Below are 127,379 nucleotides of genomic sequence, written 5' to 3'. Positions count from 1 at the left end.
GCAGTTATACCTTTGATTCGTAGGCTTAGGTCGGAAGAACCAACAATCAAGCAAGTGTGGTTTGCTGATGATGCTACATGTGGTGGAAAAATAAAGTCTTTAAGAAGATGGTGGCAAAACATATCTGACATTGGGCCAATGATGGGTTATTTTCCAAAGGGAAGTAAAACGTATCTTGTTGTTAAGTCAAAGTACTTGGAAGAAGCTATAAACCATTTTGGAGGAACAGAAATTAATATAACAACTAAAATCCATGGAATCTTGGGATCAGCAATTGGCTCCAATTTTTTCGTCCAAGAGTATATGGCAAAAAAGATTAGGGTATTTGTGGAAGAAATTGAAAGTCTTTCAAAGATTGCAGAACGTTATCCCCAATCAGCGTTTGCGGCGTTTTATCATTGTATAATGGGAAAGTGGCACTATATAATGCGAACAGTTGAGAGCATCAGTGAGTTATTTCAACCTCTGGAAGATGCAATTTCGCAGACATTTATACCATCACTTACTGGAAGAAACCAGTACAATCCAGATGAACGAACACTTCTTTCACTTCCTATACGATTTTGCGGTCTAAATATTATCAACGCAGTTAAAAGGGCAAATGAAAAATATCTTCCTTCCAAAAAGATCATTCAATGCCTGAAAGAGATGATTGTTCAACAGAAAGAGATACTTCATAAACCTCAGTTACAGTCAATCAAAATGATTTTACGAGAACAAAAGAAGAAGAAATGCGATGATATGATCCAGGAAATAAGAGATAGTTCTACGCCAACAATGCAAAGGAAGCTAGATGTACTGAGCGAAAAAGGATCGTCATTATGGTTAAGTGTACTTCCATTGCAAGATCAAGGCTTTAATTTGTACAAAAGGGAATTTCGAGATGCATTAAGTTTACGTTATGGATGACAATTGAAAAATATCCCTCAGCACTGCATTTGTGGAAAGGCTTTTGCAACCGATCACGCGATGATATGTCCTCATGGTGGTTTACCAATAGTAAGACATAATGAAGTTCGAGATATAACACAGTGGATGGCAGAAGTTTGCTCGACAGTTGTGAAAGAGCCCCAATTACAACCTCTTTCTGTGGAAGTGATATTACCTCATACAGCCAATAGACAAGAAGAAGCGAGGCTAGATATTCGTGCTAAAGGTTTTTGGTCTAGACAGCAAGATGCATCTTTTGATGTAAGGGTATTTCACCCAAACGCGTCGAGCTACCAAAACACCAATATACCTGCACTCTATCGTCAGCATGAGATGGCTAAGAAAAGGGATTATGGTGATTGAGTAAGAGAGATAGAATATGCTGCTTTTACACCACTTGTCTTTTCAACATCAGGTGGTATGGGGAAAGAGACGGCAATTGCTTATAAATGGCTTGCTAATCTGCTGGCACAAAAGAGAAAGCTGCAATATGGCATCACGCTAGCGTGGATGCGTTGTAAACTGTCTTTTGCACTGATTAGGTCAGCAATTACTGCGATACGAGGAAGTCGATCTGCCTCAACTCGCGAACACACTTCAAATATTGACCTAGGTTATTGAGAAAGTTATCTTTACACCTGACTGTCCCTTTTTTTTTTCTTTCTTTTTCTTTTTCAAGCTAGTAATTTGAAAACTATCATGGATATTTTAAACATTGATTTTAGTTAACATTTTTATATTTGTATGCTGTAGTTATAAAAGTTTTACCATTTTTATCATTTAATTTCATAAGACAGCCATTAATGGCGCATTATTATTATTATTATTATTATTATTATTATTATTATTATTGTTGTTGTTGTTGTTATTGTTATTATTATTATTACTTTTATTATTATTATTAAACGACATTTCTTAATCAGCATTAAAAACATTGATTTCAAGATGTGTCCTCCATGTTACCTATAAGATATAAACTATAGAATTGCATACTAAAATTATTTAAAATAAAAAATAAGGACTATTGAAAATAACATATTACAAGCTATCATTTAAAAAAGCCATTTGACATATTACAAAATTATTATAATTTTTTCGTGCCGTATTTCTATGAAAAAACTATTGTAATTTTTTAATCCTTGAAAATAAATAATTAATTGTCCAGCAACATTCGGTACAGGATCACATTTGGACTTTTTTAAGAGATCTCGTATTTTTTGTATGATAGATTTGTTGATTCACTCCGAAGTAATTGTAAAAACTGATACATGTTTGTTTATCCAAACATTGCCTTACTGTCTTACAATTACGTTTGTGCATAGTGCATACTCCTTAATCTAGAAGGTATACTATAAAATAAAACATAATCCGAAAAAGGACTTCTTGTAAACTTAAATTCACGTTATTAAACAAGACAATTAAAAGTGATATATTTCCGTTTTGTTTCAAAACCATTATCAGACAAAATGATCAATGATAACTGGGTTTTAAGCATTCCTGCATATACGTCATGATAGGTTAAATCATTGTTTTATATATCATTTTTACATCCGTTGTTTAAATATACGTCGTGCACATAAGTTATGACAGGTTGAATCATTGTTTTACATATCATTTTTACATCCGTTTTATAAATCATTATGTATTTGTAACCCAGCATTTATTTTTGAGAGCTTAAAATGTGTGTTGCTGGTTAGCGTTAACAAAAACTTATTACTATAAAGAACAACATTTTTAATTCATAGAAAAATGAAACCTGCTCTTGGTCACCAATTCAACTTGGGGATGCTTTACGATCATCACTCAAACACATTAATTTCAGGAGAAACTTTATGGTTACCTGAGCAAATGAAAGAAACTGTTCAAAAACTTCAAGAACTGATGAAGTCTTTACAGAAAATTCAAATATTGACAAAACAAATGAGCTTGACATGGATGCAAAGATTGACATGGTGAACTTTAAGGGAGCAGCAAAATATTTAAATGACGTAAAAACATCGAACAGTTAATTCGGTGTTGTTCTCAAATACGAAACGACAACGGCGATAAAACTACTAAATTTTGAACGTCGAGGTAATGGCAAAGCTCAGTATTCTAAGGTGTTTGTTCAGACATGGCTACTGATGTCGTTATTGAAATATTGTGCGGATTCCAAGTGTTTATTGTATTTCACAAGGAACTTTCAAAAGATGAGTCTGCGAGAAACGTAAACGAAAAGATTGAAGATTTGGTAAAAAGTCTACGAAATATAGCACTCGATAGTAATGGCGTAATAGATACAGTGAAGAACAGAAAGAAACAACCACAAACATCAAGTGCATGATATATGCAGACTTTCACATGGACAATAATCTGACAAATTTTGAGGAGGCTGTAAAAGTCTACAATAAGTTACCGTCACTTATTAATGAGAAAGATAGAATTTAGTTCTAATCAAAGTGCAACAACACCCATTGAGTAGCTTTGATTGTAGATATAAAATAATAACAAATGAGGTAACTTTAAAATTGGCTAACGAGACATCTGAAATACTTCAATTTCTCAGTTTTTTAAAGCAAAGTGTAATGAGCTTTTTCAAGAAAAAATATTTTGTAACTTTCTGAAAAAACAAATTACTCTCTATCGTAAATATATTGAAAAGTACAAATCAAATTGTCATAAAAGGTGTACTCTCTGCTTCCTAAAATTATGGGAAGAAAAAGTGAAGAACAAGAGATTGCCAGCATTTTTAATGAAAATGAAACATCTCCTTATTCTTGCAAAGTTTCAGAGGCATAGCTTAAGAGAAATAAGAACGAGGTAAAAAGATTGCGAAGTATACTTAATAATTTCAAGGAAACCCCTTTTATCATTTAAGAAAGTTTGGAAGATCGTTTGTTTGATCCAAGTTTGAATTCATCATTTGCTGCACTTTTAAGATTTATTGTAAAGAAAAGTTTCAAATTCTCAATATGGATGCCTACCTTAATGGAAATGATGCTTTACCAGAAAATAAGATGTTCAAAACAAACGTGATATCAATACTCAAAGAAATCCATTCTGCCCTGCAAAACTTTAACATGTTGAAGTCAATTAACGAAGAAAATGACGAAGTCAAATTTTTATTGACAGAAAAATCTTTCCCCCCTGATTACAATGGTGCAAGTGGTGCTTTTCTTTGCCTCTATGAAAATGGCAGGCTTCAAAACGAAGATTTGCGATGCAGCTCAAAACCAAAAATTTAGAAGTTATTCAAATATCTGACACTTCTTTGACACTTACCTGGAGTAATGAAAACGAAGAAAACAAAGATGATAGGAAGGGTTACACAATTGTGTTTACAGAGGGCAAAAGCGTCACTGAAAATTTAGACATAGAAGAAAAAATGCAAGGCAAGAGCAGCTCAATCGATAATCTTTCAAATCTTGAACCAGAAACAACCTACTATACAAAGGCTTCCTGTCAGCGAGTACAGTAAAGTTTTACATATGAAAACTGCGTTTCTCAAAAAAAAATTATTAAGTGAGGTTTTGCAACGGAGAAAAAAATATTGAGAGATTTTTCCAGATTCTCATTGAAAAGGAGCCAAAGATTCATGCGTTGACTAAAGATGTTTCTGTTAAGAATGACGATACATTATATGTGTCTTAAACTAAGTATAAGATATCTGATCATAGTACCAGTCACATGATCTGGTAAGCACTACTTATTGTATGCTAATTTTACACTTACTCACTTTTTATCTTCTGTTCTGCTTGATACCGCATGGATTAGAAGAACGCTCATTATGTAACTTAAACTATTAAGTATATGTCGTTTTGTTTCTGCTTTAACAATAAATTAACAGTTTCAATGGAAAGAGCGGGTTTAGAAATGAAATTGAAAAAATGCAAGATAAAATGGACCCGGAAATCGATATCCTTTGTCAATTAAAAAAAGAAGAAGAAAATATTCAACCGCATGCAGCGGACAAGGAAGCAAATACAAATTTCATGCACAATGTGAAGGAGAAAACCAATGGTATAACTCCATTACCCTCTAACGTTTTTGCTCATTATCGTAAAAAATGTAAGAAAACCTGCCACATTTCAAAATATGAACCCAAAAACTTTTAAAAATGCCGAGAAGCTCAAAACATTTTGAGTTTCCCGAATAATGTGAAAGAAAAAGTGATGCTAAACAAACGTATCTTGAAGGAACTGTGCTTATTGAAGTTAAAAAAGAAGACATGGACAAGAAAACTAGGTATAGCATGGCAAAACAAGCGCAAGCCGATTCGGATGCTTGAGTAGAACAACTCCAAAATGAACTTGGCAAACACCAGACATGAACTTTAGGGGTGCATACTTTCGAGTACCGTAAATTTTTCTGATAGTGTTAGGGGACATGCCCTTTCCTTCGAAATTTCTAAATCTCAATGCACGTGGTATCAGTTTCCTGTGTTTTGGGGGTTTTATTTGCATTAATTTGAAATTTATTTGCAACAAGAAAACTTCCAATTTTTTATAAAGACTTACATATCTATTGCTAAAATGCTTGCATTCAATTGTGAAATTTATAGATAAGAAAATTACACCTACTTAAATAAGACGACTTGTAAAGTACACATTTTCTAGAAATCAGCATTATTAAAGTATATTAGTATCTTAAAAAGCAGGCATCAAAATAAATCTGTTTTTGCAGCATTGGAACAAATTAAGAGATTAAAATGTGTTGCACTAAGAATTTCTTATTTTAATACCTGTCAAATAACAGTTCGTTTATAAGAATTACAAGGACGTCTACAACACTTAGTGTTGTCTCGCTAAATTCATTTCTCTGGGTGAGATATCCACAAAATGTTGAACAATATTTCAATTTTCCATAACCCTTAATTCTGTTATTTTAGAATAGATTTGAGGACATAAACAAATTGGAGTCAATAAAAATTAAATGGGGGGAGGGGAGGCGGCATTGCTAATTTACGCCATTTTGGGTTTATAAACAATGCAGGGGTCAATGCAGGACATAAAATAATAGCTATGATTATCCTTGAAAAAGATTTAAGTAATGAGGGATGTACGTCTAAGCAAGTAACCAGCAATAACTCATCTCTTATAGAATTTCCAAGCAGTAAGTTGAAAAAATCCCGGGAAGGTATTGCAAGGAAAACTAACCATAAAGCATTTGAAGTGGAAGTAACAGCTCAATGTGATGCGACTAAAAGTAAAAGTCTGTTGTTTCAGCCCAATTCCATAATTACAAGCTCAATACACGAGAAATGTGGAAAAAGAATGGAGTTCGTAGTTATTTTCAAAGAAGTAATAACACGATGGCTGGGCATGAAACAATTCGATAGTCTTCGTTGCAAATTGAAGCAATTGCTTGTAACTTATTACTTCACAACATGAAACTAGCCAATTCTTGCCAATTTATCGTTATTGTTTTAATAATAAGATTTGCTATACTTGTTATTCTATTTTTTCGCAGAAATAAGTTCTTGGTGTAGTGTACTATATCTTTTAAATCCAGTCTTGAATTGTCTCATTTTCTCCAGGATGGTTGCAATTGTAACAATTGAAACAAAATTTGTTTTTAAAAAAAAACCAATATCATTATCTTAATTTTATTTTTTAACCATTAGAAATGAATCGCATGCAGTCTTAGACTATCTTCTCATTTCATAAAAGATTAAATAAATATTTTATAAAGCTGTAAATAACAGCATAACTATCTCATTGAATTTAAAGAGGTTGTTTCATATATTTGTGATGTACAAGACAAATAAATGCAAGGGAAAGAATTATACGAATAAGTCTATATTCTTGAATTTTATTACTATAGACGTATTCTTATGAAAATGCTAATTCCTCGACGCTGTTTATTAACATGATGAAGACTTATTCAAACTCGAAAGAGGCTAATTTTTAATTCAACTAACAAAGTAGTTAGTTATAAGTCAAGTTAGTTTTACCGATATGGTGTAGTAATTAATTTCGTATAATTAAGTAATGGGCTACAACAGTTTTTTTCTACATGCCTTCTCTAGAGATTTGTTGTTAAAAACAAGATAGATTAAACGGGCAAAACGATGGTAATAAATTGTAGCCCAGCCCAAAAAAGGACAAAGATGACCTTAAAGAGATTAGTGTTAGAAAGAATACATGACTTTAAACAGTAAGTACAGCGTTTTTCTGTCATCTGTTACGACTCTTTTTAACAGTAATGTGTCTGGTAATTGTAAACAGCATTTAATTGAAGTGAACAGGGGAAACAAATACGGTGCGTACTTATAAAATGCTGCTAAGTTTAGCTTTTTCCAAACACAGTTTTTAAAAGAACAACTAAGCTAATTAAAGAGAGATCTACAAAATGCATGGCCCAAAGCTCTCAATGACAGCCTGACGACTTGTTTCTATTTTAAAGATACTTTGCCAAAGATTTTCAAAACTAGTTGCTTCACTAACCCTTATTTTGCCACCTTTTAATTCTCTGATAAATTTGACCGTTAATATGCCGAGTTGTGGCTGTGGTCACAAAGGAAGATAACGTCATCTTTTTGGGCATGTAGTCACTGGCTCCTCTTTTATTGCCAACAATCTGGAGTCAGTAGGTACTTATAGTTTTATCTTATTTTGTTTTCTAACTTATGACAACTTTGAGATATTTGAAGAAATGTAGGTTGTTAGTTGCTAACGTTTTTTTGTGTTAATTTTTTGTATAGCGAATAAATTTTTCATACAATATCGAAATTATTCTGATTATTCAAACACAAAAATCAGCAAATTTGCAAACCAATTATAATAACACGATTCCACCAAAGTATTTAAGCCTTCTTAATATAAAGATCTAATAACATAAAATTTCTAAATACGCCAAATGTTTCATTTCTTAAAAGCTGTAGGAAGTTGTAGAAATGCGAGTGTTCATCAGTTTCACAAAGCACGTTGCTTAAAACCAAATTTTATCTTTCAATACCGAGAACAAATTTTAGTAGCAGGTGATATTTTTTAAGAGTTATAGCAATTTAAACTCCTTTAAAGGAAGGCTTATCATTTAACTGTTATCATTAATTATTAGTACTAGATATTTTCTATATTGCTGCACAAACCTAGTGATTGATCATTTTGCAAATACAATGCATTTTCACTTACTGTATAAAGTAATCAAATTTATGATTAGATGAAACATCAGAGTTATCTTTCATTTACCTATTTAATCGTTCTAACACAAAGGAATACAAAATTTTAGATACAGCAGAAATAGCAATTGCCAAAGAACACTGACCCTCATTGACTAACTGCTTACAAGAAAATGATGAATTTCTCATTAAATATGTTCACTCGATTTTGCCTTAATGAACAAAAAGTGTTTACTTTTCGTTCATGTGTTTCCAGCATTGGGATGTATATGAAATATACAACTGCATTTTTGATGCTACTCATAATTACGATGCTTACACTCTTTCTTAATCTCACCGCCATCTTAACATTTCTGTCGTCAAATCGTCTGAGAAATTCCGTGTCTTATTTCCTTATATTCCTCCAATCCATTGTGGACTTCATTTTTGGAACATTGACTATGATGCTAACTTTTTGGCAAAACTTTCAATCTGTTTTCATGTTAGATTTCAACTGCACGTTGTACCATGTTGAGCGGATAGATCACTATGTACATATTGGCTCCTCTGTGTCTGTGTAATCTTGTATAAATATCGAAAGATTTTTGGGCATTTATATCCCAGGCACCATCGTACAGAAGAGGCAAAAACTAGGTTAACAGCTTTTGTGTTTACAGGTTGTTTTCTCTCTTTCTTGTTGTGCACGACTGCAAACTTTATTGAATCGACTTCGATGTTACGAGAGCTTTTTGCTTGTGTTTGTCTCTTGCATTTTATTGGAACTGTTATAGTGTATGTTATAACTTATTTTGTGGGAAGGAAATCACTTTCACGAAAAAGTGGTTTAAAGCGTGAACGCCATAAAATAACACCCATGATTGACAAGCGCCAGAGTTTCACTTATAAATCAAGTACGTCCAAAAGATATACAAACGAAAATTTATTTCAACCAAAAAAAAACAGTCATCAAATGCAAAAAAGGCAAATGAAAATTTTGCAATGAAGAGGAGACACGCAGTAGTTGACGTAGAAGGAACAAACAAATCAGAACACTTTGAAGATAAAAGTCTCTCATATCAGCCTGTTTCTTAACGCACAAGTAAATCAAGTTCAAGTTCAGAACGCCAGGAGGATGAACGACCTAACAGTGTTTTCTATTGTGTTTGCTCTAAAATTGCTTTTTTGAATTTGTGTATGACACAATGGTTTCAAGTGTGACTGCGATTTTCTCAACTGATGTTGATTTAGTAAATAGCATGTTAGCTAAACCGTTCTCTGCTCAATTGTTAGTCAAAAAGAATGTTATCATTCATGAACGGCCTACTCCTGATTTAACAATCCAAAATAAGATACGAGCATTTCAGAGAGAGTAGTATGAGAGGAAGAACTGGCTGTGTGGCAGTACAACCTTGCAGAAAGTGTTTTGTTGGCCATGTCTAATGTTTTCACCGCAAACATCGCCATCATGGACAAAGAATGTCTACAACGATATGCGGAGTATTTTGTCTGATGTTAAGAAGCCTGAAAATCTAAATCGCATTTGACTGCTTTAAAGACATGGAAAACCTATGGAGCTATTGATTGTCTTATGTCACTTGCGAGAAGAAATGCGATTCAGCGTCACAATGAGGAGGTAAGACAAAATCAAGAAATTTTAAATACTGTCACTGAGGCAGTGCTGTATCTATCAAATCAAGAGTTGCCATTTAGAGGTCACGATAAGTTCAAAGGTAGCTTGAACGAAGGTAATTGTAGAGAGTTGTTCGAATGTTTTTTTAAGGTTGGTTCTGTATTTGAGCATCGACTGCACAGTAGACTAGCAGAGTCTTAAATAGTTGGTGACAAAAGATTTACTGGAGTCTCCCCAGAATTTCAAAATGATCTTATCAGCTGTCGTGATTCAATTATTGAAGACGAAATGATTGCACATTTATGAGTATTTTTTTTGATTAAACATCTGATGTGTCCACCAGAGAGCAGCTAAGTGTTATTGCTCGGTTTGACAAAGCAAGGGAAATTATTGAGTGGCAATTATGATTTGTGGATGTAAGTATGAACAGAAATGCCACAGCAATATCACAAGTTGCTTCAGTGGAGAGGTCGTTTTCTTGCTTGAAAAGGGTAAAATGCTATTTGAGGAATAGAATGGATCAAGGTCGGCTTAGCTCTTTGTGTACAATATCTATTCACAAAGATATCATTGAATAAAAAGAAGAATCAGAGGTGTTGCATAATGAGGTGGTTGAAAAATTTGTAGAAAAACCAAGGAGGCTAGCCTTTCTTTATAAATGATGGGTATAGTATGCGTTTTGATATTCATTCTTATAATGCATGGTACATTATTGAGAAAATTAAGCATAACTTTAAAGAATGGAGCCATCCCTGTCTACATGCCCTAATCTAAACAAGTGTAAACTAACGAGTGGAATGCTAAAAACAATCTCTCTTTATGCTCTTTAGGAAATGTCGTATACTATGTTAATTTTTGTGCTAATCCAAATTTCTTCTGTTTATTCATGGGCAGTGATGAGTTCGATTTAGGGGACAATCGTCTCCTGCGTAACGTTTCTCGGAGCCACCTTTAGTACCTTTTTAACTAGTTGCAGTTTCAACGATTGCCACATTAAGAATGCAGCTAATAAAAATGGGGTTTTTATAACTTTTTCTTCACAAATAATTTGCCCTCCAAATCACAGGAAATGCTGTTTCCAAGGCTATGGATTTCAAAATTTTGTGGGGGTCACGCCTCCGGCACGACATGGGTAAGCGGGAGCTACTATTTTTCCTGTCTACGCCCCTGTTTATCTCATATCAGTTCCTAAAAAATATTTTATTAATCTAATGGTAAAGGCCAAGTATAAAGAATTGGTGAATGTTTTTCATATCTAACGAGGCTTATGAAATTGAGATACCTTCATAGATGGTCAGCTTAGTAATGCATAGCATCTTTTTAACTCAGAACAAGTTTAATTCTATAAAAAGCTGTTTATGCTACAACTACTTAGCTGATCTAGCAAAGTTAATACTCTGAACGAAAATAAACATTTATGGCAAAACGCTCAATGTCGTCACTAAAATATATTTTAAAGCACAAACTCTCTCACAAAGCTTTTCTACATATTCATTATTCATCCATTGCTGCTTTAATGCATACTCATTTATGCATTGAGGAAATAAAACCTTACCTGGACATTATGTCTATTATTTATATAACTCTATTTACTTCCACATTCCAGAATTAGATAAAGAGATCTTCATGAATACAATTTATTATCTTCATAATTATATTGAGCCTAATCCTTTTCTTTCGGGAATAAATTTAACCAGAAAGGATATAGCGAGAATGTTTCACACAACTTAAGTGACACACGATTTCAAGATTTTTACTTAGCGCAACGTATAGGGGTGGATATCTATTGTAACATCAACATGGAAAATTTCATCCCTGTTGCTGCCAAGGACAACAATATGGATTTTATTGCAATATTGTTTGTAAACATGTTGTTGTATGTATGGATTGTGTGTTGATGATGTCTTTATCGACGTTGTTAAAGCAGTAAACTTTGTTTACACATTTTGGCAGAAAGTGCACCAGGAATGAATTTAATCATTGTTGCTTCATCCAGTTCATTGCTAATTTGCTATTCTTATTAAAGTTGTGCAAAGCAGTCAACCTTGCTTTTTCGCCAGAAAATGTATTATACTGCAAAATATGTGGGCTTTGTTAGTTTATTATGTTCACAGTTCACTCCTATGAATTTTTATTAAGGATACAATTGGTTATTTTGTAGTTTAAAAGCTATCCTCATGAAATTTAAAAATCATTTTATACAATTTATGACCACATCAACCTCTTAAGCTTGATAAAATGCATTTTATTTATTATTTCCACCGTTTAGATTTAATGCAAGTGGCAATTGTTTGTTTGTATATTGTATCACTCGCGAATTTGTTAACATAATTTTGCGTATGATACGCGTATCGTTCTCTTGTCATACACGTATCGTTCTCGTATCATACTCGTCTTGTTCTCGTATCATACGCGTATCGTTCTATTTTACGCGCATATCGCTTTTTTAATCTCTGACAATGGCTGATATAGTCTGTCTGTATACACGACAACTGCTCGATGCCGATTCGCGGCTAATTTCAGTGTATTTCTTTCCTTGCTTACGTAATATTAGTAGCTATTCTTTCCTTGGAATAAGGTTATAAACGCGTCCCCGCAGACATGAGAAAATAGTTTTAACACGTGCGTATCTACGTCCGCGATCTCTGATAGTGTCCGTATTGAATAAAAAGTGGTTTCATTCGACAAAGCATTTTTTTTTGCTGTAAGATACGCAGATACGCGTATCGCGTATATAGTATTTTACTCGTTCAAGCGCTGAATCTAAATCTCTAAAATTTACAGAGCACCGCACTCAAACGATTTATATATTACATATTTCCAGACCTGCGAACCCCAAGGAATACAAAATGTTGAGATTAATGCAGAACAACCTGGAGATCTGTCAAAAAAACTGGAGATTTCTATTCTTGTATACGACATATTTATAGATTGATTTATTAGGAAAATGGCAATGATTACCTCAAATGTTATGCACAAAAATTTTAACTCAACAAGACACATGCACTGTGTTTGCAAAAACCTACTTACGTGCTCTATTATACAGTGTAGTTGCCTTTTTTGACTGCTGTAAAAGTTCATTGTCGGGTTTCCACTTGTAGCAAGGATAGTGTTCTCAGAATAGGCTAGTTTCATTGCCAAAATGTTCGACAGTGTCCGATCATTGTTCAAATAGGAACGACTATCAGTTTTATTTTGCGCACAATACTGAAAAGCCGCTCCTCTTCGGCATTGCTGTGTGGAACGATGAGCACTGCCTCTTTAATTCTTAACAGATTCCGAAATCTTTTCATTGACGTTCCAGATTGCTGCATTTGTCCAATGAGCCACCATAAAAAATCTACACGATAATGGAACACCTTGTTTCCATCAGAATCAATACATTCAAGTACTTTGGCTGCTTTCCATGCTTCGTCCCCAATTTCAGAGTCATTAAGTGTTTTATAATCGCAAAATTCTTCATTAAGGGTATCAATTGGCACTTCTTCAAATATTGTGCTGTACCTATCATGGAAATACTGCACACACTCCCACTTCACCACATCAGGTGATTTTGTACGACCTGAAGCAGATGATGAAGCAATTTTTCTATCAGGGAAAACTTCCTTAAATAGTGGACCCGGATGATCAGCCGTTGCATTGGAAGATTATGCTGCACTAAAAAGTTTGTCATCATGACCTCTGTTTGATAACGTTTTTCTTTGTAGAATCTGTCCATGTTGCAATGTGTTGTGAAATCAATTGGGTATTTTTAGCAGCATCAACTATATTTTTATGTGTTACACGTTCACAATGCACCTTAACGTTTTTCAGACCTTGGTGACCAAAACTAATATCCCTTGCACAAGGGATGCAGTAAAAGCTGAATCGATTGTTTGAAATTGATTTTACAGGATAATTTTGAGACCACATGCAATGGATTGAATTTCCCTTGGTACTTAGCAGAGCCATCGTACTTCTTACTAGCTTTGCTTGTACTGCATTCTTGTCTTGACTCTGAACCTGAATCTGCATATTTTCGATAGAGCTTGTTAGAGAATTTCTATCATCATTGCTCCGTTTTGCGGCAGCCATTTTGTGTTACATAATTATACGAAAAAAAGAAAATCAATGTCATACCCAGTTCCCGGTGCACTGCAGGCGACAATACGTTATGTTTTGAATGCTACTCATCGAGTATTTCTTTCCATGCGATAAATAAAAATGCCAAAAAATTTCTAAAAGTCTAAGCTTTAAAAAAACCGGGAGATTTAGTATCTTTGTCGTGAGGTCGGGAAAAATGCAGCAAAAGCTGGAGTCTCCCGGCGAAACCGGGAGAATTGGCAGGTCTTTATTTCTTTTTATCACTTGCCTATAAAGTCTATCAAGCGACGGTTGGCTATTCTGTATTTCTGGAGTCGACGAGGAACTTTGTTGTGAATGTGACCTAGTTTACAACGTAGTTTGATTCGAAAGTTGATGATGAAAAATGCACATCCATATAAGCATGCTATTAATAAACGTATATTCTATTTGTATGAATCGAATCGTATTTTAACAAAAGGCACGTTTCGTCGCGATATAATAAACGCATATCATTCCCATCCCTTACACGTATCATTCTCAAATGGTTGTTTGGGAACGAGACAAACTTACTTAACTGCAAGTGATCAAACAGTTACTGATGTCGAAACTATCTTGAATTCAGAGTTAGTAGCCATGCTTAACTCTCGATGCTGGTAAAACTGAATTTATGGTAATCGACTCAAAACAAATGATAAATAGAAGAAAAGTCCCTAAAATTAACATTAAAGTCAATAATAAAATATTACTCGGGTTTCAGAAAGTAAAACATTAGCTTTAAATGTTGATTAAAATTTATCCTGGAAAAGACCTTCTGTTGAATAATAGTGGAATTACATAAAATTCCATACCAGGTATACTACGTACGCAATATCAACAAAAACGAAATCAATAAAGGGGTTATATCACGAATTTTAGCCCCCCTTTTTTATTAGCTAAATTGAAAGACCTTATTTCAGTGATTTTAAATCTGCAATTATAATTGAAATTGGATTGGTGAAAGTGATTTTATGGACGTTCAAAGTCACGATTTTCAGCATTTTTTTTGCGAACTTTTTGATCGGTATGCTAATGAGTTGTGACGTAGATAGTTGAACACATATATCAACATGGCGTATTCTACTAGTAATCTTAATAAGAAACGCGGAGGAAAACGCTGTGTTGCTGGCGGACCTAATCAATTTAGTTGCGCCAATGATTCAAAAACAGAAGGAATGTCGATGCATCTGTTTCCTAAAAAAGAAACAGAGCCGCGAAGACATAGAAAATGGGTAAATTTTGTGCGTAAACATAGACCGGTTTTGAGGCTTCCTCTACCTCTTGTCGGTGTTCTGCGCATTTTGATGATTCTTGTTTTGACCTTAATTTGAGCGTGCAAGTCAAGCTCAAAAGAAGGTTGAAGAAAGACGCTATCCCAACCATAGACGTGGCTGGGATTCCTGAACCATCACAGGACGAAATAACCGATCGAAAGCGCAGACAAGTAAGTTTACGCTTGTTTATGTTAATTTTTCTTTTGTCATATAAATTCGATATAAGTTTTGTAGATTATTCGACATACTCTCCATAAGCCATCGCTGAAGGAAACATGTTCTCTCGATGAGGAAGTACCATCTACTAGTGATGGAGCTGAGCTTGTTGAAGTATGCACTGGGGAAGCAAACGATTCGCCATTTGAAGAAGAACTACATGCAGTTGGTGAAGATATTTGTGAATCCCAGTCTCCATGTAAATCGTGCCATCGTCTTAAGAAAAAACTTACATCTTTACAAAAGACTTTAAGCTGGTATAAAAGACTTTAAGCTGCACTTTATCCGTGCTGTAAGTATGGGATAATGGTATTGTTTACAATTATTTTAGGATGTAATGATCTGCATTTTTTTCCTTAGTGGAACAGCAAAGACAGCAGTTACAAGACCTAACAGATGATGCAGATCAAATATTAAATAGCTCTGGGAATAAAAGTACGCGCAAATGTACTAAATGCAAAGCTCCAATGAAAGGACATCCTCGAGGTCAATGCTTCACTGAAAAAGAATAAATTGAAGTTGGTAGATGATAGGGCAGTGGTCAGACATTGCTTGGAGCCTGTCTGGAATGGAGAAGTAAGGCACCTCCTTCCCACCACCAGCCTGAGGGTTCACCTTAGGCAAGTGATAGTACCCTCTAGCCTCCCTATCTGGGCACTGATATACACACCTTTCCTGATGATTACAGTATTAATATAACATTGAATGGTATGTATACTTGTCAGATTGAAGATGACTATCTCACTCGATTGTGCAACTAATTAATTTTCATGAATAATTTTTTATTGTAGTTTAATGCTCAACATGCCCTTTGTGGATGCAGTGCACTCAAGTGTGAAGACCTTATAAGATAAGTTCATGTGGCTTGCTATTTTCCATTTTTACATTTATGCTATGATTTAATTCCATATAATTTTTCTTTTTTTTTCCCAAACTGACATTGAAGAAAAGATTTTCTTTACCGTATAGTGCATCCATGTATCTCCTCTTTGGTTTTCATCTAGGCATATTTCCTGACCATTCTAAACTCAGCAAAGAAGGCCAACAGTCTCTACAGTGCACAAGTTAAAAGACCTTTCCATCATCGCCCCTCTGATGGTATGTAACCTTTTGTGTTACCACTTGGATATGCTTTCCGAATAAAGTGGTAAACACAAGCAGGTAAAGGCCGAGTATTCTCCCATCCCATAGACCCACAAAACCATCGCATCAACCATCTGTATGCCACAGCTCTCAAGTACCTGAAGTAAATAAAAAGGTTGGACCAGGGGCGGATCTAGGATTTTTCAAACATCAGTCATAAAACATCGGAGGCGCTCCGCACCTGGGGGGGGTCTGAGGCAATCTCTCCTGAGAAATTTTGAATTTCAGAGCCTTAAAAATGCCATTTTCAGCGTTTCAGAGCATTACAAAATGTATTTTGTGGGCATCGTTTTTTCATAAATACAACACATTTTGGTTACGTTTTTCAAAAAAAATGAAGTGAACAATACTTGAATGTTTTGCCAAATATTTAGGCTCATTATATGCCAAATATATGGCTCATTAGCATGTCTAGGAACGTAAAATTTATTTTACAATAATGCTATATTCAAAAACAGATATAGCCTTTAAAATTTCTACCAAGTTGTCAGGCATAGACCCCTAGAGACCCCATTCAAATCTCTATGTAATGAGTTAAGTTAGAAATTTGGTACTACAAGTGACAGTTCATAGATATAGAAAAGCTCAGACTTCAAACCATGCAAGTTTATTGTAACCCTTTACCCATCTCCACATCAGTATTAGCAAATTCACCTTTTGAGGAAAAACTCAAAATTTTTTTCTGCCAAAGCTTAAGCAAAAATTATCAGAGTGAAAATTTGCAGATAAGGACAGCTGAATGCCATAAATGTTTATTAGGCATTTCACTTGACTATTATCTTCTTCAAGGTGTGCTATATAGCAATCACTAGTAGCATTGTATTATCAATTACAAACAGAATGTAACCAACATGTCTTTAATTATATAATTACATGAATGTTAAAATTGGTTCATGTGTTATGCTTACTGGTTATGATAAATATCATTTCATATGATCAAAGCTCGTTTAAATGTAAATCTGAAATAATTTAGTTTAGAAATTATAATGATCATCAGAAAAATTACCTAGTGATCATGAAAAATACTTTGCTGTTTTGCCAAATTTCAAGGTTTATCTGCATACATAGAAAGACATTTTTACTTTATAGAAAATGCTTTTCATACATCAATAGCCCTTTGGAATTTATGGCAAACAATCTGGTATGAGCCGTAGATTAACACACCTTTACATCTCTACATGAGGTGTTCAGTTAGAAAAGGGGACAATATGTGACATGGGACAATATTTCATGTATCTGAAATACTAAGGTTTAATACCATTCCAGTCAAATTGTCAAAAAAAAAGCTTCATGGATCAGAAGACTCAAAATCACAGGTTATAGTAAACAGCTTCTCATGTAATCAATGTTAGTTTTCTCAAATCTTAAACAATATGTAGTATAACTGTCTAATGATTGAATGATCAATGATCATAAACTGAAAAGCCCCAAACATTTGTTTATGATAAAGTAAATAACAGTATGGCGCCTTATGGCTACAGATTTTTTGGCCATTGAAATATATTTGCAGGAATGTAGGATTTCGCTGCCATATACGGTCACGATTCCCTAAGCACTAAAGAAATCATAGCTAAAAGTCCTTCGGCAACAACAATTTTAGAAGCATCTATCTGCTTACCATACGCCATATTAACATAAATCGCATCACACACTCGCATAAATTGACTTTGATATATTACATTCATGCATACACTTCAGTTGTCCTTTACTTACGATTTTGGATGTAAATTTCTGCTGATAAAACTCAAAACAATGTTGGCTTGCTTTTGAACATCAATGACTGAAATGTCGCTCGCGAGATCGTCTTTGCCAAGCATTTACAATTCATCCATAAATTTTTCGCCCTCTTGAAAAATTCCCAGTTTGGAAAGCAGCATTCATGTCAACATATGAATTTGTAAAGATTTCCATAAATTCCATCTGATTGTAGTTTAGTTTCTATCATGCTTTAGAAAATTATTATGAAACGATCAAACATTCAATTCAGACAGTGAGCTTGACTATGTTAGTTCAGTTGGCTATCAGTCGAAATAGGTCAAACCAATCACAGTAAGACAAAATTCAAATGAACCAATTGTAAGATAGCAATTGGACTCCTTATAGGTCCGGCCACCCTATTATCGGTCGAGATTATTCCAGACTGTCCACTGATCTGGCCATTGACCAATAAAATAGCGTTTCTGGCGTTCTTAGACTCCTTTATATGTCGAACCAGTCAAGCCACCCCGCTTATCAGTCGGTTATTCCAGGTCAATTGAAATTCAACTGATCTGGTTACCAAGGAGATATTCATTGGATTAGTCATTAGTTTTCAATAATAAATAAAGCTGGATTTTTATCACGAAGTAAATGCGATAATAAAGTAAGAATAATTAATGAATTTTTAACTAATATGAATAGGTAATTTTCGAGTTTCAAACATCAGTCGCGCGACGGATTTGACATACTCTAGATCCGCCCCTGGGTTGGACTAATTATTGTTGATGAAACAATGTTGATGATAACATTCTTTCTCATACAATTTACAATCTTACATATTTAATGATTGTGATGCTTGGCGGCGATAAGCACGTCCATTCCTATCTCTCAATAGTGGCCCGACGTTTTCAAGGACAGCCTCATGAACTAAAGGCCCAAATTTGGCATGCTGTGTTGTGCATGATATTTTCTCAATGCTGCCATCGAATGTCATTTTCTGCAAAGCTGGTCCTATTTCCTTACAGCATCTGTACTCTAATGCGCCTTCTAACAAATCGGTATGACAGCATTGACAATTACACCTGAAACGTGGGAGCATTGTGGTTTATAAAGTAACTTTATGTATATTACAAACAGGAGAAAACAACAACTTACCATTCACCGAGTGGAATTACGCCATCACTTCGTTGTTCTAAGGTCGCAAGGAGAATTCCATCGGGATCATCTGGAGTATGCACTTCATCACCATCTCCTGCGAGCGGTTCATCGTCATATGCGAAGTCGTTTAAATGCTCGACATAACCCACGGATTCCGAGCTCGAATCAGATACGCATTCAGACATCGAATTCGAATTATCTGAGCACTAATTTGAAGCCATACTTTCAGGACAACTTGTTTTTTAATATTTTATTGAAAATACTGTCATTATTTGTTTTTAACACAAGAAAAACGACAACAAAATCACCTCCTATAATATAATATTATATTGACGGAAACAGACGTGTTCAACTATCTACGTCACAAGTATCAATAAGGCGTCGTAAAAAATTCGCAAAAAGTACCCGACTTTGGAGGCAAAATTAAGGAACTTATATTTATCTGTTTAAGTCCAGCGACATGTCATAGTTCTTCAAATAATCCAAATTTTCAATTAAGCTAATAAAAAAGGGGGGCTAAAATTCGTGATATAACCCCTTTAACAATTTGAGAGCAAAATTCCTGCTCATTACGATCAACAAAGTTCTCTCAAGTATTACAGCGTTGCATCCTTTTATCATTCTCGCATCATACGCTTATCCTTTTCGTATCATATGCGTATCGTTCTCGTATCATACGCGTATCGTTCTCGTATCATACGCGTATCGTTCTCGTATCATACGCGTATCGTTCTCATATCATACGCGTTTCATATGCGTACCGTATGTTAACAAATACGCGAGCAGTGCCGTAGTTCTGTTTCTTTGGTGCTTGTTGGGGACAACTCTCTCATTACCACTCTCAGACTGCTAATGGTAGATGGTTTCAGTTTGACTGGTTGCAAGATTATTCCTGGTTATGTTACTAACACAAATTAGATGGTGTATTTTGTCTTCCTTGTGTTTTGTTTGGATACAGAATTCCAAATAAGCTTGGTTAGATCAAAAAGCTTTTTATTGAACCACTTAGATATTGGCCTGATTCTAAGGCAGCATTTAAACGCCATGAAAAAGCAGTATCGGGCTACATTATGACACGGAAGCTTTGTATAAGGATTTTCTTTCCCAATCTTCAGGTAAAATGAAAGCAATTGATGTGGTATTAGATTCTAATTTAAAAAATAAGATTTTAGCTTATCGTCGTCCTGCAGTTAAAACGGTCATTCTTTCGGATCAATTAAATCAGCCTCTACTTGGTCATCGGGATGATTCCAAATATCACCCTAAAATAGGTAAATACTCGTGTCCAGGTGTAGGAAATTTTGTGATGTTGCTTAACTACCGTGTTCGATCTGGCGATGTTACTCTAGGGGTTCACTTAAAAGGCCATCCTAATAATGCTTCCTATGTTTCCAAAACCACTCAAAATGAGTTAATAAGGTGCTGTAGACAATACATAATTGAACAACTTGTCTCTGAGGTTAAAAAAAGCAAGTATTATGCGATCATTGCTGATAAGACCTGGGACACTTCTCATAAAGAACAAATGTCACTTGTGTTTCGTTTTATTGATTCTGAGCTCAATATCAGAGAAAATTTCTTTCGTTTTATTCATTTCAGTGAATGTTTAGCTGAGAAGAATCTTGCCTCTGTCATTTTAAAATGCTTAAACGAGGATCTCTTCTTGGACATAAATGATTGTCGTGGACAAGGTTACGATGGTGCCGGTGCTGTTTCTGGCCACAAAACAGTCTTGTTGCACATATTAAGCGCTTAAACAAAAAAGCCAATTACACTCATTGCTATAGCCATGGACTTAACTTAAACATTTTTTCATCTAGCTCTGTTCAGTCTGTTAGAGATCTCTTGTAAAGAGTAAAAGAAGTCGCAAATTTTTTCAACTCTTCTGATACAAGGCTGCTTCTACAAGAATTCAATATCACCAAATATTGCATACACTCTTTAAAAAAAAGGTTAAAAAGTGCTAGCAAAACTAGGTGGGTGGAGCGCATTCAAAGTCTTGACACGCTTAAGGAGCTATTTTTTCCAATCGTTTTCACAATTGAGAAGATGTACTACGATCTTGAACGCAACAGCAATGTAGAAACATCCAGCAAAGCAGACCCTCTCTGTCACTTTCTAGCTAGTTTTGAGTTCATTGTTTGCCTCGTGATAACAAGATGCTTTTTCGACCTTACTCTTCCTGTTACCCAATTACTCCAATCTTCTAGTAACGATATTGCAGATAGTTTGCATTTGATTAGTTCTTTAAAAAACGTAGGTTATGCATACGTAATGATATCGATAACTATCATACTAGTTGGTACAAAATTGCTTTTAACTTAGCAGCGAAGGTCAATGTTGGAGAAGGTAAACCTCTTAATTGTCATCGTCAGATAAATTGCAGCAACATCCCTGCTGACTGCATTTCAGATTTTTATAAGAGATCTATCACGATTCTTGTAGTTGATCATTTAAATTTGGAGTTAGCCAGAAGATTCTCCAAATCTTCTACTAATGTTTACTATGGTTTATATCTAATTCCATCCAAATTAATTTCTTTTCTCTCTCATTCCAAGTCTGGATCCGCACGCTGGCAGGATAAGCTCACTTTATTTGCTACCATGTTTACTGATGATCTTCCAAATCCTATTGCTTTGGATGGGGAGCTTGAATTGTGGGAAACGTATTGGAAATCTAAGGAGCAAGATAGTCTTCCTGATATTATTAGTTTAACCCTAAAAGCCATTAACTTTCCTGGGTTTGAGAATATCAAAGTTTTGTTGAGAATTTTAGGAATCATTTCCGTAACCTCTTGTGAATGTGAGAGATCATTTTCAGCTTTAAAGAGACATCAAGAGTATAGTCAAATACTATGGTTGAGACTCGTTTAAATGGTTTATCGTTGCATTACATTCACAATGATGTAGAGTTGGATATTCGAAAAGTTATTGATTGGTTTGCAGTGGATAAAAGGAAGATTGAATTGGCTTTTAGCTGAAAGAGAAAACCTTTTTATTTCAATCCATTTCATTCCATTACATAAAACATTAACTTGTATCGAAAGCTATTGTTGCTTGAAAAAAAATCCGTACATCAGATGCTTCAATAAGCATAAGCGTTTTCTACTTTACTCGAAGTTTATTTCATATGAAGTATTGTACTGGAAAATCTATACTTTGTTTTGCTTAAAGATGTAGATTTTTTTCTTCTACTGTTGCAAGATCTGTGTAATACATTCCGCGTTTGTCATGGACTTAAGGAATGTTTCGTGTTTTGATGGTGTGTCTTTAGTAATAATCAGCATGCTCACAACTGCTTATTATCGTGGCTCATCATAAAGAATTTGTTTAAGTTGGGTTTGCAAAAACCTGGCCGTAAATGTCGGATGCAACAGTGAAAATAAAGTGCATTCATCAAATGCATCCTAGTCATGCTGATGAGCTCTGATATTGAGCGAAACGGCTTCAGTTCCTTATCTTAAGCTATTTTCTTGAAAAACTCCTTTTCAGGGGGGTTGCATGCCCCCTGATGCCCCTAGGCAGCGAACGCCTCCGGCCATTTTGATTGACAAGAAAAAATCCTGGATCCGCCCTGGTTGAGTAACAAATAAAGGGATATTTATTTACTTTACGCTATAAACCTGAAAAAATAGGTTTTTTAAACGAATTTCAAAGCGATAGCTATTTAAATTCTTGAAAAGAGGAAAGCAAAGAAGAAATAATATCATAACACGACCCTGGGTTGATTCAACCGTTGGCTTTTGAGCCAATTGAAGATACAGATTCTGAGGAAGATGTCATGGCCGTCAATAGTGCATCATCGCACTCACGTTTTAAAAGTACCACTAGCAGACTTGAAGAAAAACACTGGCACTTTTTGAAGCTCTTTCTAATGAGTCATTATTTTATTTGTTATTTGTATAATTTGACCAAGTACTTTTGAAAGCATCATATCAAATTGTATAATGTGGCTTAAACATTAAGAATCGCTTTTCACCCAAATTTGATAATATAATACTTAGATGTCTCAGTAGCAATTGCTAAACCATGGATAGATAAGAATTCATATGCTGTAAAAAAATTATATAATGTGTTAAAATGCGATAAGAAGTTGATGAAGGATTGTGACAGCGTCAAGTGCATATTTCCTGTTGTTGTGGTGAAGATAAATGGGACACTGGCCCCGGGAACTCTTTGCCTCAGCTCAATTAATCAATCATCTTAACATCAAACAATGTGACATTACAAATCAAAAGATCGATATGCTTCTCACATCACGCAACGCAAAAGTAGAGTTTTATGACGTAGTAATTAATTTCAACCATGACGGAATGTACGAGGTGGTCATGGGACTGAGCAAAGTTGACAAAATTGTGCTGCTGTTCGTTTTATCCCTGGGTACGAAAGGCTGATAAAGCGTTATCAACATCTTGATTCAGTGGTTATGGACGAGAAAGATACAAAACTTCAACTGCCAATTCACGTCGTCCTCGGAAACGGTGAATATGCACGAAGTAAAAGTGCAACCAAACCCCTCATCGACAAGGAAGGTGAATCGGTTGCAGCAAAGACAAAATTGAGATGGATGATTCTCAGTCCTGGAATTGAGCTAGAAAAAACGAACATGCTCCTGTCCCAAACATCACAAATTGACTTTGATAAATTATGTGTCTTGACGTCCTAGTGCTAAACGATCAACAACAGTTTTATGAAGATTTTTAAGAACAACTTCACCGAAGCCAAGAAGGATCGTACGAAACAAGTTTACCCTGGAAATCAAATCACCACCTCTACCAACAAACGCAATGGGGAGTTGTTGTCGTTTGGAAAAATTGATGAAAGGGCTAAAAGGAAGCGATTCGTATTAAGACTCTGATGACGTCACTCTACAACAGTATGAGAACAGGGCGATTGAAAAAGCACCAAAAAAGGTGATTGGAAGGAGTTCTATATACTGCACAAAGCAGTGGTGAATAACGCAGCTGAGACAACTAAGCTGCGAATTGTGTACGATGCTTCGTCCAGCAAATAACGAATTTCACCTTCTCTGAATGACTGCCTCAATCCGAGCCCCTGCCTGCAAAATCTTTTCTGGTCCATTCTCGTTAGATCACGATTCTCTCCCGTTCTACCCACTGGTTACCTGGAAAAGGCGTTTCTCCAAGTGAGGATTAGACAGACCGAGCGAAATGCACTTAGATTTCACTAGAAAGCACTTGGAAGCAACGACGTGTCCACGTATCTGCTCACGAGGGCGCTGTTTGGTCTGAAATGTTCTTCTTTTATACTCAATGGTGATTTAATGGAACATGTAAAGTCTTGGGAAGGAAAAACCCAAACCTTGCGGAAAACATATGTTAAAATCAGTACATTCACGATGTAATGATAGGTGGAATGACTGTTTCAGAAATTAATGGAAAGAGGAGTCAATCTATAGAGATCTTTGAAGACGCTACTTTCAAGCTGCACAAATGGCATTCGAATGACACCGTGCTAGAAACTCTAACAAAAGCTGAAGACGAAGACATGATGTCAACGAAACCGGACCAACAAAATGGGAAGTCACTCGCTAAACTATTGGGACTTCAAAGGAACAAAGATAAAGACACTCTAAGAGAGCAAATGATAATCGAAGAAACCGTCTGGTCGCGAAGACTTGCATTATCACAGCTTGCAAAAATATACAACCCTCTTGATTGGGTATCACCAAGGACAATGATGGGCAATACCATTTTTTGAGAAATGTGAATGGTGAATTGGCCAATGTCATAAGGAAACGCTGGGATGATTGGTGTTTGGGACTTCCATCTAGTTACGAATTTAACTGACTTTTAGCTCCGCATACACAAACTGTGTTTGCTGTCACTCTTCACGCCTTTGGTAATACGAGCAAAGTCGGGATGTCAGCAGCAGCATTTGCAGGTGATGAGAAGGATGGAGTAACGCAAGCTATGGTATGTGCAAAGTCCATGTTGGCAAAACGGAATCTGTCGATATCTCGCTTGGAATTGGTTGATGGACACATGGCCGTTAACTTGCTACCAAATGTAAAGTGTGCGATAGGTGAGGAGTTTTAACATCTGTCCGTTGCTGGTTGGATTCTACATTAGCACTTTACTAAATCAACCGTTGTGGAGAGTATCGCCAATTTGTTGCAAACAGTGTTGCGAAAAGTCACGCTCGTGTGAAATGGCATTATGTACACACTGAACAGAATCCGGAAGACATCCGGAAGAAACGAACAACGAGAAACGGTCCCGAATGGCTGAATTATCCTTTAAAGTGGCCACCACAACGAGTAAAGTAACGTACAATTGAAGCTGAGGAGGAGATTAAGCCTAAGAAAAGTGTACACGTATTGCCTACATCAGCTTCAACCGAGAGCGACAACAGTTTCACACATTTATTAAAAAAATTTAACCTCTAAAAGGTCATGACAATATGTATGTGAATACTCATGTTCAAAGAAAAATGTAGCGGTTCTACGGAAGGCAAAAGAAGGGTCCTTTAGCGACAAGTGAAGTCAAGAAAAGTGAAGTTAGGTGGATCAAGAAACACAAAACGGTGCAAAAGAAAATCCTGAGTTTAAAGGAAATTGTTTGGAGCTTCGTTCGACTTCATGGACGTGTGGTCCTTGTATGTCGTGGTCAGACCAAGGGAGATTATCCAGTGTTTCTACAACGCAATGCTATGTTCACTGAAAGGAAGTCGAACTCGCACATCTCAGCACACTTCATTACGGTATGGCTATGACTGTGGCTAAGCTGCAAGAGCGATTTTGGGCACCAAGGCTGCGAAGACTAGTAAAGCAAGTACTGCCCAATTGCTAAGGTTGTGTAAGATTCAGAGTCAAATCGTATGTAAAACTACCACCAGGAAACCTTCCAATGACGAAAACTTAAGGCACAACTCCGTGTCAAGTCGTTGGGGTAGACTTTGCAGGTCCAATCCGTTATCGGACAAAGGCAAAGGTGGAGAAGAAAGCGTACCCAGTACTTTGCGGATGCAGATTAACGTGAGCTGTATATATCGAACTCTTAGGATCTATAAAACTGACCGAATTCATTCCCAACCTGAGAAGGTTTATTGCAAGACGGGGTTGACCTAATATCATCTATTCTGATAACGCAAAGACGTTCAAGGCTGCAGACAGTTGGTTGATGGAGGTAAGAAGAGACGAGAAATTTAATGCATTTCAGGCGGACAAAGAGATTGAGTGGAGGCTTAATCTCAGTCGTACTCCATATTGAGGAGGATAGTTGGAACATATCGACGTTGAAATTTAAAGAATTGGAAGAAATTGTCCTAGACGTGGAAGTTTCTCTCAAAGATCACCTTCACACGTACTTTGAGGATGACATCCAACTTCCTATCTTACTCTGTCTCTTCATTTTTAGATGCTAATCCCACTGGGTTGCCTGAAAACGACACTCTATACTTAGAAGATGTTGATGACGTGTGGAAAAGAGCGCAATTCCTTTAAAAGTGCAAGGAAACCATGTAGAAACGTTGGTCAAAGGAATACGTATGAGGTCTACGTGAACGTCTTGAACAACAAATCGGTAAGCAGACATCTTATCTCAATGTTGGTGACGGTGCTATCATTCAGGATGAAGCAAAAAGAAAGAAACGCTTGGAAACTTGAAGTACTGGAAGGAGTCGTAAAAGGAAGAGACGTTGTAATACGAGGAGCAGAAATTCGTACGACTGACGGAAACTTTGAACGTGCTATTCAACAAATTTACCCACTGTAGTTGTCTTGCGACGAGAAGAAGTGGAAACCAAACCCAAAGGCTGCAACGTTTATTCCACGACCGACAAAGGGATGCAGAGGTAGCAGCAAAGATACGACTTAAGAAAGATGCTGAGGAGGAACACTGAACGATTAGCTGAGTAGACATTCCATTAATTTTATTTTAATCTTATATTTACTTTTTTTTTGGAGAAGAACAGTTATTTTTCACTGCAAAATCAATTCCTTTTGGACATATGTTTCAATTCTGAGTTATATGGTGAGTGTGTCCGAAACTGTTTCGGACATCACTCGTCATTAGTTAGTAGCATACACGAAATAACAGTAATGACGTCAAGAGTGAAAGAAGCGAGTGTAATACACGTAAGCGTGTAATACACGTAAGCTTTCGTGGAATAATTGTAAAATCCTTAGCAACGTTTCTGTATCCTGTTCACGGGTTTATTATGTAAAATTTTTGTTATTTAAATAAATTTCTTGGTATTTCTCGAGTACATAACTTCGTCAGACGTCAGTCGTACAGAAGAAGAATAGGTGTATATTAAGGACTATAAAGTTGTGAAGGTAAGAAATGTTTGTGTTAACGTCTCTTCGCCTTACATTAGTTTGCAAATGCGGAAGTAAGTGTAAGATTTCAACAATGAAATACGTTTCAGTCCATCATTTCATTCTATCAAATTTTTGTATATTTGCGACCGCATGGTCTTGTTGATTAGGCGTATAAATTGTTCATATAAGAACCACTTTGAGAATCTTACTTTAAGATCTTTATTTTTTGTCTCCTAATGCAATTTAGTTTAAAGTGAGGATACTTCAACTTGTTATGATTTAGAAATAGTTGTAATACAGCACCACATATGACAAACAGCTCGTTCAAATAAGTAAAACTGGTAATTCAGTTATTCAGAAATTATGCTTGCTTCAAAGACTATTGTGCACAGCCACGAATTTTATAGACATATAGGACAAAAATTTTGTTTTCAAAATAACAACATCATTCGTAAGATTTCTTTGTATGAACAGTTTCCTGTTTGTGTCTTAATCTTTCTTGTTTTCTAAATTTTACCAAAGGTGCTTTTGTGTTAACTGCGTCTTCGTACAAAATAACGAAAAAGTAACTAATTTATTTGAGGTATATATTTCTTCAAAAACATAAACGTCGTTCCATGAGCAAAGTGAACATTTGTAACACAATACGACCTAACATTATTGATATAATTTATCACGACACACATTTCTTTGTCTGTTATAACCACTGATCTGATAATAGACTGGATATAGCTTCTACAGGTATCAAAAGGGAAGCCTAATTATATATGCAAAATCCACTTCCGGGTACCACGGCGAGATACAAATTACTATAAAAATGTATGGCGGATAACGTTTACAAACATGGATTTTCGAATATTTAAGACCTTTCACGACTCCTTACTAACCTCAAGTATTAGTCATGGATAAAACAGGTTATGCGAATCGATTTGACATCAAAATGATTCCTATAGCTGTAAAATATCGACGTCAGTGTTGATTTAAAAGTTGTACATGCGAGAATGTATTTTGTCCCATCGTTGCCAATGCAAGATAGTTCACTGCTCGCTTTCCAATTTCTGAGGCATTTATGATCTAGTATACGTTTCAGTTCTTTAGAAATGAGGTGAGTTACTTTTTTTTATCATTCTTTCTTTATGTTGAGATATTGTTGACATTTTATTTTTGCTGTAACTTCATTTTTTCATGAGCAAAGTACGACTGATGCTTAAACAAGACAAGTTTATTTAGTTTCTTTCGCACTTTATCTTTAGTTTCTATTTCTGTAATTGTTTTTCTCAAATGGTATACTTGTACCTTGCTGTAACATTTATATATGGTCTTAATGAGTAAATATGATTTTCATGAACAGTAGTATTCAACATGTCTGCGTCGAGACCTTGAATGTGGTCCTCAAATCTATTCCATTTAATACGGACACAGCAATACCATCAGGAATTCCTTTCCCTTGCAGTAAATTTCCATTTGTAGCTGCCAACATTTTCTGAAAGCACCTCTCTGTTTCATTGCATATTACTATAACACTTGCTGTTGGCTTAAACAAATTACCCCTGTCTTTTAAAGTCAAGAAAGCAGACTCATTTTTATGATTTCTTGAACCGACTGCTTCATGACAAACAGGATAGTTTATTTTCTTTTGCACCATCTGGGCAATATAGCCAGCCATGTACGATACTACTGCCTTTTTACATTCAGTAAATTTCATTTTCCTCTTCTAAGTGCTAAGCAAATTCCAGAAGGTCATAGTTAGTATGAATGTAATATTAATGCCTTAAATATTTTTCCAAAAAGATTAAAATTATTCTTAAGATATGAATGTAGTTAGGGATGGCTTAAATATGAATTGCAGTCGACATTAGAATCCTTTTCAGCAATAGTTTGATCATCAGTCTCGAGTCTTGTAGTAATAAGAAAGACAAGAGCTTTATTCCACTTGTGAAGTGTGACTTTAATAATCGAACAGTTGAACAATTTACAGCTGTAGACAATAAACTGTTGCTGAGAAGCAGTATTCATGGCTGTAAAGGAATTAGCACAAGACAATGTGAAACTGATATACTGCATACAATTGGATACACTTATAATTATAATCTGTGGACACAGTCTTATGTTGCTGTTAATAATTTAAATCTGCTAAGAGACAAACCAAAACCAAGATGATTATAAAGATTAAACAATGCACCCAGCTTTTGCACTCTTAAAGGGCCTGCAAATTCATACCTGGCTGGCTACATTACCTTGATGTTTCAAAAGCAGTTTACTAAAGTGTCCTAATGTGTGTAGAACGCATCTGTGGGATTCTAATGTCTATGAAAATCATACTTCTTTAAATAATTAAGCGCAAAGTGCGAGTATACCATTTGAGAAAAACAACTACAGAAATGGAAACTAAAGATAAAGTGCGAAAGAAACTAAATAGACTTGTCTTGTTTAAGCATCAGTAGTACTTTGCTCATCAAAAAATGAAGTTTCAGCAAAAATAAAATGTCAACAATCTCTCAACATAAAGAAAGAATGATAAAAAAAGTAACTCACCTCATTTCTAAAGAACTGAAACGTATACTAGATCATAAATGCCTCAGAAATTGGAAAGCGAGCAGTGAACTATCTTGCATTGGCAACGATGGGACAAAATACATTCTCGCATGTACAACTTTTAAATCAACACTGACGTCGATATTTTACAGCTATAGGAATCATTTTGATGTCAAATCGATTCGCATAACCTGTTTTATCCATGACTAATACTTGAGGTTAGTAAGGAGTCGTGAAAGGTCTTAAATATTCGAAAATCCATGTTTGTAAACGTTATCCGCCATACATTTTTATAGTAATTTGTATCTCGCCGTGGTACCCGGAAGTGGATTTTGCATATATAATTAGGCTTCCCTTTTGATACCTGTAGAAGCTATATCCAGTCTATTATCAGATCAGTGGTTATAACACGCAAAGTATAACTAGCGCGTTCGTTATTTATCATGAAAGAGACTGTATAAACCATTGATGTTTATCAAAGGTGTTAACCACACTTTATGTTTCATAGAACGATGTAATAAAACGAAACTTCAAAATATATTTGATGCTTATGTATTACTTTGCCTAATGATGCTGATGTGAAATTGACTTTCTCTGTTTTGGGCTTATGTTTCTTTGCAGTTTGCATCTTCTCAATTTTATATCCCGTTTAAAATATTTAATTGTTGCTTTAGATTGTGTCTTAATCATCAGCTAATCCAACATGAATCGTTCATTTGCAAAAATTTTGCCTGTCAAACATTTGAAAATCAACAATTCTCAGAAATATTCGACTACTGTAGTGAAGTACAAGATACTTGGAAGCTATCTTTGTCGCCAATTCATTTAGGCACATTAACTTGCAGTGCTAGGAATAAGGACGGTGTATTCACTAAACTGAAATGTAAGCAAGTAAATTTTGTATGTCTGCTGTGTTTTGTGACCTCTTAGCATTATCGAGCAAATAGATTTTACTACAGTTGTTTGTGATGCCGCATTTGATTTAGGACAATCAAACAATTTGTGATATGTACAATTTATATTGCATCCAAAATGCGACTCTCGTTCATTCGCTATATGATTTACTTTTGTGTCTATTTACGGCTTTTAATGTTTAAAATGAAATACTCCAACATGCAATAAACTGTGTCATTGAACAAAAAAGAGAAAAACGTAATTTTTGTTTTCTTTTCTATTACCTTAAAATAATTTTTTCTATTACAAATACAAATGATTTCTCGTAGTTTGGGGTTACACATTCATTATACTTTTTTATAAAAAACATTGGATTTCAAAGACAATTAAAACGGCATCCATGCAGATATAAATATTTCCCATCCCGCAATTATCGAGGTGGCTATATAAGGGAATGACTACATGAGTAGCCGGGATTCAGGAAAGCGTTAAATGATTTTGACAAATGGAAACGATTCAATACTTATCATCAGATAAATCATCTCAAGCAATTTCACAATGTTCTGATTCAATAACTACGCAAAACATTTTAAATTAAAACAAACACTTTGCCCTAATTTGAGAATTACAACCGGAATAATGTGTTGCGCTTTGCAAACAGTTGTAATCTTTAACCTTGGCCTCTAAGTATTGGCCTCTTTCATTCCCTTGAAATCATCGGGCTAGCTCGTTATCCGGGCCAGCTTGCCACCATATAATCAGGCACTAACTTGCCAAGCTAGTCGTTACATTTATTTGACTTGTGCAAAACTATTATTTGAATCGAATTTTATCGACCCTCTACATTTTTAGACGGTTTTAAAGACTCTTATCTTGTGCGCGGTTAGTATCTACTGTCTTAACTATTACATATATCTCACTTACGTTATAATTACGTTTCAGATATCCGCCAGCATGAGTGATGCAGTAAAAGATTTGGGGGCCGTTCCAAACGAAGCTTTGCGGTTTGCGTTCTCTAAAGCCGGCTTTTCACTTGCAGTTAGTTGCAAGGAAGCTGTTATTCCACCTTTGGGGAGGACTTTTGTATCTATCTACGGCATTTACAAGCTTAGTAAAATCTTTCAACCTGCTATAATGTATATACTTCAAAAAATATTCAATAAAGACTCCAGTGAAAATTCATCGAATGGTCCTAGTAATGGTAAGCAGAACCATCGATTACAAACTTCTTTAAGCTTACAAAGGTTATGAAAATTTGGCCAATGTGTTAATAAGTTCAGCAAATGTTCATGTTTCCTATAATGTAAGCTCATACGTGTACATATACATAATTGTTCCTGAAAAAATATTTCAAAGGAAAAATCAGAAAATAATCTGAGGTTTCGAAGCCCGGCGCTCTCGTACACATTGATCGAATTTGCTAAAACTTTGTTAGCTTGAATAACATGTGCTATATTTTAACTTTATTTTTTACAATTGATTTTTAATTGTGTTCACGTTGTATCAGAAGACAACTTTTGTGGTATTTGCAATGCAATAAGTCAGATGTGCTAATGGAAGTTGAACAACATATTTTAATATTTTGTCGTCATGACAAATTTCAACGTAGCCTTAAAAGCGTATTTCTATGCCCGATGTATTTTAGTCAATACAAACAACTATGTATTCGACGTATATGTTTTTTTAGAAAATGAAAGTTTTACTCTAACAAAATTATATCTATGGCACAAACAAATTTATATAACTGTGTCATATAGTCATTTTTTAAAGTCGATTTCAACCGTTTATTTCATAATCAACTGGCTTATACCGTTAATTTCAACATACACTTTCACAAGCCACGAAAAGCGGTTGTTTTTACACTGAATGTCATTATTTATGCTATAGAAGTCAGTAATGTGCGAGAAGGCTCCTTTGCGTTTGATCTTTCCTGCTTCACTGAAGACCAATTCAAGGAAGTTTGGGAAGATTATCAATCAGGAGGACTACTGCAACGATTTCAAGATGAGTTTGAAGCACATGACATTAAAGTAGAAGGCTTACAAGTTGAGATCAAAAATTTAAAGGAAGTGAAGGAAAAAATGGAGATCATATACTGTAGGTTAGACACAACTTTTCTCGTAAAAGATATTTTCTATTTCCCTCTGTCATATTCGTGCGCAACTGCGTATACAAATGGATACAATACTACATGAAGTGTAAATCAAGTTTTAACTAAATATTTTTGTTAAATGAAGATATGATCTTCGCACTTTGCTTGACAATTTAAGCAATCGTCTCAGGACCTGAAAAAATCAGGTGACTCAACGGGATTCGAACCCATGACCTCTGCGGTGCCGGTGCAGTGCTCTGACCAACTGAGCTATGAAGTCACACAGTGGTGAGCAGGTCAATATTGTTGGGCTCATGTTCATGGGTTCATGGGTTCGAATCCCGTTGAGTCACCTGATTTTTTCAGGTCCTGAGACGATTGCTTAAATTGTCCAGCAAAGTGCGAAGATCATATCTTCATTTAACTTCAAATACCGCACTGCATAAAACATTCATACGACATTCCTTTCACGAGAAAACATGAGCCCAACAATATTGACCTGCTCACCACTGTGTGACTTCATAGCTCAGTTGGTCAGAGCACTGCACCGGCACCGCAGAGATCATGGGTTCGAATCCCGTTGAGTCACCTGATTGTTTCAGGTCCTGAGACGATTGTTTAAATTGTCCAGCAAAGTGCGAAGATCATATCTTCATTTAACTTCAAATACCGCACTGCATAAAACATTCATAAAGATTTTTGATTGACTAACTTTATTTGTGGCAGCTTTCTTAGAAAAAAAAAGTATGCATCAACGATTTTTTGGGGTGTTTTTTTTTCATGATATATGTTTGTCAAATGTATAATATGTTATAAGTTTTTTACGAATTACTTCCTAAAAGTGAAAGAGAAAATTGAAATATTTAAGCAAAGTACATGCATGCGTTTTAATCATATCAGGTATTCAATCTTTTAACTTGGTCTACTCGAGTCAAGGTTTTGTTGTATTTGCGTGTCATATTGTATATCAAGCTGATCAATTCATTAGATATTTTGTAAACATGATTTGGCATATAATTTAGCATTATATTTAGTGACATTCATAGTCAAAGCGTTCAATAAAACCGGAAACAACATAAATTAATTAGCTATGTATTCCTTTGCTCGGTTTTTTTTGACACCTTGTATATCCTCCTCTAGCTTTAGTTAAAGTTTTGTATCATTTACACGTGTTGTCTATTGAGTTGATTTAGTTAATATATCCTTTGCAATAATCCTCCCGAGCGAACATTACTAGATAAATTCTGAGCAGTTCTTTTGTATACTGTCTGGGATGTCAAAAGACAGAGGTTTGTTTTCTTTCTCGATAAAGACAGCAACCTTGGTTACTAGGACCTTATGTAAACGTTAACCATTATCTAGTTAACCAACGTCAACTTTGGCGTTAATCATTAATTCATAATTTCTACTATCATTGAGATAAAAGTATAAAAGATCTATTCTTGCTCTTATGCCTTGGTTTTTGATATCAGTTACGTGACTTAACATTATAAAGGTACGCGAGTCCTATATAGAGCCATAAATTGGCAATCCTACAATCTAAACTTGCGTAAGGCAAAACGGTCTGTACCCCAATTTGTTTTTGATTATGGTCATTAAGATTCATTAACATGTGTATGTGCTTTTATGTTAATAAAAGCTAGCTTCAGAACTTTTGGCACTCTCACAAAAGAAAATTATTATTCGCCGAAAAAATATTTATGATGCATGTTCAATATTTGCGCAATAAGTCACCACACCCCGAGCTCGTTACTTAAGCACGCTGATACAAATGACATGATAGTAAGCAGAAAGCACTTGTGTGTATTGAGAGTATAGAGTAACGTTAAAGTTTTCTTGTTCTCTTGATAATGGTTAAGGATATCGCAATTATAAATTAATTGAAGTAACAAAAACAAGCTAGATATATTCAATTCATTTAATTAATTTTTTTGAAAGATTTACTTTTACTTTCAACATTACTTTAGATCTCGTAACACGAAATCAGAAAACCCGTCTTGTGGAATGCAGCAAGATGAATCTGAGGCAGAACTCGTTAAAATATCAAGGAGACGGGATGATACTAAAAAAGAGTAAGCCAAAAGCTTTTGTGTACGTTGGAATTTCAACAGTCACAAAAGCATCAGAATAGAGTGTGTATGTTTGCTGGGATTAAGTATAACGTAATAGTTTTCATGTTCTCTTTGTAATGATTAAGTTTATCAGAATAATAAATCAACGAGTAATAAAAGACATAATTTTTCATTAAATATTTTTTTAAAGAAAATATTAAATATAAATTTAGAGTTTCTAACACGAGATCAGAAAGCCCCTTTTGTGGAATACGGGAATCTGAGGCTGAACTCGTTAAAATGTCAAGAAAACTGGATAATATTGAAGAAAATCAGCTCGAGATAAAGAGTATAATTCGCGAGATACGACAAAACGTTGTTAGTATATATAGCTTTATACACGTTGTTATTTCTTATTTTAAGCAGGATGACCTTGCAGCTTATGCATTTCGCTTGAAAGATTATTGCAACTCAAACTGACATTAAATCCTTGCTATTAAATCTTGCAACCACCTTGTTATTGTGCAACAGTTGAAATGTTGGCGTTGTTTTCCTTAAGCATCAAGAAAGATATTTTGAATGAAATGAGTTCAGCAAGGACTAATATCCGTAAAAATTTCTTCGTGTAGTTCAAACATGCACTAAAGTGCTTAATTTGCAAAATTTTTCAGACAAAAAGCTGTATGTTAGACACTACATCTTCATATTGTAGCATCCCTATGATGTTCAAACTCATTGCGGCAATTAAAGTGTTTTTAAAAGCAAGCATTGCTGATATGTTTTTATGAGAAAGATATAAAAATTCATTCAGTAGTGCTGTTTGTTAGACGTTTTACTTCTAATGAAAAAAATTTTAGATTTTCTTTTACTGAAAAATCTGTATGGAATTAGGACTTCAAGCAAGCTACTCTACTTGGTATATTAATCTCCTCGATAAGACAATGAAAACCAATGATTCGACTTAAATGATTTCTTCACTAAAACGCTGTTATTATATATTGACTTAGGTATCGACACCTGCCAGACTATCTCGATCTGAAAGTTTTGGCCTTAATTACGATATCATCGTTTGGGGTGGCCGAGGTACCGACGAGTCAGATATAAATGTGGTTGAAAAATTATCACTAAACGAGAGTGGCGCCACGTGGGAGATTTTGCCAAAACTAAAAAGTGCTACGTACCACAGTACGGCTGTCGTGATTGATTCAATCATTTACGTCATTGGAGGCTCAGACATTATTGAATATCTGGACTATAATGGTAAATCTCAGGAGTGGAAGATGTCGAACGTTAAGTTGCCTTTTGCAGTTAACCGCCAGACAACAGTTATGCATAATGGGAAAATTATCCTGATTGGTGGATATAATAAAGATGAAGGTAATGTAGGTTTTTTTTCAAGCTTGTTGTAAAACCTGCCTAAAATTTTAATATTTCCATAGCACTTGCACGTGATCGCTTAATGCCGTAGTGAAATCCTATATCAAATATTTAACATAGCTTTGGCATGAAAATAAATGTTAATATATAACTCTCATATTATAAGGCGTGTGTTCACGTGCTAGGATTCTGATTAATCACGAAGGCAACATCTTAAGTAAGGAATACAAAATAGAACAGATTCCAAGGACAGACCTTTCGTTTTCTTTGTATTCAAAAAGAAGTAATTAAGGACAGATTTGGTCATATTTTGTCTTTATGACCACTCATTGTTGATTTCCTTACCTTATAAAATTCTCCATCTTGCAATCTATTTGTTTAATATGTTTATTTTCTTTTACATCCACAGCTTGTGACATCCAACCTTTTTCTACAGAAATCTGGTCTTAATTGCAGACTTTAAAGTGAATTTATGGTTAAAGCTATTGAAAAAGACAATGCAGTGAAATATTCTTGAGGGAGTGGGGGAGGAGGGTGTTATATTGCTGTCAAACGGGTTTTCTTTAAAGTGCCTGTATCATATTTTTGCAATTTACCTGTGTAGATAGTTCAGAAGATAAAAACATATTGTCAATATATTTTAGAATTCGAAAATTTGAACTTCGTGCCTTTTTTTAGAGCTCAAATTGGTGATTATTTGCCTGACTATAACATTAAAAAAACTATTGCTACACCTGAAGTCATATCGGGAATACGCTTCAGTAACTTAAAAACACTTTATTTTACGCATAACTTCTTCAAAAGCACAGCTTTATTGTCGCGTTAAACACGTTGATGGTATCTTGTGTCGTGAATGTTCAAAAACATCCAATTTTAAACAAAATACAACAGACGAATTCCCCATGTCACATCAAAATGGCCATTAGTTACCAGTATTTTTATATATAGGCGGTCAAACAGTGAAAATGGTCAATTTTTCAACTTGGAGCGTAAAAAGATCCAGCAAAATCATATTTTATAATTAAACATATTACAAAGTTTTCAAAGTAACTTAAACTATCTAAATGGCAGGAATGCAAAAACATGATACAGGCTCCTAAACTGTGGAAAATATGGGAAATAAGAACCCATGGGGAAGATTCGTCAATAACATTAAAAAATTATTCTGCTTAAATGAACATAAGACTTCGGGTAACCATATGAGCAGGAAAAATAAAACTTACGCTTTTTCATTTAAAATCTTTAGGGTTTTGTTCGATCCTTGCACAAGAGTTTTATCATGATTTTGTAAGGAGATAAGTATCATCAGCTCCAAAATATTTCTTTTCTTTTTCATTTAAGAAACATTTTCTAAAGAAATTATGGAAATATCTCTGTCTGAACCTTACCAATGTAAACCACTCTGTGACTTACCCAAGGCAATTGGCAATCATGGTTCAGAAAAGGTTGACGACAAGGTTTTTATTTTTGGTGGGAAAGATGAAAAAAAAACCTATGATGACGTCGTACTATTTGATCTTGCCACAAACAAATGTGAGATCATCTCAAAATTGAAGCGTCCATTACGATCCATGGGCACTGTTCGCTGTGAACACAAAGTAATTTTTAATTTTTTTGTTTTATATTTCACGATGGGTCATTGTAAGTTATAGAAGTTTAACCTTTAGTGAATTTTTAGCCTTGAAGGCATACTAAGCTAGTAAAAAAGGTGAATCCCACAGATTTTTAAAATTAAAATGTTTAAAAAGCCCTTTTGAGGATTTGTGGACGTATAGCACATTTTTGCAGTGGTAAAGAAAGCTCAAATTTTGTACCATTCAAACTCTTTTTAAATTAAAATATTTTCTTTAAATTTTTTTTCTCAGGAGTTTAAGAACAAAGTAATTATATTATATGACAAAAAATGGTTAATTTGGCCACTGTTTTCTTAACAAGCTCTAAAGCCTCTAGCACATGAAAACGATCTCCTGAGCAAAAAGTTGCTTGTGCTCGTAAGCTTAACTGACAACTCGTTCTTCGAATATGGATTTTGCTCAGTTGTAGCTGCAGCTCATGCAACTTTCTCTTATTTCCCTTACATATCAAGCAGGTTTAATATTTTTGGCCCAACAAGCCAAAAATCTAATCAATTGTGCAAAGTGATTATCGCTAGTACATGCTATAGCAAACTTGTCCGCTTATGTTCAAACTATTCTTGTTTGTTCGATGTATGATCCTTAGGCATTAAAAATTGAGTCGAAGACTAATTGAATATGTAAAAATCGTAAAGCAATTAAAGGGAAAAAGCACGAAAATCGTTTTAATGAAATTATTTGTTGCCTTAGAAACCACATTTTAGTCTCATTACATCATGACCTCTTCTTGTATATATGAATTTCAATTAGTAATAGCATGGGGGCTCGTTCGTCACGTCGATTGTCGCCAAAATTTTGCTGTTTGGTCTTGTGATAAAAGAACACGTTGCTACTCGTTACATATTTTGTTAGCCATTATAATTTGAAAAGAAATCAACATATGTTAGAGTTGAATATATTATGAAAACTCATCACCCTCCCCAATTGGCGCTCTAATTTCACCCCTGTTAATTATTATTGCTATTCACTATGTAAGTAATGTTTGCTGTGACTGGCAAAGTACCTGCAGATAATTCTCGATATCTACAATTATGACGTCATATCTACTGACGATAGTTTCTACACTTATTGACGCCATTAACAGCCGGTTTGGAAAAAACATAAAGTATTAGCGATGTTTATCTCAGTTTTTAAGCACGATAAGCAAAAACGTTTAAGAAAAAGCATAAGAAAAACATTAAAAAAGCGGCGAAACTAGTTTTGAACATATTTACAGCATATTAAAGGAGAAAGACTTGAAAAAACCGTTTTTAGCGACAAATCAACGAAGTCTTGAAAATGTTTTACATTTATAAGTTTTAATAATATTTCAGTTAGTCGAGGTGAATAATAAAACAAATATTGAATCCGTTTTTCGCATGATATCAAGAATTATTCAGATCTCGGTCAATGTTATCCGCCTCAGTTTTGCTTTAGCAGATAACGTTGACGTCGGTCTGAATAATCCTTGATATCATGCTCAAACTCATCAATATTTGCTTATTATAATATGCTATTAGATTGCTAACGGATTATAATTTTTGTAATATTTTAGATCATGCTTATTGGTGGTAAAAATGAGAATGGTTTTTCGCATGAAGTCTTTGAATTTGACATTAAAACGAACGTGATTACTTCGTTACCTCGCCTTAATAACGCAAGACGTGGATGCGCAGCAGTCGCAAACGGTGATGAGATCATTGTTATGGGGGGATTGGGTCGTAAAGGACCAACCAGATCCGTCAAGTCATACAACCTAAAAGAGAAAATCTGGCGACCAATGTCATCTTTGAAGAAAGCTCGTGGTCATACAGTTGCCGTGATTTGTACAACGCCAAATTCTAAGAATGCACGTCGGTCATCAGATTCTATAGACTTAGGATGTGCTCAATTGGAGAATAGTTTAACATAATCATTAATGACATGTTTACAAGGATGTCATGAACTTTTTTACATCCGAATTCTTTCTTATACGCACAGCTACTTGCTCTCATTTTCAATTATTTCCTTTCTATAAATCATTAGTTGAATTTGTATCGTACATTGTAGTAATCATAATTCCTTCTAGACAGGTTGAACTATAACTATAAATTACAACTATACTCAAAATGGTAATAGAAAATAAATTCAATCAACTGGCATTGTAAAAACCTTAAAAACACACTAGACAACTATATTTTACCCTGATCCTCAATCACGGTAAACCTAACCCTTACGCCTAACGCTGTAACTAACTTGTTTTCACGTAAAGAATGTGAAGGACTTCTCCGGTAAAAAAAATTCTCATGATAAAGAATAGTCAATATTTTTAAATATCTGAAGATTGATAAAAGTTTAGGCATTGACAGTACTGGTAAAAGAAACATGTTAAAAAACTACATAATGCTTACTGTTTCTGTGGTTCTTACTGTAATTTTTACTTTTAAATGAATTTCTACTTGATTTCCTTCCAAACCTGTGTCATTACCAGAGAGTTTAGCTGGATCTGGGACTAGACATGATTTGGATTCAGAGCAAACAAAGATAAATTGCATCAATGCTAGAGAAGTCCTTGGCCTCATATTTCAAACGTTGCCCTAAAAACATGGACTATGAAAAACCTGACCTCAGGTCTAAACTCAATAGCCAACCCAAAATCAGGTACAACTACAAAGCTGAGAACAACATCGCTTGATAAAATTAACACACAAGCTAACGATATGGTAAAAGCTGTAGAATGAAAGCACAACCGGCTAGATACTAAGAAAAAAGTGGAGTAAGTACACTTTAATTATTATGTGTGAATTATGTTTCTCAATCTTGTCCATTTGTCAGCAGGTATCAAGTCAAATATGTTTGGATTAAAAAATTGCTGCATATTTTTTACTTCTTAGAGATTTATTAATCTAAAGCAATTATCATGAATCGAGAATATTTATATCTATTTATTTCCAAATGATTTATCTAGTTGTCAAATGGCTCAAGCAATCACATCATAAAATATATTTTAAAGGTGTGCTCAAAATATTAAGAAGTCTAGTTAATCTGGGCTAGTATTACTCTTGTTTACACCAACTGTACTGAAATCTTATGCCTAATTAATAACATGGATTTAAGGTAAGCCCCCCATTTTCTGGAACTTAATGAGGTGCAATAAGAAATGAAAAATACTGAAAGTAGAAGAGACAAGATTAAATAAGGCTTGTAAAAGAAGCATAAAAACAAAACTTGATAAGCGCACTTTAACCATTAAGTGGTTATTTACTCATAGCTGGATCTGTTGTATCAAAGCAATTAAAGTCAAAATGCAATTCTTCTTTAGTGTCCCGTTAAAGATATTTTTATGCTAGATATCAACTATATCGACCTGCTCTCATGGGTTCATGAGACAATTGCTTAATTGTCCAGCAAAGTGCGAAGATCATATCTCCATTTAATTTCAAACACCGCACTGCATATAACATTCTTTCATATGACACTTCTTTCACGGGAAAACATGAGCCCAACAAATTGACCTGTTCTCCACTGTGTGACTTCATATCTCAGTTGGTTACAGCACTGTACTGGCGACGCAGAGGTCGTGGGTTCGAATCCCGTTGAGTGTACGTGATTTTTTCAGGTTCATGAGACAATTGCTTAAATTGCCCAGCAAAGTGCGAAGATCATATCTCCATTTAATCACTTATTCATGTTGGAGGAAAGATTTGGAAAAGGACAAGAGAAATTTTGTTAGAAAAACATCCACAAAGTACTGTCCCAAATATGGAAACATTTATAAAACAGGCGGAAGTTGATAAAATTTGTTATGATCCTATAATTTTTGATCAAATTACCGGAGTAGCAATAAAAGTAGCTGCAAACAACACACACGGGGCAGCTGGTCCATCAGGAGTAGACGCATATGCCTGGAGGCGTTTTTGCTCCTCATTCAAAGAGGCATCAATTGACCTGTGTAATGCACTTGCAGGGGTTGTCCGTCGTCTATGTACTTCATCTGTCAGTCCCGATGGTTTGTCAGCTTTTGTAGCATGTCGGTTAATACCGCTAGATAAGAATCCTGGAATACGTCCGATAGGTGTTGCTGAAGTTCCACGGCGGATTGTAGCAAATGTGATTCTTGAAGTGGTTGGGAAAGATGTCCAGTAAGCAGCAGGGCCTTTGCAAGCATGTGCAGGTCATGAAGCAGGATGTGAAGCGGCAATCCATGCAATGAATGAGATCATGTCATCAGATGAAACACAAGCTGTACTACTAGTGGATGCTACCAATGCTTTTAACACTATCAATCGGCAAGCAGCACTGCATAACATTGCAATAATTTGTCCGTCAACATCAACTGTACTAAATAAGACCAATCAAGCGCCAGTTAGGCTGTTTGTTACTGGAGGAGGAGAAATTCAGTCAGCAGAAGGGATAACACAAGTGGATCCGCTCGCAATGGCAATGTATGCACTTGCAGTTACACCTTTGATTCGTAGGCTAAGGTCAGAAGAACCAACAGTCAAGCAAGTGTGGTTTGCTGATGATGCTACATGTGGTGGGAAAATAAAGTCATTAAGAAGATGGTGGCAAGACATATCTGACATTGGGCCAATGATGGGTTATTTTCCAAAGAGAAGTAATTCGTATCTTGTTGTTAAGTCACAGCACTTGGAAGAAGCGATAAACCATTTTGGAGGAACGGAAATTAATATAACAACTGAAGGCCATGGAATGTTGGGATCAGCAATTGACTCCAATTTGTTCGTCCAAGAGTATATGGCAAGAAAGGTTGAGGTATTTGTAGAAAAAATTGAAAGTCTTTCAAAGATTGCAGAACGTTATCCCAATCAGCGTTTGCGGCGTTTTCTCATTGTATAATGGGAAAGTGACGCTATATAATGCGAACAGTTGAGAACATCAGTGAGTTATTTCAACCTCTGGAAAATGCAATTTCGTAGACATTTATACCATCACTCACTGGAAGAAACCAATGCAATCAAGATGAACGAACACTCCTTTCACTTCCTATACGATTTGGTGGTCTAAATATTATCAACCCAGTTAAAAGTGCAAATGAAGAATATCTTGCTTCCAAAAACATCATTCAATGCCTGAAAGAGATGATTGTTCAACAGAAAGAGATACTTCATAAACCTCAGTTACAGTCAATCAAAATGATTTTACGAGAGCAAAAGAAGAAGAAAGTTGGTGATATGATCCGGGAAATAAGAGATAGTTTTACGCCAACAATGCAAAGGAAGCTAGATATACTGAGCGAAAAAGGATCGTCATCATGGTTAAGTGTACTTCCATTACAAGATTAAGGCTTTAATTTGAACAAAGGGGAATTTCGAGATGCATTAAGTTTACGTTTTGGATGGGAATTAAAAAATACCCTTCAGCACTGCATTTGTGTAAAGGCTTTTGCAACCGATTACGCGATGATATGTCCTCATTGTGGTTTACCAATAGTGAGACATAATGAAGTTCGATATATAACAGCACAGTGGATGGCAGAACCTCTTTCTGGGGAAGTGATATTACCTCGTACAGCCAATAGACAAGAAGAAGCGAGGCTAGATATTCGTGCTAAAGGTTTTTGGTGTAGACAGCAAGATGCCTTTTTTGATGTAAGGATATTTCACCCAAACGCGTCGAGCTACCAAAACACCAATCTTCCTGCACTCTATCGTCAGCATGAGATGGCTAAGAAAAGGGAATATGGTGATCAGGTAAGAGAGATTGAATATGCTGCTTTTACACCACTGGTCTTTTCAACATCAGGTGCATGATATAGGGAAAGAGACGGCAATTGCTTATAAACGGCTTGCTGATCTGCTGGCACAAAAGAGCAAGCTGCAATATGGCATCACGCTAGCGTGGATGCGTTGTAAACTGTCTTTCGCACTGATATACGAGGAAGTTGTAATCGATACAACATTTCTTACTGCGATACGAGGAAGTCGATCTGCCTCAACTCGCGAACACACTTTAAATATTGACCTAGGTTATTGGGAAAGTTGTCTTTACACCTGACTTTCCCTTTTCTTTTCTTTTTTTTTCTTTCTTTTTCTTTTTCAAGCTAGTAATTTGAAAACTATCATGGATATTTTAAACATTGATTTTAGTTAACATTTTTATATTTTTACGCTGTAGTTATAAAAGTTGTACCATTTTTATCATTAAATTTCATAATACAGTCATTAATGGCGCATTATCATCATCATTATTATTATTTTATTTTATTATTATTATTATTGTTATTGATATTATTATTATTAAACGACATTTCATAATCAGCATTAAAAACGTTGTTTTCAAGATGTGTCCTCCATATTACTTATAAGATATAAACTATAGAAGTGCATACTAAAATTAATTAAAATAAAAAATAAGGACTATTAAAACAACATATTATAAGCTATCATTTAAAAAATCCATTTGACATATTACAAAATTGTTATAATTTTTTCGTGCCGTATTTCTATGAAAAAACAATTGTAACTTTTTACTCCTTAAAAACAAATAATTAATTGTCCAGCAAAATTTGGTACAGACTCACAATTGGATTTTTTTAAGAGATCTCGTATTTCTTGCGTTATTGGTTTGTTCATTCACTCCGAAGTAATTGTAAAAACTGGTACATGTTTGTTTATCCAAACATTGCCTTACTGTCTTACAATTACGTTTGTGCATAGTGCATACTCAATCTAGAATGTATACTATAAAATAAAACATAATCCGAAAAAGGACTTCTTCTACACTTAAATTCACGTTATTAAACAAGACAATTAAAAGTGCAATATTTCCGTTTTGTTTTAAAACCATCATCAGACAAAGTGATCAATGATAACTGGGTTTTAAGCATTCCTGCATATACGTCATGATAGGTTGAATCATTGTATTATATATCATTTTTACATCCGCTGTATAAATATACGTCGTGCATATACGTTATGACAGGTTGAATCATTGTTTTACACATCGTTTTTACATCCGTTTTATAAATCATTATGTATTTGTAAGCCTGAATTTATTTTTAGAGCCTAAACTGTGTGTTAGTGTTACAGGTTAGCGTTAACAAAAACTTATTACTATAAAGAACAACATTTTTAATTCATAGAAAAATGATACCTGCTCTTGGTCGCCAATTCAACTTGAGGATGCTTTATGATCGTCGCTTAAACACATTAATTTCAGGAGAAGCTCTATGGTTACCTGAGCAAATGAAAGAAATTTTAACTGTTCAAAAACTTCAAGAACTGATGAAGTCTTTACAGAAAATTCAAATATTGACAAAACAAATGTGCTTGACATGGATGCAAATATTGACATGGTGAATTTTAAGGGAGTAGCAAAATACTTAAATGATGTAAAAACATCGAACAGTCAATTCGGTTTTGTTCTCAAATACGAAACGACAACAGCGATAAAACGACTAAATTTTTAACATCGAGGTAATAGAAAAACTCAGTATTCTAAGTTATTTGACCCTTACATGGCTACTGATGTCGTTTTGAAATATTGTGCAATTCCAAGCATTTATTGTGTTTCATAAGGAACATTCAAAAGATAAGTCTGTTAGAAACGTAAACGAAAAGATTGAATATTTGGTAAAAAGTCTACGAAATATAGCACTCGATAGTAATGGCGTAATAGGTATAGTAAAGAACAGAAAGAAACAATCAAAAACATCAAGTGCATGATATATGCAGACTTTCACGTGGACAATAATCTGACAAATTTTGAGGAGGCTGTAAAAGTCTACAATAAGTTACCGTCACTTATTAATGAGAAAAGATGGAATTTAGTTCCAATCAAAGTGCAACAACACCCATTGAGTAGCTTTGATTGTAGATATAAAATAATAACAAAGGAGATAACTTTAAAATTGGCTAATGAGACATCTGAAATACTTCAATTTCTCAATTTTTGAAGCAGAGTGTAATGACCTTTTTCTAGAAGATATTTTTTGTAACTTTCCAAGTTTGAAAAAACAGATTACTCTCTATCGTAAATATATTGAAAAGTACAAATCAAATTGTTAAAAAAGGTGTACTTTCTGCTTCCTAAAATTATTGGAAGAAAAAGTGAAGAATAAGTGATTGCCAGCATTGTTAATGAAAATGAAAGACCTCCTTTTTCTTGCAAAGCTTTAGAGGCATGGCTTAAGAGAAAGAAGAACGAAGTAAAAAGATTGCGAAGTTTACTGAAGTAATTTCGGAGAAACCCCTTTTATCATTTAAGAAAGTTTGGAAGATTGTTTGTTTGATGCAATTTTAAATTCATCATTTGCTGCAATTTTAAGATTTTTTTTGTAAGAAAAGTTTCAAATTCTCAACATGGATGCCTACCTAAATGGAAATGATGCTTTACCAGAAACAAACATGTTCAAAACAAACGTGATATCAACACTCAAAGAAATCCGTTCTGCCCTGCAAAACTTTAACATGTTGAAGTCAATTAACGAAGAAAATGACGAAGTCAAATTTTTATTGTCAGAAAAATCTTTTCTCCCTGATTACAATGGTGCAAGTACAAACTTCATGCACAATGTGAAGGAGAAAACAAATGGTGTAACTCCATTACCCTCTAACTTTTTTGATCATTATCGTAAGAAATGCAAGAAAACCTGCCAAATTTCAAAATATGACTCCAAAAATCTTTAAAAAATCAAGTTTTTGTTTGAACAGATAAGCGTAATATCTGCTTTCATGTTTTGGTAACATACATGCAACTATAAATTTTAAAGGATTGCCAACAAAAATTCTGCGTGATTCTACCTTTATAAAGACAGTAGAAGAAATACACACAAATTCACAGTTCCTCCCTGAAAAATATATCTCTGTAGCTTATATTTTTGTTTGCAAAAAACCCCGGTGTTGCGCATTAAATTTGCTTGATGCTTCTTAATAACAAGACATGTTCTTTTATATCAGACATGTGTTTTACTTACTTCTTTATTAAAAAATTATTTATATTATCTTTATACTCATTCCATCGAAAAAAGAATAATCAGACCATTATAGATTTTTGATAACAGTTAAGGGCTGTTTTACCATTACTTCAGAGGCTTAAAGGGTTTTGACTTTGAATATTTACTCGTTGCTTAATTATTGCTTGACTTGATCGTCAAACTCATTCTACAAAATTTTGGTGAACGTACACAAAACCTGAATTTTATAACAAATCATCTTTTCATTCCAAGGGTTTTCTATGACTTTTGATCTGCTCAAGTTTCCTCAGGACAATGACAAGTAAATAAAAGATTTTTTGCATCGATATTCTCTTTGGACTTGATAACGACAGCAACACAATTTCCACAATGGACTCTCTACTCCAACGAAGATAACTTCTATCTTCTTGGTATGGCCATTAGACAATTCAAGTATATAATCTCATCTTCTGTAAAAAGAAAATACACCTCGTTTTTGTTTTCATTCTCGGTGGACGACTCGTATCATGCAACCAATACTTAATAACTAGTTTGTTAATTGTTATGATATTATTGCAGCTTCTGCTCTTTTTCCCGACGAAAACGTCGTGTTTGATAAAGTTTTACAAGCAATGAAAACTTTCGCAAAGCTATCATGAGTTCTACAACTTTTTTCACTACTCAGCAACTGGTTTTTGGGTAAAGGATTCTCTGCCGTTGCACTAGACCTTAGTTATATTGGATATTCGTATAGATACGATAAATGCATATTATAGATTTTGAAGGGATTTAAGAAAGAAAATTTATAACTAATTGTTGTATGCAGCAAACTTTTTTTTATTTACACAGTTCAAAAATTTTTTTATTTAGATACTAATATATGAACAGCGTATTTGCTATGGTGAATGATAAATATATATTTTAAATAGAACTGTTAAAAGCCAGACATAAACTTTAGGGGTGCATACTTTTGAGCGCCATAAGTTTTTCTGATAGTGATAGGGGACATGCCCTCTCCTTCGAAATTTCTAAATCTCAATTCACGTGGTATCAGTTTCCTGTGTTTTGGGGGTTTTATTTGCATTAAGTTGAAATTTATTTGCAACAAGAAAACTTCCGAATTTTTATAAATACTTATATATCTATTGCTAAAATGCTTGCATTTAATTGCGAAATTTATAGATAAGAAATATTCACCTACTTAAATAATGAAGACTTTTAAAGTAAAAATTTTCTATAAATCGGCATTATTGAAGTATATTAGTATTTAAAAAGCAGGCATCAAAATAATCTGTTTTTTACAACATTGGAAAAAATTAAGAGTTTAAAATGTGTTGCACTAAGAATTTCTTATTTTAATACCCTTCAAATAGCAGTTCTTTTATAAGAATTATAAGAACGTCTACAACACTTAGTGTTGTCTCGCTAAATTCCTTTTTCTGGGCGACATGTCCACAAAATGTCGAACAATATTTCAATGTTCCATAACCCTTAATTCTGTTATTTTAGAATAGATTTGAGGACATAAACAAATTGGCGTCAATAAAAATTAATTGGGGGGAGGGGAGGGGGCATTTCAATTTACGCCTTTTTGGGTTCATAAGCAATTGCAATACTTTTTTAATTAAGTAAAAATACTTTCAATGACACAACGAAGCACATGGACACGCAAGTAAATACTCAAATCAAAAGTGTCAAAGTACGCTTAGTAGCCACTTCAGAAATTTTTCTGAACTGCCAAAACTTTAATAAAACCAGATAGTTTGGTGAACAAATTATGGATTAAATGAGTTGGGATTTGGAGTTACATAGATAATCAAACAAGTGTCAACCCCTTTCCTACTTTCTACTCTCATTTCCTTATTATGAAAAAGTATTACCTCCAAGCTCATTCCCTTGCCCTACTTGTCAATGCCACGGAGTTATAAATTAAATGACACCATGATTTGCTGGCTTAAATTTTAGTGAAAGGATACTCATACTCTTTCTCCACTATATTTCTCTAATTGCTGCTCAAACTAAAAACCTAGTTACAAACTATAATCATGACATTAGTTTTTTCTATGGTTAACTTTAAACCAATTCTCAAATATAACCCACTCAAAAACACGAATAGCCTTGGAGTTTCCATGCAATGCATACGCATCAAATTGGCCAATGATTATCCTTTTTTGTGGCTTTCCCCGCCCCACACCATTTCAAATTTTTGGTGGGCTAAAGCCCCTCCCAGTCCTTCCGCCTTTCAACGCCTATGGTAAAATATTGGTGTGCAAGATAATCAATACACTCAAATAAAGAATACGTGTTATTCACCTCTAGGGATGGAAGCCAACGGATATCATGGTGCATGAAGTTTCCGCAGGTTTAAAACATTCATGAAGCATAGCTATGCTATGTTTATATTAGAAGGCTGCATTTGATGGCTATAATAAAACAATAAAACTGTTTATATTTGTTTGTTTATCATCCAGACTTAGAAAAGTGATCGAGTCCATGAAAAGAAATTGGTCAGAGGAAACTGAATTTGCTAAACAGAATAGACTTGAAAAAGATAGACTTTCTAAAAGACAAAAGAGGTCAGTTGAAACTAACTTTGAACGACAATCCAGACTAGCTATGATAAACAATCTAAAAGACAAAAGAGGTCAGTTAAAATTGATATTGAGCGGCAAGCGAGACTTGAGAAATATAGACAGTCTAAAAAACATAAGAGAGCAACCTTGGATAAGTTTTATAAATATATGCAATATAATGTCAGCCACTGTACAATTTGTTATGAGGCATAGCCCCTCAAATCTAAACCAACATCTACTTATGTGGTTTTAGGTTGCTCTGAAGACAGAAAACATCTTTGAAAGTTTTCATTTGAAAACTCCATGATTGCTGCATCCGTCCCAGATGAACTGGAAAACTTAACTCAAGTTGAGGAAATGCTGATTGATTTTCGGGCATTGCCAATTATAAGAGTTCATATTAAGGCATGCTAGTGGTCAACGAGGTTATTCACGGCATTGTATCGATCAAACTTGCACAAAATCTTATAGAGCTGGCAAAATTTTCGACCAGAAATCCTAAAGATTTGGTTGTTTTATTGTCAATGATAACACATTCAATGATGTAATAGTTAGAAAACAAAATATGCACAATGCTTAAAGTGCTACTGAAGTGAAATTTTGGGTATCGATTTTTTTCTATAATCAAATAGTTCTATCTTTCCTGATCACTTTGGCATAATTTTTATGCATATTGAAGCACGGGATCAACAATAAATTTTTGCTCAAAGTTGGGTTACGCGTGCGAATTTTTACCACTGAAATATTATACGGATGTGACGTAATAAAAAGGACGGAAGTCGAAGTAGGAGCATTGATTTACTAGTATTTTGTTAGATTTTTAACACATATACACAATAAAATATGAGTTATTCAAGCAGTGAAAGCGAACGCAGTTCGGATACTGAAAACTCAGATATGGCAAATGAAAATTTACTTTCAAATTCCGGCGATGAGGATACAATTGTGGCTAATTCAGTGGTAAATCCTTACGAAAATGAACCTCTTGCGAACGCAGTCGGAGAGAATTTTGTGTCGGTCGAAGAAGACGCAGATGGCTTAGAACCTCGAACATTGGAAGCGAGGTTCGAAGGAACCTTTCAATTAGATAAGTGGTAAGTTGATAAATGTTACTAGAACTCTAGAAGAAATTAAACCATGAATTAAACATGTTATTTTGTCCTTATGTCGTGGTGTATAAATATGATAACAAACCACTTTTTTATAGGTGTGCATGTAGCTTAGGTCGTACTCAACTGCTGACAGATGCCATTGAATACCGTTGTTGTCAATAGGTTGGGCCTACTTTGCATAAACTGGTATTCGATGTTAGCATTGAAAAAATTAGCTGTGTTACTCTTTACAAAGAGTACACGATTATGACACATGCTACAGTCTTGAAGAATGTTGGAAGAATGTTGGCTCACTTCTAAGAGACCAAGATGGAAGGTCATACAAGCGTATGACCAAGAATACATGAAAATGAGTTGGTACATTTTTGATTTCTAATTTTGTTTTGTAACGAATGATTAATATCTTGCCATGTATCTCTACTTTTTACCTTTATGTGGTTCATTATTGTGCTGTCATGCTTCACAATTTTGTTGTGTGAAATCAAAATAATTAATCAAATAAGAACATTTTTTGTAGCATAGTATATTATTTTATAACTAACTTTAAAGTTGGCCTGCTAAGAATATTTGTCAAGTAATTCTTGTGGACAATGACCTTTTGGATGTCCTTTCATTGGCTGTCCACAATTTTTGCATAAGCGCATTTTTTTTGGATCTGAAGGACCTGTTGAAGCAGCTTGTTTTTCTTTGTCTAAACCTTTTGCTTGCAGTACATCTTGCTGTTGATCTATAAATAACAATTTAATTTGTTTACTTTTAGAATGCACTGGCCATACCTATTATACATGGTAGCATGAACAACTTACATGTGGGAAACAATGGTGTTGAAGATAGTTGTTTCCTATCCAAATGCCGTTGGATTGCCTCAGTTTTGGAAATTCGATCCGAGAAAGTTTTGTTTAAGGCTTCTCGGACTTTTCCTTATACTTCTTAAATATGTTGTCCATGGATTCCTCACAACTAAGAACCATGACATTTTGATTTCATTAACATAGTCTGGAAAATGACAAGTGGTTAGATGTGTAAGTCAAGAGTACCAATGCATACATGCTAAACTTACAATATGATGGTGCTGAAGAAACAGTTCTTACTACTTCATCCCCTGATTTAAATTTTGGGTATGTCACAGAATAATATGGTGTTCCATTTTTTGTTTTTTTTGGCTGTCTGTGAAGTTTTTCATTGAAATGAAGTACTGCCAGTACGTGCCTAAACAGAACAAACCATTCACTATGTAATTTTTTTTCTTGACTAGGAACAAGTAAAAAAGCCTTGGCAGATAGAGAACAGTGATTACAAGTTACCTGCAATATGTACCAAGCCAAGAAAAGTGGGTCATCTTTGGATGCCAACCATTTAATGTTGAATGAAAACCTTCGAGACAACTAGTTTGTGCTTATGTTTGACTAACTTAATAAAAAATTATTCTCCTTATATTATGTGCGTTGTGATAATATTGCATGGGTTTTAAAACCACAGACTACATCAAGGATGCGACACCCATATGATAAGAATGATAAGTCTAATCCAGAAGTTTATAAAAGTAGTATACATTGGATGATTGGAAATAAGCGCGTTACAGTTAGTTTCTGATAACATTGCGTGTGTGTTAAAACCGCAGACTTCGTCAAGGATGCGGCACCCAGTTTATTGAGAAATATAAGTTAATTCAAGAAGTTTATAAAACTCTAATCGATTGTAAATGTTGCTTACCTATGCGTGTTGCTCATTTGTCACTAAATATACGCAATTTTTGCGAAGAGAAGTTATAAAATATGTAAAATTCCAGGTGGAAATATGCTTGTTCGTATATAATTTTTATATACTAAGAGCTTTAAAATTGAACTTCCGTCCTTTATATGACGTCACGCACTCAAAGTAAAATTCGCATCAAAACAAGCAAATATGCCATGTTTGAGCACAAAGTTCGATGCGTTCCCATCGATTAAATTCAGTGGGCGATAGCTCAAAATGATCAGTAAAATACAGAGAAAACGTTTGTATCGAAAAACGAAATATGAAAATTTCACTTCAGTAGCACTTTAAGTTTAGTTGAATAATAATAACCCAAATTATTCTGAAAAATTAATTTATGCATGCATTGAGTTTATTGCCTGCAAATGGTGTACCACCAGAGCTTATGACTATGGAAAAAGATGATGATATTGCTTCTGCGATTACCTTTTCACCCGATATATGTCCTCGTACTGATAATCCTTGTGAAGATATTGTTTACAATGACTCTTCAGATATGAGTAGTTTTTACTTGCTGGTGAGCAGCAACAACAGGAAGTTGAAGGGTATACCCATAAAGTCATGAGTAGTGTTTTACAGTTCATCATTTAATGTGATTCCTGTAAGTATAAATGGTTCACGTATAAATGGAGCGTGGAAATGTTGAAGAAGGTGAATCATGCACCAATCGTTCACTTCTTGACGTATATGCCAATCGTCGTGAATATGATAGTTCCTAATTTTTGACTATAAACTTCGTCCAATTTTGCTTCACATGCAAAGTTGTAAATAACCTTCTTACAAAGCTGCCTGAAAATGTTTTACAAAAAATATTTCCAACATATTTTCAAATACAAAAGGTCAAAACTTTGACTTTATTCCAAATGTACCAACTTTTTGAGGTACAAACTCTGTGGAAGGTCTCAGAATAACGCATGGGGTGATGAAGAAAACGCTACTGACGAGACTTACATAAACACCCCTTATGCAAATACCTTAATATGGAAAAAATAATGTCTCCGACTAGTTTGACAAGTTACAAGCTGTAGCTGCAAAGTAATTCGAGAGTAATGGATGATTATATCAGACTTTCAACCAGTATACGGACACGCCAGATTTGGCGAATGACTGGCATACTTACCGCGATAATTACTCAGAACAACACATCCATGAATTACCATCATGGTTAAAACTAGTTCACAAATATGAAAACGTACCATGGCCAAATTTTTTAGCCCTCGTGGGTACTGACCTGTTTGTTCAGCGATAAAATTTAAACAATGGTTGTGCAATGATGCAAGACAACTACATAAGCAGTGCAAATAGTTTGGTAACTGAAAGATTGAAACTTGTTTCGTCCAATCAAGTATGGCTATCTATTAGATTAGACTGTTAGGTTATGTGCAGTAAAAAATCCCATTCTTACAAAAAAGAGACATCGAAGCCAGACTATAATTTGCCAGAAATAACCTTAAGAATAATGAAACGTACTGAAAGAATATCATTTAGTCGGATCTCACAAAATTGGAAATTTTTGGATAAGATGCAGTTTACGTGTGGAGAAAGAAGAGACTTGGAGAGAAACGTCTATAATCCAAACTGCATCATTGCCACTGTAAAACATGGTGATGGTTACGTGTGGTAGTATCGTGCTATGGAGAACTGGACAGCTTGTCAAGGTGATGAGAATAATAAAAAGGAAGACTAAAAGAATATTTTGAAAGAAAACTAAAGCAGATAGCCATACTGGGTCTGGTGAAAACCTATCACCAAAATCAGTGTTTTTCACTGGCCTGGACTTAAATCCTATCTAAAACCTGTGGAACAAGGTGATGAAAAGGGTCCGTGAGAAACAAAGATCAAATTTGGTAGAGTTGGAAAACTTTGAAAAGAATAGAAAATAGTCTGCCAGACACACTGAATGAAGCTTGTTAGCTAAGAACTACAATGAACGACTACAAGCGGTCATCCAGCAAGAATAAAAAGAGAGCTAACAATTTTTGCCATGACACTTATTTTGTATTTTAGTAAACCACAAAACAATTGACACTCCGTATAGAGTAAACATTTCTTCTGACTAATTTAAAATAAAATGGTTACTTTATACGGAGTGTACCAATACTTTTTGGCCGCCTTAATTTTTGTTTTGTATTTGTGTTCTAAGTTTGTACACATGAGCAACTTCAGCTAGTAGCTATGTATGTTATTACACAAAACTGACTGTGCTCAAACTTGTTATGTAGAGAAACTTGCTAAGTGTTAAAAGGAGTCTGGAATATTTCAAAAATAACTAATTTTCCATAAGGGAGTAAGAATTCTGTCTTTGAATATTATTGCTGTGGACTATCAGAAACGTCATCAAAAATGCAACTCTTTTTCTTTTAAAGATAACTTTGAAGATGATTATGGGCTAAGGTTGTCAAAACGTACTTCAGTCAACATCACCAACAGTTTTTCTCAGCTCTCTAATAAGCGGGATCTTTTTTTACCTACAAAAGTCTAACAATATTCCCGTGCTCAAGCTATTAAAATGTTAGAAATTTTAGAGAGACTGTGAAATCTAATTTTCAATTTTTGTGGGAATAGTTTTTAGGCTTCTCCAAAAGTTAAAATGGCAAGGCCCCTAATTTGGAGCCAATCCAAGCCTAATAGCATGATTGGATGATGAACTTTGAGTCGGTATAAAAATAAAATCATCGCAACTAAAACATGATGTCTTAACTAAGGTCACTATGCTTAAGGAAATTGCTTAATCATTGAAGAAACATCGTCTGAATTAACTAAGGAGCTGTTTACATGAACCTAACTGAAACTTTATATGATGTGAGAACCATCTAGTAACGTCTACTGTAAACATGTAACATGATCTTCAATGTAGTTCTTGTTAATATTGTATTACTGTACATGTATGTCGTGAATAGCCTAATTTCAGTTACCCCTATAAGCGTGAAATTGTATCACAAGCATCACTCTAATAAACGTTCTGTCTCCAATAGATAAATAATGTGACGTTACATTTTATTCGATATATAGGCATGCCATCAGTCTCTCCTTGCTTCACGCTAGTAGTAGAGCAACATTAAAAGTGGGCGAAAATTGCGCCACACAAATTTTTAAATATCAGTAGTACGTATATAATATAGTGTGTATAGTTTGCACAGTATGTATGCATTGTAGCTTGTATGGTGTGGAATGAAAATGTCAGTTTGTAAACAACAATGAACTCAAGCAAATTTCAAAAACATGCTATGCACCTCTTATGGAGGAGGACCAACGCAGATAATGGTGTATGACAATTCCGGAAGTTTGAAGTACTTGATTAATTATTATTGTCAGCTCCACTTTGACTCATTAATTGTTTGTTTTAAGACGCATTTTTTAGTTATTTATTCAATTTTCACGCTTTACTGTATATATCTGCGCTATTAATATTATTTGCTGTGGTTGAAATTAATTCTTTGCCGTTTGATTGATTTCCCCCGGATTTACTTACGTTGTATCGTTTATAGCGGACATATACTACGCCACACTTCTCCACACCTTGAATTAATTTTATGCACGACGTCGAGAGTGCTCGTCACATGATCTATGCCTTATTGACCAATAGGAAGCGAGAACAGAATGCAGCAACATTCTCAATTGAAGAGAAGCTGTGTTTATGTACATTCAACTTTGAGTTGAGTTAAATTTGGGTGTATTGTTAGTCTGCTTTGAGAAGAAAACCTATATTTGCACAAGGGTGGCAAGAAGAGGTGCTAGGTTTACTAAAATCCTGTGAAGATGGATAACGAAATGAAATATTTAGCTGTGGACAGGCGAAGTGTTGGCGACCCCACTTTGCAAGCGGAATGGAGCGCGAAGAAACTTGTTTGGGTGCCCGAAAAAGAACACGGATTTATCCCTGGAAGCGTAAAACAAGAGAAAAACGATGAAATAACTGTTGAATTATCAGGTGGCAAACGAAAGACGTTTAGCAAGGATGACATACAGAAAATGAATCCACCAAAATTGGAGAAAGTCGGAGATATTATAGCTGAGCCTGCACTTTTATCAGACGAAAACATTGCGTTCCACAAAATGTCGAATAAACTCTTCAATATTTCTAACCCTTCTTTTATTTATGTTAGACATGATGGCATAAACACATTGGGCGTCAATCGAACATTTATTAGGGAGAGTGATCAATGATTTCACATTCAAGAGAGATCAGCATGGCATAGCACAATATATGATTAGATTGCAGGGGAGTATTACCAAAGTTTCAATTGATTGACACTTTCAGTGAAATGCAAAAACTTACCTATAACATTGTCAAAATCTCATTTTTATGATAGTAAACCAGGTAAAGAGCCAATTTGTTTCATTATAAATGGTGTAGCAGCGACTGGTAAGAGTTATCTAATTAATGTGAATTTGAAATATGCTATAAAGCAAGTGTGCTATTGTCGGCACAACTAGAAAAAAGTGTATATAATATACGAGGAACAACAGCAATTCATTCCTTATTGAAGTTACCTATATGGTCACCAGGTAAAAAGACCTAACAGGATACAGCTTGCGTAGATTACAAAAGAATTTGATTAATATACAATACTGTTGGTGTTTATTTAAAGTAGCATTCTTATTAAATATATTAACCGCTGACCATATACCAAATATGGTGATAGAACAAAAACGTGCTATAGAAGTATTTCTAGTGAGGTTGATTATTGTTGTGCTATCTAATGTAAAACTCTTTTTTTTCTTAAATAAAATAAATCTTCTGAACCATTCGCGATCCACCGACATATTCAACAAATACTTCATCATTGATGTGTATTCTATACTTGGGCAAGTTACTTTTAGTAGGAAAGACAAACGTTGCAACTGGTTAATAGCGGGTAAAGTACTTGGAGGAAATTCATCAAAAACCACCTAGGTGGCAAACAAAGTAATCAGAGATACTACTAGACATTTTTATAGCAATGAGCAAGTTGCCAGTTACAAACACGACCAACTAACAAAGCTTGAAAATGCAATTGCACGAATTAACGCTCTCTCTATATGTTAGAAATAGCAAATAAAATTTGTTTTGATGACATTTAGGCTTAGAACCTGTTGTTTTTCTTGCAAAAGGTGCAAAACCTTAAATAATTCATTGCTGTATGCAACTGAATATTCATTTAAAATGTGAGAAATTTAATTGTAATAATTAATTAATAATTTAATTCATTTTAAAATCTAAGTTTTCAATTTTTGCGAAGATAGTTTTTATGCTTCCCCAACAATTTTATATCACATACATCACTAAGGTTAAGAAATATAAGGCCATAAGCATAATTGAGTGATTTTTATCATCTACGGCAAGTAACTACGTCAGAATCTGACCTTACAGGTGCACAAAGCGATATATGTCATTTTGACTCTGCTGAAGAGGCAATTTTGAAAATTCAAAAGATCATACTCTTCGTTGTTATTCCAATTCCAATTTTGTTTGTTCAAGCGTTTTCTTGCACCAAACAGCGTTCGCAAGTTTCTTCAGCTTCGAAATCTCAATTGAAATGCCTTCTTGAATATCCAAACAACCGAAACTTCGACTTAGTTGGCGCAGAATATCAAACCTGCAGCGAAGTCACAGTCATTGCGCAACAAAATTATGGCTAGGGTTTTGATCCAGGTCTCGTGGTGGCACTCGTACAAAATGCTCGAGCTTTAATAGGCTTCACCATAGAGATTATAAATAAAACTTATTATTTATAAAACGTATTATATATAAAAACGCTTTATTTATACTCTCTATGGGTTTGACACCACTTGTCACTCTTTCTACGGTGTCAGAAGATGGTAAATTTATCTACGTTTGAATAAAATGTTAGAGTTTTCTTATATTATTTAAGTTCTTTGATACATTTGATCTCTGTAATGCGATATTGCATAATTTATAAAATCCTAACGGTGTCATTAGACACACTTGACCCCCCTAGATCCGCCCCTTTTTTGCACAACAGAACTCACACAATTCAAACAACACGGCACAGCGATTAAAATCAATTGTGTGTACCTTAAATTTCTATTCATTTTTATCATGTTTACTGAAGATTTAAACGTGGTTAACACTTGCTCTTGTCCATTTGGTTCCTCTTAAGTAAAGTATTCGTGAAGACAAGTTGGCATTATAATTTTCAAAGGAATTCAACAATGTTGCCTGTAAAAGGTTTTCGGGTTTTTGTGTTTTTCAATCCTTGATTAATTTCAACATATTGTTTCTCGGTCGAAGAAAATAATTTAAAGTACTCCAAAATTGTAAAACTTCTAGTCATATCAAAGAGAAAGTTTGTTTTTTTTTGAATTTTTTTCAGCTTCCAGGAAATATATAACCTCATAGATTTATATATTATTTCAAGTTGGCGAAGCTACAATTAAAAACAAAAAATTACAATTGGTAATCTTAGATACATATTAAGGATGTAAGAAGTAAATAGAAAAATTAAATTTCTCATAAGCGGCAAAAACGTTTTTCTTTTCTTTGTGATCGAAGAAAGAAAAATATATTTTCCACACCTGGATTGTGTCTTGCTCTTCTTCATTATCCTCATCATCAACTGCAACATCCTTAAGGGTTATTTTAAGCTGCTTTGGCCAATCGCCAATGTCCGAAAAATCAATCGTCCTGAGCTTCAAAGTTGGCTCTGGATGCTGCATTTTATGCAGAAATAATCTTTTCAAAATTTAATGAAGATCGTAAAAATACTTGTTTTATAGCTATGAGCATGTAATACAAATTCCCGCGCCTCATGTTTGTAAGATAAATGTGCCCGTTAAATTTTTTATTTATGACCATACTAGAATTCAAATGCATAAGTAAGGTAGTAAAAACAGAATCGCTCAACGGAAACAGCATATCTCACTTGAATAACATGCAGCTTGCGTAACATTCAAGTTATTTGACTCAAGTTATTCTCGATTGCTTTCAATTTTGAATTACGCGTTGGGTTTCTTATCACATAAAAATACCAAAATAAATCTCACTTTGCAATAAATTTTGTCAAAAAGTCTACAATCCACGTGATCAATAAAATATATTCAAGAAAGTGTAAAGAAGATTTATTGATAAAGACAAAAGAAACTACACACAATTAGCTATTGGTATTTGAATCGGTTTTTCTAGTCTGGACTTCATCAACCAGGATCAGTAGAACGCTCGGCAACAACAGTAATTTGGTCCACAATAATTTTTTTCATTACATGAAAAGTAACGATAAATTGCCTGGCCAATTTTGTCCACGTCTGTATCTGCGTTTTTGTTCACGGCTAAAGATGGCTGATGTTTGTACACATGGAATGAATCCACGCACTCCGAATGTTTTGTTCTAACAATTGAAAAAGAACACAAGTTGATTGAAAATGTTTAATCCTTGAAGCTATTTTACTTTTCATTTCAAGCTATTTCTGTTTTTGTTGTTAAGTAAACTAAAAACCAATACGAAAACACAATTGATAATTATTTTCGGCAATCGGACATAGTAAACGACCCATTCATACGGTTTATTTCTATAATGCATATATTCGTTAAGACAGTTATCACAGTCGAATACCTATCTAAAGCAAGTATGCTAATAACATAATATGATTTCAATATAAATTGCACTCACAGCAATATAATCCTTTTCTTTTGAAATATAACTACTCAGATTGTCATTCGGACATTTTTTACTTTAGATTATCCGATTTTAGTATCTGTTTAAAAATAAAAAGCCTTAAACGCAATAACTGCAGTATCAAATATATGTGTAATATTCTTTAGTGGCGAAGTTAGTGGTCGTGCTTTTCCTGCTCAGCAGGACTACAAATTATGTAAAAACGAATATAATAAAATTAAGAAATTACTAATTACATTTATAGAAGCACTTTCATATCAGCGTACAACACTATTCGTTCATTTTCAGCAGTTTTAAAAGGCACACTTTCCAAAATTTCCTCGTCATTACATATTTACTACTCAAGTCATCTATAATAAATGCTAGAAAAAAATAGTACGTTTCTATTGGATAACATTCCGGTGCGTGCTTCTTATTGGCCTTTTAATAAGCGCAAGTTCTGTCCGTTTCTATTGGTTAATATGCTGGTTGTCTTTATTTTATTATCACCGTACACGATTATGGAACTAACCAATATATTGTTCGCAATTATAAATTGGAAATATCTTTTTGATGCTGTGTATAGAAAACCGATTGTTATTGTTACACAAATATACAATGGATTCCAGTAATGTAAGAAGTAAGGACAGCATATGATTTACTCGGCAAGACAAAGACGTGCAAAATACTACAATTATAAAAGCGATCATGATCTAACTTCGTGGTATATAACGATTGAATGTTTCACAATCAAATTTAGGTCACAAATCTGAATTTTTAAACAGCTCTAATAACACTGCTTCGGAACTGGCTTCAACAAGCACACCTTCGTCGAAATGTAAAATATTAAAATCAGAAGCAGAATATAAAGATGTTTTGAGTTACAATTAAAGGGTCGCTGTAATAGCCTAAATTCCCTCTACTCCTCGACGTTATAGAGAAGGACCAAATCTTTTTCAATGGCTATATACCATACTGATATTTTTCATAGTTCATAAGCTTACCCGCCAGGAAGAGTTCCAATCAAAGATTGACAAATAGTTGCACAGCTTGCTGAAGATTTAGAACAGGTTCGACGCACTCCCATATAAGCACCTGATTTCGTTGCTATTGCTGCACAAGCACTTGTTGCCATCTCATCGAAGTAGTTTTCAAAGTATGACTTAAAACTTCCGTGAGCTGATTAGAAAAAACAACAAGCTGTCAGCTCAGTTATTGCATATGATATAGCAAATTCGCAAATGCTTGCTTTTGTCCTATGCTAACGGAATGAAATCCGTTTTCTTTTTTCACTTTAATATAAAAGTTTATTGTAATTTGTAAATGTTTTCTTTATCTACTGTACTTGCTTCAGTGAAGCTTATTTTATAAAAGCCATTAAAGGTCTTACCTGCCCCTGTTAACAGCAGAAACAAAGCAAGTCTTACGATAGTAGAACCACCATTCATAATTTCCATTTGGTTTCCTCGTCAACCTATATGAAAAATATGACTGAACTTGATTTTCTGATATAAACCTTTTCGAGAGCAAGTTTATTTTTTGTTACGCTTCTCCTTGATCATCCCAGTTCCCAAACTCAACATTATCATCGCAATAATGACAACATTCGAGTTTCTTAGAATTACCATAAGAACATTAAACGAATTTACTTAAACACAACACCTTCAATCCGACAAAAGTTCGAAAGCACGCAAAATTTGATAAAAGAATGATGTCGAAATCTTCAACAAGTGTCGTCCGTTTTCCTAATGGAAGAAATCAGGGTGTAACAAGGCTTAAATGCTTGTGAGTGATGCTTGACGGGAAGAATGTTAAGAGTTTTCGAGTGTTTTTTCCTGTTGCGCATTTGTTCTTTTGTACCCAGAAGAGTTGGTCAAGCGAGAAATCCATCCATAGAAAATGTTGGTAAGTTGTAAAACATGGAATCTGGAATTTGGAATTTGGAATCTTGGATATTGGAATCTTTTTGTGTTAAATCATGAAGTAATATTTCTATTTACAAGTTATTAAAGACGCGTTCAATTTACAATTTCAACATAGTAATTCATGTAAACGCAGTGAAGAAACGTATGTTTTGCGTACTTTTACGAAATGACAAATCTCTAGCTATCACTTTGCTTTCAAGATATGCTTTTATATTCTTCCCGTCATTAGTAAATACTTAACTCAGGTTTGAATGTTTTGAGAGATACTTATGTGTAGTCACCGAACATTTTTAATAGTTCTGTTATTGTAAGTAAATAGAACTTTACGTAATGCCTTGTATGAATAGAGTAGTTCAACCATTGTAAAATAGACGTTGAATATCAAATGTATAGTTATCTGTGATATCTCTATTTGTTGGTGCTGATCAAAACTTAACCTTGGCTTTTATGTACGTTCACGGTTGTTTGTGATAAATAATTAATCAGTATAATGACACAGATTGTAGCATGTGAAGGAAACTAACCCACAAATTCGTTCTTATAAAGTGCAGGGTGCGAATAATTTCTTTCGCATTTCTATTATGCTATTGTTGCTAATGCACCTTTTTTCCTAAGCAGATTGCATGTAAAATTAGCGAACTTACATGAATTACAATTTTGAAATTGTAAATTTAACGCGTCTTTAGAACTTGTAAATAGAAGTATTACATAGGATTTAACAAAAAAAGATTCTAAGATTCCAGATTCCATGTTTTACAACTTACCAGAAAATGTTGTTGTGATTCTTCGGACCAACGATACTAATTCCAAAACAAATGTGGAAGAAACTTCATCTCTTGTATTAAAACACAAGATTAGCAACTAATCTCTTCTAATGAAATACTTCATCAAGTACCCAAATAGTTAAATAGGTAAGCATGCATACAAGTGGGAAGCTTGTCAATTATGTGGCCACAAAATGAATAGATTATTGCGCTTCGTGCTGACTGTTCAGTCATTTGATCAAGTATATATTAAACCCTTTCTGCATTGTTGTAACTATCAGATTGTACTGTGATTATAATCACATCGTGGAGGATTGATTTCACTGAAAACAATTTTTTGCGACAATACGTGCAGTTAATGATCTATGTTACTCAAGTATTGTGCCTTGATATTGTGCTTGGCGCCACATAAAGTGTCTAAATAAAGGTCCTTTGCTGTTTGCTTTAATGCTCCGTATTTGTTAAATTCTACTGCAATTTTATTTCAATTTTATCTTTCAACGCACTGATCTTAACCATAAGATTTAATCCCTCTTGTGTATTAGCAAGAAAACAATCCCTTATAACAAATAATAAAGGTTCAAGTTATTTGAAAACATTCCCCAAGCAGATCCAGGGTCGCCAGGTTGTCTGGCCACGAAGTAGCCAAAGAGCAAATTAAAAAGGTAGCCAATTAGGCCAGAAAGAAACCAAACTCGAAATTTAGCTTAGAGACAGGGTGAAGCATTTTTCTGAGACAGGTGTCATCATTATTTTGGTAGTTTCTATCGAAATATTTAATAATTGGGCTATTTCGCCTCAAATGTAATAAAAATATGATGACAGCAGGTTCGACATACCACTTCAGGCGGAAATCTTTTACACACAATACAGTCTGTGACGAAACTTAACGCTACATTGATCAAGTATTTCGTTGTTTTGTCGATGAATACCGATTGCTACTAATGCATAACTATTTTGTCCAACAATTTATGTGTTTCACTGAAAAGAAGCAAAAGATAACAAAAAATACCATAATCAAGACATTTGACTCTTTTTACGCCAAACTGGAAACCATGGCTATCTCGCTGATTATGAAGCAAGAAGACCTCGAACAAAGAGCCTGGAGCTAGAATCAAACTTTTTCACTGTTCTACGTATTTATCTTTTGTGAAATTAGTTGATACTTTGTAAAATATTGTTAGGAACACCGTTGTAGTGATAGCCAATTAGCACACTGAAAGTTTGGAAATGTTTACTTAAAGATATCACACACTCACACGCCTCTGTCTTATTTGTTAATGGCAATTTCACTTTGATTTGTCTTACTTTAAATGTTCTAATTAAATATTTATGTTTATAACGTCATTAGTCCCCAGTCTTTAACACCCTTTCGCTACTTGTTATTAAATTGATAAAAAATATGTATGTCAGCTCTACTATCTGTTCTTCAGAACAAGCTAAGAACTAACTGCGTAACTGAATAGTTTTTAAATTGTTTATTTGGGGCCAGTTGTGCGAAAGGCGTTTAAGTCACTAACCAATATGCCAATTGCTATCCACCGTATAAATTTTAAATCGTGTTGTCCGAAGACCGGTTAACTCTATCCACCATAGGCAGAGTCGGACTAACATCGCGCAAGGCTCGCGGATGATTTTCATCGGGGGGCCTTACCACACTCCCCATTAAAACCTTGGAATTCAGACACACAATCAATCGTTTTTTACGATTTCTTGGAAAAATCTGTATTTAATTTTATCAAACTGTGTACAATAGAATTTAAACAGTACAAACTATTGCATAATTCATTTGTTTTTGTACATCGATATCCCCACCAATTGCTTGATGGCTACGGTTGGATATTGTACTGCTCATATGATGCAAGTAGAAAGCAATTTGTTGAAGCCCTATCTAACAATATACAGTTAGATCCTCAAAAAGGTATGTAAAATAGATGTTACTGAAATGAAATTATTAAAACAGGCCAAACAACGTTTTTGTAATTGTCAGATATACCATATCCCAGTTGCATACACTTATTAGCAATGGAAAAGTATCTGGTTGTGTATGCTAGAAAGTTTGGTATTGAAGCCAAAGATTTTATTGAAAAAGTAAGTGTTGTGTGTTACTCTTTCAGGATATAAAGTGTCTGAACAGCTTCGCCAAATTTTGACTTACACTTACATCCTATTTGTTTCAAGACCCTTGTCAAAGATGTGAGAAGTTGTTGCATATTAATCTGACATTGCATGTAGTGAATGTCTCAAATTTGTATTTGGCATATTTTTTCAATGTAAAGTTCTTCATGTGATATGGGAGGAAATGTCTTCATCCTTAAATATCGGTTTATTGTACATTTCAAACCCTTGTGAAGTCATCCTTCTGTGTTTTTACAAGACCCTTGGTCGACATTGTTTTTTATTACATGTGGATGTTAACCAGCACAGCTTTACAAAAAAATATTGTTAAAACTTGTGAATGATTATTTACACAATATATTTATCTCATCAAATTTCTTTTATGAATGCAGAATCCACATCCATGATGCAGTCTGTTTTCAGTGATCATTCCTACCATGAGATACCTGAAGAAGTATATTTTGTTATGTGAAAATAGCTTTTTTGTACAAACACAAGTATAGTTTCTCAACCTTCTAATACCCCACAATTTGTTACCATACATCCTGTGCCTAAGTTAAGGAGCTTCTATAAAGCTATTAGGGTGATAACCAACAGGGCAAATTGAAGAGGATGAAATGGATTCTCCATTGGCACTTTTTAAGTTTTCCTTTGGAATTACACCAGAGATGCGAGACTATTTTGAATTGGCTACACTTAGCAAAGAAAAGGTTTCTTTATTTGAAACAGGTATGCAAGATAATCTGCAATGGTGAACATCCATTTAGCTTTACATGTACTATTTCCTTTATCGGTATGGTATTTAGCACTTTCTAGCATTTTGTAAATATTACAATTTAATTATTTTAGGCAATGAGAATGATGCAAGCGATTTTACTAATCTTCCTGAAAAAATGGTCATAAAATTTTGGCACCATCTGAAAGTGGTATTTGTTCTTGTGATGCAGAGTGGGATAAACATTCTATTCAAGATGAATGGTTGTACGTAGACTTGTGTTCAGTTGCATACTTTTAATCAATCCATGATGTGAAGGGTAAGTTCTGATTTGTTATAGGTTACGCTTCACTTCATTATTATTTGACTTAAATAAATTATTTAGTGTATTGTAGACCTTGCTCTTCTTGTGCTACGAAAAAGCATTATGATGGATGTGTTTTTGTCATGTATATAAATATGCACTTGGATTTTTGTTAATATTGTAAACTCTATGTACCTTGTTGGATTATATACATAGTTGAAAAAATCTGTAAAGGATGAATTCTTGAGTCAGTTTTATTATTCTCATTTCACTTAGAGTTATATAATATGAACTTTAATAATAGGTGTCTCCCCTCTGTAGGTTACACCACTTTCTTAAGTAAAGTGCTCTTGTTCACTTGTTCATCATGAGTTTTTTTTCATTAATTTCCAGCAAGTTGGTGTTCTTGGTCTTCTGGATGAGGAATGTTGGTTCCCCAAGGCGTCCGACAAGAGTTTTGTTGAAAAACTAGAAAAAGAGTTATCCCAAAATCCCAAATTGAAAAAACCAGATTTCAGATCCAATGCAGAATTTTGTATCATTCACTATGCAGGCATGGTATGTGTTCAACTGGAATTAATATAGATTTTAACCATTTGTGTAGGATTGTAACCAATCACTCCATTCATATATACCACGTTGTCACCATTCATATACATAGATTGTATGTAGCAATCACCATCTGATCCTAACTATCACAATCTGATTGTAACTATCTGACCATCACCATTCATGCTTTGCCATCACCGTTTATGCTACCATTACAATTCATACTTGACTTTTATCATTCATACTTTGCAACTAATTGCTACTTTTGATGCACAATAGTGGCTTTTTTTATTTGATTGTTACCAATTCATCCCTTACTTTAACATTTCGTAACCACAGGTGGATTATAATGCTGAAAAATGGTTGATGAAGAACATGGATCCTTTAAATGATAACATCGTTACTTTGTTTCAAAATTCAAGTGATTCTTTTGTCTCTTCATTGTGGAAGGACACAGGTGACCTAAGAACGCTGAAATTGCCTCTTTAGTTGAAATATGGCAGTAATTGTTAAGGTATATTTGTTCTTTTCACACAGAAAACATTGTGAGTCTGGGTGCAACTGGAGGTTCTGACTCACCATTTGGATCAAAAGTCCGAAAAGGAATGTTTAGGACTGTCGGTCAATTATACAAGGTACGTACGTACATAATACGTGTGCAGATAGTACGTAATTTTCGTGGTTTGTGTCAGCGGAATCTCTTGTATTTTAACTATTTTTATTCGTATTATATAGGAACAACTTACCAAACTCATGAATGTATTGTCGAACACCAACGCAAATTTCGTCCGTTGTATTATTCCTAACCACGAGAAACGGGTACGTATGTGCTGATTATTTCACAAATTGAAATTTGGTTTATAGGAAATATTGATGCGATTCAGACATAACTGCATGAAAACTTTAGTGTAAGCTCACTTGTAGCTAAGAAAAGATCAATTACGAAACGCGGATATCATCCTATACAATGTTGTCTTTCAATGTCTTATACACGTTTTTTCTGGATGTAATGAAAGTTTTCAATTCCTTAAGTCTACAGCCTTTAATTGTAGGTGAAATTTTTCGTTGCAGGCAGGTAAGATTGACTCTCACCTGGTGTTGGATCAATTGAAATGTAACGGTGTCCTCGAAGGAATTCGTATTTGTCGTCAAGGTTTCCCAAACAGAATTGCTTTCCAAGAATTCAAACAACGGTGATTATTTTTTAACAGAAATAACCTTTTCACAAAAAATGAGCTTTTACGTCTTGTTTCATTTGCAAGCGAATTTTCCTTCTTTTTTTTTTACCCAGAAGATATTTTAGGACTCGCTCAAAGCAGTTTAAAATATTTTCTAATATACTTTTGTTTTTCACAGTTATGAAATCCTTACTCCCAACTTGATTCCTGAGGGATTTATGGATGGTAGAAAAGCTGCCCAACAAATGGTAATTATTAACCTGTATAAGTACATACGTTTAATCCATTATACAATGTATTACGAGCTGCCATGATCATAGAAAACTCGTGTATTGAGATGTTTTTATATGTTCAACTGCTGTATTTAAACGCCATGACGTCGCCTTAACTTTTTCTGCAAAGTTATTTTTGAAGTATTTACTAAACTTTGGATTTCTGAAAAAACTACCAAGTTTTTTTCTTTGGCTAAATCTTGCAGTCATCATAGTGTTAACTAAAGTCGTCCATAGCATTAAAAGAGATAGGAACTTCACTGTCGGCGACATGATAATATTTATAATCATAATTATCGTCAATGTGTCGTATCAACAATTGTCCAATTTATTACTGCGAGCATTGATAGGGTATTTATGATGCTAATGTGTACGATGACGATGATATGAGTGAGGTTGAATAAAACATGTTACCTCATGCCTAAATACAAACATGTTACCTCATCGTATCATGATTATATTTTGGGACCAAGATGCATTGCGCGCTTTTGTTCATGTTTAAATTTCGAGCTTGTAGTCCACTTAATTCAATTTCGTCACCACATTGTGTAATTTATGAGAAACGTTAGCAGAAAAAAACAATGATTAAAACTCGGTTTTACATCATTAGGATACCGCAATTGATAATCATATTTACGTACCCATGACTGCATTACTTTTAATAAACTACGATAAGGTTTATTGCAATTATAAAACCCGATAATTTTCCTTTTGTCAATAGTTGGACTTTCTTGAACTGGATAAAAACAGCTATCGCGTTGGTCAATCGAAGATATTTTTCCGCGCGGGAGTTCTCGCTAAGCTCGAGGAGGATCGTGACACGAAGTTGACCGAGATCATTACGATATTCCAAGCATTCTGTCGTGGTAACCTGGCCCGTAAGAACTACGAAAAACGAACTCAGCAGTTGAACGCTATCAGAGTACTACAGAAGAATTGCTTGAATTACCTGAAGTTTCGTAACTGGCCTTGGTGGCGTCTATTTACTAAGGTAAGTATTTATTTCCCTCTGGCGTATTGTCAATAGATACATTTTATCTAGTGTCGAATTAATGAAGTTTATAATCTAAGAACAAGGATTATGAATGATCTGGACTCCAGAATGTCTTACCTAGGATTGGCATTTTGAGATCTGAAATTTTAATGTGATTGTGATATCTGGATTTATGAATCTATGTCTGGATGAGTCATCAATGATAAATTGATAGATTTTGTTTATATGGGTGAATTGGTGGTATTAAGTTAGCTAAAATAAATATGATCATTGTTAAGAGAAATTGATTTGAAAATGTCTCCATATCTCATATCTGCCAAATCTGTGCAATCCTATGTCAACATTTTCCATACATGTTTCATACATACACTGCGTGTCTGTATCATACACAGACAAAAATTACGGTGGTTTTCAATCTTGATTTTGCTCCATGCTTGTCGCACTCTATAGATAAAGTGCGAAAGAAACTAAAGAAACTTGTCTTGTTTAAGCATCAGTAGTACTTGAAAAATGAAGTTACATCAAAAATAAAATGTCAACAATCACTCAACATAAAGAAAGAATGATAAAAAAAGTAACTCACCTCATTTCTAAAGAATTCAGACGTATACTAGATCATAACTGCCTCAGAAATTGGAAAGCGAGCAGTGAACTATCTTACATTGGCAACGATGGGACAAAATACATTCTCGCATGTACAACTTTTCAATCAAGACTAACGTCGATGTTTTACAGCTATAGGAATCATTTTGATGTCAAATCGATTCGCATAACCTGTTTTATCCATGACTAATACTTGAAGTTAGTAAGGAGTCGCGAAAGGTCTTAAATATTGGAAAATCCATGTTTGTAAACGCTATCCGCCATATTACGGATTGAAATACACGAAAGAGTTTGCACATGAGGAAATCACTTTTAGAGAGTTATTATTGAGACTTCGCAAAGGCAAATAAACACTTGATTATTGGAAATTGCTTCTTTCCCGTCAACATTTAAAATTCTCAAATATACAAGTATTCAGAGATACTACTAGACTTTTCTATAGCAATATGCAAGTTGCCAGTTACAAACAAGACCAACTAACAAAGCTTGAGAATCCAATTGCACGAATTAACGCTCTCTATTTGTCAGAAATAGCAAAAAATTGTTTTGATGACATTTAGGCTTAGAACCTGTTGTTTTTCTGGCTAAAAGTGCAAAATCCTTAAATGTTTCATTGCTGTATACAACTGAATATTCATGTAAAATGTGAGATATTCAATTTTATTAATTAATTAATAATTTGATTTATTTTAAAATCTAAGTTTTCAATTTTTGCGAGGATAGTTTTTATGCCTCCCCAACAGTTAATTCTATTTGACACATACATCACTAAGGTTAAGAAATATAAGGCCATAAGCATAATTGAGGCATTCTTGAATATCCAAACAACCGAAACTTCGACTTAGTTGGCGCAGAATATCAAAACTCATAGTGTAAGAAGCTATTGTAGATATAATATGTAAAAATATCATTGATTTTGACATGCTCTTTTTCTACTATGTTCCATTTGCAGCGATGTTACAGTCATTGCGCAACAAAATTATGGCTAGGGTGTCGATCCAGGTCTCATGGTGTCACTCGCACAAAATGCTTGAGCTGTGATTGGCTTCACCATAGATATTATAAATAAAACTTATTATTTATAAAAACGTATTATATATTTAAACGTATTATTTATAACCTCTATGGGTTTCACACCACTTGACACTCTTTCCACGATGTCAGAAGATGGCAAATTGCGCAATATTCCAACCGCCGACCATGTCAACAATGCTCTATTTCAAAATCGCAGGCTCGCTAACGGGTAATTACGATGTCAACTTCAAAGAAATGCCATTAAATCCATAAATCGTTCAAAATTTCATACGTCATAATTTGTTATTGATAATGTATCATGTAGCGCCTCGTCGACATTATTATTTTGTTTATTTATGACAAAATTTATTCGTGTTTTATGACGATTGTGTAGAAACAATGCTGTGTAAAGTAAGAACATATAAATTTATCTACGTTTAAATAAAATGTTAGAGTTTTTATATTATTTAAGTTCTTTGATATATTTGATCTCTGTAATGCGATATTTGACAATTTATAAAATCCTAACAGTGTCATTAAACACACTTGACACCCTCCTGGATCCGCCCTTGGTTGGCACAATGGAGGTCACACAATTCAAAGCAACACGGCACAGCGATTAAAATCAGTTGAATGTACCTTAAACTTTTATACATTTTCATCATGTATACTGAAGTTTTAAACGTGGTTAACACTTGCTCTTTTTCATTCGGTTCCTCTTAAGTATTCGTGAAGACAAGTTGGCATTATAATTTTCAAAGGAATTCAACAATGTTGCCTGTAAAAGTTTTTCGCGTTTTCGTGTTTCTCAAGCATTAATTAATCCCAAAATATTGTTTCCCGGTCCAAGAAAATAATTTAAGGTACTCCAAAATTGTAAAACTTCAAGACATATCAAAGAGAATGTTTGACTTTTTTGAATTTTTTTCAGCTTCCAGGAAATATATTACCTTATAGACTTATATATTATTTCAAGTTGGCGAAGCTACAATTAAAAACAAAAAATTACAATTGGTAATCTTAGATACATATTACGGATGTAAGAAGTAAAGAGAAAAATTAAATTTGTCATAAGCGGCAAAAACGTTTTCCTTTTCTTTGTGATCGAAGAAAGAAAAATATATTTTCCACACCTGGATTGTGTCTTGCTCTTCTTCATTATCCTCTTCATCAACTGCAACATCCTTAAGGGTTATTTTAAACTGCTTTGGCCAATCGCCAATGTCGGAAAAATCAATCGTCCTGAGCTTCAAAGTTGGCTCTGGAGGCTGCATTTTTTGCAGAAATAATCTTTTCAAAATTTAATGAAGATCGTAAAAATACTTGTTTTATAGCTATGAGCATGTAATACAAATTCCCGCGCCTCATGTTTGTAAGATAAATGTGCCGTTATATTTTTTATTTATGACCAAACTAGAATTCAAATGCATAAGTAAGGTAGTAAAAACAGAATCGCTCAACGGAAACAGCATATCTCACTTGAATAACATGCAGCTTGCGTAACATTCAAGTTATTTGACTCAAGTTATTCTCGATTGCTTTCAATTTTGAATTACGCGTTGGGTTTCTTATCACATAAAAATACCAAAATAAATCTCACTTTGCAATAAATTTTGTCAAAAAGTCTACAATCCACGTGATCAATAAGATATATTCAAGAAAGTGTAAAGAAGATTTATTGATAAAGACAAAAGAAACTACACACAATTAGCTATTGGTATTTGAATCGGTTTTTCTAGTCTGGACTTCATCAACCAGGATCAGTAGAACGCTCGGCAACAACAGTAATTTGGTCCACAATAATTTTTTTCATTACATGAAAAGTAACAATAAATTGCCTGGCCAATTTTGTCCACGTCTGTATCTGCGTTTTTGTTCACGGCTAAAGATGGCTGATGTTTGTACACATGGAATGAATCCACGCACTCCGAATGTTTTGTTCTAACATTTGGTTAATATGCTGGTTGTGTTTATTTTATTATCACCGTACACGATTATGGAACTAACCAATATATTGTTCGCAATTATAAATTGGAAATATCTTTTTGATGCTGTGTATAGAAAACCGATTGTTATTGTTACACAAATATACAATGGATTCCAGTAATGTAAGAAGTAAGGACAGCATATGATTTACTCGGCAAGACAAAGACGTGCAAAATACTACAATTATAAAAGCGATCATGATCTAACTTCGTGGTATATAAAGATTGAATGTTTCACAATCAAATTGAGGTCACAAATCTGAATTTTTAAACAGCTCTAATAACACTGCTTCGGAACTGCCTTCAACAAGCACACCTTCGTCGAAATGTAAAATATTAAAATCAGAAGCAGAATATAAAGATGTTTTGAGTTACAATTAAAGGGTCGCTGTAATAGCCTAAATTCCCTCTACTCCTCGACGTTATAGAGAAGGACCAAATCTTTTTCAATGGCTATATACCATACTGATATTTTTCATAGTTCATAAGCTTACCCGCCAGGAAGAGTTGCAATCAAAGATTGACAAATGGTTGCACAGCTTGCTGAAGATTTAGAACAGGTTCGACGCACTCCCATATAAGCACCTGATTTCGTTGCTATTCCTGCACAAGCACTTGTTGCCATCTCATCGAAGTAGTTTTCAAAGTATGACTTAAAACTTCCGTGAGCTGATTAGAAAAAACAACAAGCTGTCAGCTCAGTTATTGCATATGATATAGCAAATTCGCAAATGCTTGCTTTTGTCCTATGCTAACGGAATGAAATCCGTTTTCTTTTTTCACTTTAATATAAAAGTTTATTGTAATTTGTAAATGTTTTCTTTATCTACTGTACTTGCTTCAGTGAAGCTTATTTTATAAAAGCCATTAAAGGTCTTACCTGCCCCTGTTAACAGCAGAAACAAAGCAAGTCTTACGATAGTAGAACCACCATTCATAATTTCCATTTGGTTTCCTCGTCAACCTATATGAAAAATATGACTGAACTTGATTTTCTGATATAAATCTTTTCGAGAGCAAGTTTATTTTTTGTTACGCTTCTCCTTGATCATCCCAGTTCCCTAACTCAACATTATCATCGCAATAATGACAACATTCGAGTTTCTTAGAATTACCATAAGAACATTAAACGAATTTACTTAAACACAACACCTTCAATCCGACAAAAGTTCGAAAGCACGCAAAATTTGATAAAAGAATGATGTCGAAATCTTCCACAAGTGTCGTCCGTTTTCCTAATGGAAGAAATCAGGGTGTAACAAGGCTTTAATGATTGTGAGTGATGCTTGACGGGAAGAATGTTTTCGAGTGTTTTTTCCTGTTGCGTATTTGTTCTTTTGTACCCAGAAGAGTTGGTCAAGCGAGAAACCATCCATAGAAAATGTTGGTAAGTTGTAAAACATGGAATCTGGAATTTGGAAACTTGGATATTGGAATCTTTTTGTGTTAAATCATGAAGTAATATTTCTATTTACAAGTTATTAAAGACGCGTTCAATTTACAATTTCAACATAGTAATTCATGTAAACGCAGTGAAGAAACGTATGTTTTGCGTACTTTTACGAAATGACAAATCTCTAGCTATCACTTTGCTTTCAAGATATGCTTTTATATTCTTCCCGTCATTAGTAAATACTTAACTCAGGTTTGAGTGTTTTGAGAGATACTTATGTGTAATCACAGCAACATTTTTAATAGTTCTGTTATTGTAAGTAAATAGAACTTTACGTAATGACTTGTATAAATAGAGTAGTTCAACCATTGTAAAATAGACGTTGAATATCAAATGTATAGTTATCTGTGATATCTCTATTTGTTGGTGCTGATCAAAACTTAACCTTGGTAACATATGAGTGAAAATATGTAGATGAAAACCGGCGACTGCATGTCAAATGAGAGGAGATAATCATGAGATATAATATGCAACTCGATATGCAATACCTTCTAGTGTTTTATTGTCAGACTTAACTACGCCAGAAAGGGCAAAAGGCATTTAGTTCTATATGGCATTTTTAAAAATGATAATTTCAACGGGCACTTATTTATGAGATGTTATATTCACGGGTATATGGAGTTTGTTTTTCTTGACAGAGACTACGGCTTTTATGTACGTTCACGGTTGTTTGTGATAAATAATTAATCAGTATAATGACACAGATTGTAGCATGTGAAGGAAACTAACCCACAAATTCGTTCTTATAAAGTGCAGGGTGCGAATAATTTCTTTCGCATTTCTATTATGCTATTTTTGCTAATGCACCTTTTTTCCTAAGCAGATTGCATGTAAAATTAGCGAACTTACATGAATTACTATTTTGAAATTGTAAATTTAACGCGTCTTTAGAACTTGTAACTAGAAGTATTACATAGGATTTAACAAAAAAAGATTCTAAGATTCCAGATTCCATGTTTTACAACTTACCAGAAAATGTTGTTGCGATTCTTCGGACCAACGATACTAATTCCAAAACAAATGTGGAAGAAACTTCATCTCTTGTATTAAAACACAAGATTAGCAACTAGTCTCTTCTAATCAAATACTTCATCAAGTACCCAAATAGTTAAATAGGTAAGCATGCATACAAGTGGGAAGCTTGTCAATTATGTGGCCACAAAATGAATAGATTATTGCGCTTCGTGCTGACTGTTCAGTCATTTGATCAAGTATATATTAAACCCTTTCTGCATTGTTGTAACTATCAGATTGTACTGTGATTATAATCACATCGTGGAGGATTGATTTCACTGAAAACAATTTTTTGCGACAATGTGATATTTGAGCATACATCATGACGTTACCTGACACGAGGTTGCTTAGAATACCTAAGTCTCAAGAAGTCAGCTGTTGCTTAGCAAAGCTTTCAGCGCGCGATACTAGAGCTTTTCTAGCTTCAGAAGTCCCAACCAGCTCATTAAGGTTAGATCTCGCTTCTTTCGTTAAAGCAGTGCGAGCACTTTTTGCGCGCGTTTTTGCAGTACTAATACCAGCTTCGTCCCTAGCACGAGTCACTGCAGATGCACGTGATTTAGCTTTTCTTGCCACTCATTTAACGTCTCCGCGGGCGAGATCGGCAACAAGACTGCTTACGTTTTCAGGCGAGAACTGCTCTTTTGAAGTCGATATAACAGCCTCTTTGGCTGCTGTAGCCGTGTCACGAATTGCTTTTTTACCAGCCGCCACGGTCACATTCTTGATTTTTGGAGCAAACGTTCCTACGCGAGATCCTAAGGCTGCACCTGCGAACTTCCCCGCACTGAATAGCGCACCCTTTGCCTTACCAGCAAGGCCCATGAGGTTTCCAATCAACGAACCCCCCGACAATTTTTCGACGAACTATACCACGTCTAATCATAGCAACTATCATTTTTCCTAGTATATTATACATGGAAAATAAGCCATTATGGCAACAGCTTCTGAATCGGAATCCGCTTATGAGCGTGTATAATCACATTTTTTGACGGATGTTTAAAGTGTAAGTTACTTGTTCACCATTTAAATCAATCTTATTTCCTGACTGATCAATGATTTCCATTCTCACTTTATTAATAAGGCTAGTTTTTATAAGTGGTAAATAGGTCGGTGGACTAGGACTTATTTCCAACAAACGTCCTGGTCCTCGGTTTGGAGTAAACGATTTAATAACATCACTAGGATTCCCGTTTACTATACTTGAATTAACAAGCGAGCAGTGAATATGGATCTTCTGTACATCTGTAATGTTAATTTGATTCTGACTTAAAGTCTTTCCTCTAGTAATATCACCTCCACCCACAGCAAACCCAAGAATAGGGCCTAAGCTGTTATCTATGTCAAAGGAAGCTACAAGGTTACCTTTAATAGTAATCGCAGATTTTGATGTAGGAATAAGCACAAAGGGTGGATCACGTCTTGCAGTTTCATCTTCATGTGTGAACTTTACCCCCAATGCTTCCATAGCATTTTCAATAGCTTGATTGATATCGGGAATGTTGTAAGCGCCCGGGGGTATTGTGATTTTTTGCCGTTGAATTGGAGTTTGTTTAATCTATCCACTCTGTGCACCATCAGCATCACCATAGTTTCCATTTCTAATCTCAAACTTAAGTTGATTGTTTTTAGTAGTGACATTTTCCCACGAATGCACAACTAGCTTCAGTAAGAGCCACTTGATATTTTTTGTTAGGCCCGGTTCAAACGTCGCATTTTACATGCGCCGAATCAAATCTGAGTTTTAGTCGACTAAAATAGTTTTATGCGGTAGTTTGATTCAGACGTCGAATTTAATAGTCGCATTTATTATAGTTATGCTTCCACTTTTTCATAGTTTATTCATTTTCTTGTACTAATTTCCTAAAATGGCGAACAGAAAAATGTTGAGTTTATGCATTTCAAATATGATTCGTGTTAATAGGAAAAGACGAATATTGATGCATGTTACAGCAAATAAACTATTAGAAACGAGACGGCAGCTTCTGCAAATTTCCCATGTTTTTCTACCGTTAATTGGTCAAAAAAAAGCCTTCATACGTAGCCCTCCTTATCGATCATGTCGAAGACAAGATAGAAATTCCGGCTGGTGGAAGAAAGTTTGGAGTATTTATTCTGATTCAAAAAAACATTTCGTGTATCTCGAGGAAACTTTCCTTGTAAATATAAATTTTTTGCACTTTAAACAAGTGTATTTTGTTAAACTTGTGCACGAAATACAAGGGCCATTACCATCACTCGCCGCCGCCATGTTTTTACAACTTTGCGCATGGCATTTAGCATGGAAATAATTAATTTTTGCTTAGAAATATCTTAAAATAAATTATGCATTAAATTCGGCTCATGTAAAATGCGACGTTTGAATCAACATCGAAGTTCCGTCGAATATTCGACTAACTCAGTCGAATATGCGACTAAAGTCGCATTAAATTAAAATCCGTCGAATTTAATTGATTCAAACGTCGCATTTTACATGCACATAATTCTCGCATTTGATTCGGCGCATGTAAAATGCGACGTTTGAACCGGGCCTTAGCCTCTAAAGGTAGCCTAAAGCCAATATGAAAGTCATTCGCTTCTCCACCGTGCGCCGCAATGGCTCTTGTTGAGTCGATCTCAATGCTAATTTCGTCTTCTAATACTCCAGCCATTATGGTTAAATTGATAACACTTAACGTAACATCAGACTGAGCAATAGCTTTGTATAATATAGGAGCAGAAATTTGAACGGACGTATGTATTTCTAATTTTTCGGTAATAACTTTTCGATATCGCACTTTCGTCTAGTAGTTTTCTTAGAATCGCTGCAATATCGTTCTTCAACTCACGAGAGTCATTACCAGCCTCTACAGACTTGCAGGAAAGGTGAAGGCGGTCGATAAGCTCTGATGGGCTATTATAATAGTGCACTCCAGTTCCTGTTCGTGTTGTTTTAAAGAGTTGTTTGGGGCGACTTCTTTTTTCTTTTAGAACATTGTATCGTTGGAGGTTTTTTTACCTAGCTCTCGGTTAGCTGGAGAAGCGGTTTTTCTTGTAGACGGGCCGATAGATTTTCCAAGATTTTCAAAATCTACGTCGTTTATATACTCACCAGCCTCCAACCGATCAAGCGAATTTGAATTCTCTATAGCCTTCCGAGATGGTTTGTCTTTTGTTAAAAGGACTAGATCATCTAGCCGTTGGGCAAGCTGCTGTTGAGTTTTCTCAACCGCTTGAGTGACTTCTTTCAACCCTTCAATTTCTTCGTCTTGTTTTTTGTTAATAGCTTCTGCTACAGATTTTTCAGCATTAACAATTGGTTCTGACGCCTTATCAAAAATTCTCCTTCGTGCTGTCGAGACACTTTGAAATCGACTTGGCGCCGCTTGAGTTCCGCGCGGTTTTTTACAAACTCTTGGACTAATTTTTCGTGCTCTTCCATAGATGCAACTGACCTGAACATACTTGAACTTAAATCTCAAGATAGATGAAGATAGATAAATGTTTTTTATCTTACTATATAATAAGAAAAAAAAAGGACGACCCATATGGTGTAATGAAAAATTATAATCTACCTGAAATACAGTCGGTGCTAGCATCTATTGATTCACAATCTCAAGATAATAAACCGCATTTTACCCTGTCAGCGCCTGTTATTAATACAGAAGAACCGGATGAAGAGTCACGTGATACAGAAAAATCGTCTATAGATCATCGCGAGAAGTCACGTGACTCTCATTTTAATAAGGTAAGAACGTATATGTATAAAATCTAATGCGGCCTGGATGCTGGAAAAGTCAGTGCAGCAGACAGCCGGTCCCAAGCCCGGATAAACACAGAGGGTGGATGTCAGGAAGAGCATCCGATCCTTAAAAGAGTATGCCACATGATAATATGCCGGAGACAATCAGAAGAGAAGACAATGCTAGGGCATACCCCGTAAGCGATGCGCAGCGGCACTACTGTCTTGACTCTGTGAAAAGAATGCAAGCGAGACAGAAGAGACAGAAGAACTTGAGAGTCGCGACCCAAAACATCGGGACGCTGACTTTTCCCTGCTCATCCTTTTGTCAAGGATGAGCAGGGAAAGATCGTGAGCGAAGATGAGAAAATCAAAGAGCGATGGAGGGAATATTTTGATAGACTTTTAAACACGAAGAACAACAGGAAAGAACTGGACCATCTTGAACCAGTCCATGGGCCAGTACCAGAGATTACGGAAGATGAAGTGAGAAGACAACTCAAGAAGATGAATAACAATAAAGCAAGAGGACCGGATGAGCTCCCCATCGAACTAGTGAAGAAATTGGGAAACACAGGAACAGAGTGGATGACATCATGCTGCAGAGAAATAATGAAGAGAGGAATACCAGAAGAATGGAGAACAAGCAGAATAGTGCCCCTTTACAAACAGAAAGGTGATCTCCTAAGCTGTGGAAACTATCGAGGCATTAAACTCCTCTGCCACTCACTGAAATTATTTGAGAGAGTGATAGAGGCGAGACTGAGAGAAATAGTGAAGATAAAGGACAACCAATGTGGATTCCAACGCGGAAAATCAACCACTGAGCCGATGTTCTGTCTGCGGATGCTGTAAGAGAAGTATAGAGAATTCAACAAAGAGCTACATATGGTTTTCGTGGACCTTGAAAAGGCATATGATACAATCCCGAGGGAGTTACTATGGTACTGTCTAAGGAAGCGTCAAGTCCCGGAGGCCTATATTGAAAACATCAAAGATATGTATAAGCGCTCTACCACTAGTGTCGCAACGAACGTTGGTGAGACTGAGAAATTTCAAGTAGAGGTCGGGTTACATCAAGACTCGGCACTAAGCCCCCTACTCTTTATAATCATTTTGGATGTAATCTCGGATGACACGACAGAGGACACACCTTGGAGTATGCTGTTTGCAGATGACTTGGTCTTGTGTGATGAGAAGAGAGAACATCTGGAAGGAAGACTAGAAGATTGGAGAAGAATATTAGAAGATGTTAGCTTGAAAGTTATTAGAGCCAAGACAGAGTACCTCCCACCGAGTGGCTGCATAGGAAAAATCATGCTAAGAGAATATGCTGGACCCGGAAATACAGATCTACCAAAGTGCGAGACATTTAAGTACCTCGGGACCACCATCAATCAGGATGGCGGTTGCAAGACTGAGGTTGAACTACGGATTAGCCGGGCATGGAATAAATGGAGGGAGTTAACGGGAATGCTCTGTGATAAGAAGATGCCGAAGAAGCTGAAGATCTTCATCTACAAAACGTTGATACGCCCAGTGCTTCTGTATGGGAATGAAACATGGCCTGTTACAGACTACCTAGCAGAGAAGATCAGTGTATGAGAGATGAGAATGATACGCTATTGTCTTGGAGTCAGCCTGGAGGAGCACAGAACAAATGAAAGCATAAGAGAAGAAGCGAATGTCATGAGTATACTGAATTTGATGAGAAGAAAAAGACTGCAGTGGTTCGGACATGTGTGCCGGCGTGAAGAAGATGTAGACATTCTTAGAGTTTATGAGATGCAAGTGGAGGGGAGACGGAAACGAGGACGCCCAAAGCATCGGTGGAAGGATACCATCAGGAGAGACATGCAGCTAACATGCAGCTATGTGGTGTCAAAGAAGAGGATACCCAGGACAGAGCAGCCTGGAGAAGTCTGATAGAACTGGGTCTCCGGCAAAGACCCGCTACCCGAGCAGGACAAAGCGGAGAAAGGAGACCGTATATGTATAAAATCTGCTCTATACACAAAATTCCATTCAACGAAATTCAATTCAACCATGTAAGCCGTATAGCGGCTGATATGTCTTGGTCTACTGGAAAGCCTTTAAATTACCCCTCCTTCATGGCAAATTTCGTTCCGATTTGTCAAAAATACGACGCCTCGGGTTGGCCTGCTGAAACTGTCGAAGCTATAATGCAGGCGGTTACTCCTCATCTTCCAAAATATTAGAGAGCCAACAAGAATAAGTCTAATGATGTCTTCAAAGAATGAATTACCGCTTATAGGTACCTAATTACGCTTATAGATAGGGAATAGGTACCTCCTCTGCAGTACGATCGATTACAAAGTAGTCGTACTTCTTTTCAGTGCCACTAGCTGCTCTTTTGTAATACCATCAGGTCAGTAGCGATTTCTCTCACGTCACGCTGGTCAAGACCTCTCATAAGCACAATACAGCCGGTATTTCGTCGAATATACTTGGGGACGTCATAGTAGCTTTGCGCTAAGTATATGGCTGTGACATTCTTATGTCGACTTGCTGAGAAATACTCTTTGATTGGGTTTAAGCTTTTTGAATCGAGCCGAATATCGTCAAAGACTACTGTCTCGGGATTAGTGTCCAACTTCTCTACTGGAATTACATCATCAGGCTCTCTTAATTCAACACATTCTTCCAGGCAGATGCTTTCGTAGAACTCTGATAGAATCTGATATTTTTCCTGGTCGCGACTTGTTGTGTAAATAGTTAATTTAGGGCAATCAAGCCAACGCATAATCATGTTAATTAAAAGGTTCGTTTTACCGGAATTAGTAGGGCCTACGATCAGATAATGGCTTTTGAGCATAATCCAATGGTGGCGCTTTGATTTTTTAGCGGTCGGTAAGTCGAAATTTATGAGTGCCATATCATATCATATCATATCATATCACATCAGACTAATCATCAGACTAATTATCATATAATAACAGACCAATTTTTCTGCATCTATATAGTGCTGCCATAAAAATGGCAACTGCAAGCGCACCTCCAGTCGAACGATTATGCGACGATTATGATGACTGTTGGTGATATTACGTCACGTGCTCTCAGTGACAGCTGAGTCTCAAATGAAGAGTTTGAACAGGTTCTAGATCAAATGCGGCGTTTTAACGAGTGTAAACGCGTTATTAAAGATGAATTCAACGATCCGTAAGAAACAGACTGTTGACGTAGCTTCTCTACTCAAAGAGATGAAAAAGACAATAAAAACTTAGAGCGTGAAAAAGAAGAAGCTGTTGCCGCCGCTGCTGAAAGCGCACGCCGTGAAGGTGAAGCTCAAGCTTTCAAAAAAATCGCGCGTCTGGCTGGAGGCTGGTCATGGATTTCTCTCGCGATCAAATATAAATCCAGTAATTAAAAAAAATTCTATTATATATAGTAGGTATATAAACGTCGCATCAAACTAAACATCGCGTCAAAATAAACATCGCATCAACCTAATGGCAACATTAGTAATCGGTGGAACTGATGGTGGTTATGGATCTGGAAAACCAGGACCACCAAGGCCTAGAGGCCCAAGAGGAGCTAAGGGAGATAAAGGTGACACAGGAGCTTCGGGGGCTCAAGAAGATACGGTTCCTAAAAGATCAAAGAGAGAAAAAGGTGATACAGGAGCTACAGGGGCTACAGGGGCTCAAGGACATACGGGTTTTAGAGGACCAAAGGGAAGGAAAGGTGATGATGGTCCTAGAGGAGATGACGGAACTGATGGGACCAATGGAAGCGATGGTGCGCCCGGGGCCACAGGAGCTCGAGGGCCTCAAGGACCTCAAGGACCTCAGGGACCTCAAGGACCTGAAAGGGCAATAAGGCATTAGAGGTCTAACAGGACCTAGAGGAGTGCCGGGGTCTACAGGAGCCGCAGGACCTCAAGGGCCTTAAGGGCCTAAAGGAGATACTTGAGCCACAGGGCCTCGAGGGCCTTCAGAACGTCAAGGACCTCAAGGGCAACCAGGAGCTGATGGGCTTAAAGGAGACCAAGGAGATCAACCTGTTTTAAACTCTCCTACTGGATTCTACCTCCCAGGTATGAGCGGAATAAATATAACCTTAGTAACGTTTCCTACTGGGAAAACACTCAAAAATAAAAAAAATAGCATTATTAAACATTTGGTTTGAACGGTCTCAACACGAGTGTTTTAATATTAGATCCACCGTATTTCAACAAAATTGGGGACCCTAAGTTTGTTTCCTACATAACAACACTAATAATCTTAAAGCGTGGGTTAATACAATACCTGTTAACTGGACGTGAAAATATCAAGTACATTATTTAGAATATTCTTAATAGTACATATATTTTATAATATATGTAGAATCACAATGTCTAACGCATCTGAGACTTCGGTTCATGAATTTGAAACAGCAAACGATCTCTTTCGCCGAGCAGTAGAAGTATATTTACGACAAAATAGAGAGAGAAATTTTGAAAAAATCCAACTAGAATATAGTTCTAATGCTGAAAAAATAGTCATATTTTTTGGAACTATTCAGACGTAGATAAACCTACGCGTGAGGCTCTCAAAGCTTTGCTACGTCCTGCAAAAAGACACCACGCCCGTGGTGTAAAACATCATAGAAGACGTGAAAAACATAAAAAACGACTAGAAATTCCAGTAGATGTGTACACTCAAGTTGGTACTTCAATCACTGGAAAAAGAAGTTCAGATTGGACCAATGTTGCGATGTGTGAAAAAGGTAAAGGAGATTTTTCTACAATCACCATCGAAACTGCTGGATTCTACCGAATATCATTAAGTGGAAAATGTTTTACAAGTGCAGGAGCGCTACGAGTAGTTCAAACTCCTAGCAAATTACTTGTCTTGAGTAAAACAAAAACACATCGTATTGGTGATATTAACTCTGAATGTAGCTATAGTAATTTTATAGATGTAGCCTTCCTGCTCATGCAACATTAGTTGTTCAACAGATTGGAACTGCTAAAGTAATTATCACACTCACTATAGAAAGTATAATACCCGAATCTTCAACGGTTGTTTGATGAAGATTTGCTACACGAAGCGCTAGATGATTCCGAAGGCTGGCCTTCGCTTTTTTGTTCATTATCTAGAACCGAATAAGAACGCCTCACGGCCGTCAAGGGGGGTGAACCGGCTGCCGAAGGAGTCGGAGTTTTAGTTTTTGGAGGAATTGCACTTAGAACCTGGAGTGCGTTATAGCGTGTTAACGCTGGGTCGCTCATATTTCCATACGCAGCTTCCTAACCTACAGAATTTGTTATAACAGGTGGTCTACTTTCTATTACGTCATTAGGCTTAATAGGTCTGCGCTTACATGGTACCGAAGGAGGTTCAGGTGGAGCTGTATTAGTACGCTTTCTTGATGTAGATGCTAGTGGTTGAAAAGCTTCAAGGTATGAGTTTAGACCTCTTCTACTTATAACACCCTGTTTATATAGTTGCAGAATCTGTCTAACAGCTTCCATCTCGATTCTATATGTAAGTAATATTCTTCTAATTGTATCGTACCTGTCTGTATTAGCAGCCTGGTTTGTTATTTAAGATGTTCTTCTCTTTGTCTTATTATTATATTATTCAATTTTTTCTCTCTTTTTGCTCTTGTCTTTTCATACGTACTCTTTTGGATTCACTATTCATCTTACCACGTACCCTACTATACGCTACTCTCTAACTAACAGACCCCCGACGGCCGGCCGTCTATGGCTCCTGCCGTTGTCCAGGGTTTGACCTTCGCTGTGATTATGCTAGCATAATTACACTAGGCAACGCTTTGTCAAGGTGAAGTGCGCCAGCGGCAACGCTTTGTATGCTATCAGTATTAATTGATGCATCATTAATCTCTAAATCCTTGAACCTATAATCTATTATGATCAGATTACACATTACATGTTACATGGATCATAACGTGCTTCCCAAAAATAACTAACACAGCTTTCTCATTTTAAAGAATTCGGCGACCACTACACATTCTTTAGTATTACTGCTGTGCGAGAGGAACACACACACACACATCTTCAACATTAACATTATTTAAAGTGCCTATGAAATGAAATTTTGCGAAATTTTCTTTTTGCATCATCGAAAAATATCATCTTTTCTGATTACAATGACACCAACCTTGTCCAGCAATTCAAACTAGAAGTTGGTAAATTTTAAGTTCAAATTTGGACTTTAAGAATATTTTCTTCTCAAAACCGCGCTCGGTGAAGAGGTCTTCATTACGTATGAAGTGTGACACAGTGCACCATTTGTATATGAAAGTATTATAAACATTGTGGCTTCAAATGGTTAGAATTGCGTTTTTGAGTGTATTTAACCAAAATACAGGAATGTCTATGTTACAAAGTCTAAATACATTGTTGGAATCAATTCAATTTATTACTAAACGAAGTTTAAAGTAAATGGTTTGAACCCGAAAGTTGGTTTGAACGAAGTTTGTCGCCAAACTAGGTTCAAAATAATATAGGTATTTATTTGCCCAACAAAGTTGGTTTAAACGAAGTTTGTCGCCAAAATAGGAAACATAGATGTTGCAGTTAGAGTGAAGGTTTTGGCCTTTCAATAATCAATACTAAATACAATGCTTGCACTTTTAGATCCATGTTTACAATACATTAAACTATCTCCAGTGCAATAAAACCTAAATGTATATAAGCGTTCTAACATTACAAAAATCGCTAAATATCTTCCTTAAAAATATTTTATATCTTGGTTGTGGCAGTAGTCACATTTTTAGAGATTCTCGCTTTACATTTAATCTAAAATTGACTCGATATAAGTTGGATACTCAAATACAATGAATAGATGTAATAATTACAAAATAGTAAAAAACATCATTATATTTTCCTTAGCAATGATGATTTATATTAAATTGTATATCGACATGTACCAGCACTGACAAAGTAAATATAATGTAATAAAATATCCACCCACGCATGCCGACTATCAATCTGACTACCAGCACTATAGCTGCACGAATATATCTTAGAAATGAACATTAGAATTGCAGTTTCAATCTTGATGGTACAAAACTTATAATCGCAGTCTGTGGAATGAATAATAAAGTACATATGCACGCGGTAAAACCACAGAAAATATTTACACATAAAAATTACCAAATACATAAAACAGATATAGTAAAAAGCTGTTATCGGGCTCTCTGTTTTTCTCTCGGAAGTGTTCAGAAAACATCGGATTATCTTAAAATCGTCGTTGTTTTGAAAGAACTATCGAGCTATGAAGATTTTCTTTTCATTGAACTATAATTTATGTATACATTCTTTATGAAAATGATGAAAATACAAAAATGTATAATATTTAGAAAAGTTCACAAAAAGTTCACAAACTTTTTATGTTCATGAAATGTTCATGAAGAGAGCAAAAAGTTCACAAATTTGTGAATTTTGTTCACGATCTGACAGCACTGCTCCGATATGTCACACTGCATACGTCACAACTCGGTACCAGTCCTTTCTTCAGGTAATTTTTTAAATGGTGTAAAAATTCCCTGTTTGAGACGATATAAAATAATTTTTATTTTTCGGAATTGAATTTTGGTTTTGATTATGGCTCAGGAAGATAATGTCTGTCGAAATAGCAAAAAAAATCGCAAAATTTCATTTCATAGGCACTTTAAGTTGATAGACATCTTGAGCAGAAGACAATAGTAACGGTTAAGTAAACCAATTGTATACTATCTTACTATATACGCGAGGAATGATACCTTAATTCCCATGGATCAATTTAGAAGGAAGGAAAAAATGGGAGATTACGAAGATAGAACACTTAAACAGAAATATATACCACTCATGGAAGTTGATTCGAATGGAACGTGGTTTTGGGGGTTTTATAACAGGGACTGAAAATCCTCCGGCTGAAATAGCAACCGTTCAAACTAAGAAAGCATTTCGACTACAATCGCATAAGGCTTATTCACTTGTAGCATTGAGTGTCGATAAGAGCCTACAAGTTCATATCTCCACGACGATTGAACCACTTGTTGCTTGGGAAACCCTGCAAAAGCAATTCGAGTTCGTATTAATAACACAGATGGTGAGATTAAATCGAAAGTTCAATGCAGCAACCATGAAAGAAAGGACTGACATTATGAATCATCTCACATACATGACTTCACTCGCAGAGCAGTTGAGAGAACTTAAAAAGAGATATATGATAAAAAATTCGCTACTGTGGTGATTGGAAGCCTACCAGAGTCATACGAAAGTTTCATATCCAATTTAAATGAAAGGAAAATAGACGAACTTATCTTGGACAGTGTTATTTATAGGTCTCCTGATTGAAGAGTACATGAAACGAAAAGAGAAAGGAGTGAAGCTGATTCAAGAAGCACTATTTTCAAAAAGAGTAAGTCTTCCAGGAGAAGGAAGGTTTCGACATGGCAGAAATCGTGGAGAACAAAATGTCGATGGAACAACCAAAACAATCAACAAACACAGCACATCGTTTAATGTGATTCCAGTAAGTCTTAATGGTTCACGTAAAGTACGTAAAAATGTTGAAGAAGGTGAATCATGCACCGATCGTTAACTTTATGAAGTACATGGCAATCGTGGTAAATATGCTTGCAAAGCTTCCTAAAAATGTTGTACCAAGAATATTTCTGATATGTTTTTGAAATCCAAAAGGTCGAAACTTTTGGACTCTATTGTGAATAACTTTTGAGGTACAAACCATAGAGAATGTCTCAGAATAACGCACGGGTTGATTAAGAAAACCCTAGTTACGCTATTTTTGGCCGTATAAGTACAATGCGCTCAAAAATTCATTGCTATCGTGGTTCTTTACTATAGATTATTCTTATGAGTGGGACTGTTTAATATGGCGGCGCATCTAATTATACATGTTTGTAAATGTAGATCGTCCAGGTTGGTATAGTCCTGAGAAGGACTGTTTTTGTTTTTGTTGACTGACGTTTCAACAACCTTGTCAACCTGACTTGAAACGTCAGTCAACAACAACAAAAACAGTCCTTCTCAGTGTACAAGTGTAAACATATACACTGTATACATGTGTATACACATGTATCATGTAACGATACTTCTGGGTTCAAACCATTAGTTCATCTAATTATAGCTGTCTACTTCCGGCTTCAAATTTTTGCACAACGATATTGGGGATGCACGATCCATTTAATAAGCATATCAATGGACAATTCAAACGGTTCAAAAATTCCTGTGAACGATCTGATTTGCCAGTTTATGGTGTCAAAAGCAACAAATATGGATAAACAAAGCTATTCATGCATTTTCTGGTGACCACAACAGTAGTAGCTAAGTCGTAATATATTCCAGAATTCAAAGAGACAAATACAATACAGAAAATTAGGCAAGTGTGCTTGAAAAACCATAGAAAAACTACAATGGACTGCTAAGTTATGGGCAACGAAAAACCCATTCTTACAAAAATTAAGAGACATCCAAGCCAGACTAAAATATTCCAGAAATAACCTTAAGAGTAATGCAACGTACTGGAAGAATATTTTAATCAGATGACAAAAAAACTGGAAATTTTTGAATAAGATGCAGTTTACGTATGGAGAAAGAAGAAACTTGGAGATAAATGCATATAAACCAAAGAGCGCCATTCCCACTGTGAAACATTGTGGTGGTTACTGGTGGTAGTGTCGTTCTATGGAGAGCTGGGGAGCTTTTAAAGGTGATGATAATAATAAAAAAGAAGAGTAAGAGAATATTTTGAAAGAAAGCTAATGCAGATAGCCATAAAACTGGGTCTGCGTCGACGTTTTGTTTGATTTGAAACATGCATCACTTTTTGTGAAAAGTTATCACCAAAATTATGTGTTCGAACGGCTTCTAACAAAATACTTGTCAAATCGATAAGCCTTTGTCTAGTTTCGTCTGCCTTATAAACCCGTGAATAAAACAAAATCAAAATATCGTCGAAATTTTCAAGTCTCATCAACCAGTACTGCGCACTTTCACCATCACAATTTTATGGAAACCTGAACTGCTCGGCATAACTTATTTTCCAAAGAAACAAAACATTTTTCAACATTCGGAGGCCAACTAACGCCAGTGATTTTTTAACAGTGATTTTTTTGGCCTCTACCTGGGATTAAATTTAAAATTATAATGTCAGGATATAAATTACTGTAATTTACAGATCGATTTGTTTTTGTGTGGTAACTTCGATTTGCTTATGAGTAAGTTCGATTTATGGTGGCTTGTTCAATTGCTTATTAAAAGGGTTTGATATATTCCCTGCATCATGCGTGTAGCCTGAAAAAGTGCGTATAGTTTGCACAGTATGTATGCATTGTATCTTGTATGGTGTGGAATGAGCATCAGCGTGCAAAACAACAATAAACTCAAATTTCAAAACCATGTCCATTTCTCAAGGAGGAGGACCAACGGAGATAATGGTGTATGACAATTCCGGAAGTTTGAAGTACTTGATTATGTTTTATTGTCTACTCCACTTTGATTCCCTAATGGTTTGTTTTGAGTCGCATTTTATAATTATCAATTCAATTTTTACCCTTTACTGCATATATCTTGGCTATGACTATTTTCTGCTGTGCTTGAAAACAATTCTTTGCCGTTCATTTGATTTCCCCCGGATTTACTTACGTTGTATCATTCATAGCGGACATATGCTACGCTACACTTCGCCACGCCTTGAAATAATTTTATGCAGACGTCATTAGTATTTGACACGTGATCTATGCCTAATTAACCAATAGGAAGCGAGAAGAGAATGCAGCAACATTCTCAATTGAAGAGAAGCTGTGTTTATGTACGTTCAACTTTGATTTGAGTTAAATTTGGGTATATTGTTAGTCTGCTTTGATAAGAAAACCTATATTTGCACAGTGTAGCAAGAAGAGGTGCTTGGTTTACTAAAATCCTGTGAAGATGGATAACGAAATGAAATATTTAGCGGTGGACAGGCGAAGTGTTGGCGACCCCACTTTGCAAGCGGAATGGAGCGCGAAGAAACTTGTTTGGGTGCCCGACGAAGAACACGGATTTATCCCTGGAAGCGTAAAGCAAGAGAAAAACGATGAAATAACTGTTGAATTATCAGGTGGCAAACGAAAGACGTTTAGCAAGGATGACATCCAGAAAATGAATCCACCAAAATTCGAGAAGGTCGAAGACATGGCCGAACTAACTTGCCTCAACGAAGCAAGCGTTTTACACAATCTGAAGGATCGTTATTATTCAGAATTAATCTATGTAAGTTACTTTGTTATTCGACGAATTTAAAACATTCTTTAAACAGCAACAATACAAATTTTCGCGACATGGCAAACAAAAATTTCCAACCGGAAGTGATTTATGTCATCAAATAACGAATATCAAAGTGCTGCCATAATCCTAAAATTGTTGTATGTTTTTATCGTTTTAGACCTACTCCGGTTTGTTTTGTGTGGTCGTTAACCCGTACAAAAGGCTGCCTATCTATACCGATAATGTGGTGGAAATGTACAAGGGAAAAAAACGACATGAAGTGCCACCACACGTTTATGCAATTACAGACACTGCATACAGGAGTATGCTTCAAGGTATTAAAATTGCTTATTAGTTTGTAAATGCTTGACATTCCCTTTTAATTAACTGCCGTAGACATTCCTCGCTCTTGTAATTCCATGGCTGGTGACAAATTTTTGACTTCGTATGTTGTATTGTATTTAGTATTTTCGCGACTTAGACAATTGACGTCGCTCCATTGCCGATGGCAGGCGTGGCACCAGCATTTAAAGTACATTTTTAGACAGCTAAATTCTGTACGTCATTTCCCCATGCTGCTTTGAGCCTTGTTACATATACATAGTCAAAGCATATCGTTTTATATAAGTTTCAAATTAATAAAGATAAGGACTGGCATTGTACGAAAGTGAATCTGATTGTATATTGTTTTACTGTCGATTACAAATTGATCTTCTAATTGCAATATGCTATAATTTGTCACTGCGGTCAGAATTCAGGGTCTTTCTCACAGACTCACACAGTGCCATTCATATAAGAATATTTCTTGTCGAAAATACTTGTTTCTACGAAACATGATCGATAAGGGTGTGCGCGATATTTCTGATAAGCTAATTTAAACAAATATTATGCATTAACTTGTTTACATATATTTAATTCGGGCACTTTTACATTATATACTTTTCTTGATACTTTGGTTAATTGATATCATTCAGCAAATTATATTGCTTTTAAAGGCAATTTTTAAATTCGATGATGGACGTGATTAGTTTGTTATGAATGTAGTTAAGTATATTGGACTGAAAATTGTTTAACATTCAAATACACATATCTAATTCAAGTTTATTCTTTTAGCAATTATCTTACCTGACAAACTATGTCCAAATATACAATATATATTTATTTGGGGTTATTTGTCTTTCAGATATTTTACAATTTTATTCATTTGATTTTGAAGTTTATAACGGAAACGAAAATGGGAATTAATAGTAGTGTTTGTGTGGCAGCATTAAATTGTCAAAACAGTTCTGTTTCCTGTTACATCGATTTGGAAGTTTTTTGTCGTTTATTTGGTGTGTTAGTAAAACAAATATTTTGTTTGGTAGAACTGAGAATTTTGTATTTCTTCTATTGTCTTGGTAAAGATAGAATCACGGAGAAGTTTTTGGATATATTCCTTTTTACGGTATTGTTTGTTACAGAGGATAGACAAAAAAAATTTAGTCCTTTACATAAAAATGTCGTAATAGATTCGTAGTTCATCAGTTTTAGATAAATGTTAAAGAAATGAAGTCTAACTGCTGAAGAATAAGTGCAACAAAAATATGTTAAATGAAAACTGTGAACCGTCAACTTTAATCATTAAATCAAAAGAAAAAATTATCAATTACTATGCTGAAGAAAAAGGTGTTCTAATGCAAAATACATTTAATAAAATACACGCAAAAGTGAATTCAAATATAAATGTATTATGGAAGAAATTGTGCTTTTTCTAATTTGTGACAAGTATATAGTCGTATATCACTCGTATGTACTCGTATGTCAGTTGTATGTACTCGAATGTACTCGTGTGGTGTTTTAGTTACGATCATTTATGGAGTATTTCTTATTTGGTCTGCTATTGATCCTAACGTGATTTACATCTTGAGTTTTTTAAATTATGTTATGAGGATACATCTATTAACAGTAGTAAAACTGACAACACCTTTGCAAATCTGTTCAAATATCTGTTACTAATAGCCGAACAACTAATTTGTTAATTACATTCAACAGAACCAAGAAATACAAAGATAATTTTATTTTCAGTCCCAGCCTGTGGTTTTAATCATATCGTTCACTTTATGTAAACATGTGCATTCCACTTCATTTTTGTTGGTGTTTTTTTTTTGCTTATTATCGTGTTAATTAAGTATATCTTGCAGCAAAAAAATAAACCATAGGCAGCTCCGAAATAATTTTTTTGGTTTAAGCTACATTTTTGAAGCAAAGAACATCAAAATAACTACACCTTACATACTTTATACCCAAACTGGAAAGAAGGGCAATTGTGCCAAGGAGATTTGTCAAGTGACAAGTTTTCGTGCCGCCAAGTTGTTAGTCTAAAAACAAAAAAATATAGCACACGTCCTTTGATTTCATTTCTACAAAATATCACCCTTCTCCCCTTTCTTAAAATGTTCCAGCATTCTCTCCCAACGTTTTTGCACAAACAAATGTTTTCTTTGAGAAGGGAAAGCTCTTACAAAATATGGCATGACTTGTGTCGACATAAATGTATAGTACAGTCTTCACAGTACACAAAAATGCAGGTCTAGTAGTCTTGGTTATTATTATTTATTATTTGGGAAAGTAGTTCACAGGATTGCTGTGTTTTCTGCATTTGTGAAATCAAAAGTATCAAGCAAAGCAATTTTGTGTGCTTTCAGGACAACCATAGCTTTTTCCCAGCAGTTTTATATTCTTTGGAAATAGATATTAGAACTTCTTGTGTTATAATGTTCATTTGTTTTTCCTTTCTTTGTAGAGTGTTAAAACCAATCAATTCTTTGCACGTAACTTTATGTTTTGATTTACCATTCCAGATTTATTTTCTCAGTTTAACATATTACGTAAACGTTTGCCTTTGTTATCTTGTGTTCCAGTGGGGAAAGTGGAGCAGGAAAGACAGAAAACACAAAGAAAGTCATTCAATATTTGGCATCGGTTGCAAGACACAGCAAGGCTGCATCTGCTTCAAGTGAACAGGTTATTATCTCTTAGATTTGATTAGTATCCATAGTCAGAGTTATCACTAACGTATTGTTTTGCAACTTTTTTGAATCATCCCCGATTTTATGTTTTTTTATTTATTATTTCTTCTTCATTAAAAAATGACTCAATTTATTTTTGACTCAATTCGTCGGAAAAATAAGAACCAGCCATTATAGCTTATTTGACAACAATTTTGGGTTATTTTACTCTTACTTTAGAAACTTAAAGGGTTTTGATTTTAAATATCAGCCTCGCTGCTTGTTTTTGACTTGATCGCCAAGTTCATTTCACATTTTATAAATTTGAGTAGATGTACACATAACGCAAATAAGAAATATTATGCCATTACTTAACAAAAAACATAGTTTAAGACTAACATAGGTTAAATGCTTTACAACTTCAATTTTCATGGCAAGGGTTTTCTATGACGTCGTTTTTTCGCTCATAATTGTGTTATTCAAAGAATATTTTCCCAGTGACATTCTTGGTCTGCTCAAAAATCTTTTGCATCATGACGCGGAAATGGAAGATTTATTGTATCGATTTTCGTTTTGGACTTGACAACTCTAACAATACAACTTTCCCAATGGTGTCTATAACTCCAATGAAGATAACTTCTATCTTTTTGGTATGACCATGAGACAATTGGGGTGAATCATCTTATCATCCGTCAAAAGAAAATACATCTCTTTTTTTGCTTTTATTCTGTGTGGAAAAGTCGTATCATGCAGCAAATATTTAGTAAATAGCTTAATAATTAAAAACTCTTATGATATTATAGCTGAGTCTGCAATTTTATCGGACGAAAACATTGCGTTCCACAAAATGTCGAATAAACTTTTCAATGTCTCTAACCCTTTTTTATTTATGTTATACTTGATGGCATAAACACATTGGCGTCGATCGAACATTTATTAGGGAGAGAGATCAAGGATTTCACATTCAAGAGAGATCAGCATGGTATAGCACAATATATGAATAGATTGCAGGGGATTATTGCCAAAGTTTCAATTGATTGAGACTTTCAGTGAAATGCAAAAACTTACCTATAACATTGTCAAAATCTCATTTTGATAGGAAACCTGGTAAAGAGCCAATTTGTTTCATTATAAATGGTGTAGCAGAGACTGGTAAGAGTTATCTAATCAATGTGAATTTGAAATATGCTATAAAGCAAGTGTGCTATTGTCGGCACAGCTAGAAAAAAGTGTATATAATATACGAGGAACAACAGCAATTCATTCCTCATTGAAGTTACCTATATGGTCACTAGGGAAAAAAGACCTAACAGGACACAGCTTGTCTAGATTACAAAAGAATTTGATTAATATACAATACTTTATCATTGATGTGTATTCTATACTTGGGAAAGTTACTTTTAGTAGGAAAGATAAACGTTGCAACTGGTTAATAGCGGGTAAAGTACTTGGAGGAAATTCATCAAAAACCACGTAGGTGGCAAACAAAGTATTCAGAGATACTACTAGACTTTTTTATAGCAATGAACAAGTTGCCAGTTACAAACACGACCAACTAACAAAGCTTGAGAATCCAATTGCACGAATTAACGCCCTCTCTATATGTTAGAAATAGCAAATAAAATTCATTTTGATGACATTTAGGCTTAGAACCTGTTGTTTTTCTTGCAAAAGGTGCAAAACCTTAAATAATTCATTGCTGTATGCAACTGAATATTCATTTAAAATGTGAGAAATTTAATTGTAATAATTAATTAATAATTTAATTCATTTTAAAATCTAAGTTTTCAATTTTTGCGAAGATAGTTTTTATGCTTCCCCAACAATTTTATTTGACACATACATCACTAAGGTTAAGAAATATAAGGCCATAAGCATAATTGAGTGATTTTTATCATCTACGGCAAGTAACTACGTCAGAATCTGACCTTACAGGTGCACAAAGCGATATATGTCATTTTGACTCTGCTGAAGAGGCAATTTTGAAAAATCAAAAGATCATACTCTTCGTTGTTATTCCAATTTTGTTTGTTCAAGCGTTTTCTTGCACCAAATAGCGTTCGCAAGTTTCTTCAGCTTCGAAATATCGATTGAAATGCCTTCTTGAATATCCAAACAACCGAAACTTCGACTTAGTTGGCGCAGAATATCAAACCTCATAGTATAAGAAGCTATTTTAGTTATAATATGTAATAATATCAGTGATTTTGGCATGCTCTTTTTGTACTATGTCCCATATGCAGCAAAGTCACAGTCATTGCGCAACAAAATTATGGCTAGGGTTTTGATCCAGGTCTCGTCGTGTCTCTCGTACAAAATGCTTGAGCTGTGATACTATATTACTTATTATATAAATAATAAAACTTATTATTTATAAAACGTATTATATATAACAACGTATTATTTATACTTTCTACGGGTTTGACACCACTTATAACTCTTTCTATGGTGTCAGAAGATGGTAAATTTATCTACGTTTGAATAAAATGTTAGAGTTTTCTTATATTATTTAAGTTCTTTGATATATTTGATCTCTGTAATGCGATATTGCATAATTTATAAAATCCTAACAGTGTCATTAGACATACTTGACCCCCCCTAGATCCGCCCCTGGTTTGCACAATAGAACTCACAGAATTCAAAGCAACACGGCACAGCGATTAAAATCAATTGTGTGTACCTTAAACTTCTATACATTTTTATCATGTTTACTGAAGTTTTAAACGTGGTTAACACTTGCTCTTTTTCATTTGGTTCCTCTTAAGTAAAGTATTCGTGAAGACAAGTTGGCATTATAATTTTCAAAGGAATTCAACAATTTTGCCTGTAAAAGGTTTTCGGGTTTTAGTGTTTTTCAATCCTTGATTAATTTCAACATATTGTTTCTCGGTCGAAGAAAATAATTTAAAGTATTCCAAAATTGTAAAACTTCAAGACATATCAAAGAGAAAGTTTGTCTTTTTTGAATTTTTTTCAGCTTCCAGGAAATATATAACCTCATAGACTTATATATTATTTCAAGTTGGCGAATCTACAATTAAAAACAAAAAATTACAATTGGTAATCTTAGATACATATTACGGATGTAAGAAGTAAAGAGAAAAATTAAATTTGTCATTATCAGCAAAAACGTTTTTCTTTTCTTTGTGATCGAAGAAAGAAAAATATATTTTCCACACCTGGATTGTGTCTTGCTCTTCTTCATTATCCTCATCATCAACTGCAACATCCTTAAGGGTTATTTTAAACTGCTTTGGTCAATTGCCAATGTCGGAAAAATCAATCATCCTGAGCTTCAAAGTTGGCTCTGGAGGCTGCATTTTATGCAAAAATAATCTTTTCAAAATTTAATGAAGATCGTAAAAATACTTGTTTTATAGCTATGAGCATGTAATACAAATTCCCGCGCCTCATGTTTGTAAGATAAATGTGCGCGTTAAATTTTTTATTTATGACCAAACTAGAATTCAAATGCATAAGTAATGTAGCAAAAACAGAATCTTTCAACGGAAACAGCATATCTCACTTGAATAACATGCAGCTTGCGAAACATTCAAGTTATTTGACTCAAGTTATTCTCGATTGCTTTCAGTTTTGAATCACGCGTTGGGTTTCTTATCACTTAAAAATACCAAAATAAATCTCACTTTGCAATAAATTTTGTCAAAACGTCTACAATCCACGTGATCAATAAAATATATTGAAGAAAGTGTAAAGAAGATTTATTGATAAAGACAAAAGAAACTACACACAATTAGCTATTGGTATTTGAATCGGTTTTTCTAGTTTGAATTTCATCAACCATGATCAGTAGTACGCTCGGCAACAGCAGTAATTTGGTCCACAAGAATATTTAACATTACATGAAAAGTAACGTTTAATTGCCTGGCCAACTTTGCCCACGTCTGTATCTGCGTGTTTGTTCACAGCTAAAGATGGCTGATTTTTGTACACATGGAATGAGTCCACGCACTCCGAATGTTTTGTTCTAACAATTGAAAAAGAACACAAGTTGATTGAAAATGTTTAATGCTTGAAGCTATTTTACTTTTCATTTCAAGCTATTCCCGTTTTTGTTTTTAAGTAAACTAAAAACCAATACCAAAACACAATTGATAATTATTTGCGGCAATCGGACATAGTAAACGATCCATTCATACGGTTTATTTCTATAATGCATATATTCGTTAAGACAGTTATCACAGTCGAATACCTATCTATAGCAAGTATGCTAATAACATAATATGATTTCAATATAAATTGCACTCACAGCAATATAACTACTCGGATTGTCATTTGGACATTTTTTACTTTAGATTATCCGATTTTAGTATCTGTTTAAAAATAAAAAGCCTTAAACGCAATAACTGTATTATCAAATATATGTGTAGTATTCTTCGGTGGCGTAGTTAGTGGTCGTGCTCTTCCTGCTCAGCAGGACTACAAATTCTGTAAAAACGAATATAATAAAATCGAAGAAATTAAAAATTACATTTATAGAAGCACTTTCATATCAGCGTACAACACTATTCGTTCATTTTCAGCAGTTTTAAAAGGCACACTTTCCAAAATTTCCTCGTTATTACATATTTACTACTCAAGTCATCTATAAGAAGTGCTAGAAAAAAATAGTACGTTTCTATTGGATAACATTCCGGTGCGCGCTTCTTATTGGCCTTTTAATAAGCGCAAGCTCTGTCCGTTTCTATTGGTCAATATGCTGGTGGTGTTTATTTTATTATCACCGTACATGATTCTGGAACTAACCAATATATTGTTCGCAATTATAAATTGGAAATATCTTTTTGATGCTGTGTATAGAAAACCGATTGTTATTGTTACACAAATATACAATGGATTCCAGTAATGTAAGAATTAAGGACAGCATATGATTTACTCGGCAAGAGAAAGACGTGCAAAATACTACACTTATAAAAGCGATCATGATCTAACTTCGTGGTATATAAAGATATGAATTGTTTCACAATCAAATTGAGGTCACAAATCTGAATTTTTAAACGGCTCTAATAACACCGCTGCGGAACTGCCTTCAACAAGTACACCATCGTCGAAATGTAAAATATTAAAATCAGAAGCAGAATATTTAATAAAGATGTCTTGAGTTACAATTAAAGGCCTAATTCCTGTAATAGCCTAAATTCCCTCTACTCCTCGACGTTATAGAGAAGGACCAAATCTTTTTCGCTGGCTATATACCATACTGATATTTTTCATAGTTCATAAGCTTACCTGCCAGGAACAGTTCCAATCAAAGATCGACAAATGCTTGCACAGTTTGGTGAAGATTTAGAACAAGCTCGACGCACTCCCAAATAAACACCATGTTCCTTTCCTAATGCTGCACATGCACTTGTTGCCATCTCATCCAAGTAGTTTTCAAAGTATGACTCAAAACTCCCGTGAGCTGATTAGAAAAAAACAACCAGCTGTTAGCTCAGCTATTGCATATGATATAGCCAATTCGCAAATTGTTGCTTTTGTTCTATGCTAACGGAATGAAATCCGTTTTCTTCTTTCACTTTAATATAAAAGTTTATTGTAATTTGTAAATGTTTTCTTTATCTACTGTACTTGCTTCAGTGAAGCTTATTTTATAAAAGCCATTAAAGGTCTTACCTGCCCCTGTTAACAGCAGAAACAGAGCAAGTCTTACGATAGTAGAACCACCATTCATAATTTCCATTTGGTTTCTTCGTCAACCTATATGAAAAATATGGCTGAACTTGATTTTCTGATATAAAACTTTTCCAGGGCAAGTTTATTTTTTGTTACGCTTCTCCTTGATCATCCCAGTTCCCAAACTCAACATTATCATCGCAATATGACAACATTCGTGTTTCTTAGAATTACCATAACATGAAAAGAATTTACTTAAACACAACACCTTCAATCCGACCAAAGTTCGAAAGCGCGCAAAGTTTGATAAAAGAATGATGTCGAAATCTTCCACAAGTGTCGTCCGTTTTCTTAATGGAAGAAATCAGGGTGTAACATGGCTTTAATGCATGTGAGTGATGCTTGACGGGTTTTTTGAGTGTTTTTTCCTGTTGTGCATTTGTTCTTTTGTACCCAGAATAGTTGGTCAAGCGAGAAATCCATCGATAGAAAATGCTGGTAAGTTCTAAAACATGGAATTTGGAATCTTGGAGTCTTGGAATCATTTTGTGTTAAATCATAAAGTAATATTTCTATTTACAAGTTATAAAGACGCGTTCAATTTACAATTTCAATTTACAATTCATGTAAACGCAGTGAAGAAACGTATGTTTTGCGTACTTTTACGAAATGACAAATCTCTAGCTATCACGTTGCTTTCAAGATATGCTCTCATATTCTCCCGTCATTAGTAAATACTTAACTCAGGTGTGAGTGTTTTGAGAGATACTTATGTGTAATCACAGCAACATTTTTAATAGTTCTGTAGCTTTCCGTTATTGTAGTAAATAGAGCTTTGCGTAATGCCTTGTATGAATAGAGTAGTTCAACCATTGTAAAATAGACGTTGAATATCAAATGTATAGTTATCTGTGATATCTCTATTTGTTGTTGTTGATCAAAACTAACCTTGATAACATATGAGTGAAAATATGTAGATGAAAACCGGCAAATGCATGTCAAATGAGAGGAGATAATCACGAGTCATAATATGCAACTCGATATGCAATACGTTCTAGTGTTTCATTGTCAGACCTAAATGAGTAGTCAGACCTTAACACAACTTTCACTCATATGAAAGTGTATATTGTTCTTACCTCTCTCGCGAAATCCTAGGTTTCCAATTCAAATTTATCTCGAGAAATAATGCCTTAAATGTGTGTATTTTTGCCTCTTGTTCGATCGCCATTGTGTACATGCAAGCGAAGCCGTAGTCCAGCAGCGGTTTTTCGTCGTTACGTCACTGCGCGGTGATCGTTGTCAACATTGGACAAAATATACTAGCAAAAGTAGAAATTACGCATAGGCATATTCATAGTTGCATTTTATTTTCTAAGTTTTTAAATTATTTTGCGCAATGGATACGGATTACTCAAACGATTCCTCTAGTAATTATTCTGGAAGCAGTGTTTCAAGAAATGATTAACGATCAAAACATGATTCAACCATATGCTTATGAGCCGATTGAAACAGACTCTAGCGACGAGCCTATGGACGACTCCGACAAAGTTCAGCTGTTGTAACAATGAATGTACACAATGGCGATCGAACAAGAGGCAAAAATACACACATTTAAGGCATTATTTCGCCACAAAATGAAGTAGATTTTTGCGCTTCGTGCTGACTGTTCAGTCATTTGATCAAGTCGCTATTAAACCCTTTCTGCATTGTTGTAACTATCAGATTGTACTGCGATTATAATCACATCGTAGAGGATTGATTTCACTGAAAACAATTTTTTGCGACAATACGTGCAGTTAATGATCTATGTTACCCACGTATTGTGGCTTGATATTGTGCTTGGCGCCACATGAAGTGTCTAAATAAAGGTCCTTTGCTGTTTGCTTTAATGCTCCCTATTTGTTAAATTCTACAGCAATGTTATTTTCTTTCAAGGCACTGATTTTAACCATAAGATTTAATCCCTCTAGTGTATTAGCAAGAAAACGATCCCTTATAACAAATAACCAAGCTTTTAGTCATTTGAAAACACTCCCAAGCAGATCCAGGGTCGCTAGGTGACTGGACTTGACGCTACATTGATCAAGTATTTCGTTGTTTTGTCGATGAATACTGATTGGAGGATTGATTTCACTGAAAACAATTCTTTGCGACAATACGTGCAGTTAATGATCTATGTTACTCACGTATTGTGCCTTGATATTGTGCTTGGCGCCACATAAAGTGTCTAAATAAAGGTCCTTTGCTGTTTGCTTTAATGCTCCGTATTTGTTAAATTCTACTGCAATTTTATTTTCTTTCAACGCACTGATTTTAACCATAAGATTTAATCCCTCTTGTGTATTAGCAAGAAAACGACCCCTTATAACAAATAACAAAGCTTTTAGTCATTTGAAAACATTCCCAAGCAGATCCAGGGTCGCCAAGTGACTGGACTTGACGCTACATTGATCAAGTATTTCGTTGTTTTGTCAATGAATGTCTGATTGCTACTACTGCATAACTATTTTATCAACAATGTATGTTAGTCACTGAAAAGAAGCCAAAAATTACCAAAATCAAGAATTTTGACTCTTTTTACGCCAAACTGGACACCCTGGCATTCTCGCTGGCAATCACCAAACCTCGACCAAAAAGCCTGGAACAAATTAGAAATGAAGAGCCTGGCATCAAATTAAAATCTTTTTCACTGTTTTACGTATTTATCTTTTATGAAATTAGTTGAAACTTTGTAAAGTATCACTGGGAACACCGTTGCAGGTTAAATTGATAGCCAACATACTCAAAGTTTGGAAATATTTATTTAAAGACATCACACTCTCGCACGCTTGTCTTATTTGTTAATGGCATTTTCACATTGATTTTTCTTATCTTTAATTGTTCTAGTTAAATATTAATGATTTAATTCTTCATTAGTTCCAGTCTTCAACACCCTTTCTCTATTTGCTATTAAATTAACAACAAATATACATGTCAGCTATACTATCTGTTCTTAACAACAAACAAAGTTTATACGTGTAACTGAATAATTATTAAATTGTTCATCTGGGCCCCGTTGTACGAAAGGCGTTTAAGTCACTAATCAATGTTAAAATCGCTATTCAACGTATAAATCTTAAACACTTGAAAAATGGCGTTGTACAAAGCCCGTTTAACCCAGTCTGCGAAGTAGGGCGCTTTTCGCCACGATCTTGCGTGAGCATCAAAGTACCTCTGATGAAAAAGCGAGTGCTCAGAAGTAGCAAAGAATAACGTAAGTGCGCCTTTACACAGTTCACAGGAACATTGACTTAAGCACCCAAACAGGTATGATTGAAAAATATCCTGCAAAGTGTGGTTGGGTTACTTATTCATCATTAATTTACTCTATAGAATGATTATGCGACTATAACACTCGGTTTATAACCGTCAATTTCAAACCATATATCATCCAATAAAATTGCTAAATGCAAATTAAAGCCTTTATAATTGGATGATAAATGAATTCGTAATAAGCATTTGCTTTTGAGCTTGTGATAAAAATTCCCAGTAGAGATGCTAGGATGGCGGGAGTAAGATTTTACTGACATACAATAAATACATCAGTCAAGGGCGCCATTACAATAGAGCTTTAATATCTTGTGTGCGCCGTTGCCATACTTTGCAGATTAGCTCTATCCACACATAGGCAGAGCCGGAGTAACATTGCGCAAGGCCCGTGGATGATTTTTCTTGTGGGGCCCTTACACCACTCTCCCATTAAAACCTTTGAATTGAGACGCACAAAAAATTTCTAAATTGCTTTTTTTAAATTTTATTGTCAAATACCACAATTTTGCAAACAAAATTGCTAATTTGGGTGTTGCAACACGATATTGCATGAACCAATAAAACAATGCGTACATGTGGGAAGCTTGTAAATTATGTGGACACAAATTGAAGAAGATTAATGTGCTTTGTGCTTGCTGTTCGGTAATTTGACCAAGTCATTCTTAAACTCTTTCTGCATTGCTCGAACTCTCTCAGATTGTACCGTGAGTATCCTCACATCGTGGGGAAATGGTTTCACTTGTACGTAGCCATGTATGACGCCTCGCTAACAGGGCTCATATGAACAGGCCAAGAGAAAACTTTTCCAAATGAACTCGCCAGTCCGCTTTTAGAGATGAAATTATGATATTGAAGACAAGGCGAACAACGGAATGGAAGTAGAATTAAAAAAATAAAGCAGTTATGATGGAATAATATCATAATTTAAAGTTCAATTCATTATTTGAATATAAAAGTAGTGTCATTATAATAACACAGACTATATTAATAAGCGCCATAAACCGATAAAAGATTCCAGTGATATATAACGACTTCCGGTCTACGATGCGCCATGCTTATTTTTAACTCGCAGCATCTGGGAAAATGTCATTTTCCTATTTCGTCTGGGTAGACGGGATTGAATTTCTCATATGAAAGCGAAGTAATGTTTGTCTTGGCGAGTGGGATGTCTCTCAAACCTTGCTCATATGAACAGGCTAGTAGATGGGACATACGGCATTTTTGTTTTGAAGTTAAATCGAATTTAATTACTGTTGCAATATCGTACGTACGTGTAAGTATGTTTGCCAGAAAAAGAAATTCCGCTTCAACGGTTTCGAAAGTGCTCCAACATATGTAATAACGCTCTTTTTACATTCTAGTAAAATACAATAATATAGTATTATGAGTATAGAAATATGCGCGTCGGGTAACGTGTTTTTCTTCATTTTCCTGAGGTAAATCCTGCGTTGAGAAATGGAGGAGATGGGTTTGTTTGCATGAAATTCAGCTACATGTGTTTGTCTCTACTTTAATGAAATAAACTGTCCAACTCAAGATCATTCACATCCTTTATTGTCAATGAAATGATTGAAAAATACAAGATTTTAGTAATACAATTCACAAGAGGTTTGAGCGAGTATGAACAGTTTAATGATCTATGTTATCAAGTATTGTGCTTGATATTGTGCTTGGCGCCCAATTATGAAGTATCTAGAAAAAGTCCCTTTGCTGTTTACTTTAACGCTCCGTATTTTCTAAATTCTACGGTAATTTTATTTTCTGCATGTCAACGCGCTGATTTTAACCATAAGATTTAATCCCTCTTATGTATAAGCAAGAAAACGATCCCCTATAACAATTAAAAAAGCTTCAAGTCATTTGAAAACATTCCGCAAGCAGATCCAGGGTCGCCAGGTTGTCTGGCCACGAAGTAGCCAAAGAGCAAAATAAAAAGTTAGCCAATTTGGCCAAAAAGAAGCCAAACTCGAAATTTAGCTAGCTTAATAATTGAGCAATTTCGCCTCAAATGTAATAAAAATATGGTGAAAGCAGGTTCGACATACCACTTCCGGCGGAAATTTTTTACACACAATACAGTCTGTTACGAAACTTAACGCTACATTGATCAAGTATTTCGTTGTTTTGTCGATGAATACCGATTGCTACTAATGCATAACTATTTTATCCAACAATTTATGTGTTTCACTGAAAAGAAGCAAAAGATAGCAAAAAAATACCGTAATCAAGACATTTGACTCTTTTTACGCCAAACTGGAAAACCATGGCTATCGCTGATTATGAAGCGTGAAGACCTCGAACAAAGAGCCTGGAGCTAGAATCAAACTTTTTCACTGTTCTACGTATTTATCTTTTGTGAAATTAGTTGATACTTTGTAAAATATTGTTAGGAACACCGTTGTAGTGATAGCCAATTAGCACACTCAAGGTTTGGAAATGTTTACTTAAAGACATCACACACTCACACGCCTCTGTCTTATTTGTTAATGGCAATTTCACTTTGATTTGTCTTATCTTCAAATGTTCTAATTAAATATTAATGTTTATAACGTCATTAGTCCCCAGTCTGTAACACGCTTTCGCTACTTGTTATTAAATTGATAACAAATATGTATGTCAGCTCTACTATCTGTTCTTCAGAACAAGCTAAGAACTAACTGCGTAACTGAATAGTTTTTAAATTGTTTATCTGGGGCCAGTTGTACGAAAGGCGTTTAAGTCACTAACCAATATTCCAATTGCTATGCACCGTATAAATTTTAAATCGTGTTATCCGTTTATGCTACCATTACAATTCATACTTGACTTTCATCATACATACTTTGCAACTAATTGCTACTTTTCGCTCGCCAGACGTGGCGAAGCTGCCAATTTTTATCGACTTTTGCATCTATCTTGTATGATGATCAAGGCATCAAGCTAAACTCACCTGATTTGAATTGAGTTTACCTCCCAAAAATGGACAGAATTTGTTCATGTTTTTTATGAAAGGATGAAAGGAAAGTTTACAACAGAGTTGTGTTAAAATTGAATGCAGTGCCATGCAAAATTAATGAGAACTATGGTATATCCCGTATAATAAAAATAACTATTAAACTACTTGCCTGCTCAATTTGACTGACTGTGTAGTGAAGACAATTATAATTGGATTGGAAAGTTGGATTTATGTAAACAGTTTTAAAGTACTACTTAGCGTTTCTGTAAATGAAGTAATTATTGTTATAGTAAACAGGTTAATACTTTAAAACCAAGATAAAAGAAGTGTGTTGAACAATGTGCTAAGATTTGTTTCTACCTTGAAATTTTTGTTCAACAATAGCTTATAATTATATCATTAATATGAATGAAAAATTAAAGATATTTTTGTCTCATCTCACCAAATCCATACTTGGTACGATTCCAGGTGATCCACAAATTCACATCGGATGCATTGGTTACAATGAAGTTGAATGTAGAAGAAGCAAAAATAGATGGCAAAGAAATTCATTGCGTCTTATGAAGAATTAGTAGAAATCAATAAAAAGAATTCTTTAAACAAATTGTAAACAAATTTAAGTTTGCTCATGGTCAAGCAACCTAGTTAAAGAAGCAAAGTCTGCCTTCAACATGTGACCTTTCCAATTATTTAGTTTCTTTGTACAAAATACTATTTTCAAGAAACTTGATTTGTAAGTCTTTCATTAATATTTTTTTACCAATAGATAAAAGAAACAAATTCAAAGGCTTGATGGAAAATACAAAGAATTATCAAGTTGTTTATCATTTACTTCCCAAATGTTAGTTTGTACATATAAATAATTAGTATTGGTAGCTGTAAGTTGTTCAAGCAAAACAGAAGAGTAGTAGTGCTCGAAGGGGTTAGCATTTTGGAAAAATTATATCTTGTTCTTTACATACATTACACAATTCCAAAATACTGTAAGTAATGCACGATAATATCTATATAAATTGATAAATTTCTTTGCCTACACTGTCAAATAACTATTTTGCCTTCGTGCAGCAATAGATAGTGTTTTTGTCAGAGAAACCAATGCACTTTAGTTTCCAAGTTTGTAATTTCAATGGAAAATTAATGTAGTTCTGTTCAGTAATAGATCCAAGGTTCTGCAAAGCAGTTTACATGGTGTTTTGAATTTTTTTCTTTTTTGTAGGTCTTCTAGTTCAACATACTTTCTTTATGAGTTTTCAGTAGATTTATCAGGTAATGATAATACACTTATGATACTTATCCATGGTAAATCTTCAGTTGACTTGTAGTAGGACTGAAGCAAACATTTTCTCGCTTCCTTAGGAGCATTTTTACACAGATGTATCCATTTGAGCACGAAAAATAGTTGCACCAAACTGTTTACAAACAGTCAAACACACAGAAGCATGAAATACTGTATAGGTTTGACGAGATTGGCAGGTCTACTAAAGAATGCCTTGCAGCCGTTCACATGAAAAAAAGCAGTCTGCTGCTCAACCTGCCGGTCTTCGTGGGCATGAGCGTTCTCGACCTCTTGAAGCATCTGATGTACGACTGGTACTACAACCATCTCAAGGTGCAGTAAAGATCGTCAGCAGAGCTCCTCTACACCGACACCGACAGCCTTGTGCTAGAAATCCAGACTGAGGACGTGTACCCCGACATGAGACACAACGCCGGTCAGTACGACACCAGCAACTACCCCAAAGACCATCCGCTGTTCAGCACAGCGAACAAGAAGGTGCTGGGGAAAATGAAGGACGAGTGCGCTGAGGCACCCGTTTCACCAATTCTAAAACGCTTAAAGCGTTAGTTCTAATTTTTAGAAATGCGTTACGAAGCGTCAATAAAATGTATTCCGCGCATTCTACAAGATATGTTACACTAGGTTCCAGTTTCTTTAGATATAATGTGTAGCTCCGTGCAGCTCCGTCATCAGGGTTGTTAGTTTGGCCTTTTTGAGGCCAAATAACTCGATTTTGGCCTTTTTTTTCTTTCTTTGGCCTCGAAATTTTTTTTTGACTATTTGGCTACTTTTTGGCCTCTTTTTACTCAAACAATTTTTTTAAAATTTTTATTGAGCTTTATTTGTAAAAATCTCTTAAATGTACAAAATGCGATGGAAATACAACTAAAAATGATCATAAGGATCAAATTGAGCATTGAATTGTTTTCATCCAATCACAGCTAAGTATAATTCAGCCAATTGTCATGCAATTTAACCAGCTAATCACAAGCAAACACACAGCTTTGTCTTCGTAGACGTCCGACATCTAGCTATAAATAGCACGTTCGACCACTACTAATACTAGTTAAGACTGATAAAAATGTTATTCGTTGCAATATTATGGCATCAAAATGGAAAGGAGCGTATGATAGCGGAAGAAAATATAACAAGTCTTGGGAAAGTAAATTTAGCTGGCTCACAAAAGCTTCAGACGGAAGTGAAGATGCTTTTTGTAAATTGTGCCGTGCCACAATCAGACCCAAACAAGCAAACTTAACCAAACACGAAAAAACTGATAAACACATCAAACACATTAAAGTATCTACTACTACAAGGCCTATCCAAGTCGTACGTGTCCCAAAAGTTGCAGATGAAGTAAAGGTCGTCGAGATCGAGCTAGCTGTTACAATGGCTTGCCATTCGGCAATCTTGACCATGGATCATCTCGGAGGGATAATAGCCCGAAATGCTCATGGAAGCAAACTTGAGAACATTAAAATGCATAGAAACAAATGCTCAAAACTATTGACCAAAGTTATAAGTCCAGCGTTGAAGGAACAACTGATTGCTGATGTCCAGGGTAAGAAGTTTTCGTTAATTGTGGATGAATCTACTGATATTTCCACATCGAAGCAGGTCTGCATTATCGTAAGGTATTTCAGCGAAGTTGAAAATAAGATCGTTACAGCGTTTGTTGACCTGGTTCCTGTTGTCCACACTTCAGGTGCATGGTTGGGAAACACAATTCGCTGTGGACAAGAATAGCTGCTGTCGCTCCTCATTGCATCAAGATGACGTGTATTTGCCATTCGTTGTCCCTTTGTGTTCAGCATGCATTTGAGAAACTTCTGTCGAGTGTAGGATTTCTTCTGGCAGAAATTCCGAAATGGTTTTTAAAGAGCGCTATTAGAAGAGAAGCATACAAGACGCTCTACGAAGTGATGAATCCAGATGATGTGCAAGATGCACCGTTTGAGAAGTACTCAACTACGAGGTGGCTTGTGAGAGGAAAAGTTATATTTCGCATTCTCACAAATTGGTTTGAGCTGCAAGCTTACTTCCGAACAGCACAACCAGAGACGACGCAGGCAGCAAGATTCAAGGCTCGTATTCTTCTGGACATACTCAATGATCCAGTCCTATATCTTTATTTCCATTTCGTTTCTCCTCTGGTCACGGAATTCGACAGGGTGAATGCCTTCTTCCAGGCAACTGATGGTGATCCAGAAGAAATGTTCACGGAACTAAATGTACTCCATAAAAGTTTATATGGTAGAGTTTTCGACCACCAAGGAAAATATCTAGCCATTTATGAAGTTGACTTTGGTGGAAAGTTCTTGTCAGAAGCCAAGAAATACATTTCTTCCCAACAAGACAAACGATGTGCTGAAGCTGAAGTTTCTGAAGTGAAAAATAGGTGTCTAGAATTTCTTGTGGAAGCTGTAAATCAAGTAGAGAAACATTTACCAGCTGTCCGGAATATCTTTAAAGGTTTAAGTGCCCTGCATCCAAGCAAAGTTCTTGATGTAACAACGAGAGCCGATTTTGAGCAACTGCCGCTTCCTAATCTACGAAAGGATCAAGATTATGCAATTGAGGAGCAGTACAGGAAGATCGTCCACCGAAATTGGAAAGAGGAACAAATTTTTAACGGCATCATACCTGATACAGCAGTTGCATTTTGGTCAAAGATAGTTCAGTTCCAAACTTCTCTTGGGGTCAAACCATTCAAGGAATTGGCAACTTACGCCTTAAGCTGCCTGACAAATCCTGTAAGCAATGCAGTGGTTGAAAGAACCTTTTCCTTGGTGACATCAGTGAAGACTAAACAACGCAATAGGATGAGCTTAGAACTGCTAAATGCCATTATTCGTATTCGTTCCAGCCTACACTTTGCCGGGAACTGCTGCATTAACTTTAAGGTAACTAAGCGAATGCTTGAGCTGTTTGCCACTAAACACATGTATGAATGTGAGTAGAATAAACATTATAAGAACTATGCATAAATATTTATATAAATCTGTATATATGGAGAGCAGTAAAAATGACAACTATGCACGTCGAGATCTTATAGAAAGACAGATAAAATAGTTTATTCACTTTGTATTTTGACATGGCCTTTTAAGCTTGTAATGCTTATCAAGAAATTTTTGGACATGTAGTTCATTTTTTCTCTTCATTTCGTCAACAAGCACCTTATATTTTTGCAACAGCCAATAAATTTTCAGTCTTACGTTCTGTATTCACCTCTTCCCATATGTCCTTTGATGTGAACATTAGGCATTGGCATCGCTAGATTTGCAATGTATGGTATATATTTATGATAAATCCATATAGACTATAAGAAGCAATTAGAAAAACTTATTAAAACCGCATGCCATAAACAGTGCGGGCTCAGAAAACAAGTTTGGCCTCTTTTGTTGCTATTTGGCCACTTTTCAAACCATATTTGGCTACAAACGAGCGCTGGAGCCTAACAACCCTGTCCGTCATAGATATAGTAGTCCTACTATATCTATGAGCTCCGTACATTTGGTTCAAAATGGCTACTCGCCCCTCAAAGCGATTCAAATCTTGCAAACTTCGCGTTCGATCTATCTCTACGAGTGGCAAAAAAATCACGAAGAATATTGCTCTGAAAGCTTCAAATCGTATTTCAAATGAATTAAAGTCAACAAATGTCCCTTCTAGTGCGATAGAACGACATAATTTGTATGAGTTTGATGAAGGTGAAGGTTACTGTGATGAAGAGCATGCTTATGCAACAAACTATCAGAACAGACGGGAAAAGGAATTTCAAGGCTGGCAAACCATACGAGAGTCTTTGTTAAACGGAAGAATTGAAGAAGAAGTTTTCTTAACGAAGAAAAATGCTCTGAATGTGGTGTGATTGGGGTAGAATTTCGTAACGAATGCGCACACGAAAAATATTTTTGCAAAGGTTGTGCTGACAGCACTCACAAAACAAGCAACTACTTCCATGTGCTTGAACGGTTTAAGGTATGGATGGAAAAAATAAAGATAAATTCAGTTATGATGACGTTTTGTGGTGTATAAGTTTGGTGATCAAACGTTGATTTCAATTCATGTCATCATGGTCATTGTATCATACATTTGTATGAACTGCTATTGAAACATAGCTTGCATTATGTTTTTAGCATGGGTATACATTACCTTACTTTCCCAATCATGGTATTCTTTCAGCAAGGCATCAGAAATCTTGCCATAGTGCTCAAGCAAGAAATGTCATTTGCATTGACCAATATGGTTTGTTTACTAGCTTAGATATAGTCACTTAATGATTGATACTTTATCAACCTTAGCATTTTGTTGATACATAAGGTCTTTGCATGCTCATTTTTTTAAATCAATATTTTTTCTTTAAATACTAGCTTCATGGTAAATTCTAAATTTTATTGCAAAGCTCATGTTTAATTACCACCTACCCTCTTTCTTTGTGATCTTTGTATGTTTCATTATGATGCTGATGATGATGATAACCAGAACTTGCAGTGTATTTTTCAAATAGGCGGCAACATCAGAAACAAATTCTGTTTTGTGAGTGTGAAAGATTCAATAACGTTAATAAGATTGAAACTTTGGCCTGGCAGTGCTACTCGTCCTCTTTAGCTTTTCATTTTAAGATGATGGAGTTGGCTGAAACCTTACTCTTGAATGTCATGTTTCACTTCAAAATTCTATGATGCTCTAAAAATATGGACAAAGTGCCTCTTTACCATTGTGGGTAAGTATTCATTTCAACTGTGTAAAAGAAATACACGTGTACCTTCATTCTGTTGCCAACAAGGGGTACTGCCCCCCTCCCAATAATTCTCCCACATTGGTCTTTATTTATAGAACTTGAAAAGGTGTGTGATATCAAACAGTGCATTGTAAGTTTAGGGACATTTTAGGAGTGTTTCCCATCTCCCTCCCCCAAAAATCCTGTTTGCACAGCTGCCCATGATATAGATACCCCAGAGCAGTGCAACAGCTTGTTAAAAGTTTGTAACAATTACTAGTTACCTGCCTAAAACATAGAAAAACTTGGTTTTCTTGAACTGTAACCTTAATCTTTCATAGAAAGGCACATTACAAAGATTAAATATTTCACCCTGCTCCTGCTCTTGTTGTGCATGTGTATATTGTTGTAATTGTTTTATTTCATTATAGATTAAGAACATGTATTCAACACTGAACAGCAACTCATTTGATGAGTTTCGGTTTGTAATATAAATTAGTTTCATAAACTATAATTATTGTGTAAACTTAGATTAAAAGTACTGTAGAAAGACTGAGGGATGTGATCTTGAAGTCTCATGATTGCTCTGGTAATAGTGTATGATTGAATTTTTAGTGGTTTCTTTATTTCGCAGGTATCGGCATTTGTTGAGAAATGGTTACCCGCTTGTAAAGCAACATGTTCCAGGAGATATTTGTGCCCTCTTTGTCCCAAAGTACAAAATTTATAATTGTGCATCATTTGCAATTGCTCATAGCTAGCTTTTTATTCTAAAAATTTAATAGACATTTGTTCTATGGAGTTGTACACATTTAGCCATTAAACACAATATTTAAAAACAGTTGTAGGGAAGTTGTTAATGTCTTCAATCTAAAAGCATCATTGTTATTCATTTCATCCATTGATAGCCTGATGAAGCTGGTACTCTGATTGAATCAATGGATGCTTGTTTTGGTCTTGTGAGAAAAAAGACTTCAGGGAAGGCTCAGTTCTTGTCAAGGCATAATTCCATTTTGTTCCACAATCAAGAAGAAGTTGATTCATTTGTTGATAACTACACTTCAAGTGCTGAACAAGCTAAAACTGTAAGTATTGGGAAATGTGGTTGAATTTCAGAAATTGTCTTCCCTCAAGTTTGCTATTTTATGTACTTTTGAATATTACGAAGCCTTTTATTGTTAAGGATTAGTCAGTATAAACCGGAAGAATGTATCCTTCGTGTGTTCGACTGCTTTTACAGTTGGCAATAAGAGTCGCAAAGGCATCAGGTTTGAAAAAATTTTTAAGTTTCCCAGTCAACAAATCAAGCTCTGACTTTGTCAAATCTACATCAGTTACCACCAAATCGCATTCTTCAATCAGCTTGTTACGTATCAAGCACATTGATACTTTGGCTTCTTCAAAAACAACTTTCTTCAACACAGATCGGTAACATTCTCTCTCTTGATCAGAATATTTACGATTCTCTGTCAAAACTTTTTCTACTTGCGGTGATTCGATTATTTTGAAATGAATATTCTGCGCATTTTTCATGTTGGAAATCTGTTTAATACCATACTGACTGGGTTTTTTAAATGTAATACCTTCTGGCAAACCAGTAACAGTAAATCCTCCTTTTAAATAAGGTACTCGGCACATTTTCCCACAAGCTTCACCTTCGAAGAAAATTACAATGATGGGTAATACATAAATGTAGCTAGCAATAATCAATGACAATAACAAAAAGTCCCGCGCATATTTATGGGGGGAGAGATTTTAACACGTACAAAACTATGAGGACAGACACAATAAATGATATTTCCTAAATATGTAAACTGTAATGCACATTGTTCATTTTACTGAAACAGCATTCTTTCCCATGATTTGATTTGATAAGTTTGGAAATGTTTCACAATGGTGCAAACCATTCATGCTGACTTAAAATAACTTGATTGTCAAAAAAGGAATTGTGTATAAAATGGACTAAAAAATATCAACCATGACACAAGCTCAGAAAATGGAAAATCATTTCAAATGCAATTTGCACTTACTGTATTTCTGGTTGAATAGTTTTATCACATCACACACCCGGTACTTTCTGACAACCTGTTTTGGAGAATCTATTTAATAAAAAAAAACATTGATAAAGAAATAACGCCCGTGTAAAATGCATGGAAAAGGAGGAGAGGATTATTCATATATCCAGCTGAGCCCAAGTGATTACTTTTGAAAGCAATTTACTTTCAAAAGAAATCCGAAGGGCACAACTGAATAAACATTCTTGGAGCAGCACTATTGCTTGAGAAATAATGCACTGGTATTCCAAGACCCACAAGTTTCTGAAAATAACTGTGTAGGTAAAGCACTTACCCAAATACTCAACGAAATTGACACCAATTTTTTCATTTTTATTCAAAAAGTTGATTCCTTTTTCTGTTCCAAACTGTTGAAGACAAGAATCACCAGGCTCCAAGAATAAAACAACTGCTTCACAACCAAGACTTTCTAAGTAAGTAAGCTAGCAAAGAGAAATTTAATTGAATTTACACAGCATAAGTTTTCAGCAAATTTTTTCTCTAAGTAAACAAAAAGTATAAAAATCAACACATCTACAATGTGTTAGATTAAACACTTATCATAATTGCTTTGGCCTTATTTTATGATACGTATACTATTATTTTGTGGGGAAATTAGAGCCCCTCGCACACCCTAATCTATCTAAAGCTATGGGGATTGCAAAAATTTCTTACAAAATACTCCCCCTTCACACCCATGACACTGGTCTATCAATGCTAATATTTTTGACAGTAAAATTGCAAACGTTACAAAATGCTAACTTTGTGGATCTGTAACCCAGTAGACTTGGCTAAATTTCAGCATTTATTTGCTACTTCTAACAATTCATAACAACTTTTACAAATTTTTTTGTAGTAGAAGTTTTCTTTAGGTAAATTGTCTTTCCTTTAGAATGGATTGAAATTTACAAACCATCACGTTATGTTTATAGAGATGCTCAACTAAATCTATGCACAAACAATCAAAGTAAAAATCATTCTCTTATATCATAATACTGTACATATGTACAGTGGGTAATAACAGCTGTACTTGTGACAAAAGCTGCTTTTTCCCTTTTTTCACTTGGTTTGTGCGCTGCTTAACTGTCAGGTCATGAATGTCATTGCTTTGAACAGCCTTTGCTCTTTCTGCCCAAATTACACGTTCCTCTGCCCCTAACAAGTTCCAGTGGTCTACAGCTAACTTCAACCTCTCAGAATTAGAGCTCAGCTGCTTGCATTCCTCTAAAATTACAAAATGCATATTTACAAAAGGCATATAACAACAGAAAGAAACAAAGTACTTTTTGGTTTAAATGACGACTGCACAGGTTTTGTCTTAGCACTTTGGTGGAATAAAGATGATACATATTGTACAGGCCATAAAAAACATACAGTTTATAGATCAGAACCTGAGTTCAGCATATGCGAGCAAAAAAGATTATATGCTGTAGTTCTACGCTTTGAAGGGCACAGTCTTAACTCCTCATCTTGATGAGAGCTGGCTTTTCTTTTTCTGGACTGCTTTTCATTCCCAATCCATTTCTAGAAGAAATAAAAATAAAAACTTTTTCTTTTTCTTGTAGCTAACCTGGTTAACCAAGGTTATTTACTACATGGTGTATGAACAAATAGTACTAACATGAAGCCTTCAAGTTATTTGAAGAATAGGATATGCTAACTTAGTCTAAACACCAAAAATTATTATGTTAAAAAATATAAATGCTTCTTTGCAAACCAAACAATCAAACAATTTCATTAGAAAATTCTGCAATAAGCATGAGCTTATTTCACCAGTAACAGAATTCATTAAGTATGTAACTACGAACAACCATCTATATGAAACTTCTTTCTCAAATTATTCGTAAATTAGGAGAGCCAAAAAAGTAAAAAATGTGACTTATTCCTGAACAAGATAAAAATTTTTAGGGACTATTAACCTAATTAATAAGAAAATTAGTTAAGGTATATTAATTTAGGTTTTGCCTTGATCACCTTCAATGGTATGCACCCAATGCAATTAAACCTTCAAAGCAATCATATACATTATAATGGGGTGACTAGCAGAGAGTAGAAATTTGAAAAACATCTCTAGCATTTACAATTTAAGGTAGATTCAACATTATTGAGTCTCCACAAACTGCAACGATTCTGTCATTTGCAAACTTTCAAAAACATGCAATGAATACAGCATAGTCTGCTCAGTTATTTATTCATGCAATGTAAAATTTCACTTGCTGTGAAAACCATGGATTTCTAAAAAACAATTAATTAATGGTAATATTCTCAAATTTACCTACATTTCAGGATTATTATTTGCAAAATGATAAGGTCCCTGTTTGTTATAGCATGAATCCCAAGCAAGTCTTTCATGGAAAAGGGAAACACCAGTGGGCATTAAAAATGTATTATAGAGAAAATGCGCTTTTAATAATTTAATTTTTGGAAAACCATTGTTGAGGGAAAATCGAGGGAAAACCATAGGTTTTCTGATTATAAGATTTGTGATAATGTTACAGAATGCCTGCCCTTAAGTTTTAACAAACTCAGAATACTACGAAAAATTTGTGATCAACAGTCTTGAAGGCATACTCAAAAATAGAAAAATTACCAAGTTTTCCCACCCCTTTTTAAGATGTACTACCTGTGGCACCTCTATACTATGATATGAATATTATGAAATGAGTATATGTATGTAAATACTATAATCTTATTACTTTTATAAAGTAGAAATTGCATTATTGAAGAAAACTACAGTTCGATTTAATGCAAAAAGATATAGTAACCAGTGGTACATACATATTACATCTGACAACAGAGAAAGATAAAAAGCTCGAGAGGGTTGAATACAAATAAAAACAAGCTTGTTTTTTATAGTACATAGTAAAAACAAGTGTGAGTATAAAAATATAATAATTATACGTTTAATAGGCCAAGTTAAAATTTTAACAGTAGAATAAATTTTACAAACATCGTCAGCAAAAGTTGCAATTTTCAATTGTCAAGCAATACTAAATATAAACACACTGGTATTGTGGTACAGTCAAAAAATAAACCATGCTCTCCCCAATAAAGGGAAAATCCTAAGTATATCTGTTTATATATCTCTGACATCTTGTAAACTGTCTATTATATAAGTTAAGGGTATAATTAGAAGATATAAAATGCACACTATATTTAATGTCAGTTACAGCAACAATAACTAAGCCCATCAGATCAAAAAATACTGGCGAAGATCACTCGTTGCTAATGAAAAAGAAAGCGCGGGTAAAAAATATAAACTCGTGCATTCTGTTTACCTTGACTCTTTCAAACGTGATATTAGCTTGGTTCGCAGCTTCTTGGATGACATCCCTCATACTAGCTGCTGTTGAAATCATTCCTCGATCATAATAATCCTTCAAGATCTTTTTTTGTTCGTCATTTAAAATATCATAAGAAGCTGAACGTCGAACGTTTTCCGCCATAGCCAGATCACAGAACAGGAAAATAAAGATGACTAAATAAAGTATTTCAAAAATTCGTGAATCCCATCTTGTAGAATGCGCGGAATACATTTTATTGACGCTTCGTAACGCATTTCTAAAAATTAGAACTAACGCTTTAAGCGTTTTAGAATTGGTGAAACGGGTGGCTGAGGGTCGGCACTAGATCATGGTCAACTAACGTACGCGCCCACATATTATTCTTATTATGTCAGCGGTAAGTAACAATTGACGAATATTCATGTATATGTAATTACCATTGGTAATTACCTATAAGCTGTGATAAACCACTAAAATATAGAATAACCATTGAGAATAACAAGTTTCATATGCGTATTTAACCGATATGCGGCTAAATGACGAGAAGAATTCTTTTTTCGATTTCAGGTTTGGACAGTTTTACTTTTTTACACATTTATTGTTTTGTATTCTTTGTATTTTACATATATTGTCATATGCTCAACGATTTTAAATCATCATAACGATACTCGATGAAGCAATGAACAATATACAATGAACGTAACACAGTATTAGTTATATGTCCCAAGTTTGTTGTAAAAATAAATACCATGTCCATGATTCACAAATAGACAATGTTAATTTTGTCTAATACTATTTACAGATATATACATACATGATTTGTCAAGGGGCTCCAATTTGAGCAATTACAGTGTAGATGTTTGCAAGCACAAGTGAAGCGATACATGATTATTTTTATGTTAGATGCTTACAATTACTATATTTTCACAGAATATAAATTTTTGAATGGCAGGTTTGCATTGCATTCTCAATGTGGGGAAACATCTCGATTTTTTGTTCTTTAAAGCATTTGACAGGATGCACTCGCATCTTCTCCTGCAGCCAGGTAACAGAGCAAGGGTTCACACCATTAGCCAAAGCAACAGCATTTGCCACAGCAAAAAGACCACAATCTGATGATCCTTTTTGATGTTGTTGGAGAATCACTTTTACGTTTAAAGAACCATCCTGTTCTTGGAGGTTTTTGTAAACATTCTGGAGTTGCCTTTTTAATGATTAATTCAGGTTGATACTCATAGATTCAAAGACTACTATTTCACAAGTTATGGATGTAGAAACCACCCAGTGGTGACCAATATTGTGACATTGAATTGCTAGGGTAATACTTTCAAATGAACCTTTCTCAGCGAGTATTTCGTCTGTAGTCTTGTCTATTAAACACTTACATCAGTTCATTCATGTCATCATTAAATATTTGGTTCATACATGTCATCATTAAATAGTTGGTTCATACATGTCATCATTAAATATTTGGTTCATACATGTTATCATTAAATTTTTGTTTCATACATGTCATCATTAAATAGTTGGTTCATACATGTCATCATTAAATAGTTGGTTCATACATGTCATCATTAGGTACTTGGTTCATACATGTCATCATTAAGTGTTTGGTTCATACATGTCATCATTAAGTATTCGGTTGATACATGTTATCATGCTTTAATATTTAAAATTTAAACAAAAGTTCTGCTTTAATATGTATATGAAATTTTGTGAAATTTCTTTCACCACTGCACAATAACCAAAAAGTAGTATATCTCTGGACAAGCGTATGCTTTCTGCATTGAAGTTATTATATAATATATACCTATCAATTTATTTCTGTTTAGACAGCGCCACCCACTGCGAGTTCGTTTTTTATAATCACCGAATATTTCCAGCATTTCTTCTTTGGAATTGCATATTACAATACCTTGGTCTAAACTGCTGTTGTTTTTTGCTTCATTCGCGCATACTTCATTGGAAACTCCATTTTCGAACTAGCATTTGGCAACAATTCCATGATGACTTCCCGTGCTTTTTATGTTTAAATTCTCATAGAATATATGTATGGCAAGTTGCAATTTTACAATGTAGGAAAATATGAATTTTTTGTTGCTCGAAAAACATTTAGCCAAATGCCATTGTATCTTCTCATATGACCATAAAATCAAGAAATGGTGCATTCAATGCTGTTAGGGAGGTGGTTGCATGAAAATCAAGCATTCTTCATGAAATTATGGATGGTCATTGCAGAGCACAGAGCACCCCAACTTGACAAAGATTTTTAGTTTACAAAATTGATAAAGAAACTTGTTCATGTTAAGTGGTAATATTATTTCCAAACACTATGACATCATGCAATGACTTTTTACAATTACATTTCACTATCTGAGAGAGTTGCATCTACGGCAAGTTATGTTCTAAAGCACTGGGTCTATGCCACAAGCATAACAAAATCAGGCGGGAGCCTTTAAACTGTTCGAAAAATCCTTTGACAATGGAAGGAATTATATGCTCAAAGGTTTTTCTGAACAATGTGTTTTTCCATAATAGAATTTATTTTGGTGCACAGAGATTCAATGTGAAAATTTTTGCCAGAGATGAATGTAGAGAATACCCAGTGTTACATGTTAAGATATATTGTTACCATTTCTTGTTTTAAAGTATTTACAGGAACATATATGAATTAGCTACTGTGATTGATATCACAACTCAACATTCATTCTGGCTGCACCTGTACTATGATTACCTATCAATGTTTCGTGATAAATCAATATGCTCAATTGAAAACTATCCATTTCATTTAATGAGCACTTAAGTTAGACTGTGGTTCACTGTGTGGATGGCACTGCTGGAAACAATGAGTTTTCAAAATTTCCTGACAATAACTTTAACAAAGTTAAAAAAGTTGCCACACCTGTGCATTAACTCAAATCAGAAAATTACAAGCAAGTATGGACAAACAGTCAAACACATTAAACACACAAACTTTATATTATTATGCAGGAAGTTTGGAAAAAAATTTGAAGATACGAATCTAGATGGGTGTGTTTATCATGTATGTTGTATCTATAATAATTTTTATTAGTACTACAAATAACACGAAAATACTCAATATCATATCTATAATACAAATAGAGTCCATTTCTACTTTATAACATTACATTGTTCTCCTTAAGTCCAGTGAATTTGCAATTTTTGAAGTGCGGTTATTATATTGTAAAGTACTATCAATCCATTACTTTTGCAAGGCAGACATTTCAAAGAAAGTACATCTGATCAAAATTGAATTGAAATCTTTGTAATCTTTTCTCGCTTTCTCTATTGCCAATTTGACTTATTGCCATATGGAAACGCAATATGTAGTGCGGTAAAATCATTCGTATAATGAATACAAGAATATTCGTCAATTGTTACTTACCGCTGACATAATTAGAATAATTTGTGGGCGCGTACGTTAGTTGACCATGATCTAGTGCCGACCGTGGCTGAGGCACCTATCGCTGAGTTTGTGGGGCTCAGGCCCAAGATGTACTCTATCCTGAAAGCCGATGGTTTGGAGTAGCACAAAGCCAAAGGTGTTAAAAAGCCGTCGTGAAAAATCTTATCAGTCATGACCAGTACAAAAAGGCGCTCTTCGAAGCAAAGCGCTTACGCCACGGTATGGATATGCTGCGCATGGGATCTCTACCCTAGCATACGGGCATAGGGAAGCCGGTGCGCAGGTGAAGAAATAATAAATGCGTAATTGTGCTAGCATAATTAGTTCTGTTAGATAATTACAGTAGAAGAGCTTCTCCACGGCTAAGCGCAAGGTAGTACCTGGTATTGAAAGCTTTCATATAAAGCGTGACAGGACCCCATCTACTAAGCCGGCGGTGTTTCGGTCCCAAAGGGCACCACTTAGAGCTCCTCGCGCAAAAACGCGCGCTTGTGCCCATCGCTCAAATATTACAACACAGGCTTCCGGCCCTCAACCACAGCCCGATCGACCTGGTTGGAGGTCACACTCCAGATAGGATCGGTCGCCCTACGCCGTTCGCCACCCTCGAGTCCGCCAGGGGCATACAAATACCGCACCATAACATCCGATAACAAGCGTCGCTCTTTGAAACCAACTGGACGAAGAGTCGGCGCAGCGGGTTTGGCCTTAACGCTCTTCTTCCGAATCGCAAGGGAGGGCTTATTGCCCGTCAGACGGGTAGTTTCATTATTGAGCGCTTTAACCACCTCAGGTAATCTTGATACCCATACTTTGTTCCGAGTTCCAGACTCAGCCAGCTCGCGATGATACTGGTAACTGAAAAATCACTCCGCCAAAGTTTGGTTAAATCTTTCTACGATCCCCTGATCTCTATGAACTCCGACCCTACCCCGTCGAATCGTAACACCATTTTTATCACACGCTTTTTGCACAGTCCCGCGGACCTCCGAGCCAGCGTCGACTTGTAAAAGTTTAGGCCATCGAAGAGGCCCACAGGCAAAAATAGACTCTAACGCCTTTCCAACCTGGGTCGCTGTCTTGTCTGTGATTGCTTGGGCCTCCTTATACCGACTTGCTACGTCGACGACCGTCAATGCGCATTTCAATGTGCGTCTTACGACTCGATCGCGATGTAGATACAAGAGATCGTCCTAGTGGACCTCATTCGGGGTGCTGATTTCAAACTTAGGTTGGGGGATAGCACTTCGCGCTGGTGCGGGTAAGTAGATCTGCCAGATGGCCTGTTTTGTTAGCCATTCATGAGCCTCATCCTCGCCGACGCCAGCCTCTTTAGCCAGCTTTGGGATAGCAGCACGGCCGCGCCAGTACCCAGCAGGACTGTAGTACGCCTCTGCGAGGCGCTCCTCAACGCTTCCGTCCGTAGAAACGAATATTTTTCCTCCGTTACGACGAGATTCGCTTTGGGAAAGAAACCTAGAAACAGCACTACCACATACACCACAGCACCCTGCATATCTGGGGTTGCCGTTATGATTTACAACTATACCACTTATAACTGGTTGAAGTCTTTCGCAACGCATACAAAACGCGACCGTCATTTTCACTTGACTATGTATTATTAGTTTGATGTGTTGTGTTTGATGTGTTATGTTCACCAAGCTTTTCTGATTTTATCAATTTTTTTCGCGGCTTTCATTGCCAAATACCGAATGGAAGCGCACTGTTCAAACCTCTTATTCTCCCTCCTTTTTTATCTAGAAGTTCACTTTTAGAAAGAAACTTGGAGACGCCTCTGTCACAGACTCGGCAGCGCCCCGTGAACCTAGGTTGGATTTTTGTATTTTCCATTTTTCCTTTGACAACAAATTATTGTTTCTTACAGTACAAACAGTAAGCGATGGCCATCTCTATATAATGCACAAAATTTAGTCTGATGTGAAAAATGCATCGCGATGTTAATTATTAGCGCGCTCTTAGAGTTTTTCTAGCAAACCGTTTTACAATACGCTCGTTATGCGCAGAAGGGCGCGAATCGAAATCTAACAGAATATCTGTCGCGGACCGATTAGGAACCCGATCGTGTTGGAAGAGAAGGAAGTACCACCCACACATAATGGAGCGCCGATCCTGTATCTCGTTGCAAGAATAGCGAACAAAAAATTTTGACCGTTCCATCCACTTTTTAACTACGTCAGGTGGTGGAAGGCCAAAGCTGTCCAAGTAATTTACACAGAACTCATCAGCAAAGGCGCAAACCCAGTGAGTCCCACCTCCATTGAGAAAGTCTTGTTAGTTGATTATAACGCTTTCTTTAGCTTTAAGAGGCTCTTTAGGAAGCAAGACGTTTGAAAACACCCCCCTAAAACCTTTAGCTACTGCTTTTAGATTACCATTTACTATACGATTGATATCTTTGTTTGATAGCGGCTTCCACTTCCTCACCCGCGTCACCGCGTCCCGGGGAGTTATACTCCTTCCCACGACGTTCCAAATCCAAGGATTTTTCCTAGGACAGGCGGTACGATGGGAGCAGCTATACCTGCAAGCAAAGAACCAAGGAATCCACCTTTTTTTGCGCGCGCGTCATGGCTGTAATCTGACTCTTTGACAATTTTAGATTGATTCCAGATCCTTTGGGTCTTGCACCCATTATTCGCTTGATCTGTGTATTAGTAAGCATAAGCATATCAGGACCTTCAAGAGTGCTGTTGGTAATTCGCAAAGTTATTCCACTTTTGTCTCTAACTGCTTTTGCCAAGGTAGTTTTCTGATCTTTTGAAAGTTTAACACCGTGAACTGTGTATCCAGAACGACCTTTCTTACCATAGCTACTACCGAAACCAAGAAGACTGTTATTATACTCAGGTCCATTAAATGGTGTGATACCTCTTCTTCAAACTATACCACTACCAGCTACTTCTTTTTGCGTGCTGCCGGTGATAGCACCTGATATAGCTGCTCAGTGGCGTGGTGGCATAGTTTTTACTGCGGTGGCCAACACAAATTTTGCGCCCCTTTCATCTTTTCTTATAGCTATTTTCAAGTATTTTAGTTATTTTTATTTTATAAAACACAAACATGAATCTTCATAAACAGAATGTAACTTAAAAACCAAGTTTCATCAAGCAATTATAAGTCTGTTACGTTTTTTGTTTTTCATAGAAAAATATATTTATATTAATGCCTTTGCAAGCGTTGGGGAGGTTTTCCCTAGTAAAGTTATGATTCTATCTTTGTCGATAGAAAGGACAGTTTCCCTTTCAACGTTCATTAAAAGCAATGATTCCAGGCGTTCCCGTACCATCGTAGATCGAATCCTCGTTTTTACTCTCTTCAACGAAAAAAAACAACATTCAGCAGTTGCTGAGCTAATGGGTATGGCCACTGCAATTGAGTAAACTTTGCATGTTGGGTATGCGTCGATTAAATTGTACTTTGGAAAACAAAGCAGCTTCAAGGCATCTAAGAATGACGGAGTTTTAGCCTTCTCGGTAATTGACGCATTATTCGAATGCTTACTTATGTCAGTATCAGAATGATTTTCATCATCATCATCAGCATCACCATCATCAATAGTTTCAAAGTTATGCTTATTATGATCATGTTCACTTTGAGTTGTAAACTGAGAACAGTGAATTTTTTTAAATGTTTCTGCAAAGCTTAACAGTTCAGTAGCGCATCTTTGGGAATCTATCTTATACACATCACAAAAGGCTTTCACTGCAGATTGAAGATCGTGAGATGTCTTGTACTTGCTCGAGAGCTCGTCAAATTGATTAGGTGCGAATAAAGCAAATGATTTCATTAGTGGTCGATTCTTTTCAAAACGATTCTTCATTGAAGATTGAATGGAATCTAGCACTTTATAAAGTATGTCTTGCCTCCATTGTGCTTTTAGTAAATCTGCCAAATCATCTCTGGCTTGTCCTCTGTCCATTAGTCGTCGACGACGAGGTCGTGTATACCTCCATTCGACATCTAACGCAAAAGAATCGGACATTTTAATGATTTTTTCTGGTTTGTCACGTATGATCTGAATTCTAGAAATTGAGCTATTTACCATATCAATTGCTTTTCCATAGTCAGCATTTACGCTCTGTAGATATCGACTTAAAGATTCAGTAATTCCAAAAATTTGTTGGAAAAGACAGGCAGTCGCAACAAATTGCCTTGTTTGAAAAGCTGATTGCAATCCGTTTAATAGAAAAGGTTTTGAAGTTTTCATTCTTTTGAACCAATGGAAACAATTCGTGTACTTTATGAGCATTATTAAGGAGAACGTGAAGTTTTTCGAGAGAGTCAAAAAGAGTAATGACATCAATAGCAACACAAGGTGAATCGGACAAGATGAGATTTAGCGTATGCGCATAGCAGTGAACATAGATGATGTGGTTTCCGATTTTCTCTTTTACACAATTGCCTGCAACCATTATAACATCCGCTCATACTGGATTCTCTGTCATACGTGTGGGCAACAAGCTTTTCAAATGAAACTCCATGCAATTGTAATAATGTTGTAATAGCAGTGTATAGGCCATGTGAAGTTGTTTCAATTGCTTTTTGGCATGACAAAACGTGTTCAGAAGACTCGCCAGTTTCATTAACAAGCCTTACGCATATACTCAATTGCTCTGTATGAGTTATATCGGGTGTTGTATCAGCAATCAATGCCCATGCTTTGCAGTTTAGTAATTTTTGTACAATTACACAAGATATTTCTTTACCAATGATATTGATTAACTTATTTTGAATATCGTTGCTCAAAAACGTTAGCCATGAGCCACATCCTTTGATTCCTTTTTCATCAGTTTTACAACCATCCTTTGTCGATTGCTTCACTTGGTGATCACAAACTTTCTCAAGATGCTCATTGATTAGTTGATCGTACTCTGACAATAATTTAAGCGTTTCCAAAAATTTTCCTGTATTAACATAGAAATTTGTCAGTGATTCACAGTGACCCCCAAAGGAAAGCCCTTGTCTTCCAAGAAACATAATAACATCTATCACACGTTTCAAAACTGTTTTGTTTAAAACAACTTCCTTTTTACGTCTTTCAGACTCGATTATCCCCTGGTGATGAAACTGATCCGATATTGAGTTTTCTTGAAGGAAAAGAGCTTCTGCAACTTTTGCATTTAGATGAGAATTGCATTTTTCATGCTCCAGAATTCTAATATACTGCTTTTTCCATTTGGAGAAACCAATGTTTGCAAAAGCTTTTCCTTGATTTGACCGAATATTTTCTCCCCTAGACGTTACATCTGTAAACAGAATGCATGGTATGCAAAAAAAGCTGTCTTCACTTAGGGAATAGGAAATCCATTTTCGTCTTGTTCCATCATCGTGGAAAATAACCTGCTGGGAGCAATAGCGAGTACGATCTCCTTGTACCATCCTCCTTTGTTTCAAAACAAACTGGGATGGTTGGCATGGATTCATTTTAAGTAAACGCCTTTTTTCGCTAATGTTGGGATTAAGATCAACAACTGTCCCAGGATCAAATGTGTTTTTTTTCGTATCAATAGAAATATTTCGATTCAATTCATTTTCAGCAGATTCAGAGATGCCTTCGCCTTCCTTACGTTCATTTGAATTGACAAAGCTGTCAATATCAGGGCATTCACCAACAGAATCATTGCTTTTGATTGATTTGAAAGTATGCTCATCTTGGTCGTTTGCATCTGTCGACTCAGATTTTTCTTGCGCACACACTTGTTTAAGGTCTTCACTGATGTTCGGCGTTTGTTCGGCGTTTCCCTGAGTTTTAGTTCTAACTCCTCTGTTGTTTGTGACAAAATGCATGGTGGGTCATTTTATATAGGTTTAAAGTAATCAAGCAAAACTCCCCCAAGTTTTGAAAATTCTTGTCTAGCTTTCTTTAATCTTCGATACTCAGCACCCGACTTTTTTCTCTTTGTGGTGTTGAAAGAATTAGACATTGCAGTTAGTCTTTAACATTGCGCCATGATCCATGATTTACATTAAATAATTTTAAAATATACTTCCCAACACAAATGGAATTATCAAATGAAATGTTTGTTGTGTGAATTACATTGGTATTACATCTGCTCCAAATGAGAGTTTTGCATTTTGAGACATTAATTTAATTGGTCTTCAAATGTTGTTGTTTAAAAAATATCTTAATTTCAATGAAATATATGCTGTTATGCACATTCGATAACTGCGGATAAATGAATCTTGAACATTTACGAAGAAGCTTTAACTGATTTAAAAATGTTTTACCGTATAATAACTTGCTTTACTACTGAAAATGACAAATGAATCGCCGTAACGATGAAAATGCAAATAACACAATACAAACAATGCAGTACATGCTGCGGTATCATTAAGGGCTACTTCATGTTAGACTATGCATTATGATTGCAATTTACCGATGACTGTACTACTGTCATTTTTAGAAAAGATATTATTACGCTCGGATTAATAAGATACAATGCCAGTAACGATTACAGTCTGTGAGGGAAGCAAAAACATTAATTAAGATAGGCAAAAAATTACACATTTTAGGCCTTGTTGCGTCCCTTAATAGGACAATTTGGCCGTGTATGCATAGGCGAAACTAGAATGCTAAATGTGGGGTGGTGTAAATATTCATATATTCAGCTCTGCCTTGCTGTTGATTTCTTTTGTTCGCGATGTTAAATTCAATAGAAATCAATAGCAAAGCTGAATATATGAATATTCACACCCCCCCCCCCAATTAGAGTTCTAGTTTCTCCCCTGCATGTATGTTGTCTACAGTCATCGTGACAAATCATGCAGGCGGATGACAAATCAAGAAAATCACATTTCTTGACGGATGTTTAAAGTGTAAGTTACTTGATCACCATTTAAATCAATTTTATTTCCTGACTGATCAGTGATTTCCATTCTCACTTTAGTAATAAGACTAGTTTTTGTGAGTGGTAAGTAGGTCGGTGTACTAGGACTTATTTCCAACAAACGTCCTGGTCCTCGGTTTAGCGTAAACGATTTAATAGCATCTCTAGGATTCCCGTTTACTATATTTGAATTAACAAGCGAGCAGTGAATATGGATCTTCTGTACATCTGTAATGTTAATTCGATTCTGACTTAAAGTCTTTCCTCTAGTAATATCCCCTCCACCCACAGCAAACCGAGGAATAGGGCCTATGCTGTTATCTATGTCAAAAGAAGCTACAAGGTCGCCTTTAATAGTAATCGCAGATTTTGATGTAGGAATATTTACTGAAAGCACAAAGGGTGGATCACGTCTTGCAGTTTCATTTTCATGTGCGAACTTTACCCCCAATGCTTCCATAGCATTTTCAATAGCTTGATTGATATCGGGAATGTTGTAAGCGCCTGGGGGTATTGTGATTTTTTGCCGTTGAATTGCAGTCTGTTTAAGCTGTCCACTCTGTGCACCATCAGTATCACCATAGTTTCCATTTCTAATCTCAAACTCAAGTTGATTGTTTTTAGTAGTGACATTTTCCCACGAATGCTAATTTCGTCTTCTAATACTCCAGCCATTATGGTTATATTGATAACACTAAACGTAACATCAGACTAAGCAATAGCTTTGTATAATATGTTAGCAGAAATTTTAACGCACGTATGTATTTCTAATTTTTCGGTAATAACTTTTCGATATCGCACTTTCGTCTAGTAGTTTTCTTAGAATCGTTTCAATATCGTTCTTCTACTCACGAGAGTCATTACCAGCCTCTACAGACTTGCAGGAAAGGTGAAGGCGGTCGATAAGCTCTGATGGGCTATTATAATAGTGCATTCCAGTTCCTGTTCGTGTTGTTTTAAATAGTTGTTTGGGGCGACTTCTTCTTTTTTCTTTTAGAACATTGTAACGTTCGAGGTTTTATTTTACCTAGCTCTCGGTTAGCTGGAGAAGCGGTTTTC

The 127,379-nt window shown here is 35.2% G+C and overlaps 11 protein-coding genes and 5 long non-coding RNA genes across 20 annotated transcripts; 9 read left to right on the top strand and 7 right to left on the bottom strand.

Annotated features, from left to right (window-relative positions):
• The first annotated feature begins 15,166 nt into the window (after positions 1 to 15,166).
• On the top strand, positions 15,167 to 16,259 carry LOC124449804. The gene is made up of 4 exons (XR_006949606.1): positions 15,167 to 15,183; positions 15,248 to 15,521; positions 15,590 to 15,937; positions 16,021 to 16,259. It is a non-coding gene; the product is annotated as an uncharacterized LOC124449804 (long non-coding RNA).
• Positions 16,260 to 27,391: 11,132 nt separating this feature from the next.
• On the top strand, positions 27,392 to 40,451 carry LOC124449801 (kelch-like protein 12). Of its 2 annotated transcripts, XM_047000700.1 has the most exons (9): positions 27,392 to 27,526; positions 30,721 to 30,929; positions 31,883 to 32,141; positions 32,828 to 33,041; positions 35,000 to 35,104; positions 35,317 to 35,461; positions 36,091 to 36,460; positions 37,802 to 38,058; positions 39,629 to 40,451. In XM_047000700.1, exons 3-9 carry the CDS (start codon positions 31,895 to 31,897, stop codon positions 39,983 to 39,985), a joined length of 1,695 nt encoding a protein of 564 aa, XP_046856656.1. In that variant the 5' UTR covers positions 27,392 to 27,526; positions 30,721 to 30,929; positions 31,883 to 31,894; the 3' UTR covers positions 39,986 to 40,451. The 2 variants fall into 2 exon arrangements, with proteins under 2 accessions (XP_046856656.1, XP_046856655.1); XM_047000699.1 differs by lacking the exon at positions 30,721 to 30,929 and having other exon boundaries at positions 27,393 to 27,526.
• A 9,692-nt stretch (positions 40,452 to 50,143) lies between these two features.
• LOC124449403 lies at positions 50,144 to 51,501 on the top strand. Its single transcript, XR_006949382.1, has 3 exons — positions 50,144 to 50,636; positions 50,750 to 51,007; positions 51,415 to 51,501. It is a non-coding gene; the product is annotated as an uncharacterized LOC124449403 (long non-coding RNA).
• On the bottom strand, positions 51,307 to 51,837 carry LOC124449402. Its single transcript, XR_006949381.1, has 3 exons — positions 51,715 to 51,837; positions 51,461 to 51,614; positions 51,307 to 51,381 (listed from the first exon to the last, which is right to left on the bottom strand). It is a non-coding gene; the product is annotated as an uncharacterized LOC124449402 (long non-coding RNA).
• On the top strand, positions 51,683 to 52,055 carry LOC124449404. The gene is made up of 2 exons (XR_006949383.1): positions 51,683 to 51,772; positions 51,910 to 52,055. It is a non-coding gene; the product is annotated as an uncharacterized LOC124449404 (long non-coding RNA).
• A 4,113-nt stretch (positions 52,056 to 56,168) lies between these two features.
• On the top strand, positions 56,169 to 56,576 carry LOC124449097 (myosin-11-like). The gene has a single exon (XM_047000042.1). The coding sequence runs from the start codon at positions 56,169 to 56,171 to the stop codon at positions 56,574 to 56,576; it is 408 nt and encodes a 135-aa protein (XP_046855998.1).
• Positions 56,577 to 59,452: 2,876 nt separating this feature from the next.
• LOC124448375 lies at positions 59,453 to 61,759 on the bottom strand. The gene is made up of 4 exons (XM_046999384.1): positions 61,667 to 61,759; positions 61,395 to 61,478; positions 61,009 to 61,183; positions 59,453 to 59,737 (listed from the first exon to the last, which is right to left on the bottom strand). The coding sequence occupies exons 2-4, from the start codon at positions 61,459 to 61,461 to the stop codon at positions 59,557 to 59,559; spliced, it is 423 nt and encodes a 140-aa protein (XP_046855340.1). The 5' UTR covers positions 61,462 to 61,478; positions 61,667 to 61,759; the 3' UTR covers positions 59,453 to 59,556.
• A 3,945-nt stretch (positions 61,760 to 65,704) lies between these two features.
• LOC124449096 (myosin-11-like) lies at positions 65,705 to 69,323 on the top strand. Its single transcript, XM_047000040.1, has 9 exons — positions 65,705 to 65,737; positions 66,203 to 66,388; positions 66,719 to 66,836; positions 66,917 to 67,014; positions 67,115 to 67,198; positions 67,451 to 67,572; positions 67,736 to 67,805; positions 68,551 to 68,820; positions 69,216 to 69,323. The coding sequence occupies exons 1-9, from the start codon at positions 65,705 to 65,707 to the stop codon at positions 69,321 to 69,323; spliced, it is 1,089 nt and encodes a 362-aa protein (XP_046855996.1).
• Positions 69,324 to 72,096: 2,773 nt separating this feature from the next.
• Positions 72,097 to 73,656, bottom strand: LOC124448342. The gene is made up of 4 exons (XM_046999354.1): positions 73,578 to 73,656; positions 73,306 to 73,389; positions 72,920 to 73,094; positions 72,097 to 72,381 (listed from the first exon to the last, which is right to left on the bottom strand). Exons 2-4 carry the CDS (start codon positions 73,370 to 73,372, stop codon positions 72,201 to 72,203), a joined length of 423 nt encoding a protein of 140 aa, XP_046855310.1. The 5' UTR covers positions 73,373 to 73,389; positions 73,578 to 73,656; the 3' UTR covers positions 72,097 to 72,200.
• A 4,771-nt stretch (positions 73,657 to 78,427) lies between these two features.
• On the top strand, positions 78,428 to 79,468 carry LOC124449095. Its single transcript, XM_047000039.1, has 2 exons — positions 78,428 to 78,619; positions 78,947 to 79,468. Exons 1-2 carry the CDS (start codon positions 78,428 to 78,430, stop codon positions 79,466 to 79,468), a joined length of 714 nt encoding a protein of 237 aa, XP_046855995.1.
• A 9,930-nt stretch (positions 79,469 to 89,398) lies between these two features.
• Positions 89,399 to 99,378, top strand: LOC124448339 (myosin-11-like). 4 transcript variants are annotated; one of them, XR_006949026.1, is made up of 6 exons: positions 89,399 to 89,843; positions 90,016 to 90,172; positions 92,738 to 92,840; positions 93,765 to 93,806; positions 93,924 to 98,852; positions 98,919 to 99,378. XR_006949026.1 is itself a non-coding variant. In XM_046999348.1 (5 exons), exons 1-5 carry the CDS (start codon positions 89,520 to 89,522, stop codon positions 94,045 to 94,047), a joined length of 750 nt encoding a protein of 249 aa, XP_046855304.1. In that variant the 5' UTR covers positions 89,399 to 89,519; the 3' UTR covers positions 94,048 to 99,378. The 4 variants fall into 4 exon arrangements, 3 of the variants coding, with proteins under 3 accessions (XP_046855304.1, XP_046855305.1, XP_046855307.1); XM_046999348.1 differs by having other exon boundaries at positions 93,924 to 99,378; XM_046999349.1 differs by lacking the exon at positions 93,765 to 93,806 and having other exon boundaries at positions 93,924 to 99,378.
• On the bottom strand, positions 96,525 to 98,539 carry LOC124448341. Its single transcript, XM_046999353.1, has 3 exons — positions 98,462 to 98,539; positions 98,075 to 98,249; positions 96,525 to 96,812 (listed from the first exon to the last, which is right to left on the bottom strand). Exons 1-3 carry the CDS (start codon positions 98,526 to 98,528, stop codon positions 96,632 to 96,634), a joined length of 423 nt encoding a protein of 140 aa, XP_046855309.1. The 5' UTR covers positions 98,529 to 98,539; the 3' UTR covers positions 96,525 to 96,631.
• Positions 99,379 to 100,728: 1,350 nt separating the features above from the next.
• On the bottom strand, positions 100,729 to 104,300 carry LOC124448344. The gene is made up of 3 exons (XR_006949027.1): positions 103,990 to 104,300; positions 103,042 to 103,127; positions 100,729 to 101,407 (listed from the first exon to the last, which is right to left on the bottom strand). It is a non-coding gene; the product is annotated as an uncharacterized LOC124448344 (long non-coding RNA).
• A 5,576-nt stretch (positions 104,301 to 109,876) lies between these two features.
• LOC124448343 lies at positions 109,877 to 111,816 on the top strand. Its single transcript, XM_046999355.1, has 3 exons — positions 109,877 to 109,965; positions 110,124 to 110,232; positions 111,616 to 111,816. Exons 1-3 carry the CDS (start codon positions 109,946 to 109,948, stop codon positions 111,814 to 111,816), a joined length of 330 nt encoding a protein of 109 aa, XP_046855311.1. The 5' UTR covers positions 109,877 to 109,945.
• A 67-nt stretch (positions 111,817 to 111,883) lies between these two features.
• LOC124449093 (general transcription factor II-I repeat domain-containing protein 1-like) lies at positions 111,884 to 113,460 on the bottom strand. Its single transcript, XM_047000038.1, has 4 exons — positions 113,437 to 113,460; positions 113,057 to 113,204; positions 112,738 to 112,806; positions 111,884 to 112,362 (listed from the first exon to the last, which is right to left on the bottom strand). The coding sequence occupies exons 1-4, from the start codon at positions 113,458 to 113,460 to the stop codon at positions 111,893 to 111,895; spliced, it is 711 nt and encodes a 236-aa protein (XP_046855994.1). The 3' UTR covers positions 111,884 to 111,892.
• Positions 113,461 to 113,553: 93 nt separating this feature from the next.
• LOC124448340 lies at positions 113,554 to 116,419 on the bottom strand. Its single transcript, XM_046999352.1, has 3 exons — positions 116,040 to 116,419; positions 114,153 to 114,285; positions 113,554 to 113,985 (listed from the first exon to the last, which is right to left on the bottom strand). The coding sequence occupies exons 1-3, from the start codon at positions 116,295 to 116,297 to the stop codon at positions 113,744 to 113,746; spliced, it is 633 nt and encodes a 210-aa protein (XP_046855308.1). The 5' UTR covers positions 116,298 to 116,419; the 3' UTR covers positions 113,554 to 113,743.
• Positions 116,420 to 127,379: the final 10,960 nt, after the last annotated feature.

Source organism: Xenia sp. Carnegie-2017, unplaced genomic scaffold, assembly GCF_021976095.1.
Source record: "Xenia sp. Carnegie-2017 unplaced genomic scaffold, XeniaSp_v1 HiC_scaffold_23, whole genome shotgun sequence".
Classification (NCBI taxonomy): domain Eukaryota; kingdom Metazoa; phylum Cnidaria; class Anthozoa; order Malacalcyonacea; family Xeniidae; genus Xenia; species Xenia sp. Carnegie-2017.
Note: the sequence above shows the minus strand (reverse complement) of the source record. Positions and strands in the feature narration are given on the sequence as shown.

Coding starts and splice junctions, on each gene's coding strand:
- LOC124448339 (XM_046999348.1), top strand. CDS start 89,520: ATGGATAACGAAATGAAATATTTAGCGGTGGACAGGCGAAGTGTTGGC. Junction 90,173..92,737: donor ATACAGGAGTATGCTTCAAG/GTATTAAAATTG, acceptor CTTGTGTTCCAG/TGGGGAAAGTGGAGCAGGAA. Junction 92,841..93,764: donor CATCTGCTTCAAGTGAACAG/GTTATTATCTCT, acceptor AACATTTATTAG/GGAGAGAGATCAAGGATTTC.
- LOC124449093 (XM_047000038.1), bottom strand. CDS start 113,460: ATGGGTGTGAAGGGGGAGTATTTT. Junction 113,205..113,436: donor GTGTGAAGGGGGAGTATTTT/GTAAGAAATTTT, acceptor TCTCTTTGCTAG/CTTACTTACTTAGAAAGTCT. Junction 112,807..113,056: donor CAATTTCGTTGAGTATTTGG/GTAAGTGCTTTA, acceptor TTTATTAAATAG/ATTCTCCAAAACAGGTTGTC.
- LOC124448341 (XM_046999353.1), bottom strand. CDS start 98,528: ATGGAAATTATGAATGGTGGTTCTACTATCGTAAGACTTGCTCTGTTT. Junction 98,250..98,461: donor TCTGCTGTTAACAGGGGCAG/GTAAGACCTTTA, acceptor TTTTCTAATCAG/CTCACGGGAGTTTTGAGTCA. Junction 96,813..98,074: donor ATTGGAACTGTTCCTGGCAG/GTAAGCTTATGA, acceptor TTCAATTGTTAG/AACAAAACATTCGGAGTGCG.
- LOC124448375 (XM_046999384.1), bottom strand. CDS start 61,461: ATGGAAATTATGAATGGTGGTTCTACTATCGTAAGACTTGCTTTGTTT. Junction 61,184..61,394: donor TCTGCTGTTAACAGGGGCAG/GTAAGACCTTTA, acceptor TTTTCTAATCAG/CTCACGGAAGTTTTAAGTCA. Junction 59,738..61,008: donor ATTGGAACTCTTCCTGGCGG/GTAAGCTTATGA, acceptor TTCAATTGTTAG/AACAAAACATTCGGAGTGCG.
- LOC124449097 (XM_047000042.1), top strand. CDS start 56,169: ATGGATAACGAAATGAAATATTTAGCTGTGGACAGGCGAAGTGTTGGC.
- LOC124449095 (XM_047000039.1), top strand. CDS start 78,428: ATGAAAAATTATAATCTACCTGAAATACAGTCGGTGCTAGCATCTATT. Junction 78,620..78,946: donor GTGACTCTCATTTTAATAAG/GTAAGAACGTAT, acceptor CCTTTTGTCAAG/GATGAGCAGGGAAAGATCGT.
- LOC124448343 (XM_046999355.1), top strand. CDS start 109,946: ATGTGCTTGAACGGTTTAAG. Junction 109,966..110,123: donor ATGTGCTTGAACGGTTTAAG/GTATGGATGGAA, acceptor TTATGTTTTTAG/CATGGGTATACATTACCTTA. Junction 110,233..111,615: donor CATTTGCATTGACCAATATG/GTTTGTTTACTA, acceptor ATCCATTGATAG/CCTGATGAAGCTGGTACTCT.
- LOC124449096 (XM_047000040.1), top strand. CDS start 65,705: ATGGTCATAAAATTTTGGCACCATCTGAAAGTG. Junction 66,837..66,916: donor TTCATTGTGGAAGGACACAG/GTGACCTAAGAA, acceptor CTTTTCACACAG/AAAACATTGTGAGTCTGGGT. Junction 67,806..68,550: donor GAAAAGCTGCCCAACAAATG/GTAATTATTAAC, acceptor TTTTGTCAATAG/TTGGACTTTCTTGAACTGGA.
- LOC124448342 (XM_046999354.1), bottom strand. CDS start 73,372: ATGGAAATTATGAATGGTGGTTCTACTATCGTAAGACTTGCTTTGTTT. Junction 73,095..73,305: donor TCTGCTGTTAACAGGGGCAG/GTAAGACCTTTA, acceptor TTTTCTAATCAG/CTCACGGAAGTTTTAAGTCA. Junction 72,382..72,919: donor ATTGCAACTCTTCCTGGCGG/GTAAGCTTATGA, acceptor ACCAAATGTTAG/AACAAAACATTCGGAGTGCG.
- LOC124448340 (XM_046999352.1), bottom strand. CDS start 116,297: ATGTATTCCGCGCATTCTACAAGATGGGATTCACGAATTTTTGAAATA. Junction 114,286..116,039: donor TCACGTTTGAAAGAGTCAAG/GTAAACAGAATG, acceptor TATTTCTTCTAG/AAATGGATTGGGAATGAAAA. Junction 113,986..114,152: donor CTCGCATATGCTGAACTCAG/GTTCTGATCTAT, acceptor TTGTAATTTTAG/AGGAATGCAAGCAGCTGAGC.
- LOC124449801 (XM_047000700.1), top strand. CDS start 31,895: ATGAGTGATGCAGTAAAAGATTTGGGGGCCGTTCCAAACGAAGCTTTG. Junction 35,462..36,090: donor GCGAGATACGACAAAACGTT/GTTAGTATATAT, acceptor ATATTGACTTAG/GTATCGACACCTGCCAGACT. Junction 36,461..37,801: donor TGGATATAATAAAGATGAAG/GTAATGTAGGTT, acceptor TTTTCATTTAAG/AAACATTTTCTAAAGAAATT.